This window comes from Rhipicephalus microplus, chromosome X (assembly GCF_043290135.1).
Source record: "Rhipicephalus microplus isolate Deutch F79 chromosome X, USDA_Rmic, whole genome shotgun sequence".
NCBI lineage: Eukaryota > Metazoa > Arthropoda > Arachnida > Ixodida > Ixodidae > Rhipicephalus > Rhipicephalus microplus.
The window spans coordinates 29,500,610-29,629,273 of record NC_134710.1 but is presented as its reverse complement, the minus strand read 5'-3'; the positions used below and the strand labels follow the sequence as shown (position 1 = coordinate 29,629,273).

General features: G+C 44.1%; 1 protein-coding gene across 1 annotated transcript; it reads right to left on the bottom strand.

The window, feature by feature from the left end:
* Positions 1–30,813: 30,813 nt before the first annotated feature.
* On the bottom strand, positions 30,814–92,951 carry LOC119176593 (TWiK family of potassium channels protein 18). The gene is made up of 4 exons (XM_037427949.2): positions 92,694–92,951; positions 89,075–89,282; positions 34,503–34,723; positions 30,814–33,321 (listed from the first exon to the last, which is right to left on the bottom strand). Exons 1-4 carry the CDS (start codon positions 92,949–92,951, stop codon positions 32,842–32,844), a joined length of 1,167 nt encoding a protein of 388 aa, XP_037283846.2. The 3' UTR covers positions 30,814–32,841.
* Between the last annotated feature and the right edge of the window lie 35,713 nt (positions 92,952–128,664).

Sequence of the window (128,664 nt, the reverse complement as noted above, 5' to 3'; positions counted from 1 at the left end):
CAAGCTCTATCTCAAACAATCCAGTCATATCTCTTTACGTCAACTCTGTTTTAGTATCCTTGGTGATTATTTCCTGCTCACAGTTGGTAATTTTTTCATCCACTTTTCTTTCTTCTTATTTACATTCCATTGGTTTTAATAACTTTTTTCAGTTGATTTGACTCGTACCTTAGCAAGCTCTATCTCAAACAATCCAGTCATATCTCTTTACGTCAACTCTGTTTTAGTATCCTTGGTGATTATTTCCTGCTCACAGTTGGTAATTTTTTCATCCACTTTTCTTTCTTCTTATTTACATTCCATTGGTTTTAATAACTTTTTTCAGTTGATTTGACTCGTACCTTAGCAAGCTCTATCTCAAACAATCCAGTCATATCTCTTTACGTCAACTCTGTTTTAGTATCCTTGGTGATTATTTCCTGCTCACAGTTGGTAATTTTTTCATCCACTTTTCTTTCTTCTTATTTACATTCCATTGGTTTTAATAACTTTTTTCAGTTGATTTGACTCGTACCTTAGCAAGCTCTATCTCAAACAATCCAGTCATATCTCTTTACGTCAACTCTGTTTTAGTATCCTTGGTGATTATTTCCTGCTCACAGTTGGTAATTTTTTCATCCACTTTTCTTTCTTCTTATTTACATTCCATTGGTTTTAATAACTTTTTTCAGTTGATTTGACTCGTACCTTAGCAAGCTCTATCTCAAACAATCCAGTCATATCTCTTTACGTCAACTCTGTTTTAGTATCCTTGGTGATTATTTCCTGCTCACAGTTGGTAATTTTTTCATCCACTTTTCTTTCTTCTTATTTACATTCCATTGGTTTTAATAACTTTTTTCAGTTGATTTGACTCGTACCTTAGCAAGCTCTATCTCAAACAATCCAGTCATATCTCTTTACGTCAACTCTGTTTTAGTATCCTTGGTGATTATTTCCTGCTCACAGTTGGTAATTTTTTCATCCACTTTTCTTTCTTCTTATTTACATTCCATTGGTTTTAATAACTTTTTTCAGTTGATTTGACTCGTACCTTAGCAAGCTCTATCTCAAACAATCCAGTCATATCTCTTTACGTCAACTCTGTTTTAGTATCCTTGGTGATTATTTCCTGCTCACAGTTGGTAATTTTTTCATCCACTTTTCTTTCTTCTTATTTACATTCCATTGGTTTTAATAACTTTTTTCAGTTGATTTGACTCGTACCTTAGCAAGCTCTATCTCAAACAATCCAGTCATATCTCTTTACGTCAACTCTGTTTTAGTATCCTTGGTGATTATTTCCTGCTCACAGTTGGTAATTTTTTCATCCACTTTTCTTTCTTCTTATTTACATTCCATTGGTTTTAATAACTTCCCCTGTACATTCCTTGGCATTACTGTCTGTTATATCTCATATATATATATATATATAAATATGTATATATATATATATATATATATATATATATATATATATATATATATATATATATATATATATATATATATATATATATATATATATATATATATATATTTATGGCACTGCTCTGAGACCAGAGCCGTACGAAATACTAATAGTTATACCACCTCCATGATATTGTAATATATTTTACCATTGTCTTCTCTCCGTTCCAATCTCTGTTTTCCCTTTATTATTATTATTGTTGTTGTTGCTGTTGTTATTGTTATTTCCTTTTATTTTTTATCTATTTTTTTTAACAATCACTGTTTCTACGCGTCCTCCCTCATACTTGCGTCACTTTTTCCGCAAATGGTCTTTTCCCAGAAAACTTCCAACACCCCACCTTTCATCCTTACGCACTTATATTTCTACGTACACGTGCGAGCTGCACATGTGAACCACGTGCCACTTGCAGACCAGCCGCGAGCAAGGAACTTTTAGACTATTTACAGCGTTAAGCTTTCTCAGAAACGCACCTATAACGACCTACTCAGGCTGAAAATTATGACTGCTGTCATTTTCTCCCCCTGCATTTTTTACCATATTCTTCGCACTCACTCTCCTTCTCTCTCTTCTTCATTTTGAATCCCTAAAACCTAGCATTTTCCCTGAACCTAGTGCTTGATGTCACAATTGGTTTGTACATTTTTCTGCATCCAGTTGCCCCGAGGAAGCGAAAGCCACCCAGGAAAAGAGCACTGCCTGTGCCTAGGTTAAACCACAAAGAGGTGAGCGACCCTGCCGATGTACCTCACGCCGCATCAGACGTAGTGGAAATGCTCTCTGAGTCTTCTGAAGCGGTATCACAAGAAACGTCAACGGACAACATGGAAGGGAACAGCCCAGGGTTTGGTCCTAGTTTTTTTATTAGCATAATTGGGATGCCGTCAGGGCCTGTTGATGGGCTATAAGGTACCTTCTTCTCTGCTCTTTCTCACTCTCCTTCTCCCAGTGGACCCACTGCGCTAATTGGTCCATCCTTATCTGGTATGGTGCATGCAGTACCTTCTTGGTGTTTAAATTTTTCTGTCATCATTGTTCTTGTATATTTCATTGCCTCATCCCCTTCTAGGCTAACCCCTTGAACATGCTTGTCTTATTACTTCGATAATTGAGATGGTTCCAAAACTTTGCAGGTGCCTTTCTGTTCTTTTTCTTTGCTTCCATCATACATTGGGCCCCCGTTCTATTATTTTCACTGATCAGATTAGACGCTTCCCTTATGAAACTAAAAAAAAAAGTTATCCCATTTTCTTTTGACACCATCTTCCGGTTCACCCCTCTGTTCAGCATACTTGTGTTCCCTGCTTCCTGATGTCTATGGCTCTCTTAACTTCCTTATCCCACCAGCCCTTGGGTTTGTGTCTCCTTTTTTCAGTTGATTTGACTCGTACCTTAGCAAGCTCTATCTCAAACAATCCAGTCATATCTCTTTACGTCCACTCTGTTTTAGTATCCTCGGTGATTATTTCCTCAATATTTTTAGATGATATCTCTATTTGCTTTTCTGAATAAATATTCATAATGCTCATAATGCTTTCTTCCGATTTTCATTCCTCTTCGAAAACCCAGCTTGATACGTTTGTCATCACTACCTTAGATTATGGACCCATACTCATCTATGTTCATCACCCTTAGCCGATCATACATCCTATGTGACATCATTGCGTAATCTATCATCGACTACAACCTTCCCACCTCCCATGTGTTTTGCCCTTCACATTTCTCGGTACTGTTGCAAATGATCATGCATTTCACACATACCCATTAGCATTCTGCCTGTTGGGTCAGTATATCCATCCGTATTTTCGATGCGTTCATTCATACCTCCTAATATAATTATCTCACACTCTTCTTCTAATTGTTCAATGTCATTTCCTATACACTGCACCATTTCTTGGTTTTCCTCTCTGGTTTTTGCACCTGTCCACAAGTATACAATACCCAGAAGCGTCATCTGCCCTGCCAATTTCTCTCTTAGCCATAAATGTTCCCTGCGCTCCTGCTTCACCCTTTGCCAGTCTGTACTTTTATGAATAAATGCCCCAATACCACTCACCATTCTGCTGCTTTCTGTTCTATTACAATATTCGCATGCGTAGTCCAGATTTCTAGGTGGTTGTTCCATGTCCCCAAGATGCATTTCTTCGAACCCATATACCATCAGCTTCTCCCCTTTCTCTCCCCACTTCAACCTATTCCTGTCATCATGCAAGTTAATATACCCTACGTCTGAATTTGCTCGACCCACATGCCTACGTCGATTTCTTCCCGCTACGGAAACACATTACGAAAAGGCGGCAATACGGAACCGGCTCACGAGTGCGCATGCGCGACCATTGTACGCGCATACGAAAGGAACCGCGTCGTATTTCTGTAGCGTCTTTCCGTAGCTTGCTAAAAACATCTATTGGTGCCCCTATGGAATCTTATCTGCCAATATCACCTGTCAGAGAGTTCTTCTGGTTGTTTTCCTATAGCTATACTGGACCCGGAAGAACCCTCTTGTCACCGCTTACACTCTCTCATTTCTTCTGCCCATCCATCCAACCATTCGATGCCGTCGTGCCGAGAATATATCACAGATACCGATCAATGAGGTAGGCAGTGAATATTCAATTTTTTGCGGTACATATGAGAAGTCTTCTACAGAACCGAATTTTCAGGCACTGGTAGACCGACGTATATTTCGCTGTTCACGTAATTTTAGGTGTCTTGAAATGGCATTTTCCTCATAATGTAGTTTTAAAGACGCAGTGTTTCTTTCAAGCGCCCAAAACGAATAAATGCGCTTTGAGTGTTTCTGTTAATTGATCATCTTACCACCTATGTACGCCTGAGTGCTGTCTTCTGCTTAACCTGGTGTAAATAAACGTTACCAAATGAGTGGGTGAGTGCATGACGAACTCGAATGGCAGGTCACGGAATGTATTATACGTGATATTCTTGGCCCTACGTCGTAAAATCGTTTGCCTAAATCATGTGCCGCCCTTACCCGCATACCGCGTGCATACCATAGAATGTTGGATATGTGCGCCACACGCACTTTTGCGAAATCGGATTAGATTCCTGTTTCTCGGAAAATTTCAATGAACACAAAGAAAAAAATTACGTATACATCCGAAGTACCCTATCAGAAAGACCCGTTTACGGTTAAAGATTCTGCAAAAAAGGATTTAATAGTGATGTAAGGGCAATGCAGTTGCGGTATTGGCCACCCGGTTTATAACAATGCAGTAAGCGTTACACTACTTTGACTTTATACTTAAGCGTCATGCATTGCAAGTACCGCAGCATGCAGTTCATTCCATGAAACTTGCGCATGTTCTTTAGCGTGGGTAGTATTGTGAGATAAGATCATACGCTAGTCTTTTGGAGCCAGTGAGCTCTACGTCTCTCATGAGCCCTGGATTAAATAAACTACTTGATTAACTCAAAGGCATGAATGCATCTCGTAACCCTATTTATAGCGTAGAATGAACTCAATTATCGCCATTCCTGTAGTCCACGAAAATATTGGCAGCGGAAATTTTGAACATCAGGTGTTTTTGAAAGTGCACCAACATTGCACACCACACGGGCCGGTGGTAGTTTGCCTCTATCGAAATGCGGTCCTCGTGGTCGAGACAAAAGCAAGTGAGGCGCCAAGGGGGGGGGGGGGGGGCGTTTATTTCTGCCAGTCAAGCATGCCCTCTCATTTCATTACTGCCTGCATGCGGGGCCCACTTTTCATTTCTATTCCTTTCTCTTGCTTTCTATACTCTCAGAGACTACCCCCCCCCCTCCCGCGCGCACCGGCGCAATTACGTATGAATGTCTAGCGTTTGAAGCGCTAAGCGCAAGTTTGGGGTATGTTCCTTAAAGCAATAACATCAAAAGTGTAAATAGAGAACGAACACTACCTTGCATATTCGAAAGTAGAGTACGCTCACGTTCTAGTCCATCACGTAGAATAATGATACTAAATTTATCATGCGTCTACTTACATTTTGAATGAAGGAACCAAAGGAACCTCCAGTCAAAATTTTTAGATACAGTGCCTCCATCGGCGTCCTGAAGGAAGGAAAAACCGCAAGAGCAGTCCTGCATTCCTGGCGCAATCAGCAGTCCCACTGTCGTCTTCACCACCAGACGGTTTTTGGTGTCGAGAGTAATGGCGCCGTTGAAGCACAGAAAAATATACTATACAAAGAGTGGCCCCTGGAGCCTTTTCGCGGCCCAGCAAGAAAGGGTTTGACCAACCGCTAGATGGCGTACCTCTGCTCGCTTCTACTCCTTTCTTAACATATGTAATATAGCCGCCCCAGGAAGACAATGAATACCCAAGTTTGGCAAAAATTTTTCCAAAAAATATTTATATTCATTTATGCAGTTTTCCATATCCGCTCTACATCATGTCCCACTGAGGACGTTTAATGCCTTATAACAAAAACGAATAAACTCTGAATTGAAAGTGTTGTCTTTCTGCATTCGTTTTGCTCTAAGAAACACATTAATGTGGTGTAGATGTACTGTACATGTATTCCCTTTGGGAATGCATGAGTGTTTAGCCTAGTGGTAAACACACTTGCTTTCAGAGGATGAGGGTACGGGTTGAAATCCCAGTGTCGAACAAAAACATTTTGTTATTTTGTTTATACTGAAGACGCTATCAGATCTGACCAGCCATTCGTGGCACTGAAAGCCGCGCTGTAGATGGTCTGCAGGCGCCTACGAGGAGAAAAAAGTAGTCTTTCCAAGAAACTACAAATAGTCGGATCACAAAGCGGCAATTATTCCGATAAAAGAAGAGATTGGCGAATGAAAACGGGTTCATACTTAATGAATGTTTTGTAGAGCATACATTAGGGTTTGGAAAAAAGTGCGTAAGAACTCTGAAAAGGCCGGTGCACATTTGGTGGCCGCATTTTTCCACGTTCGCCAAGACCATGTGCGTTCGTTATTCTAATTTTTTAAAACGTCCTGTTTTTTCTTGTCGACGGCGATATGCCCTGCTAAGACGGGACGGCTTTATGCTCTCCCATAGTAGAGTACCAAGTACTCTAAATCGTTAATTTTTTCTAAACTCAGATTCAGGCGCTCTATTGGCGCTGTCTTTTTGAGCCATGGTCTGCCCGCGGGACGGCTCCATGCACTCTCTTAGCAGAGTTTCATGTACTCGAAATTGTTAACCACTTTGTCTAAGCAAGAAGCGATGGCCTCGTAGATCTTAAAAGACGGGCTGACGCTCACTGCGCCCTAGTGGTTAAGAGACGGGCCACGCAGTGATGTTCCGCATAAGAATCGGGGGATTTCCACCTGTCCTTTTGAGCCCACTGGAAAAAGGAAATCTTCGTGGTTTAGCACGGAATTTCAGGAATGAATAAATTCTTCTATGAGAACCGATAATTAGCGATTACTGTGCGCCTTCATGCGATGTAATCGGTTCTGGCGCATGTACCGTGCTATCAAATCTTTCGAGATTTTTTTCTGATATTTACGCGGAGCGATTTCTATTTCACTATAGTGGTGTTAGACTTGGAAACCACAATGCGCAGTGTACTATCAGTATATGAATTAACAAAGTCATGGTTATGTTGCGAGGCATTGGGAGTGGGGGGGGGGGGGGTCGTTTTGATTTCAAAAGTCGCCTGTACATGAAACACGTGTAAATATAGTATGTGTGTGCTATGACGGCGGCGAAAATTAGTACTGTTGGGCAGGGAAGTATGCTGAGAATTTCGTCAACGCACGCAGGAAAAAATCCCCGAAATAGGGAGTTTTCATGTCTCCGAATGGGAAATATTTCGCGTAGTACGGAACATCACTGGGGCGATGTCCATAAAGTCTGGCCTTCACGCCGGCCGTAATTGTAGAAACACACTGGCGGTGCAGCCTTCTCCTGCACGTCGCTCGTGAGACGCCACTTTATATATATATATATATATATATATATATATATATATATATATATATATATATATATATATATATATATATATATATATATATATATATATATATATATATATATATATATATATATCTGTCATGGTGAAGGTACCAGATGGTGATGCAGATAGTAAAGGGAAGACTACACACATGAGTGGAGAATGAGAGGGTGCTGGGAGAACTACTAAATGGGTTTCGTAAACGAAGGAGGTTGGAGGATGATCTGTTTTCATTGAATAAGTGTATCGAGATATATAGCGGAAAAAGAAAATAGGCCCCTATGGCTGGAATTTCTATAAATCAAGGGAACTTACGATAGTGTGATCCAGGAAGACATTTGAGGAATACAGTAGACACTAGATGTGGAAGGTGGAATAACTAACCTTCTAAAGGATATCTATAAAAGTATCAAGGTAGTTATAAAATGGGAAGAGCAGGTATACCCGAACCTATAGAGATACAACGCGGGTTTCGACAGGGATGTTTCTTGTCACCTTTGTTATATATGCTGTATCTCCAGGGACTAGAAGCCAAATTAGAGGGGAGTCGACTCGGCTTAAGCATCTCTTTTGCCAAAGAAAAACACAATGAACAGTCATTACCAACATTGAAGTATGCAGATGATATAGTATAATAGCCGACAACAAAGAATGTTTGCAGGGATATATAGATATCTGTGGTAATATAGGAGATAGGTTAAGTTTGAAGTTCAGCAGGGAAAAATCGGCAATCATAATTTTTAATGATAACAAAGGCAGTGAGCATAAGATACAGGAAGTCATGCCAGAAATAGTGGATAAATACATATAATTGAGCGTATGGATAAATAATGGGGCTGAGTTCCTAAGGAAGCACGAAAGATACGTGACGAATAAGGGCACCTGGAATGCAGCTGTAATGAAAAATAGGGCATTGTGGAACCACAAGAGGTATGGCACGGTGAGAGGGATTTGGAAAGGTGTCTTGGTCCCGGGCTTGACGTTCAGTAATATGGTTTCGTTAATGAAATCAGAAGTTCATGCAAAAATGGGAATGAAACAACGTGGCAAAAGTTAACTTGCTTTGGGAGCATACGGGAATGCCCCAAATTATGGAGCTTTTTTTCTCCTTTCGACTACCTTCAACACTAGCTACGGAGGGAAGATGTTTGAGGTTCGGAATGGGTCCCCTCGATGACTCGAGTGCACGGTGGCAGCTCGAAGGAAGAGCCGTAGTACGGTGAAGAGACGCTTTATTGCAGCCTCAGGCTACTGTCCGAGTCCAAGCCCGAACATCCGCCCCTACTCTGGTCCAAAACTTCAGCGGACACTTCATTCTCTCGTACCACTGTAAAATCCGCACCTGTGCCAACGCGTGCAAAACAGGGCAATGGCTTCCTGCGAGAGTATCAATCTGCGGATCCCTCATCAGCGAGTTTTGCACAATGGGGGAGTGTCGCGACGGTGCGACTCGGCTTTCATATGATCACTTATTATGGGAAGCTACGCATAACGCTTCGGCTGTATTAGCAGCAGTGTCACGTGAGAGCTCGCAATCTCTCTGAAAGTGGCCCCGTTTTCCGCAGCTAAAGTGTCTCTTCGCCGGACTACGGCTCCTCCTTCGCGCTGCAACCGTGCACTCGAGTCATCGAGGGCACCCATTCCGAACCTCAAACATCTTCCCTCCTTAGCTAGTGTTGAAGCTAGTCGAGGTGCAGGAAATTAACTTATGGGGTACAGGGTAACGTGGGATGGACATCATTTGAGTGCAGGGAAGCTATACAAGCAAGATAACATTTTAGAAGTGATTGAGAAAATTGGGAGAGGAGCGTTGGTCTAGGAAAGTTTTCAGCTACTTGAACATGAAGAATGTCGATACTGAATGAAGGAAATGAAGTCGAAAATTGTCAAGTGAGTATTTAGACAACAGCAAAATACCAAGCCAAAAGGAAACATCGGTTCAGAAGAAGGTAAAGGAAACAGAGAGGGACATGTCGAAGATGGTAATGCTTACGAAATCATTTCTGGAGACCTACCGAACTTTTAAGCAGGCAATCGCAAAAGAAAAGATCTATACGATAATTCTCGGGGTAGTCCTCTGTTGTTCGAGGCCAGAACAGGAGTAAGGTGGACCAAGACTTACCAAGCCAAATACGAAAATACAGACATGGTATGTAGTGCGTGTGCAGAAAAGGAGGAAACGGCGGAACATTTCACAATGTTAAGTGAAGGGCTTTACCCTATATATAGTCTAAGTTAATGGCGCGGAGTTTAAAAAAAAATAAGGTTAGGGCACAGTGAAGACAAAATAGATTTAAACGGGTAGAAACTACATAGAGGAGGCTAAATTATTGGTGGCTACAATCAAGGTGCGAGTGAAATTTAATCCTTAATAGTGATAGTATTTACCTTTAAGGCTAGGTGGCGTGAGCCACCGCCCGATCTAAAAAGCACAGCCGGATCCATCAATCCATCCACGGGAAGCTGGTGGCGAAAAAGGAGGTTATATATAACCTCATCGGAAGTGAACAGCCGCGCGCATTGCTAAGCTCCTGAATTCGTGTTTGCATCGGAATGTAAGTGCATTCTCGCTTTTCGCATGCTTTAACAGGCAGGTATCCCGAACGCGGTCTATCTGGCCGTGGTGCCGGTGCGAAAAATGCATTTCAATTTGATAGTAGTCGTGTTTTTTTTTTACAGCGAAAGCTGTTATGAGATCACAAATCGGCTCTCGCGCAGCGCCGTAATTGTCCGCCGCCGCCGCCGCCGCCAGTGTGCGTAACCACATCGCGCGAAATTAGAAAAAAATTCTGGGGTTGAAGACCCACGACACAGTAGGGCTCGAACGCGGGTCCGCTGGGTGTCCGCGCAGTATTATACCACTGAGCAACGCTGGTTTATTTTTCTTTATTTCCAATCAAACTTGAAACACAGAAGCTAAGATAAAGAGATTACAACACACAACGAACAATACAAAAAATTTGAACAAAGTCCGTCAGGCATTACTACAACACATTACGTCCTAGAATTCCTACAAGGTCAGTAGGGCTACTACCCTTTCTAACCATAAAGGTGCACATCCGTCTGTATTTACTACTTCGAGAAATCTTGAGATACTTTGTTTAAAATACTCTCTTGCTGGTCTCCTGTCAAAGTCACAGTGAAATCCAGCCATTCTGGAGCGCCAAATGCTGTGCAAGGCAGTGATCATGCTAAAATCAAAAGGTAATCCATCCTCATTCTCTAATGCCTAATTCCTGATCCCATGAGGGTCTAACAGGACCTCATTTTTAATTGTCCTTTGTAGTACGTCCGAAAAGTTAACTCTCCCCAAATGCGGGAAAACATGGTCAATAGTTTCCGGTTTCTTACGTATAAGACAGCAAGTTCCTCAAGGCATATGAAACCCGCGCTCCTCTAAGAAGTGTTCCGGTGTAATTTAAAAAAGCACGTTTTCGCACTTGGAGCTGCCGGAATTTTTTTTTAACTCGTTTAAGTACATTCTCACCCTTGCGTGCTGTATATATCGCTCTGCACAGTGGGATGAGGAGCATATTCTCACATAAATCTTTGTACAGTTTTTTCTTTCCAACAGACCACAGGTAGCCAGTTGAAAAACGAACACACAAAAACCGCACGCTGGCCTCAACTTCCTTCATGTATCCTTGCACAGCCACTGTGGTAACATGAGTGCTCACAACAAACTCAGGCAACAATCTACTTAGTCTTGATTGACACACTGTTAGTAGAAAAGTATCTCTTGTCTCGCGGAAAAAGAAAGAACCTATTTACCAACTATCTATAAACAGATGTCCTAGGCCAAAGCCTCCACACTTCGCCCATTTAAAAAAATTCGTGTGAATGCACCTTACCTAGTTAGACCTCCACACTAATATTGCAAACACCCGGTGAAATTTTTGCACAGTGACCCGGAAACAGTACAGCACTTGCATCCCATACCATAGCTTAGACACAAAGAACCAGTTGCATGCAGTAGCCCTAGAAAACATGGACACATAAGTTGCATTCCTCCTATTTGCTTTCTTTTTATTTCTTTTGTTTGTTGTGTCCAATATTCACAAGACTTTTGTATAACTTGAGTGGTACTCCGAAATATTTACTGGCGTTCTTGTCCATTTAATGGCGGCAAACAATCCTGGGGTTGAAGGCCAATATCAATGCCAAAAGCCGAGGCATTTACCCCAGTTTATGTGGCTTCCTGTAACTTTGGCGAAAGCTTTAGAAACTATGATTGATTCTTCAATACCTTAACAAGAAGTGCTACAAATCGCAACATGATCAGCGTATGCCAGTAGTTTCTTTCAGCTCTGAGAATTGTACTCAAAGTTCATTATTGGTGTCATTCTGCTATATCAGCCGACATAATGTTTCAATATAGGTGCAAAACAACAGTGGACTAACAGGGCAACCTTCACGCACTGAGCACTCAATTCTGATGAGGGGGGGGGGGCTAACGCCTTGTTGATAATTAGTCTCGTACAATAATTTAAGTATGCCATGTCTACACCGTCCATGATTGTCTTACCAACAATAATGTGCTCCAATACTGCAAAAAAAGAGCATGGGCAACGCAATCAAACGCTTTCTCCAGATCTAGCTGGAGTATGGCCCCATGAGCTTGACTGATGTCAACACATTCGAGCACAGACCGCATTTTATGAACATTTTTTACAATGGACAGACCTTTGAATTCACACGTTTGGTGTGATCCGACGATATCTTTTATTACTGTTGGAAGTCTAGCCGCCCAAATTTTGATTAATATTTTGTAGTCTACGTTTGTCAGTGTGATTGGCCTGTACGACGTGATGTGCCTGAGCTTTTTAACCTCGCCTGTCTTCGGAATGAGAATGGTACGTGATTCACCAAAGAACACCGGTAATTTCTTTTCCTCATATGCCTCATTAAAAACGCCTGCAAATATAGGAGACCATTCAATTTCAAAAGATTTGTACCACCTGGCACAAAGACCATCTGGTCCTGAAGATTTCCCGGCATTTAACTTATCAATTGCCTGTTCAACTTCAGAGGCAGATATAGATAATTCCAAAGCACTTTTCACTTCCTCACTGACTTGTGGCATGCGTCCTAAATATTCTTCTTTAAATCTTTCTGGGTTTACCTGTCTACACGCAAAAAGGTTTTCAGAATGCCTTGAAAACACGGATAAAGTGCTGTCGGTATCGGTTACCTCTTGACCATCCTTCTCTATTTTATCGATGTGATTCCGTCGAGCTTACTTTTTTCCACCCCTAACGCTCTTTTGGTTGACGTCTCTCCAGCAGCTAAAGCCTAAGCCCTTGCACGTACGAGTGCACCGCGGTAACGTTTCTCATCATGCAGCGAGAGTTTCTGCGTATGTCAATTTGATACTCCCCCAGTTGTTTGCACTCCTAGTCAATTAGTCTTCCCAAGGTCATTCGGAGTTATTTTTCTTTTTTTTCTTTCGTAACTCATTGCGCAAGAACGATAAATAGCTTTTATTTTTATTTACTGCTTGAACTCTTCCCATGGTTCTGCAAGTTTAACTTCATCATCCATTTTCATTTCATTGATGCAGATCATTACTTGACCTAAAAAATATTCGTCAGTGATCAAACTGGAATTCATCTTCCACAGCTCTCATGAAAATGTTCCACCTTTTGTTTTCTCTCCCACATCAGGTTTAACTAAACGATGATCACTGGAGTGTATTGAGTAGACAGCATTGCAGTGGGCTATTAGTTCAAGCGACACGTAAATGTGATCAAGGCGTGCATGGCTATTCCCCTGAAAATGTGTGAAACGCGCTGTTACGCCTGGGAGTCCACACCGAACGTCAACGCGTCTGCAAAAGGCAATGTGTGTCAAGGCGAGCATTCGAGCCCGCCTGACGTGATCAACTCAACGACATCATCAAGCGGCGGCGCCGGTCTGCCACGCAACGCACCACGAGCTCCCTCAGCCCTCGAGCCCGTTGAAGCAATCGGCGCTTTCCAGTCTGGCAAGTTTTACGCAATGCGTGGGAACATCCCTCGTCCTTGGTGCAACCACGCGTAGCGGCGGGCTCCATTGGAGGATTCCGACATGACGACCAGCGGCGCTTCTGGTTGGACATCTGGTTACTCAAAGGATCCACCCGGTGCCTATAAAATAAAACCCTGCGGCGCGTCGCCAACCGTAGACCTATGTGTCAGAGAAGACATCTCTGCTCTTCAAGTCCCTAAGATGTCGGCCCCAGTGCCGAATTTGTAACGCCTCTATTTCTATGCTGTACATAAACCTTGCCTTAACTCATCGTCTTCTCGCCCGCTCGTCTATCAGCTCTGCGCACAAGCAGTCGCGAGCTTAGTAACAAACGCTACCAACGGCTGGTGACCGTGTCGGCGGAGTTCGGAGCAGTGGCGCCTTCGGGACCGTGTTGGCGTCCCGCCTTCGTTAAAGTAGTTGGCAGCTGGGGGAACGGCCGGTGTCAGCGACATCGATGCGCGGTGTGCCTGATGTTTTCCCCTCAGTTCACCAGGCTACTCTAGCTCAGGTTATAGTATAGTTTAGAGAAGGGCTGGGTGAAGCATTAGAGTGAGCTTTGATCGTTTCAAGCCAAGTCAAAGTGCTTTGAAACCAAAGCTAATGCAGAGGGTGTAAACACGGGAGTGTAAAAAATTGCTTGCGCGTCTTGCTAGTAGACTTATACTGGGTACGGCAAGTAGATTCGTAACAGGGGCAAACAGCAAGAGGCTAGTGTGAACGATGGAGAACTTTAAAGTGAAGGAACGCATCGAAATTTGTGAGGAACTCGGCATTACTTTGGGCCGTGCGAAACAAAAACAAGCGATACTTGAGATCATGAAGGATGAAGGAGTGTCGGCTGAAGAAGTCAATGAGGCCTAGGTGGATACCAAATCACGCCGCTAGGAGGCTGAAAGGCGAGAAGTAGAAGTTCGCGAACGTGAAGAAGCTGACAGGCGCGAACATCGCGAGCATGAGGAGGCCGAGAGACAGGAGCGCCTCGAGTTGAAACGAATAGAATTGGCAATCCTACAGTGTTCGCAAGCGCCTAGCGCAGCTTCTCCGACAGTTCAGGTCAGCGGTCATAGAATTCGGGACCAACTGCCGCCGTTCGTAGTAGGCGAGGACATGGCGGAGTATCTCGTCAAGTTTGAACGCGTCTGTGAGCGAAATGCTTTGGAGCGGTCTCTTTGGGCGCAGAATCTGTTAATTTCCGATGGAGGCGGAAATGTTGTAGGCCCGTATGCTCAGATTTGGGCGCACGTTAATGAACCCCAGGTGGTCGAAATTTCCTGAGCCCTTCACTACGGCGTCTCTCATAATCATATGGTGGTTTTGGGACGTTAAACCTCACAAATCAATCATCAATCAGAATCTGTTAACTCTCCTTCCCGGCGAAGTGTCCGAAGTGATAACGTGCTTGTCGAGGAAAGCGTTTCAGAGCTATGACGAGGTTAAGGAAGTGCTCTTGAGACGTTATAAGTTGTCACCCGAGGTTTTCAGGCAAAGGTTCCGGTATGCTAAAAAGGGGAATGAGTCACGTGTTGACTTCGCGTTTCGTGTTACAGCCGATTTATTTGAATGGCTGAAGGGCGAAGGTGTTTATGTCGATCACGATAAAGTGGTAGAATGCATTGCATTCGAGCAATTCTACCGCTGCATTGAGGAGGATGTCAAGCTTTGTCTGCAGGACAAACTTGGTGAAGTACAGCTAAACAAGGCAGCAGAGTTAGCTGAGGAGTATTATACTCGCCGAACGTTGCTAAGCAGTGCAGTGCGCGTTGAAAAGGATGAAAGGAAAGAGGGCTTTCCAAAGAAACCTGATCAACGGAAACCCACTCCGCAGCGTAATTTCAAGAAGGACCCGTCTCTTACGAAGGACACTGTAGGGGAAGGGCAAACGGAAGCGGAGAAATCGAGTGTGGTTCCTAAACAACGCCCTGATACCACACGGGCGTTTGAATCACGCAAGCCGCTAATCTGAACTGCAAAAAGGATGGGCACATCGCGATAAACTGTAAGCAAAAGTTTGCTTTCGCAACAATCCGAGAATCGGAAAATAACATGCGGTTGTTAGAGCCGATTTGTTTACATCGATCTTGAAGTTAGGCCTTGACACGTTCAAAATGGGAAGATATCTCAAAAACTACGCCAACATACTCATAATCCTCGGTCATCGAAGCTAACTGAAGGCAAGCGAAGCCACTTTGAACAGTCGTTTGCTGTGAACAAGGTCTATCTTTCAACAACTACGTCATAATCACTTCGAAGCGGGCGTCCGAGAGCGCAGCCATGTTTACGTACACTACGTACACCTACGCTACCACGGTAACGTGGAATCTGAAAAATACCGCGCGTATGCGAAGCGGTACAGGTGACGTACGTATCTGCGCATGCGAACTTCGATTCCGGTATTACGCTACACGCGGTAACTCGGTAAGCCTGGTATACTAAATCTCTCTATCGAGTCAGAGCGAGGGGGGTGCAACGCTCTCGCCTGTAGTGGAAAGTTTGAGTGGGCTGTCGAGGGTTGATCGAGAAACGCTCATTCGAGAGCAGCGTGAGGACTTCTCGAATAAAGCACTAATGGAAAGCGTAAACTAGGGATAAAATAAAAAGAATGTTTCCTTTTTTGAGAAAGCAGGGCTCATGTATCGGAGCTATGCATGCTATCACGCGTTCCTGTTTTGTGCGGAAGGAAAGTCAGAATTACGCTGCGCAACACACAGAACTTTCAATTAAATATTCTCTTTGTTACTGATTTACAGAAGGTGGGCGATGTTTTTCAAGGAGCCCTGCAACACTTTTTTAGCATAGTCAGGAAACGCTGCCTATCGGTAGTAGAGGCTCTCGGCAACACGCGAGCCAAGTATTGTAGTGCAGCACGCGGCCCAGGATTCACAATAAATGATCAAAGTCAGCAAAAAATCGCTTTCTCTTCCCTCGACTTATCACGGAAGACGCTAAAAATGACTCGTAAAAAGCCCATCTGTCAGCCATTATTTGATTTGAACATGGCGCGCCTGGTCCTTATAGAGATCGCCATGGGAGGCCGCGACTTTTCCACGCGTGCGTGCGCGATCACACTGAAAAAGGTCACAAGGTGCTCAAGGTCACAAGGCGCGCGTGACGTTTTTCTTTGCCCCTGCCACCCCTCCCTGCTTAGCTTTAAGCGCTTTCGTCGGGACGAGAGAAGAGACAATGCAATTGTAGCATGCGACAAACCTTTGTAACTCCACTTGTACTGGACGGATTCTTAAAATGTTTGCGGCATTCAATTCTTGAGATAATGAGCTCTTCTAGTGAATTCATTTCATGCTTACTTGAAAAAGTGTTTCAGCGCCCCTTTAGGCACCTATTACCAAAATGAATGTTCATCCACGCAGACGCTGTAGGGCGTGTACTTGGGGGCGTTCGAGTTTCTCCGGCTGACTAGCACAGTTTTGGGATACTTTACCACAGAAATTTGGTCCGTCTGTCCGTCTCTTCGTCCTTGTGTCTGCAGAACGTCTTGCTGGGCGAGTTGGTAATATTTTATTTTGAACGTAGCGCAAAAGGCACAAAAAGGGATTGATTTGTAGGGTTTAACGTCCCGAAACCACCATACGGTTATAAGAGACGCGGTAGTGGAGAACTCCGGAAATTTCTACCACCTGGAGTTCTTTAACGTATACCCAAATCTAGGAACACGGGCCTACAGCATTTTCGCTCCCATCAAAAATGCAGCCGCCGCAGCCAGGATTAGATCCCGCGACCTGCGGGTCAGCCGCCGAGTACTTTAGCCACTAGACCACCGCGGTGGGGCCGACACAGAAAGGGAGGGCAGATACACAGCGCTGACTAGCAACAGAATTTTTTTTTAAAACGTGCACACATATATACTCAAGGAACTAGACATGTGACGGGAGAATAAAAACACAAAAATAAAAGTGTTCTATACTCCGTTTTATACATCAGTTGCAATGCTGAGGAAGCTATGCAAGAAGTTCGGCCAGCAAAACGTTAACTCTGCATCATGGTGACTCGCGTTAAATCTGATTAGTGCCGGTGCACCCTCGCGTTCCTTTGTGCTCCCCTTTGGCGCGACTGGCGAACAGAAGAAAGCGGGGTGGGCACAAAAGAACGTGGGTTCCGAATGACCCTGTGGTGTCCTATCTGGCACTGACACTGAAAGTCCAGGTGCCTACCATCGGGTAACTACCCAGGGTAGAGAGCCTGTATGTTACGTCAAGCTAAAAAAAGTTATACAGCCACATAATAACAATCAAGGGCGTTTTGTTTGTAAAACATGTAATATTTTCAATGACTTCTCGCCCTAATAACAAACAAAATTTAAATTTTTAGTGGTAAGAACATCGAACTACTTTTTGTTGCGAACGCATCGACTGCAAGAAGTCTCGCTAGCTTCCACAACGTTGCACGTGATGTGTGAAACACAGTATAATGACAAGTACTAAGGTAATTATTTTGATAGTGTGCAATACTACTGATAGCCTCACGCCACACGCATCAACACCTCTGTAGATAGTCAGCACTGGCTTTGTGTTATGCCTTTCCGTTTTTTTTGCGTTACGTTTAACAATAGACAAAACCACCCGGCGAAAGTTTCACCCCATGCTTAACGCCCATCCATCTTTACCTGGTGGGTGCGTTCATATTTGTGAACATTATCAATAAAGAAAACAAATATTACGCATACTTGAGGCACAATATCAATAGATAATTATTAAATATAAAGTTTCTTTATTCTGAAAATACATAGATGCGTAACTTTAAGGACCACAGTGTTTAATAAGCTGCCCTGACGATGCGACGCTATGAACGAGAAAGCTGGAGTTTCTTACGCTTCGCCGGAACCACACGGTGCTGCCACCTACCAGTGACTACCAGATGGCGTCTCTATCTCACAAGGCGCCTCCATGGGAAGAAGACTATCGTCTCTCGACGACATTTGCAGTGATGTACGCACATACGCGGAAAATTTTTAATGTCATTTCGCCACTGAACGATCATCCCGTCTTTCGACCCCCACTATGCCGAAGGTAAGTACGCCCATCGCTTGGCTTTGTAAGAAATGTATCTGCATCTGCACCACAATTCATTTTTTTATTTGCAAGCTCTTTTATGTGCAAGTTGCGGCTGCTATTTTAAAGAAAAGGATCTGCACATATCTATACATCTGAACATATAACAACCATCGCATGTGTACACATTTTATTTATAACATCGTAAAATCTGCCTTTTCCATATTGCTGTTTTGGTAGGGTTTGGTAGGAGCCTGGAGAATTGGCACTGCTAACGAAGGCCTCTGAGACCAGGAGGCTTTTCCGATAAGGCGCGTGCGCCGCTGGGCATCGCGTTAAAGGCGAATTGCACCGGGACACTAAGATTTGACACTCGACAGCATGCGTCACGCACTGAGAACATCTCATTTCATTTACACGAAATAAGAATTGGAACAATAAACAGATGCAACGAACGTGTGTAAGCATCTGTACATCGAACGCAAAAATGAAAAGTAAGACAGCAAGAAATATTCAATGGGGTTCGGAGGTTCAACAGCCGAAGACAGAAACGTATTCACGGTGCAGCTTCGTAAATAACGATCAACGCACACAACACAAGAATCTTGACATCGGTTTCAGCCTTCCTTCTACCTTTCTTTTTTTTATGGACATATAGCCTGTTTCATCCGTCTGCAGAGTTCTGTGCTTATGTACTCGACAGCAAATCAAGCAGCCATGTACTAGCGTTCTTCATTATTTTTTATAAATACCCCTGACCACTCCATCCTCTCCCCCCTTTACCCATTAAAGCTCAAGTATAGTTTTGCTGTCCCTGCCCTCGTGCTTTCTGGATTTCTCTCTTTTGTGGTATCGTATTTGACTTGTCACTCCTAAGTTCGTTGAGTCCAGCGTTTTTTTTTAATTCTCAAACGCTGGTCCAGAATTTTTTAGCGCGTACGCAGCACGCTTTTTGTGCACGTAAGCATCGGATACTGTGAAGAGTGCGTCTATCCCGTCCAGATCCAGCGCCGGGCCATATTTGAGAGAGCAGTGCAATTATCAGATGACTATCCTTCAGAAAAACAAGCAGACCTAAGAAGTGCAACAAAGCGGCGCGCGCGGTAAAACGATTTAATGGTGCGAATATGTGCTGCAGGACGCACATGAATTTAAACAGCGCAAGTCCAACTACCTTGGTAAGCCTAAACATAAAAAAAGGAATGAAACGCTCGACCCGTTTCGTATTTTTTGCGTCAGAATAAGCGAGCATAATGAGTGTTCGAAGGCGCCAGAACATTACTTTCATTTCCGTGATATTTGATTGATAAGTGGGGTGTAACGTCCCCAAATCACCACATGATAATGAGACACTCCGTAATGGAGGGCTCCGAAAATTTCGACCACCTGGTGTTCTTTAACGTGCACCCAAATCCGAGCACATGGACCTTTGATCCTGCGACCTATACGGGTCAGCAAGCGAGTACCTCCACTAGACTAGCGCGGCGAGGCGCTTGCGTTTCCAAGGCTGGCGTCTCGCTCGATGCATGCGTTATACGCGGACCAGTGCGGCGACACGAACTGATGCGAAACGGAGGCACATTAGCCCCGCGTATCGCAGAAATTCACGGAAAAAAATGAAGAAGGCGAACACATTTTCTTTGCATGTCTCATTATTTCTGTCAAGTTCAATTAATCTATTAAGCAACAAACTATACACACGTGCCACACGTGTCTCGTCACGTGCTACTGTTGGTGACGGCGGAGCATAGCAGTCTACGTAGTGGAGTGACGTGGACTCCGTCTACGTAAAAGTGGCCTTCGCAGAGACACCGCCACCCCGTTGAGCAGAGCCCCGTTCGTTGGCCAGGTCCCTTGCGGCTGAGCTGACAGCCTCCTTCACATGCAGGCTGGCCTGGGTGGTGGTAGTGGTTAGAAGATGAGAAAAGGCACCTAATTTCTGCAACCCGGTCGGGAGCACGGCGCAGTGCCTTGGCCTGGGTCTTCAGGAGCGGAGAATGTGAGACCCGAGCGCGCTCTCCGCTTGGCGCCTGTTTTCCCCAGCTAGCGCGATAGCTGGCCCCATGCTAGTACACCTTACCTATGTGCTCCTACGACCGTTAATGGCGACATGGCCACTGATTTCACCGCCAGGCCTTGTTCTTTGACGCGATTCATACGACGACCTTCCCCTCACGGAGACACGTGTCCGAACATGTCCGGACAACGATTTGTCTTCGCGTCACGCTAGCCCACGTCACCATGACGACACCGTGCTTGTCCTAGCTTCATTGGCCACCAGTGGCAACCCACCTCTCTCATCTTGCTTTCGCCCGGCTACAGTGTACTAGAAGGGGGCAGTGGGCTCACTCTCCGGCGGAGAGTGAGCCCACTGCCGGAGAGCCCACTGCCTGGTGGAACAAACCAGGGTTAAGGATATCATAACTGAAATCAAGAAGAAATGGGCATGTGTCACAGAACGAGTGCTCAAAAAGGGCGCGCCATCAAAGTCTCGCGATGAAGCGCCAGAGTGACGCCGCGAGGTCACCAATAAAAGAACAAAAAAAAGAAAACAAACATCTAAAGGCTCCCCGGGCGCGCGAGCCTCTCCTCTCGGAAGCGTGGCTTTGCCGACGAACCTCCTCACCGCACAACGGCGGCCGCGCAAGCGCTGGAAATTTCTAGAAGGAAAGGGGCGTGTTATGCCGGGTTGAGTCATCTGTCGGGGACGGCCCTCGTACAGTCTCGCGCCTTCCCCCAGCCTCCGCTGCGCATCGCGCCGACGAAATGATGAGAACTTTCTAGAATCTCGCGCGGAAGGTATTTAACCGAGCAGCGGAGATGAGAGATCAGGAGAAGACGGAAGTTAGCGCCAGAGCGCGTAGGGATTCCGCCGTGTAGTCGGCGAAGGTTTTGTCCGTAGCGACAAAGCAGGAGAAGAAGAAGAGGATTTCCACCTGAGGGGTGAAGGCTCGAGCTACAGGCAAGAGCGTGTGTTTACCGCTATCGAGCGAAAACGCGTGGCAACAGCTGCGTGTGTGAAGCCGACATGTTTCCGGCGAAGAAGTTGAAGCTTGAAGAGTGGCCAATTGAAGACGCGAGGTTTCCTGGAAGAGAAACTTCAGGGGGCAGCGGAACGACAACAACGCTGGACTTTGAGTGAGTGATTCTCGGAAGAGTATCATCCAGACTTTTGTTCCAAGAACTTTGGACTGAATAGGTTTTCTATCTCTTTAGTCTTTAAGTGTCTTGGTTGTTCAATGCATGCGACTGCATTGTAGTGTGTATTGTTGTCTGTGTCCGTTGTTTCGAGTGTGGCTGATTGTAGTGTGTAGTACGTTGTTTGATTGGTGACATATTGTACTCAACTATTGTGGAGTGTGCATACTTGTGTATTGTTTTCGATCTGCCATTATTAAAATTATAATTTTGTTTGTTTATCAACTCTCGGCTCTGACTTGTTCTTTGGGCCACAGCCGGCGTCCGCTGGCGCGCCAAATAGGACCACTTCTAAATTGTCCACGCTTTCGTGGTGCGGTTCGGGGGGCTGATACTTCGGCCCATAGAATTGACCCGGCGATCGCCTCCCTAATTAACGGGACCTGTGTGACAAATAATCTTCACAGATTGTATTGAGAATATAATTTTTGTGATTAATTGTCACACAGGTCCCGTTAATTAGGGAGGCGATCGCCGGGCTAATTCCAAGGGCCGAAGTGTCGGCCCCCAGAACCGCACCACGAAAGCGTGGACAATTTAGAAGTGGTCCTACTTGGCGCGCCAGCGGACGCCGGCTGTGGCCCAAAGAACAAGTCAGAGCCGAGAGTTGATAAACAAACAAAATTATATTCTCAATAATGGCAGATCGAAAACAATATACGAATATGCACACTCCACAATAGTTGAGTACAATAGTCACCAATCAACCAACGTACTACACAGTACAATCAGCCACACTCAAAACAACGGACACAGACAACAATTCACACTACAATGCAGTCGCATGCATTTAACAACCAAGACACTTAAAGACTAAAGAGATAGAAAACCTATTCAGTCCAAAGTCCTTGGAACAAAAGTCAGAATGATACTCTTCCGAGAATCACTCACTCAAAGTCCAGCGTTGTTGTCGTTCCGCTGCCCCCTGAAGTTTCTCTTCCAGGAAACCTCGCGTCTTCAATTGGCCACTCTTCAAGCTTCAACTTCTTCGCCGGAAACACGTCGGCTTCACACACGCAGCTGTTGCCACGCGTCTTCGCTCGATAGCGGTAAACACACGCTCTTGCCTGTAGCTCGAGCCTTCACCCCTCAGGTGGAAATCCTCTTCTTCTCCTGCTTTGTCGCTACGGACAAAACCTTCGCCGACTACACGGCGGAATCCCTACGCGCTCTGGCGCTAACTTCCGTCTTCTCCTTCGAAGTTTTTCTTCCAGGAAAGCTCACGTCTTCTGTTTTGTCCCTACGGACAAAACCTTCACCGACTACACGGCGGGATACCCTACGCGCTCTGGCGCTAACTTCCGTGTTCTCCTCTTCTCTCGTCTCGGCCGCTCGATTAAATAACTTAGCACAAACAAAAAAAAAAACAACAACTTCTAAAGCACTGACATTGCATGGAGAGGTGCTTTTTTTCAATGGAGCGGAACTAAAACGCGCGCGGGCCGCGGCTAACCCACGTGGCGCGTCGAACAGGAAGCTGTCGTATCTCACAGTTCCCTGCGATTACCTATATTACCGGTCACCTATTGTTGTGCACCGCATGCACATGCGAACATTGTGGGTTCGGTCCCTACCAGGGACAAGTTGTTTTTCGTCCACATTTAATATCTTAACTCGCTTCAATTGAACACATTCGCTTCAATTGAAAGCTGCAAATAACGCCCGCTGTGCTGTCATTCCTTGGGATGTAAAAACAGCGCAAGATATATAGACAAGGACAGAGGAAGGGACGACACCGCGCTAAACTCGCAACTAAACTTTACTTGAAGACACACACACATATATCATGCAGTCGACACAGTCACGTGACAAACCAAAGGCGTCTGCGCAGCACAGCAAACAAGCTACGAAACATGCCTAATCGAAGTGAACCGCTACACGTGTGTAACACACCTTCATACTTGCCAAAAACATACGCAACGGCCCATAACATACTAATAATCACTTTGACATGGCAGCGCTGAACTCAAGTACCGAACCTCCTTTTCACCAAGGCCCACAGACGGCTTACTTACACACCTTTCCCCCTCCTTTTCATCAAAAAAGCCTCCATCACTTCCCTAGTGCACTTGTCTCGATGTCCAAACAAACGAATGACTTTATCTGCCAATGGTTGGCAGCCACACTCTCTACAATGAGCTGGCACGCTCTACAATGAGCAGCCACTAAGAGGTTAAGTGTTCCCTTAGTCTCCCGGAATATTTCCCGGAATGTGCCTGAAGGCGAGCAAATGAGGTGCGTGTCTGATTGTATAGATGTGCACTCACACGTCGTTGGCTAGGTGAAGGCTCTCCCCTGTCAAGTTGGTCGTAGAATTTTCGGAAGGGAATGGGCTTAAGGTTTAAATCCTTGTTGGATAAGGAAGGAATGTTTGTGGTCTTGAAAGAGGGCGTTTTGAATGAAAAATCTGAAACAGCCGTATAGAAGAATTTCAAAAGAGTGGACGTTAAAACGGGGAAGGTGAAACAGCAGGCTATTACTATGCTGCAAGATAGGAATCTGTCCGGTCTAGTCAGTAGAGTAAAAAGGCAAAAGAATTAAAATTGCAAGTTTTTTTTCTCCTAGGGAAAACCCATAAACTTTATTTTCCGTTCCAAGCCATTATATCAGAAAAAGAACTTGGCTGTCTGAGATGTCGACTCACTCGAAGAAACGGCTGGAAGCCCTCAATTTAGTCTACCCTTTGTAGTAAAGAGCTCTGAAGGTGTAGTAGATTTTCTCAAAACTAATAACGCGGGTTGTTGTTCGGCTTTCAGCATTGACATTGAGGGCATGTTTTACTCCTTACCGCATGTTGAACTTCTGCAGAGTGTTAAACCATGTGTGGTTAGTGCAATAATGAAGTTAAGTTCGTTCACAGTTGTGGCGTTTACTTGGAAAGCTTTCTGGAATTGCTCACATTTTACTTGCGTCAATGTGTGTGGAGTGGAAAGGGGCTTTTATGTCCAGAAACCTGGTGTTTGCATCAGATCTAAGGTGGAACCAATTTTAAGTAATGTTTTTCTAGGACAAGTCGGCAGGTCCGTTGCCGATAAATTGATCAATATATTCTGCCACATTTTTCGGTATGTTGATGATTTCTTTATTGTAATTAAAACCGACAGTCAGCATAGCATGAGAGCTGACATATTAAACATTTTAATCAGGCCATGGGCTAAGGTTCACCTACAAGCTACCTGAAAAAGGAGAGCTTCAGTTTCTAGATATTAGACTTCAATTTCACGAGAAACATTTGTGTTGGCGGTACAAGCCCCGATCCGTAAAGGGTATCTTGTCGTTCACGTCAGGCCATTCTAAGATAGTTAAGTCTGGCATTACTTATGCTGCGCTTCGGGCTGTGCTCCTGAAAACGTGCACGCATGCGTTGAAAGTTTCATAAGCCAGGTTGAGATGCTGAATTTGGTAGGCTACCCTGACACAGAAACCTTGAGGAGTTGTCAAAAGCTAATGAAGTGGGTCAAGTGCGCAAGTGATACGCACAGGAAAACAGAGTGCGTGCGCAATGAAAAGAAACCGGTTGTAGTACCCTACGTGCACAAGTTCTCACATTGCTAGAAAAATGTAACCAGTAGGTATGGAGTACGTGTAGGGATGTCCGCTCCTAAGAAGTTGTCCTCTATTTGCTCCCGCGTGCATAGAAGATGTTCGGGTTTACGAAAGACTTGCTCGTTCTCTCCGGAGAAGAGGAAAAATAGATACGTTCAGTGTGAATCGTGTGTTGTATATATGTTGCCATTGTCATGCGGGGGGGGGGGTATATAGGACAAATCGGGTGGTGATGTAACGTGAGACTAAGGAAAAACTTAACTTCTTTAACGGCTGCTGGCACTTGCCAGCTCATTGTAAGGAGAGAGGCTGCCAACCTATGGCAGATAAAGCCACATGTTTGTTTGGCCATCGAGACAAGTGCTCTAGAGAAGTGATTGAGGCTTTTTTCGTTGAAAGGAAGGGGGAAAGGTGTATAAGTAAGCCGCCTGTGGCCATGGGTGAAAAGGGGGTTCGGTACTTGAGTTCAGCGCTGCCACGTCAAAGTGATTATTAGTTTGTTATGGACTGTTGCGATTGTTTTTGCCAATTATGAAGGTGTGTTACACACGTGTTGTGGTTCACTTTGATTAGGTATATTTCGCACCTTGTTTGATATATGCTGCGCAGACGCTTTTGGTTTGCCACGTGACCGGGTCGATTGCATGATATATGTGCGTGTGTCTTCCAATAAAGTTTAGTTGCGAGTTCAGCGCGGTGTCGTATCTTCCTCTGTCCTTGTCTGTATATTTTGCGTTGTTTTTACATCCCCAGCATGAACCACCAACTAGCCCAACTTTCGCTGATATTGCTATCATTTACTGTATCAATCATTTACGTTGTGTCGAGTCTAACGAAAACGGGTCTCTAGATCCATTACACCTTTTTTAATTCATTTTCTTTTTCTGCGCATGCTCGATTCACAAGCTTCGTTTATTTTTTTTCAATAAACTTCAATATGTATAGTGCAGTGTTGTGCGTATGTTCTTTCTACACACTGCTTCCCTTCTTGTCAAATATATGATACACCCATTCAAATGTATACGCTTGAAACTCTTAACTAATTTCGTTAGGCAACAGCTAGTTATTTGAAGAAAATATTGTTGAATACGAAATTGCACCTTTTTCAAGGAGCGTAACCTAAACTTAGCGCCTCTTTTTTTTTTGTAAGAGTTTCGCAAAATCTCTAAATCAAAGTTGGCACAAGTTTTACAGCTCCCCAACTCGCTACGGAAACCGGTATAGCAGTTACTCATTGGGCTCCTGAAGCATATGAGTCAAATGTGTTATTTCCCTGCTTAATTGAAGTCCTTACATTAAGTTTTACAAATGGTTCTTCCACTAATTAATTAGTCTTTCGTTTCGAAGTGGCGTATTATACGCTAGTAAATGAAGCTTATACACATTGTGTCCGCATAAATGCCGCAACACCATTTTTTTTGATGAGATATAAATGTAGAAATTGCTTCAGGTATTTTTATTATTACAAAAATAAAAAAAAACACCGGCCTAAAAGTAAACTGCTTTATGCATTCGCTATATTTCTTATCACAGTGAAATTCGATTCTGTGTATGTTGAGAGAAGCTTCTTTCTCTCTCCACGTGTCTAGAGAGGAACATCGAAAACATGTTTAAGGTGGTATATGTGTTCTATATCTGCTTTGAAATGCTAAGTGTTGATTGGAGCCGTATTTGCCGCAAGGTACGTGAAATGATAGCGAACAGAAAGGCATTTTGCCTGCGTAATGTGGTGTCCCCCTTTGCGAACGCTATGAATAAGCATGAACTCTTATTTATTTATTTTTTGCTTTGCCTTGCCATGGAGAGTGCTGACAACAGCGACTGAACAAACGGAATCAGAGCAATTTAAAGAATTTCTCACACACTGTGCCATTTAAATGCGCCTCTTGAAGTCACTTTATATTATTAACAAGGCTCAAAATTTGCAGAAGGTCTGTCCAGTGATGCTAGTTGGTTCGTTCGAAGTTGTACAAAGATCAGGATAAATTGAATTTTTTTAAAAACATGCAGTCGTGATTGTCAAATGGGTGCCAAATAGCTTTTTTGCAACGGCTATTGTCCCCATCGTTTCCTCGAGAAGCATCAAATGTCGCCTTTGTCTGCGTGTCATCGCTGCGTAAACGTCTGTCTCACTCTGCAGGTGCGTCAGCGTGGGTTATTGGTATGCTCTATATATAAAACAATGCAGTATAATATAAACCTATGGCCAGTGTGGTTCAGGCACACATGTTAGCTGGGAGTATACGTTGCGCACTATAAAAATGAAAAAAAAAATTACCCACCTTGCATTGCGTTGTGTGATATTCAGCTTTCAGCGCTATTCAATTGCAGTGTTTGTTCCTGTTTCTCGTTTGTTGCTTTTTGTGTCCCCGTTTTTCGCGCGGTTCTCGCATTAATGATTCACATGACCTCTTCGATAAACCTACCCTTGATATACGCAGAGTCTAACATGCGTGCGCTTGACCTTTGTGCAATTACATTTTGAGTTAGTTGCATTACTTGCTGCGCTATAAAGAAATCGTGGTGGTATTAACTGCAAAGCGAACTGGAACGGATTGTGAGTTGTAAGCAGTGTGCGTGCAGGTTGTATGAAATTCCCCATTGTGAAGAGTCGGAATCAGGGTTATTAGTGCCGTCATCTGTATTTATCACCACTTGCCGGGAGCGCAATGTGTTTTCTTAATATGCAAATGGCCTACATATACGCCTACCTAAGCTGTTTCCCCTTTATGAATGCTGCAGGTGCGTGCATCGACTCTTGCTGATGCACTACTTTAGTGCTCAGTTTTACTTATCGGGGTTGCTTTGCCGTTCTCCTTGATTACGGTAAAATTCAACGTACCGACGCTTAAAATGTTTACGTGGTGCCACTTGCGCCAACGGCTGATGAAAGCAAACGCAGATGGAAAGCATGCTAAGTCTTGGCTGCGCGCTTGCGGAGCTAGTCGATATAGTGCATGTGCCATCAACAGCGTAAGCGAACTGTGTCATCTGCCTCACGATACGGTGGTCGTTCTCAACCTCTGCATGTTTTACATAAGGAAACACTGCTCTATTTCCGCTTGCTCGCTGCCTGTTTTAAAAGGAAGCGGAATGTTTATCACGGATGCACGGAAATGTTGTGGAGCTCGTGCAATGTACCAAAACTTCCGTACCGGCTGATCCCGCGTAACGCTTCACTTAAATGGCGCTGCAGTACCATACGAAAAAAAAAAAAAACATCTGACAAGGGGAGTGGGGGTGGAGGCATTAAATATTCGCGTCTTATATAGGAGCAGGTTCAAGATGTAGGTGACGCTTTTTGTGGCACATGTGTACGGCTGATATATATGTGAGCATATACATGGCTTGATAGTCATTGCTGAATGCGTCTCAATTATGATTGTGGTGGGTTCCGCTTGAGAATTATACCTATAGCGACAGAGTGGACGCAAAGGGTGTCGCACTAAACTTTAGTAATATTAATTGTAAGACTTTTACGTCTCAAAACCATAACATGGCTAGGAGAAACGGGGTTCTTTAACGTGCGCCCAATCTAAGCACACGGTCTTCAGCACTTTGTCTCCTTCCTTAAATGTCTCCTCCCTTAAAAATGCGGCCGTCGCGGAATTCATTAGCACAACCCTTTTCAGTCTCGATGTGCGCAAGTGTACACGCCGACTTAAACGTCACGTAACGCACCACGTGGTTTGTCAAATGGTTTGAAACTTAGAGTGCACGTTCCTGCAGGCCTCCTGAGTTGACAACTGGCGATCATTTAACTTCATTATGCTGCATACTGCAGCAGAGGATCACTTTGCGGGATATACTACCATGTTCGACGACTTTCCGACGTGACGCGTTCTAGGACAATCGTATGAAGTATTTTTTTTTTGTTCAACACAAATTCAAGAAAAAAAAACTGTGCATGCATTTCGTGCCTAATGGTGGATTATTTTTACTCAGGTGCTGAAGCTTACTTGTGGCAGAATAATCAGATAATTCAGATAAACAGATAAAGAGTAATCAGAACAGAATCAAACAGAATAGAATAATCAGTAAACAACGCTTTCCTTCATTTTCTTACTTGGAATGTAATTCTGAGTGCCATAGAATTATGCCGCGCGAATTGGACATGTTTCTGACAGCGCATCATAAATCGTGACTAAAGGGGCTATACACCTGGTTATGTTCTAGATCCGCAATTATTTTCTCAAATACAAGGCTAATGGTGGCTCAGCAATCTCCTTGCGCGTCTAAGGAATAGCTAGCGCTCATGCAGCCAGGATGCCATTTGTCGTCTCCAAGCATGAGTCGACAGACGAAAATGGACTCGATGCAGCTGAAGTGATGACTCTTATCTGGTTCGCTGAATTAAATTATCGTGTAGAGGAATAATAATAATAATAATAATAATAATAATAATAATAATAATAATAATAATAATAATAATAATAATAATAATAATAATAATAATAATAATAATAATAATAATAATAATAATAATAATATATTTAGCTTTCCCTCGGTGAAGGAACAGACAGGGCACTTCTCCCGGAGTGGACGCCGTTTATATATACGGAAAGGCGTTGCCTTATCTTGTCACGATGAGCCCACTGATGGGCTGCGGGTGGTGATTTATTTATGGACATCATTTTTCGCTCACAATACCGTCTGGTTTACCGCCAATGCAGACCATTGCACGGGGTCACGGCAAGGACACTCAAGGCTCTTTGGTGATTTTTGGCTGTGTACTTTTGTATTATCGGCGCGGTTGTATATTCGCGCTTCAGATACAGCAAACTAGAAACAGCTTTTTCATGATAACAGCAAATGGTTCATGATCGCTTTGAGATATCCGAAATAATTTTCTTGCCAAATATAGCTTGGACGTGGTCACATTTTTTTTAGCAGACTACGTCGCATGACACTCGTTATTTGTTTTGTTGCAAAAAATTATTTTATTTCTGAGGTTCGTCACGTCGAAACGCTAATACGATTGTGAAGCACGCCTTAGCGGGAGACTACGCGTTAATCTTGACCACGAGGTGGTGCTTACGTGCACTTAAGTCGAGGCACACGGGTGTCAGTGCATTCCGGCCCCATCAAAATGCAGCCTCCGAGGCTGGGAATCGAGCCCGCGTCCATTAGCTAAACAGCACGGCACCTTGCCTGCTATGCCATCATGGCGGATGAATTGATTTATTGTAGAATGGAGTTCTATATGGAGCACAACAGAGTGTAAGTAAAAATAACAAGTTATTGGTGACCCTGAGGCAAACTATTTGAATGAGATTTTTTTTTTAAACTTTCCCCAACAGCGGCATCACGCTGTCCTCGTATTTCGTGCTGAAAATGTCGCCAGCTTGAGAAAATGCGAGGATGCCGAGGAAGCTTCCAATATTTTTTAAATAGAACTCAGAAGCAAAACTTCATCAGGCTCAGACAAATTTCATCTCAGGGCCCAACTCAAAGCACAAGGCTTGGCGTTGCTGCATAACAAACATCTTGCCCACATTCAGCTAACGCACTGACATATATTTTAAATAAAAAAAAATGGCAGTGGCTTAGCTCAGCTATGCCAGGATATACGTGGCGTTAGCAAAGGTTCAGCTGATTATTCTTAGCTTTCCAGAGTGTCCAGGATTAGCTTGATTATCATGCTTACAGTTGTTCCAATAACACACACACCGTGTACGTATTATGTGGCACATGTATATTTATTTTGCCGGCCAACTGCTTCGGGATCCGATCAGTTAAGCTTCTCCGCTCTACTGCACCGTTGAGTAGCATTTGCACTCTCCTTCTCCATGGCTATACCACAGTGGCAAACGCCAGTCAGAGGCGCTATCAGCAGCTCCAGTGCAGTGTCAGATGGCGACTGCCATCTGACACTGCAATACAAAGTAGCGTACAATATACAAATACAATATACAAAGTAGCGAAAATTTTGATCATATACCAGTGATGCCAAATAATTCCTGTTGATGCCACCCGGTCTGCCGTGAGAAATGTCACAATTTTTCAATACCCTTCTCGCGAGCAGACAGACGCTAGATGATGAAATGTCGGAAAATTAGTTGAGCAAACCGAACGTGCCTATGGTTGGCCTTTCCATCCTCCTCCTCCTCTTAATAACAATTATCATCATCATCATCATTCTGACTGCACCCACTGTAGGGTAAAGGCGCCAATCAGCCCGGTTCTGTGCTTGCTCCTGCCACGTTATACCCCCATCAGCAACGGTACTCCTCCTCACACGTGATACAGTATAACTGCGTGCCATGGCAAGTGCCATTTAACTTCTGAGGTGCGGCAGTCGGCTCTAATGTGATGATTGAATGGACTGAAAAAACTCTGAATGCCAGCAGTGCTTATAGGCTACTGGGATTCACTTATTAGACAAATGATTTCACTGATTATATGATGGGGTGAGGAGGTTTTCCACTACGGTATAGGTGGTATACGTACATATACGTGCTAGGTGCTATACGTATACATATACGACGTGTTCATATTGAGAATGAATATGCCATAAACTGGTGCTAGCTTCGGCTTTCTACTCAGTTTTTGAACTATGAACAGAGTCGACTAAACATCTTAAATTCGTGCCCTCAAGGACTTATTAATGTGAATGAGTAGAAGTTTGCTTATGTGATTACATGTAGTGACTGTTTACGCAAGAAATAGGTTCTCATGAACGAGGCAGAAGGAGCACATCTACTCCCGTGCGCGAGTAAAACATGTGATTGAATCAATGAAGAATATAGGCTAACAATATACATGAAATACAGGTTTACAATATAGGTTTGAGCCATCAGCTCAAGGTTCTTACGATGCATCGTTTATTATACAGAATTTTGAGATGAGCCCTTACATCATGCTTTGCGTATAAGCGATAATAGTTAAGTCAACTCGTATCGGAAAGTTGTTAGCTGTAGAAACTTGGCAGGTATAGGATGTCACACTGCTAAGCCTTATGGCCTGGGTTCTATTTTCGGTCACGGCGGCCTCATTTCGATGGAGGCAAAAACCATTCGTGCATTTAGATTTAGGTGCGGAATCCTAGGTGGTCAAAAGTAATCTGAAGTCACAACACAACACTACGGCGTGCATCATATTCTGGTCCTGGTGCATCGAAGTCCACTACTTAATTGTTGTTTGAATTTATTTGTCGGTGCTACTGATCTCGTGTCATGACATTTATTGCTTTTGAAAGGCGCGCTATCAATCAAGTGAGAACCTAACGAAACAAACAGAAATCGGGGAAAACAACTGAGTGTTATTTTTTCATGTAAAGTAAAAATAGTAGGCATTGCAATGGTACAGCTGCTATATTATATATGGGCAGGCATGGGCATACCGTAAACTTAACAGACTTAAGCCATCCGTTCGGAGTTTGTACGATGCAACGTTTATTATCTAGAAGTAAAAAATAAGCTCTTGCGTCATGCTTTATGCGCTTTCAGCATAAGTAATAATAATTCAATCTTTTTTATTGTCAACGAAATCGCTGACTGCAGATGTTTCGACAGCTGCGAAACCTTCGTTGACGCCACTGCAAGCTCTAGCATTACGCGCGCAAACGAATGTAGATTGCTACTTTGCGCAGTGTTTCGCGAGTGACATTCGCTCATATCGGTGGAAATGCCGTCGAGCAGGGCCTGTGTATTATCATGAACCGCTTTAGACTACTGAATATAATACCGGCGATATGACACCTAGGTTCCTAAACAAGCTGCGCGTTTAAAACGGGTCCGTTGTGCGCCGACTGCACATAAGCGCCGCCCAGCAGGCCACTGGCGTCGTCGAGTCCCAGTGAGACGCCGATCTGGGCTTGAGCCTTCGCGAACGTGGCTGCCAATTTTTCCTGAATTACGGTAATGCACATGGAAGTGAGCGCCAGGCCGAAGAGGAGGTAGACAAAGGCGGCCATCATGAACGCTGGCTGTTGTGGCACGTAGTCTCCGAAACCGATAGTACTCATGGACACGAACACGAAGTAGAATGCCTCGAAGAAGGTCCAGCCCTCCCACAGCGAGAACATGAGTGCGCCCAGCGTCATGTAGGCCAGCAGGAAGAGCAGCACTAGTGAGACTGGAACTCGTGCTTCGGCGGCGACCTCGTCAGCGACCTCCGTCCGTAAGCGGGCACGGCGTATTCGCTCTCTGGGGGGATACGATGCTTTGGTCCTCCAGGCCACAAGAATCTGCGGCGTAGATAATTTATTTTTTGTTCACGTCCTTCAAGTTCCGGTTCTAGAAATTGTTTCGCCCTTGAGTTCTCGTCGCTATCTCAGGGTTGTGTGAACAGCAAGCCCCGAAACCGAATCGATCGCTTTAGAAATAGTTTTCGAACGAACTTCGAACATAGTGTTCAAGCTTCTGAAAATTTCACCTCTTGTGCTGGAGTACACCAGTTTGCACTGCTTCGTCATCACATCTTAATTGAAAGTAAGACATTCATCACTTGTGTGGCTCTGTCGGAGAAAGTGATACAATAAAATACAACAAAGTGTTTAACGAAGCGGCACTCTTACGAGCGAAGAGAGAGAGCAGCGATTACCGCAGAGAGTTTCGTAAACAAAACGTTCTGTGATAGAATGGGATGGGATAGGCTAAGCCCCTAACCACATATATTAAGATTGATTTCACTTGAGCATATAGGTCCAACACGATAACAAGAAGTGTCTCCGGGAAATTAATACTGCTCTTACAGTCGTATTAGGATTACGGATGGGGAAAATAAAAAAAAGCATTATCAACAAGCTCAGTTAGCTAGAACGGTGAATAATAATGCCTTGCTTTCTTTCACTTCCCCTTTTTGATTGCTTGCAGGATTCTGCTGTCATTTGAATTTTGTTCAGTGTCCCATCTATTAGAGCAGGTAAAAGCAGGGAAACGTTAGCAAGTGCTTGATAGATTTCACATAAAGAAAAAAAAAGGATGGCTGCATCACTGTGCCTTCTCTCTTTATCCAGAGAAGTATGAATGTGTGCTTTTAGCGATGTGGCATACTAAATAGTTGGCACGTGAGGCACACACTTTTGGAGAACATTTTGGGTGACAAGTGGAAAGTAATTTAAATGAAAGTCTCGCGTCCTGTCCTCTCGTATACTTTAGTTTTGCTTGTTATCAGTTTGTGGCATTAAGCTCTGCACCAACTTGCCGAACGTCGATCCCGCTCTGCCGAAGGATGTTTTCTCCGTGGCATAGCGACGGGTAATCTGCCACGAACAGCGTCATTGTATAGCCAGTGCTTTTCTCCGTGTAATAAAACACAAGAAGACATGCTGCCAAATTTTCTCAAGATATTAATTCTGGATGCAGGCATTCGGGAATGCGGAAAGAGCTAACTTTAGGCGCAAGCTGCGCACACGGCTGGGCTCACCTGTCCCGGTGCTTCGGTGGCCCTTCGGCTGGCCCTGCGCAGGCTGCGCATGTTCTTAGTGTTGTAGAAACGCCGAATGGTGGCGAAGGCGAGCTTGATGAGGCGTGTGAATAGCTTGCCGAGGTCGGCCAGCACCATGAGCAGCAGTGGAATGCCAAATAATGCGTAAGCGATGGTCGCTGCCCTGCCGGTGGTGGTGCTCGGTGCGATGTTCCCGTAACCTGCGGCATCGGGCACGGATGGTGATTCCACGCGAGCATTCGCTGCACTGCCACTAAGAAACACACAGGTAGTATCACTATCAAAAGAACTGTGCGGCAATTTCGAAAAACTTTGTGTTTGATTGCATATGGTGTTTTACGGCGCAAGTTCCAGCTATTAAAAGAAAAAAAAAGGATAGCAAATATTTGAGTGTGCTCTTCAAGCTTTGTCGAATGATTTCTTTCAAATCCTGTTTCACAAGCAAGGATGATTTAAAGTTTGTTAGAAAAGGGGTGTAGTAATGGAGAACTACTTGGGCTCAATGTACCAGGAAAGCTGACCTTCGACATGACGCTTCGTCTGTGGTTGTTTAGCTCGCTAAAGAGCTTGCGACGTATCGTTCTGTTATGCCTGATGGCGACTGCGAATTTCAGAACAGAAAATAGTGCTTAGGTTCTATTTGAAACATAAAACATGGTTTTATTTATAATGACACTCCTACGGTTACCACGTAAAAAAAGCAGATTTATGAAATGTGAGTTTTCAAAGCAAAAACAAAGTGAAATCCTTTAGCTCTTACACGAAAGGTCTCGCAACGTGATTCCTTCCAATAATTATACTACAAACTGCCTTATTTACATGGCTCGATACTAAACCCGCTTACACGCACTTGGCATCTCTCCGTGAGCCTTCGTCGTCTTTATGGATAAACCAACACGTTCAACAAAACAGTGTCTCGCCTATGTTATCGAAGCGTGGAAAAGCTTACATTAAGCAAGTGTCTTTAATAATAATGCCAGAGTCTTCTGCTAATTCTAAAAAAATGCAATATGTTAACTGTACAGGTGCATCCATAGATGTGTTTATTGTGTCTTAAAATTGACTGTCCCAGTGCCATATTGTCCGCTCGGCTACTATAAAACGATTGTTCGAATGCTTTTTTCTTCGTATTCACATGTTTTTATAGATAAGCATTTTAAACATTTTATAATTAAACAAAAGGCCATGTTTTTGTTTTTATTGCTGCTCCCTGGTTGCCTAACGCCAATGCTGGGGCTCCTAAAGGCGAAAGAAGTGAAGACCATGGCGAACTCCCCTCGAAGCCCGGCAGAAGTTCGGGATCTCGGTGAATGTGAGTTAGCTATGAGCAGTATGCACAACTTACAAAACTTGGCCTTGAACTATCGTGAATTACGTTTTTATAAAAATGACGAAATAAAAAATCTGCCTCCATTTAGGAGACATTCAGGACGTACAACAAACATTGAGACAGAGAGTAAAATGTTCAATGACAGGTGGTAATGGAAAGTGCGAGCTGAACTTGGAGACTAATTGCCGATGTAGCACAAATAAAGCGAGGACACAGAAGAAATTACAATTACACAGACATAGGGCCATCAAGTTCTTGCCTTGTTTGCATTGCATTAGTATTTCATGAGGACATACCAACGAAGCCACATTGCGGCAATGTAGTCTTAAATTTGGTGTGACATAAAGAAAAAATGCACGACCAGCGGGATATTTGGAAAACGTACACTACAGAAAAAAAATGACACCAACAAGATCAAAGAATATGAAATAACCATTAAATACTGATAATGAAAAGAATGGGTTTAAACGTGTTGTTGGGTTAGTCACTTTGCCATATAACTTGCAAAATGTGCAACAGGACTCAAAATACGTCCACAAGAGCAGGCATCGTGACCTGATTGTAAACGAATGGTAAAATCACTAAAATAAGGAATCCATCTAGGCAAATGAGATGCAGGCTATCCTTAATGAAAATTTCCCAGTTCAGTTGACGAATGTGGAAACGTGTGATAAAGGGACACTGCACGCTCACATTTCGTTCATTGTCGTCTGTCGTTTCTTAAGAGCATGCAGTTGAGACACTTTCTTTCTGAAATATAATTCGTTGTGTTGTGCGGTGAGACTAAATGTTTTATTGCTTCAGACAAACATGTTCACTCTTTAGCTGGTGCAATACAGTGCAAGATATAAAGCACAACAGCACCCTTGCAACTCGCACAGAGTGGCATCGCGGCGTGTTCCGCCAAGCTGTATTGACAACTACGTCTGTTCGCCTCCCGCTTGCGTTCAGCACGAGGGGCTCGCCGGTAATTTGGGATCCGCGACAACGCCAACTTAATTCGTTTTATTCCTCTACACGCCAAAAAAAGTAATGACGTGTGAAGTCGTTCATGGTAGATGCGCAGCGTTTGTTCTTTCTCACTCGTTTGTTCCTACGGTGGTGTGTGACGTAGTCCTGTAGTAGAAAAAACAAAAAACAAACAAAAACAATGGGGACCGGGTGGAGAGGCTCCATCGGTGCGGGGGAGGAATCTGCCAGAAGGTTGTATTCACCGCTAAAGAGCCCTTTTACGACCCGCTTAAACGGGCATAAGATTGAGTCCTCCCGCTCCGAGCTGTGCTGATGGAACGATCCGCGCGGTTGTGTATAGTACTAGCCGAATCGCGCGGCGCGGAGTATTCGAGGCCGTATATGGAGTAGGTGGCGAGGGAAGGCCGCAGCGTAGGGTTTGTAGTAAAGAAGGTTGGTGGAGAGGGGCGCACAATCGGAGCGTGGTGGAATCGATTCTCGCTTCCGGAAAGAGACACGTTCCGCCGCGCGAAACGAAGTTGTTGCGTGATCCGGGGGGCTTCTTGTCTCACGCCCTCTGCGGCGTCTCGCTGCGTGAAATGGGGGCCCAGAGGGCGCGCACGCGGGGATTTCTTTCGCTCGCCCTTCCTAAACCCGGCCTCTGAATTCGATGCTAGCACGCCTCTGAGAGTTATGTGTGTTCATTGCGCGTCTCTCGAGCACCGATACTCCTGCGCCAGTAGCAACTGCCCTCTCGTGCTGCGAGACCATTTGGGCTCACCCCGTGCGTTGTGTATGTGAGAGGACGTCGATTCCACTGGTAGACCTCGCCTTCTTTTTCACACGGTTTCGTTGCTTTTCGTCGTGTATCGTAAACTGCCCGTTGTCGGGTGGACGATCCACGATTGCTCAAACAGAAGCCGTCAACTTTTGCGGTGATTTTTTTTTTATACCAGGTGGCTAAAACGTACCGCATTAGAGATAGCCGTGTGAAATCAGTTGCATATTGCTGACAGCCACCATAAGCACTACAGGCAATTTTTGTTTTGCAAATAATTAGTTTGCTCAATAAAATAGTTTAGATATATTGCTTAATATTGGCTTTAGGCAAGATAAGTGACTTGCAAAGTTCGAGAGTGTCTTCAGAAATTCCCACTGCATTATTTGCGATGAATAAAGTCTCAGTTATACCCTTTTTATTTCAAGCTGCAAGGAAATTCCGTGAAATAAAAAAAGCAAAAAAAAACACACACACGTGACTAGGGCATTTGCGTGCCGCGGTCATGCTGCTCTAAGCCGTGGTTTGAACGAACGAAATCATCTGCGGCCGCAACTATACTCCGTTTCATACATTAGGTGCAACGCTGTGGAGGCTAGCGATACTTCTTGCAATAAATGCGTTTCCACTAGTAGTACGATCACTTTTTTCGTCTGAGACATGATTTCTTTTCCTCTGTGGGCTTAATAGCAAATGAAGATGTTTTGTGCGTCGAAGATAAAGACCCCTCGTTATACGGCTGTCTGTAAGTTGCTCTGGTTAAAGAGCCCTCAGGTGCTCGAAATTTCCGGAACCCTCCACTACAGCGTCTCTCATAATCATATGGGGGCTTCGGCCATTTAACGCTAACAATTATTAGTATTAAAAGTTGCTCTGGATTACTTACCGTCTCCTTGTCCTCATTCCTTGATGTTTTCTTCGTAGCCTTTCGCATGGCTGTGCGTGTGCGTTCATGCTCGTCCCACACGAGCGTTTACAGTAATGAAAGCCAAGCGCGAGAATCGTGTTATTTCTCATATTGCTGACCGAACTTCTTGCATAGCTTCCACAGCGTTGTTGCACCTGATGTATGAAATAAAACATAGTCACGGTCACAGATGATTTCGTATGCCCAGCCGCGGTGGTCTAGTGGCTAAGGTACTCGGGCACTGACCCGCAGGTCGCGGGATAGAATCCCGGCTGCAGCAGCTGAATTTTCGATGGAGGCGGAAATGTTTTAGGCCCGTGTGCTCAGATTTGGGTGCACGTTAAAGAACTCAGGTGGTTGAAATTTCCGGAGCCCTCCACTACGGCGTCTCTCATAATCATATAGTGGTTTTGGGACGTTAAACCCCACATATTATCACAATAACGGATATTTTAGGAATGGGTCAACAAAAGTAAACCTACATAAGAAAGTAATATACAACTGTTACTATAAATAAGTAGACAATAATACAAATAACCATATAAGAAGACATGTGTCATCTCTGTACGCCTTGCGTGGCTGATAGAAAGCTTCTGGATGGGTATGAGCGTAAAGAGCTAAGTAAAAAATTGGCCCCGTATCTGCATGTTACACTGGAAATGTCGTCGAAAGACGATAGTCTTGCGTCTGGAGGGAGTGAACAAAACGTTTATTTGATGTTCTGCGCAAAAAAAATTGGTGAATGGTATTCTGGAGGTGCTGCGTTAGAGTGCCTCGAGCGTGCAGCGGAGGCGGACGGGTGCATCAAGTCACGTCACACGTGAGACACGAGTGCTATCTGGGAGTTATCTTGGAAAACGAAGCACGCGGCGTGCGCGCCTGTCTCGGAGGTGATAAGGTGTAGAACCCAAGGCGACCGGTAGGTGTCACAACCATGTCGTCTTAGCAAAGCGTTGAAAACACTTGCCGTTTCGTACGAGCGTTGCATGATCAGCGCAGCGTGATAAGCGCTACGGTCCCTAGAATTACCTATGTATGCCTTTTCTAGTAAAAAGACACACATACAGAATATTGACATGTTGTTATGGTGCCTCAGATATGCGCAATAATTGCTTTTAGTTGACAATCGCACAAGTATGAATGCTGAATCTTGAGCAATATTGGTGGGCGCTGCGAATGGGGTCGGCCGTTTGAAGCATCGTCGGGTGTCTTTTGGGGTAACGTTAAGGGCGGGCAAACAGACAAAAGTACAGACAGAGAGGCCAAAATTTTGGGTCGAAGGTTCCCAAGAAAGTTTATCGTCTTTAAAAATGATTCTCTCATGAGCTCCAAAGTCGAAGACCAATGCAAGGCAGTCCAGAGGGCCCGTCAGAGAGCGGAGAGGCGTGGCCTCCTGGCTCCAGCGTGGGATTAGCCGACAGCAAGCCATGAGTTCTGGTAGAACTGCACTGGCTGGCTTCTCAGGACCTTAACAAAGCTCCTTTGTCTGTCTGTCTGTCTGTCTGTCTGTCTGTCTGTCTGTCTGTCTGTCTGTCTGTCTGTCTGTCTGTCTGTCTGGCTGTCTGTCTGTCTGTCTGTCTGTCTGTCTGTCTGTCTGTCTGTCTGGCTGTCTGTCTGTCTGTCTGTCTATCTGTCTGTCTTATAACCATTTTTTCTTTCTTGCTTGCTTTCTTTTTTTCTTCTTTCTTTCTTTCTTTCTTTCTTTCTTTCTTTCTTTCTTTCTTTCTTTCTTTCTTTCTTCAATGATTTATTCATTTGCCCCGCTGCAGTGGTCTACCGGCTAAGGTACTTTGCTGCTGGCCCGCGGGTCGCGGGATCGAATCCCGGCTGCGGCGGCTGCATTATCCATGGAGGTGAAAATGGTGTTGGCCCATGTGCTCAAATTTGGGTGCACGGTAAAGAACCCCAGGTGGTCGAAATTTCTGGAGCCCTCCACTGCGGCGTGTCTGTTAAACACCCCACATCAATCAATCAATCGAAATTTCTGAAGCCCTCGACTACGGCGTCTCTTAAAATGATATAGTGGTTTTGGGACGATAAACTCCACATATCAGTCAATCAATTATTTATGTGTTTATTTCTGATTCCACCAAAGCTGTTATGGTCAAGGTTCGTCATGTATCATATATAGAAAATGATCATCATCATGAACCGGAACGCGCCTTCTCATCATCTTCTTTTACATCTTTTTCTTCTTCTCCTTAACTTCGCACCCACAGCACGTGCGCCGATTGGTGTGGCATGGGATGCTTTACCTCGGATGGCCGAGAGAACGACTACAAAATGAGAAGGAAATATGGAAAGAAGGAAGAGAGAGAGAGAGAGAGAAAGCAATATAGAAATTATTGGTTGAAAAAAGTACTTGACGAACCGCGATCTGCTCCTGCGTACCGACGATCCTAAAGCGGGCATCGGAACCACTGGGTTATTGCGGCGTTTTGATTGAGCGAATATAGAGAAAAGAAAAAAAAAACTAATTTCTGTCTGCCTCATGAGCAACACGGCGCAGTGCCTTGTAGAGGAGGAGGGAACGAGGGATAAAAAGTAATGGTGGAAAGATATAGATAAAGAAGTAGGATGGCAAGCGACAGAAAAAGAAGGAGATAGGAAAGTTGCTAGCCCGTCGTAGAAGTCCGAGGACGGGGCACCACACGGCGTCAGAAGGTCGCAGAGGGCAACCAGTCGACAAGAACTGCGGTGGCCTCGAAGGTCGCGGGTGGCACAACCGTTCAGCTTGAGATCCTTTGAGCCTTTCTGCAGGTTCGTAGTGCACAGCCTAGCCTTCTATACCATAGCATAGCAAGGGGATGGGAAAAAAAAGTAAGCGTGAGAAGTATAAAGTAAGGAGGGGAGAGAGTGAAGTCTAGCATACAATGAAAGAGAAGTGGACGAACTAGTAGATAGAAAAAGAAAACGAAGCAGAAAAAAAGGCAGAGGGAGAGTAAAAAAGACGAGAGAGAGAAATAGAGAAAGAAATCGAAAAAAAAAAGGTGGAAGTGAGAAAAACAGAGAAATAGGGGAAATGAGAAAAAAAGATTGAGAAAGAAAAATAAGTAGATAGAGAGAGAGAGAGAGAAAGAAGAAAAAAATAGCACGAAACACATTAAAAAAGAAAAAAAAAAGAACAAGCACAGCCATGTGCAGCGAGAAAGGAGAAAGAGACAGGTGAGAGGGTAAAAAGCCTAACCAAGCCAGTACCAGCTGGGTGCCCCCCAGCTCTGCTGTGACCCAGCCTTGTGCGACTTATCTCAAGATGCGCAAATTTCTCCTCCAATGCTACTTGATTGTAAGTGATGTTTGCCATTGCTCTGGTGCTATAATCATGATACTGATCTCTAGGTCAGCACCCATTGAAATGTATTCTTACGAAAATTTTTATAAGTGAAAGCTGTTAAAAAAAAGGTGAATCCTAGTTTAATTTAGTTTCAAGAAAATTTTTAAAACCATTCTTTACGGTTTACTACCGCAAGGTCCGAGTATTTGTTTTGGATACTCTCCACGGATTGGTAACACCATTTCACCTCGCGAGGAAGAAGTGTATATAAAATAAATGAAAAAAAAAAAACACGCACAATGACGAAAGTGTGAGACAATTAGATGGTTTGTGTACGAGCTCTGGGCACCGTGCATCACTCTTTGCTAACGCGTGCGCAAAAATATCACTTTTACTCATACACACAGTGAAACCTGTCTATGCTTTCATAATGCAATCACCGCGCCACATCGCTTGTTGTACGCTCCCGCCTCGGATTGGTCGTTTCTCAAGAGCTTCTTCTCTCATGCGAGAGATGGCGCGACAAGGCAGTCGTTTCAAATCCTCGCGAGGCTGCAACACACTTGCTGCACAACTCGCACGAGAGCAGGAGTTGTAAACATAGAGGGGGTCGATGCAGCCAAGCTGAATTATTTGTACGCTTCCTTTGTGCGTAGAAATAATTCAGCGTATCCATGTTGTACCACGTTGTTGCGTTCGCTAACCCGCCGGTACGATCGCACAGCAAACGTTCTCGGATTGACAGAATGTAGCAATAAAACTTCTTGCTGGGCTAACTGCTTACACATGCTAACAGAAATACAAAAAGACGCATACCATAAAGGAAGAAAAATGAGAATGTTCTGTGTTTCATTTTTCTTTCTTCATGGTTCACGTGTTTCTTTTATTTCGTTAAGAATGAAGCAAGCAAATGCGAGAGGAATTGGCGCATCAGAGAACGCCAAATATGCGCGAGGAGAAAAATTATGGTACATTCCTGCAGGTTTTGCAAAGGCGCATGCGCAGCCCTTCTGACCAAATGCTAAAATGTTTATCAGTGAACTTTGCTTCACGGTCCCGATACTTGTGTCTGCTTCTCGTGCTCCGTTCAAACACCACAACAGCGCCTACAACCAATTTGGGCACAATTACATAACAAAAAATTGTGATTTTCCAACAAACGCATTTTATTCATTTTATGTTTCTCGCACATTTGTTTCCTTTTTCTTTGTCTTTCGAGCCTCCATACTGTAAGGCCTCCACGCGCGTTTTGGTATTTAAATAAACCCATAAATAAATTACGGAGAAGGAATTTATTAAAAAAGGTAATACATACTACCATTTACACTATTGAGCCATAGTTTAGGATGATACAACGACTACTAATTATAGCAAACTAGGGTTAATACAAAAGGAAATGTTGAAGATTTTAAAGAGTTCTTATGGCGAGCTCAAGAGTTGCCAACTAATGCTTTACCAAACACAACGTGCTTAGATAGACTAAATTGTACAACTATAGCCTCACTCTGCACACACATAACAATAACCTGCGACATAAAGAACACAAAGTGGTTGCAAGTGAATATCAATAAAATGAGCGCACACAAATTATGAAATCTCTATCCTCGCCTGTCAAACACCCGCACTAACACATCGTGTGAAGTTGAAAATGAGGTTTAGCGTTGCCATTTTATAAATTTTAGCAGCAAATAAAACTGATTTCGTTGAATGAGTGACGAACCGGTATAATAAACGTGAATTTATATGATTGTGCGTTCATTTGTGATGATTGTTCTGCGTTGTACATGCATGAAAAGATGTCCATAATTACCATAGCTGTATTTTTCAAACATGTCTTATGTTGCATTGTATAACCTCTCTAATACTTCGAATTGTCCAGTTGTGCAAAGTTCCAGGTATTTATTCTGTGAATGTATTCATGGCTGATATCTATGTAGTCCCCTGTTCCCTTAGACAACTTTTTTTCGTGGAGGATCCTCAGCTTTTTACCGTTCTAAATAAAGTAGATTATGAACAATGACATGACTATATTAAGACAGTTACGCCCAAATAATGACAAAGGCTCGTTTTTGTTGGAGGGCATTTCTTCGAGTACGTAAAATTTCCTGTCACCTCATGCCACCTCGGCCGGTAACTGTGCTATATCCAGTGATGGTTTGCACTATGTCCAGTATCAGTGAAATGTAATAAATAGCCGGCAACAAGTAGTGACCAGAATCCGAAAAGTGGGACGGCGAACAGGCCAAGAAATGGTCAGGCTAAAAAAAAAAAAACGACAGAGAGAGAGAGAACGCGAACATCAATGCGTACAGCGTCTGACACTCGAATTGATGACGCCTCCAAGCATGTGGCGCTTATTTACGGCAAGGTGCACTATGCAGGCAACGTTGACACAGATTGGCTCTGTATAGACAGTCTTGAGGTCTTATGAAGTGAAATAGCAGTGCATTATCACCAAAAATGTGCCTTGTATGTGCTTGAGCTTCGGTGCGAACAGAGAGGCCAACTGTCGAAAAAAAAAAAGAATATGGATCTACAAAGAACTACAAACTTTACTGAGCGAGCTCACCTTGTTTTTCTTTCTATTTTTACAGGTGTTTCTTATTTCAGTACCTTGATCACGGTTGAGACCAATCTCCTGAAAGACTGCATCACTTAATGTTCTAGCTTCTTTTTACCTAAAAAGCGATACGTTGTTTCTGTCCTTTTGTTTTTGTGGCTTTACTGTGAAGTCATCATAATCATCATCATCATGCCTACGATCACTGCAGGGCAAAGGCATATTCCATGTTCCGTCAATTGACAAGACCATGTACTTTCTGCTGCCACGTTATAGCTGCAAACTTCTTGATTTTATCTGCCCGCATAATTTTCTGCCTCCCCGTCGCGCGTTTTGCTGCCTTCTCTTGGAATCCAGTCAGTCACCCTCCATGACCCGCGGTTATCCTGCCTACATGCCCCGCCCATGTCCATTTCTTCTTCTTGATTTCAAACATATCTTTAACCCACGTTAATTCCCTGGCTCACTCTGCTCCGACTGACACGAGTATTTCCAATGCATGAAACCATTCAGTCAGTGCAATGCTGCTCGATCAGCGATTCAAGGCAAGAGGCTTGAGAGAATACCATTATCAAAGACTGACGCTGCCAGACAACTTCAAGCGGCCGCACGAGAAATCACTCTCTCGACTTGGAATACACGTAAACTGCGCCATCAACACCACTACTCAGTCCGAACACTTTACGTCTACAGACGTCTATTGGAATACGCCAAAATGATGCCACTCTCCTTTGCCGTTTATGGCTAAGAGAAGCTTTCATGAAGTCACTCATGTGTCGTATAGACATAGCTGACAACAGTTTATGTGACAACTGTGGTAGTGATTAGATACTTAAGCACATCTTCTGTGACTGTCCTCGCAACAATGCTCAGAGCGAATCACTTGCAGTCACTCTAGCTCGCATAGATCACAGACCGACGATGGTGGAAACCATTCTGGAACATCGTCCTGAGTGCTCATCTCAGGTGAAGGCAAAGAAAGCAGTTCTCAACTTCTTGAAGGCAACAGACTTGCACCGGTGGTCATCAACTAATGACGATATAATGACTGTGAAGTGCGACTTTTAGTGCGCGTGCTATTCTCTCTCTCTCTCTCTCTCTCTCTCTCTACGTCTCCATTTTTCAAACATTCTCATCTCTGTCCCCAGTGCAGGGTAGCATACCAGTCCCTCTAGACCGTTTAACATCCCTGCCTTTCCCTCCTGTTCCTTCCTTCCTGCTGCTCTCTTCCTATCTCTTAAGGTCACTGGGAGTTATGTCTGTCTGAAAGTCCGTGTATAGGAGCTTAACAGAATGAATACGGTAATACTACAAAGTGGATAAAGCTGGTGCTAGCTACAGCCGGTGCGATTACGCTGCCGCCGTGTCGTCGTGGAGACCACGAAGTTCACTTAACCAACTCAAGGTACACATCTGGAACTTCTAGCATGCAGAGTGTGGTAATGCATACATCAGCTCTGGAGGCAAAATTCTTTCTCAGGAGGCAGGACTGCCTGAAGCCACGTACTCCTGGTCCATATAATTGTGCTCATCCTTCGCTCGCTCATGAAAAAATGTTGGGCTAAACGTGTCGATGCATACCCGTCACGGTGGTCTGTAGTGGCTAAGGCACTCGGCTGCTGACTCGCAGGTCAGGAATCGAATCCCTGCCACAATGGTCGTTTTTTATATGGAGGCGAAAATTCTCGAGGCCCATGTGCTCAGGTTTACTCCCGTATTCAGAAACACCTCTTGACTTGAACTTGACTTGAAACCGCAGTCAATGCAGCGCATTTTAAACGCGTCTGTGCGTTTGTGTTGCATTGGCAGCGCCCAAACACTTCGTGTTAGAAACGCGTTTGTGCTGCATTGAAGTTGATGGCAAGTCAAGTTCGAGTCAAGGAGCGTTTCTGAATACGGGGAATTAGGAGCATGTTAAAGAACACCAGATGGTCTAAGTTTCCGGAGCCCTCCACTACGGCGTCTCTCATAAACATTTGGTGCCCCGCCGCGGTTGTCTAGTGGCTGAGGTACTCGGCTGGTGACCCGCAGGTCGCAGGGTCAAATCCCGGCTGCGGTGGCTGCATTTCTGATGGAGGCGGAAATGTTGTAGGCCCGTGTGCTCAGATACGGGTCCAGGTTAAAAAAACCCAGGTGGTCGAAATTTCCGGAGTCCTCCACTACGGCGTCTCTCATAATTGTATGGTGGTTTTGGGACGTTAAATCCCACATATTAATCAACCAATAAATAAATAAATAAATAAATAAATCTAAACATACGCTAGTTTCGGGACGTTAAGCGCCAACCAATAAACCGTCAATACATTTTTCCCGTTTCGCAAATAAAATCATGGTATGCTATGCACTGTTCGCGCGTGAGTTTGGCTATGCCATCAGCGTCGTGCGCTTTTGCTGCGTCACTATCTGAGTGCGCGTAACAAGGTGGACCCGGTCAATCGGAGATAGACTCGCTGAAGGTAGTGGGCGATCTCTAGGCAAACAAAACGTACAAAATCCTTCCGCTTCTGTTTCAGGTTGCTACGATAGACGGGTTTTTATTTGTATGCGCCGCCATAACCCAAGAATCTGAACACATTTTTTTTTTATTTTTGTGCGTTGTTTTATCACTTTCCGTCCTTATATCATGTCTTTTGACTTGCTCCCTCGCTCGGGCACTCGCTCGCATGGTATTCATTTGTTAGTGTGCTTACTGCACGTATTTTCATCTATTCTGACTGCTCTGCAGTCGAAGCGCGTTCTCTCACTGAACATGGTTTCGGTGACCCAGAAATTATCAGGCATCGCCGCGTTCGATGCCCTCTCCGGAAAGCGTTGCAGAGTTTTTCTGTACTTCCAAGTGTGTCTGAAGATGAAGTTACGGATCAGGCAGATGACGCTGTTACCAAGACAAAGAAAAGAGGATGAACTCTGCGAGGAAGATGTGTTCATTGACCCAACCAGTGGCTGTGAGGTGGTAAACATACATGATGGGGAGACGGAATCATACTATGGGTCGTCCTTACATGCGTGTTATATGTTATATGTCGTGATATTGACTGCTGCCAACCACACCGAAAACTTTCGTGGGCACCCTTGGGAAAAATGAGGTGTTTAGTGTTTCACAGAACTTCACCTATGCCGCTGATTTGTTTGAAATCCAGAAGTTGTGGTAAGCTTTACGTTATTGAACTTTAATCTTTGGAAAGAAGTACTGAGCATACTGCATAGCGTGTAAAAGCTAAATTGTTCATTTACTTCTACGTTGTGATGTGTGTCTTCGCATCTTTATTATAATCATCAGCCTGTGTAATGTTCATTGCAGAATGAAGGCCTACCACGACGATATCCAATGATCTCTACTTTGTGAGAACTGATTCTGTTTCCTTCATGCGCGCTGCTCATTTTTCATCACCTTACCTAACTTGCCACGGTCCTTGGCTGCGTTTTCTATATCTTTAGGCATCCATAACTTGGCTCTAACAGACCACTGGTTCTCTGCCATACGCATTCTATGGCTAGCCCAGGATAATTTGTTTCTTTGTTGCCCAAAATATCGGCTACACACCTGTTTGTTCCCTGACCCGTTCTGCTGTATTCCGATCGCTTAACGTTACGCCTATAATTTTCCGTTCAATCAAAAGCTGCATGGTTCTTAAACTTTTCTCTAGTTTCCTTGATATCCTCCGAATTCAACCACATATTTTAGCACTAGGAATATATACAATGGGGTCACAGTTTTAGATTTAGAAACAACGGTGAATGGTTTGTCATCATTTGGCAATGCCTATACCGTATGCACTTCATCTCATTGTTTTTCGGTCAACTACCTTTTCATGTGAAGGCTCCCCTGTTGATAATCGACTCAGATATACTCTCTCTCTCTCTCGTACAGCTGCGTGCTGATGTGTTGCTGATTGAGAACCTCTGCTTCTCATTAAGGTCTATCTTCAAACTTTTCATGACGATGACTTATTCTGCCGTGTTTGTCTGAACGCTCACCAGCTAGCCTATATCGTGATGAGAAAATACTATCGCTCGCGGTAAGTTTTGTGCGTGAGGAGGTGCGTGTGTGTGAGAGAGAGGAAGAATTTGGAGTGGCGGGACAGGCGAGTGCGAACCTGGCAACTCCTGATCTTGCAGGTAATCTAAAAAAAATGTCAGGTAACGATGTTATCTCGATGTTTCTGTGGCGCGTTTAAGTTATATGAAACGCGATGGACGGCCAATACTGTTATTCACACTAGCAGTGTAACAACGTGTGCTCATATAAGCAGTACAGGTCGAGTGAGATTTTGTGTGCCTGTGGGACACCATGGTTGTTAGTTTAGTTAGCAAGCGAATCCCGGCTGCGGCGGCTGCACTTCCGATGGAGGCGGAAACGTTGTAAACCCGTGTGCTCAGATTTGGGTGCACGTTAAAGAACCCCAGGTGGTCAAAATTTCCGGAGCCCTCCACTACTGTGTCTCTCATATACATATGGTGGTTTTGGGACTTTAAGCTCCACATATCAATAAATTAGTTAGCAAGCGAATGTTTCTACATTGTGTCCGCTTTAGACGGGAATCACGATGGGGGTTCTGCAAACGTGTCGAACTTACTCAACTGTATTCTAAGGCACTGGTATTCTATTGTCTGGAGACGATAAATTGTTTATTTTGGTGATGAATTACAAGTAGAGAGTAATGAAATACCAATTTATTGTGAAGTCGGTTATGTCGTATTTCTCTACAAAAGTATTCAAAGCTCAGGATCGAAGTGCAGGGGCGAACTTTTGTGGGTTATATCCATTCCGAGGGAAGCCCAAATAATAATTTTGGAATAGCTACGAGAACGCGGCACGTCGAACGAGTCATGGAACAAAGTAGTATAGTGAGCAAAGTGATATTTCACAGGACTACGCATAATGTGGAACTTAAATGAGTGCTATGTGTACCCGCATGACAGGTGCACTGCGCATACTGCGTTTCAGGCCACTCCAAGAATTCAAGAAACGGGTGCGATGTCTACAACTATACACACTACTATATATATATATATATATATATATATATATATATATATATATATATATATATATATATATATATATATATAAATAGTTGCTTATAAGTTGTTATCGATTTCGCGACTGTAGCTTCTGGGTGAAACTGTGAATTGTATGATTACGTTGATAATTATCTTTTATATAATTGTCAGCAAAACTGCATTTTCACAAGTTCAATTAAAGTGGACTTGGTTTTTAAAAAAAGCGACGATTTCCGCCTTCCGAACATTTTTTAAGTGTTTATTCATGTTAAGCTGCTGTGGATATGTGCTGAGTGGACGTGATTCACTCCCTCTATAGATATCTCACGCTAGTGTTGCATGACCCCGCAGCGGTTCCTGCGGGTGAGACACAAACATTGCGACACGTGCATGTGGTTGGTGGCCGTCACCTGTCATGTACATCACTCACCAGAAAGCTGTCAGGATAAAAGGTAATGACATCCGGCTACGAGAGTGCCATGATATAGGTAATAAATTGTCGTATGTGCCAATTCTCAATTTCCTATGTCCATGAAGACCCGTTGGTGTGTTGCGTTTAGGTTAACTTCTAAATACGCTTCCTACTGCAAGGGGTTACTCAAATAAAATGCAAAATAAAGAGGGAAACAACATGGCACACACTACTAAACGAATGACAAACCTTCATTTGGTCATATGGGAAAGTATCACTGATACGTTAGCTGGAGAGAGCACATCATGCTGCATAATTCTGCCAAGAAAGAAGGTCGGTGTGCCTTGCAGGGCTCAGCATTCTCCACGTTGTACGTTTACTTTTATGCCGGTTGTAGATGTCGTGACAAATTGCCAACGCATGTTGCCGTACACGCGACAGTCGAGCTTGTTTTGCGGCGGAGGCTTGTCGCTCTCCACTGCCACGCGAGGGAGCTCGAAAACACATTACGTGCCGCCTCGGGGGACGCTGGGGTCGGCCACTTCGAGACGGGCCCCCGGCTGGCCGCGGGGTGGCACTGTCGGCGCCCGCCTGCCTAGCGCGTCGTGGGACGCGCTCCACACGAACCAGAAACTTCATTTCTGGACAGATGATGAGGACGGACCGCGCGATCTGTTGTTCTAAGCCCCCGGCGGTCGTTCGAGCTGCGAGTGCTATCAATAATAACTGCTGTGTGCCGCCCGCGCCTGGCTCGGGAGACCGGGAAAACTCGCGACGTGCGCAGCAATAGAGCAACGGGCCAACCCCCTCCCCCTCATATATATATATATATATATATATATATATATATATATATATATATATATCCCGGCTGTTTATGTTAGCTCGCCAGCCTTCGCCGACAATAACTCCTTCCTCTTCGAAAAGTTTGTTCTTTGTTTACCTTTGGCAAGACGCGTGTCTTCTGTTTTGAACTATGCTGAGCCGCGGGTGAGGCCCGGGAACTCGGTTCTTTTATGGTGGTTTAAAGGCGCACGGATGAACTTGCAGTATTAGCGGTGTGCCGTTTATTCTCAATCCACAGGAACCGGGTGTTTTTAGAGACGTCAATTGGACGCTGACGAGAACATGCCCGATAACTTTGCGAAGATGAGGGAAATGCGGAATGAGGTTTTACGAAACGGAATCGGTCATTCAATTGAACTATAAGTGAACCGATACACCCGCAGGGAATGCATATACTAGGTTTGTTTCGTGTTTTTGCTTCATGAGTGACTTAGATACGGACTGATGTTAGACACCTCTATGCACATAGGATGTGGAAATGGAAATCTGCGGGTATTAAGTGTGAGGTTCTAAACATTCTTGTGTATCGAACTTTGCCTAAAAAATAGAGCTCGTAATCAGGAGCGCTTGATACACCAGGAATATTCGTAAGAATAGACGTAGGTTCAGTGGCAGAGAAAACATAATTAGCCAGCGCGATCAGGCGACGAAAAAAGTGGTATTGAGAAAGAAAACCAAATAAAACGTGGCTTAAAATTCCTAATGTGAAACTAGTTCTCTGTTCTCAGTGCTAAGACCCTTGTACTCCTACTACACACATAATATCACGCTAATAAAGTTTGCGAGTGAAGTAAAAGGGCAATCATAATTAATAGTCTCGCTCATCGAAATAGGCAAGATGCTTTACTTACAACCAAGTTTTTGCCAACAGCGCAAGCACAGAATGCCAAACTAGTCGGCAATTGAAAGTGCAGAAATTGAAAAATTTATTGGGGGGCGACAACTAATGTATTCAGCATGACATAACTTGGCAGAGCTCAAATTGGGTGCAGCAAAAAAAAAAAAAAAGGATAAATAAAGTATAAAGAGGGGTGGGGCCATTTCATACCTTCAGTATATATTTATCCTTTGCATTTAAAGAGCACGTTATTCGGGAGAGGCACCCAAAGTAATCTCCCAATCATTTTGATCGAACAACCTTTCCATGTATGGTGCTGGCGCAAATGTAAAATACTCAGACTTAACCTCTCCCTACACGCTCGCAAGATGAAATGACGGGGAGTGTTTGTCTTTTCGAGTTAGTGGGACAAGAGCTGAACATCAGCCGTTCAAGATTAAAAAAAAAAAGGAAAGGGGGGTGGGGTGCTGGCGTCGTTTTCTTGAGAGGGTGTATATGAAAGTTTAGAGACCCGGTGACTGATCATTTGAGTTAAGTTGGTTTTTACAGAATTCAAGTTTTTTGATCTGAAAAAGATGGAAAGCTTTAAGCCTACTGCTATTTCATGTGAATGCCGATTGCATTCCCTGCCGACTGCATATATTTGCAATATAGAGCGTGGTGTTGTGTGCATTTTGAGTGACATTTGGCCTATTGTATCCCGAAACATTTTGTCATATGGGTCTTCAAAGTTTAACGAAGGCCAATTTTAATAAGGAAATTTCCCTTAGATCCTGCAAACTGTGAGAGTCGATTTAATGCGAAGCAATCAGTGAGTAGCTGGCTTGCTGCATTTTCTGAATTTTTTTTTTTTGCTTACGGTGTGGAACGGAGTTATTGCGTGGGTTCAATAATTGCGCATAAATCACGGCCTTACCGGCTATACATCGGCTACGCTTGGGTGTGTACAGCTTTAAAGTCACTCACGTTACAGCACAGACGTCACTTTGTGTATTCCTTCAGGGACGATCCACGCTAGATCACAGCTTTTCGAGTCACAGGAATACACGTGTAACGTTTCTTACGTTGCGACAAAGCGAGCGGCCAACACTGCTACTACAAATGACGTTAGAAAAGTACCACCCCCACCACAACTATTAGTACCGCGTGGTTACTACAATCGTTGACGCTCGTTTGTCAGCGTTTGTCTGCTATATTAAAATCTACCGTTATGACAAACGATATGATTTTGTCTTGTATTGAGAAATCCCTACAATTATAAAACGAATGGGAGTCCCATGCTTGCCGACGTGAAGCTTAAAGCACCGCTGAATGCAGGCGTTTTGAACGCAATAGCGTTAAAGAGCTCGTTTCGCAGTGATTCTGGCATCGGCGTTGGCGACATTGGTTGTGCGCGAAAAAAAAATCATCTCGCATGTGACCGAAAACTTGATAAATATGGAAAAACTTATAAATACTAACAATTTCCTGGTTCGAGCGAGTATCTAACACAGGCCGACTGCGCGCAAGTAGGGGCTCTATACCATATAGAGCCCCAACATTGGTGAAATTGTTTTGGAAAAAAAATAGAAAAAATCCATGCATCTCCACGTAGTGAATTGGGAGGAGTGTGCGAAGCTTGGTCATAAGGTCCATGATGTCTACGTTGAAGTAGCCGACCAGTATAAAGGGTTTGTGCTTGTCAGTGTTTTATGTTGTTCAGTCGCAATTATCATTCAAAGCAATCTACGGTTAAACCTTTTGTGTGTGTGTGTGTGTGTGTGTATGTGTGTGTGTGTGTGTGTGTGTGCGCGTGTGTGTATGCGTGTTTGTGTGTTTCTGTGTGTGTTTGTGTGTGTGTGCGTGCGTGTGTGTGCGTGCGTGTGTGTCACGTATGTTTCGATTATAACCGTGCGCATGGATGCCAAACGGATGGACAAGCCTTGCCCTTAATGTGCTTCACCCCTCAAGAAAAAAAAAACATGAATGTCTTGTACACAAGGAGTCCCTTTAAAGCATCATATTGCGTGTGCAGAAGCGTAGAACCGCATCAACAGATGTTAATTGAGCAATGAGTGGATGTCTCAAAGGCGCACCCATTACAAAGGGCTCAAACATGTAGTCATAGTTAGCAGCAGGACCATAAACAAAGGGAACAGCTGCGTAGGTTTGCTTGTTGCCCTGCACACGCATAGTAGGCCGCTTGCTGTTTCATAAAAGAAATAGCTATGGCGTTGTGGGGGCACGTAAAAACTGTGCATGCAATAGGCATACAACGATACTTTGAAACGGCCAGTGTGACGCGCACAGTCGTTCATTTTCTTATGGCAGAGTTGAAGCATGCACCGAAAACCGAAGCTGGTTTGCAGTTAAATCTTCTTATGTGGTTCTTAAAGGGAAGAGAAGAGAAAAATGAGCCCCGTAACTCTCTGCATCAGAGTGCGACAGCTCAACAGCAGCTTACAAGGAATGAGGGTAAGGAGGTATTAAAAGGATGTGTTTAAAAGGTATATACAGAGAGAGGAAGGAGAGTGAGGGGCATGGACAGCGAGCGACGGAAGTAAGGAGAAAATAGGAAGGATGGACACGGTCACAGGAGCTCGAGGACGGGGCACCACTCAGCGAGAGCTCATGTCGGTGGCAAGAGATGGCATAGGGGGAGCCCAGCCGGCTAGAGCTGCGCTGTCCTCGGAGATTGTGGGGGCACAACCGGTCAGCACGAAATCAAGGAGTCACCAGCAGGTAAGGCCCGATTATGCGCTATCGCTGTACCTACTCTTGAAGGCGAAGCTCGAGCGTCGTCCAATGTTTGCTGCCTTTTTGAGCGAAAGTGCGCATCAGCCATTCATTGAGCGTACGGTAAACCTATGCTCCACCAACCCATCTGCAACGAGCGAAGTGCCGTCAGCTCAAGCATTTTCATCGTTTGATGGGGAATACTGCGATTATTACCGAGGCATTAGCGTTGACGATTGAGTCAGCGACACTTACTGCGTCCGCGTGGAACACCGCATGACCCGGAACTGGTGGCTATATCTGCGCGACCACTTGGCGGAGTAGGAATAGGTGACCAGTAAAAGAGCGAGGGATTGTGGGATGTGTCGTCTGCTGCCGGCTTCCGGTTCGAGCAGAGCAGACGACGGCGAACCGCATCACCTCCAGCCTCGGATTATTCGGGATTCGCGCGCGCGGTCGCCTGTTTATCTTCGTCCTGGTAAACCATGGTCGGTTGTTCAGCCGTTGGCTGCTCCAATTTCATTATGTCTTCATTATGTCACCATGTGATGCCATGTATTGCCACTTTGTATTTTGCTTTCCTTCGCAAAGTATTACACCATGTTTTGTATCGGCCTGTTACCCACTCCTGCCATAGCCCTTACGGGTTGCAGTATGTAAAAATAAATAAATGAATAAACTCGAGCGCGAAGGGCAAACGCAGGTATCGATTCCCATAGATTACAGAAAAATTAGGTGGGCCGCGGCTGTGAAAAGATCCACAGCGACAGGTAGCCTTTGAGTACGGATTGTGGAAGCCAGAGTGGGCAAAAACCATTTTATCGCAGGTACGTGTGTATTCCACACCAAAAAAGCTTACGGATGAATTTGCTGCGAGTAATATATTGAGAAGTAAATTGTCGCACAGGCGTGCCTTGCAAAGATATTATGGGAACGCGGGGGGGAAATCTACCTGCCATACGAGATGAGCGGCGGCCATTTCACCCATATGAATGACAAAAAAAAAATGCGAAAGCTTCATTCAATAGTAAGTTCACGCGAAGCGCTGGATGAGTCCACTTGCGTTTATAGTGGTCAAACTGTCCGCCAGGACGGCAACAAAAAGAAGTGCGTTTAACAAGCGCAGGGTTTAGATTATTCGGCGCCGTCTACGTCTGACTGTATTGTTTATGTGCGGTAGTGCCGCGCAGCTTGATCAAAATCAGCGTTCGAATAAGCACCCGGCTTTGACTAAGAAATGCATCTGATGGCGCACTCAAGATTAGAAAAAAAAGGCATCTCTACGCACTCATTAAGTGATGCGCTTCATGCCGATCGACCGATGATGTCGGCCGAAGCAGCGACCCCGAAATTCACTCTTAGCACACTGATACTGTCATCCCCATCCCCTGAGGTTTCGAAATGCTGATGTTTTATCTGCAGTAACGTATCGTGCAATGAAAGCTGTTTTCTGTATCAACTGATCTGCCAGCCAAACTAACAGTACCCCCGAGCAGCATAAAAGCATTGCAGATCATTTTAGTGGGATAAAAAAGTTTCCTTACAGCTCATGGCTTTCGTAGCTTGTCATCGTCACAGTCACAGTTAGGAAAAAAAAAACAACTTTTAATTCTACAGCACTGACATTGCATGGAGAGGTGTTTTTTTTTTTCAACGGAGTGGTTCAAAAATGCGCGCGTGCCGCTGCTAACTCGCGGGGTGCGTCGAACCGGACGCCGTTGTATCCCACAGTTCTCTGCGATTGCCCATATTACCGGTCACCTATGGGCGCCGGCACGCTTGCGGACATGAAGCTCTGCGATTGGTCAAACTGGACATGAAGCTTGCAGGTTAGCGGTATCCGTACGTTTGAAATGGCTAAAGCACTTACAGCGATGGCGTCTTCACCCACAAATTCATGCGTTGTATGTGTATGGCACGAGTGTGTACTTAGGGTAATGGGAAACGTTTGCATTTCATTGTAAAAAAAAGTATTCTGTTCTACTTTTCATGCTTTTAGGAGCCATTGAGCTCAATCTCGTGCTTTTCAACAGCGGCAAAATCAATTATTTGAAAAGTTGCGGGGTATTACCATGACTAAATTATATAATATTGATACCATTAAAATTGATAAGATGGTTGAAATAAAGAACATTCTAAATATAACTCAGGGCAATGTAGACAGAGTCATAAAATTGGTACAAAAGCAAGCCACTGCGATTAAGGATCTAACAGATTCTAATAAGAAAAGCTGAGAATTTGACGATTAAACCACTTCAGCCTGGAAGTAACCTTGCCAAAATTTCGTAGGTGTCCGTGTTGAGCAAGCTATGTTGTTATATATATGCTTAATCATTATTATATAAATTAGATAAATGCCATAAGTTATCGATATTTCATTGCAATGTGCGACGTCTGCTGTCTGATCACCTCCATAGCATGGCTAAATTTTGTTTTCGACATGATTCCTTTGAGTTAAACACGATTGAAGGCTGATGAAACAGTGAGTTTGCAGGGTTTCAGGATCGCCACCACGCAACTCACGTGCACGAGTAGCTGGAGTTGCCTTGTTTGTGCGGGACGATACTGCGTGCAGTGTCTTGCTTGATGCATCTATAGCTGTTACCAACGCAACTATAGAAACGCTATTTATCAAAATTGAAAGAGGACCGGTTATTAGTGTTGTATACGGTCCACTCTTGTTCTTCGATTAAAGCGTTCCTGAAAGAATTTGAGTCTCCTCATGAGAAATTCCTGCCTGTACTACAATAATATTGTGGATAGTGGTCACTTTATTAACAACCTGTCTTCCGATACCGCTAATCAATGCACACTCCTATTGAAATCCTCCAACTTCGATAATGTCATAACTTAGCCAACACGTATTACTAACTGCCATGTTTCTTCCCTTTGCAATGTTTGCAATGCTGTGCGTGCTAGTGTGTTTCGATTGTCGATCACTTGCCCTATTTCGTTATCTTTACAATTGAGCCTCTCAGCCCCATGCTTTCCAGGGGAAAAGAAACTTCAAAAATTGACTATACGCGTGAACTATACTAAGAGACAAAAGAAATGAAATCAAATTTTTGTGCTATGTGGACGAGGATGCCAACATAGAAAACGATAACTTCACATGTTCGCTGCATGCACTGCAAAAGTTGTACGACTCTGCACACCACAACTAGTGGCAAGTAGGTGAAGTAATTTTACCCTTGGATGACACCAGGTGTTTCATGAGTATTGAAATAAAAAGACCACTGTTACCACAACTGAAAGAAGCAGAAAACCAATGCGTATTTCTTAAATCATTTCAGATATTGTAGGAGTGCGCCAGTCTGCCTAATGATGACACAAACAAAGAATACTATGCTAAGCTTATCGAACAGGCTGAGGTAAACACCATGATAATTTTAGAGATAATGAAAGCCGCAATCGGCCTTGACTCATGTAAGCGTGTACTGCCTAATGAAATAGGTCAAGACATGGTGGGTCGCTTGAACAATTATTTTGCCGATGTCGGGCGTACTTTGGCTGCCAAGTTTCCCGACGCTAGAGGTCGTACGCGTCCTGAAAGACCAATTTCTAATAGCATTTCCATGTTTGAGATATAGAAATGTTTCATATCCTGTAATTAATCAAAAAGCTAGACTCCAATAAAGCAGGTGTTCTCAATTAGTATTACAGTGACAGTAATAAAGACAAAGACACTTGGTAGAGAATTTGTTGTACATGCTACAAAACTGGCAGGACTGGGGTATATACCCAAATGAACTTAAGTTGGGCAAAGTCGTCCCTGTATACAAAACTGGAGACGTTAAAGTGCCTGAATTTACAGAGCGATATCGGCGTTAAGGGAAGTTATTACAATGTTTGAATAAATACCATCTGCGTAGATAACATCATTTACATCAAAACAAAAACAATTACTACCATCAGAATGGTTTTCAAGCACACAGATCTATATCTGCTGGAGTTTTGGTAATAACCGAACAAGTCAACAAAGCTTTGAACGACAATTAAATTTTTGTAGTTGTCTTCCTGGAATAATGAAAGCTTTCGATTTCGCCAACCACAATATCTTGTTACGTAAGCTTCATCACTAAGGCTACCGATGAAAAATTTACCAGCTTCTTAAATGCTACCCATTCGACCGACAGCAAGGAGTAGGAATAGATGGTGTAGTGTCCTCTACTCAATCAGTAATCTGTGGGTTAGCACAAGGCTCAGTTATTGAACCTACTCTATTTTCACTGTGTGTTAACAATTTACCCTCCATCATACTATATTCAGAAGGCTTAATGTATGCAGATGATACGGCACTAATCTTTACTGGTGACAGCTCAAGTGTCATTTACGGTAAAATTAATGAAAAGTTGGAGAGTGCATTTATGGTTTAAACGAAACCACCTAAATATTAGTACAGACAAAGGTAAATACACAGTCTTTCATTCTAGGAAGCAGCAACTCGATTTTCTAAGGTTCAACTTAGTTCTGGGTACTGCACTTGTAGAGCGAGTAGCATTGTTCAAGTACTTGGAGGTCACAGTTGACTCGGATGTGAATCAGAAATCACACATAAAAAATACAGCTAGCATATGGATGTCGCATGCTACTAAAAGCTCGTAAATGTTTTGGCGCAACAGTGCTGAACACTCTATATTTCTCGCTCATGTACAGTCACTTGACCTACTGTATAGCATCATAGGGAAGCAAATATATAAACCCATTTGAAATGTATTAGCCATCTACAAAGAGGGCAATTAGGATCATTACATTTTTAAATAGCTACACTGCATAGCATCATGGGGCAGCACATATAAAACACTATTCAAATGTTTCAGCTGCCTATAGAAGAGGGCAATTAGGATCATTACATTCTAAACAGGACGGATAATACAGAACAAATATGTGTGCATGTGTGTGTTCTACACTGTACCGGGGCGAGGAAATAGTGATAAAGAGATGAAAAAAATGTGCATACATGTGCATTATTTTTTATTTAGTTATTTTATATCTCTCTATCTTCCTTTCGATTCCTATTTCACCGCCCCTGACAGAGTAGCAAACAGGTTCTTCTACTAGGTTAACCTCCATGTATTTTCCTTTTATATATTTCCCTCTCTCTCAAGTTGTGCGTATAATACTGCTGGACTCTTTTCACGTCCCCAGTGTTGCTGATATGATGCAAAGAATATTAAAGCCTGATGACCGATACTCATTAAGCACTTCTACGTTACCCGTACGCTGTACAAGAGCTGGAGTGAAAAAAAATCTTTTAATTTACTGGTTGCCACAAATGCTTATGACCGAATGCTCGTAGAATTTCATAGTGCTCTAGCTCATTTAGAATGTCATACCGACAGATGTGAAAGAGGAAAAATATTTTTCTATGACCATAAAGCGCTGTATGTACAGTTTACGTGTTACAATTGTATAAGGAATTATTTTGTCTGTTGTTATTTCTTCTTCAACTAATTCATGCGTTTTTTCAAATAATGGTATTTAATTTGCAGCGCTTTGTCACTGTTGCAACCACCTGCGCAATTACGTACGCATGTAGCACTATTGCTCTCGCATCTAATCAGCAAGGCTACGAGACCAAACAAGTGTTTGCGAAGATTTTTGTTATGTGGATTTCAAAATTACAATAAAAAGATAAAAAAACTCCATATCAAAGAAAGAGTTCGGCGAAAGCAAGAAAATCAACTCCGAGAAAAGAGGCCGCAGATTGAACCTTGTGTTTTACAGGTCTAATGATAATGACCAGCATGAAACTTGGACACCATCTGAAGCCAGCCCTGGTTGAAGGCATCTGCACTGCACAACTCGGATATAAACTGAAATCTGTTCAAACGGCGCAACGTGTCGGCCATTTTAATGATCAGAAAAGAAATCTAATCGTTGTCAACTTTTCATCTGATGAAACAAAAAAAGCCCTCCTGAAAAGAAAAAAAAACTGCCACTCGCATCTTACCACGCTGGGAATCCGAGTGAATGCGTGCCAGAGGGGTTGAGGTATCGCTTGAATGTTGCATAATTCGGTATGGTTTGAAAATGCTTAATCGTTATTTCCTCTTTATTATTCTTATTCATTGAATGAAGGAAGATCATTGTTTACAATGGATAGTAGGACGCTGATGTGCGAACCAGTGCCTATATTATACGGAGTGGCCAATGAACGGTTGTGCAGCTAGAGCGAGCAGTCGGTTTTTACTAACAGACGCTGCCTGCGTCGGCCTTGCGAGGCAAGAGAAGGGGGGGGGGGGGCAAACAGTTAGCCCGGGACGCGAGCATGCGGCACGATACGGGAGTCGCGAGCATGCGCAGTGGGGGTACGGACATAAGCGCCGACGCACTATGCGTGACATCGTTTGACTAAGAATTGCTCCGCATTTAAAATATATCAATTTCAAAGGTACACTGTGGAGCTTCGAGCAGAATTTTTATTTGAAACGCATATGTTGCGAATAATACTTTGCGAAACTGCCTGCCTGCCTGCCTGCTTGCCTGCCTGCCTGCCTGCCTGCCTGCGTGCCTGCCTGTCTGTCTGTCTGTCTGTCTGTCTGTCTGTCTGTCTGTCATGGTCATTTCGGTAATATGGTGTATAGCAGAACATGTGTGCGTGCATGACTTTTGTTGACTAATTGTGGACAAGTCGTGCCTAATGTTGGCTAAGAGGTGACTACTCTAAGCTGATTTTGGCTAGTACTTGCCAAAGTTGAGTAAGAGGTGGCTACTCTAAGCTGATTTTGGCTAACACTTGCCAAAGTTGAGTAAGAGGTGGCTACTATAAGCTGATGTTGGCTAGCGCTTGCCAAAGTTGGCCAGTGTTAGATAATTCTTGTTCAGTAGTGGCTGAGTGTTTCAGAAGTCTAATTAACATGATAATCATCGAGTTTTACATTTGAACCTTTGAAGTAGTATTCTGGGCCAGACTTAGAAGTAATCACATCGTTACGCATTTAAATCCTTCGCTAACCTAAAAATCGCAACTAATTCGATATATTCACCAACATATTTCACCGTTCAATGAAGGAATAACTGAAATGCATTGATTAGGGAGCTTAGTAAAAAGCAGTACAAGTACTATGACCCGTAACCATTCATGCATTGTCTCCTCTGATAAGAGATATTATAATAAATAATCAAAAAAGAATCGAATTATAGGCGCCTTACTTAGTGCTGAAAAATATCGGGTTCTGTGCAACACGTTAATCGTAATTGAATAACACCAGTTTTTCCACTCACATCACATTTGTAGTTCATTCATATCTCTTGTGCGGACTCAGCCAACTTCATACGTGCCTTCCTGGGCTGCGCGATATAATTAGTTCGGGATCATTCAGTTCCTGAGATAACGACGCGCTCGCCGGACACTAGGACCGAGTGATGCACGAGCTCGTTGCTTTGACGAGAAGTGGCCGATAGGGGAAGGCGGTGTCAGTTGAACGGGAGAGGTAACTGCTGATAGGCTCCGGCATTTCGGAAACTTGATTCCGCAATCGCGTAGTGTGTGTCGTTAGCCGAATCGGAATATAGGTCGGCCACCTAGCTGCTGAAAGCAGGAACCAGCAGGAGCAGCTTTTGTTACACTTCGTCATGACTCAACTTTGTTGCAGTGTTATAAATCGACAGCGCTGCATCTTCCTATTCATTGGTTTGTAGTACGAAAATATTAAGACACTTCATTGATAACGGCAGCTTTGCCTGCTAATTTCTCTTACCCTGCCACGGTGGTCTAATGGCTAAGGTACTGGGCAGCTTACCCGCAGGTCGCGGGATCGAATCACGGCTGCGGCAGCTGCACTTTTGATGGAGGCGAAAATGCTGCAGGCCCGTGTGCTCAGATTTGGGTGCACGTTAGGGAACCCCAGGTGGTCTAAATCTCCGGATCCCTCCACTACGGCGACTCTCACAATAATATGGGGGTTTTGGGACGTTCAACCCCACATATCAACAGTAATGTTTCACTCAATGAAAAAATTAAAACTCAATAAAATTCTATTTGCATGCTTCGCATGACATCGATTCTCAAGGTACGTGAGATCTGTGGAATTTTTTATTCACCCGGTGTGATAGCTGGTGCCTGTGTGGGATCTCCGAGGCTTTGTCGCGTTTGCTTTTTTTTGTGTCAGCAATCTCTCCACACCTGGGCTTTTTCTTCTTTTTTATTGTTTTTTCCACTAAAACGAGGAGTAAGTTCGTGTCAACAGCTTGTTTTAGTCGGTCCAATTTTGAAAGCCGGTGTTTCTTATATTGTAACATAATCGCTATAGGGTGTTGATGAAGCAGAAGTTCACTATACCTCTCTTAACGAACTTGCTGAGGGTTGATTTAAAAGGCAAAGGCAGTTTTATATCCCGAGGCTCATGCACACAGCATGTGTGGTTTGTGATGAGCGTACGTGTTATGACTAAGAAGCGAATCGAGTTATTCAGTGGTAGTTTGTGGGGTCAGAGCGAGTGAAGTGAAAAGCAGCAACGTGAGATCGCTTTCATTAACGCGAGCTCGGACTTGCATGCATTCCCTCCCTTCTCCCACGCTCGGACTTGCATGCATTCCCTCCCTTTCCCCACGCTATGCCGTGCTTTATTATGGGATGTGGAAATAACTGACTTTCTCAATTCCTAACCACTGTCATCAGTCAAAAGTGACAGCGTATCCATACAAGTAACCGAGGTGTAATGGTGGCGGGCTGGAGCGGCGAAACCCCACGAAATAAATCTCGAGCTACCTTCCTGGCTCCATGACGTCAAAGAGGAGCCGCTGTCAGCCCTTAAATTCGTTGAGAAGGCCTATGTTTTAAAAGACGGCGTTTGAGGAAAAAAATAAACTTTGCGCTTCGCTTTAGAGCCCCACGCGCCGCAAGCGACTGCGAAGTTTGACGTAGGTGTTACAGCAGCGTTAGCTATCCGCGTACTTCGTTTTTTTTATTAAGTCGAAGGAGACGTTCACAGCCCCTCATGCTCGACGCACATTTCCTCTATTCGGTTGATATTATTCATATTTCAGTTAGTTACGTTACGTTGATCAACCATAATGCACTCCTTTAAAGGGATGTCGGTGACTTGGAGCTTTGGCAGGTTACTTTATATACAGAAGCAGAGAGTTCCAGCTAAGGAAAGGCAAGGCGAGATGAAATATAGACAGGCATAAGTGAATTATGTTACAGATAAGGCCAATGCTGAAGAAAAGTACGAAAACGGACACCTGCGAAGTAAACAAATATGCAAGCACATGCACTTACGGAGGCTTATACCAGCCCCTTTACAGCATCTGTAGCTTCCTTGCAAAGAAGCAGGAGTTACAGTGGTTCAGTGCAGTGCATTACTATACCATGCATGGCAACTTTTGGAGTCACCCTGCACGATGTGCAAGAACTGATGGCTTCAAGGCTGTCTGCTCTCACTACACGGGAACTTTGCAAAATACGTGAAAACTTTTTACGGGAGAGGCTTTCGTAAATGATTCACTTTTAGTATGATGAATACGGCTGCAGGCTGCATAAAATGTGCTTGGAGCGTCTGCACCACACGGCGCACCCTGCGTTCTTAAGGCGTGGCATATGCATGTTACAACGGCACTGCGGCCGTTAATCTTTGGCGTGAAAAGCATCGAGCCCAGGCGCGAAGCACGTCGGGCCACATCTGAACCATCGCGCGAAATAGGCCGCCTCGCGAAAGCCGGCGAGCGAAGTTTCTCAAAGGGTCCATCACAGACCTGGCCATTGAGAGGATAGGCTTTTCAAGAAGCTTGGCGTCATCCTCAAGGGAGCGAACGAAAGAAAGTAAATTGCTGAGGCACGTCTCACACCGTTTCCCTTTGGCTTTATGCGGAACTGATATATATATATATATATATATATATATATATATATATATATATATATATATATATATATATATATATATATATATATATATATATATATATATATATATATATATATATATATATATATATATATATATTCAATTTGGTTCTTGTTTGGTTGGCTTTCCCGTTTTCTTATTTTCAGCACTATAACTGACATCCTTCCCACTCTTTACATCCTTTCTTTCTGAGGAATTCTCGCTATGTGGAGTTTTCGCAGCACAAAGTGCTTGGAGAAAGTCTCTGCGAAATCTCTATCGCTTCCGGAGATCGACTGTATGAAATGACTTCGCAACGTTAGGGTGATATGGAATGTGGCGGTACTTGCACGACAAGATTATTAAAAGATTCAATCGACGAATGACATGAACCGGGATAACGAAAACAGAAGAAAATTTCAATGTTGCGACTGCCGTTCAGAGTGAAACGAAAATTGGGTAGCAAATTATAGTTTAGGAAATTATCGTCAGGGTACATTTCCCAGGAAGCAAGATCGAGGCATGAAAGGAAATGAAGTTGAACCGTGAAAGCTCTTTTGTTTTTTTTTTCATTGTTCTCACGACCCTTGAGGATTTATTTTCCTGCTTTGCATTTGATTCTCTCGCTGCATCAAATGCTGGTGGAATTGTTGGTTTGTTTTATGTTATCCTATATTTAGCCTGTGCTTAGCACCTTCCACTGAATATCTTTATTTGCGAAAGTGTTCTGGACGTTACTTGTGTACATCATTTCTTGTATATATAGCGTGTAACCACATGGAGATAGAGAAATTTTAAAAAAGCGTCAAAAGGAAAAAAAAAACGCTAGTAGTAATGAGAGCCCAAATTTCAGAACTTCGAAAAACGCTTCTCGGCAAAACGGAGAAAGAGAGGGAAAAAAAGACGACAAAGAAAGAATATTTGTACTAGTGGCCATAAAGTAACCAGAGCTTAAATTTTAAAAGGGTAAGTTTTGCTAATGAAATATATATCGGATGTTTTAGAGAAAACACTGAAATCCTGGGATCAAGGCTGGCCAGTGCAGAAAAGAAAAATGCTGGCGCAAGAGAGGTGTTATGCAAATAATCTCGTGTTTACGATGAAGTTCACAAAGTTTCTTCGAAGTACCGATAATGTCCCAGCAGTTAATTTTGCCTCTTTGTCGCATGCGGTAGAAAAAAAATGAGTTCTGATTCTGGTCACAGCGATCACATTCTCTAGTGAGGGCACAATGCTAAACTCTCGTGTAACAAGAATTCTGCGAACGTTAACTCCGAAGAGGCCAAAATTATGGTGGAGGCCTTCGTTACATACAGACCTCCTTCTACAGTCATTGTTATTCTATTTGTTCTAGGGATGAAGCTCTTTAGGTAGTAGCCTTGTCCGGTGTCCAGTCATGTACCAGCGCCCACACTCATATCACACTTGCTACACTAGCTGGGAAGAAACTAACTGCGCCATCCGTCCGTCCGTGCGTCCCTCCACCTGTCCATTGATCCGTCCGTCGATTCGCCCCGCCATTCAGGCGTGCATTCATCCGTCCGTCCATTCCGTTTATCTGTTTGTCGATCCGTGCGTCCGTTCTTCCGTCCATCCGTCCGTGCATCCGCCAGTGCGTCTATACGTCCGTCCATCTATCTGTCCATCCGTCCGTCGTTCCGTACAATCTGCGCGTGCGTGTGTGCATGCTTCCGTCCATCCACGTGTCCGTTCTTCCTACTAGTCAGCGATTTCAACATGAACATTATTCCTTCGAGTCACAAATTATCATGTCTTGTCTAGAGAGGCGTCAAATTTGCACGACATGACTCGGCAGCACTCAGTGCTATATTCTAAGAAAGGAAATCACGGAATGCTTCGTTTTGAGTGAGCTTCAGTAATTAAAGTTAATTAGCATGGAACTAAATATCAACTTATTTTACAACCAGTCAGCTTCTATACTTGCATAAAAATGAACTATTAGACCCGAAAGCCATGCCCACTTTTTTGTTGCATTCGTCTCGAGTGAACAATAAAAAAAGTCTTGACGTTGGCCCTGAAATGCAACACGTTGAACAATCGTCGAACATCGCAGTGTATCTAGCAAAGTGATCTTATGCAGCCATACGCAGCATAAAGAAGTTAAATCATCACTAGCTGCCCACTGTGGAAGCCTGCGCGTATGTTCCCACTGTTTCTAACTATTTGAAGAAACACGTGGAGCGTGACATGCCGTCGAAGTTGAAGTGTACATTTGCACAGACCATGACGCAAATGACCTTAGAGCCTAGTTTCGTTCATCGTCATCATTCGCTTCATTAAGATGCGTGCCAAAATTTTCAATTCCTGGCTGTGTGGCCACGTTGGACGCGGCCAGATTGCAAAGAAGCTTGTCTGCTTGCATTCAGATTCGCAATACATAGTCGTTAACAGCCAAAGCTATGTCATCTGTGGGATTTTGGTGTACACGTTAAAAAAACCCCAGGGGGTCGAAATTTCCGGAGCCCTCCACTACGGCGTCTCTCATAATCATATCGTGGTTTTGGGACGTTAAACCCCACATATCAAGTAATTTGTCATCTGTGCCTCTTCCAGACATAGTCTCTCACATCAAATTTGACGCAATGTGAAACAGTTGACCAATACCAAATAAGCAGATTGCGTTCATTTAAACTTCAATTTTTCGCAAAGGCTCAAGCTTGCCGACATGTCTTAAAAATGTTTCTTGAAGAGCCAGTTGGCTAAGCATCTAGAATTGATTGATTGATATGTGGGGTTTAACGTCCCAAAACCACCATATGATTATGAGAGACGCCGTAGTGCACGGCTCCAGAAATTTCGACCACCTGGGGTTCTTTAGCGAGCACCCAGATCTGAGCACACGGGCCTACAAGATTTCCGTCTCCATCGGAAATGCAGCCGCCGCAGCCGGGATTCGATACCGTGACCTGCAGGTCAGCAGCTGAGCACCTTAGCCACTAGGCCACCGCGGTGGGGAGCATCTAGAATCGAGAGGCAGAAGGTTATGCACAAGCAAAGTGTGACAACAAAAACAGCGTGTTCTAGTCTTGTCGTCCTAATTTCGTGGTGTCCAAATTTGCGCATTTCCGTAAAGGTCATCAAGATGAGTGACACCCGAGAAAATGGCCCTTGCTTTAATACTTCTTGTACTGAAATGCTCCAAGGCATTTCAGCACAAGAAGGATTACTTCAGGCATGATGTTAAGTAATCAAATAATACTTCAAGTCATGGTTCTCAGCCCTACTGACATGTGTAATATCCCCAGTGTGAGCAGCAGAACGTATGAAAAACTTGGCATTTGAGGTTAATTCATTGTGGTGTGGGAAGAGTAAGGTGCGTTGGATTTTTAAGCAACTCTTTCGCCAACGTTCATTGGAAAGGAATAACCACACATTCCCAACACTACTCGTGAAACAACTAGCATGACGTGAAGATGCTATTCACGGTGTCATGGAGTCCAAAATTTCAATGCTTGCAGATCGGCCCTTGCTTGCCGTACTTCGCATGTTTGAATTGCCATTAACATTCGATCGGATTTCAACCCTGACCTGAGCAAACGAAAGGCCACCCCCTGCTGCTGTTTTGAATGATTGCCAACCAGACGTACATTTTAGAATTTCGCAAGTAACGCTTTCTTGATTGCCAGAGGAAAAAATAAAACAACATTCCTTGAACTATAGGACTAGGTGGTTATCTTGCGCGAATATGGGCCCACAGTAAAGAGATTATGTGGTTATTGTTGGGCTTCAATCCCGACATATCAGCTGGCACCGATTTTGAGCTAGCCAGCACGGATTTCCCCTCTTGAGGTGTAGATTTAGCGGTCTTAAGGCATATCTACCATGTGCGCACATATGGGTGCATGTAGTAAAGATTTTCACTTATTGCGACAAGTATGCAGGACAGCAATGCTAATGTTTGAAAATTGCATCAACAAAGACCATTTCATCATCCACTGGTATGTTACCTAATCAAGCTAGATATTTGTGTCATTGGCGTAATCGAGAGTTGTCCAATTGTATATGGGTATGTGGCTTTTAGCAAAACTAACATTGTGTTTGTCATTTTATGTTGCGATAGATGACAACATCGACATGTGGTAGTTACTAATAATGCTAATCGCGCGATATTTTTTGGGGGGGCGTATGAAGCTAGAAAATACTGGTATACAAGGACATCATGTTAACAATGTAGTCTAAGACAATGGGTGCGATATGACATGCTTGTTTTTTTTCCCACTGTCGGACTTATTCGGCAAGTCCCGTGATTCTTCATTAGTAATCTTCAGATGGTCGGTGTCTGCGCTTCTCATGAACTGCACGTTTATATCACATGACTGTAACGTAATGATTGTTATCGATCTCTCATCCAAAAGTTGTGAAATTTCGTACGTACGTCACAGTAATTGTATCGAAAGGGGGCAGAAGGAGAGCAATGAGGCTGACGGGCCAGAGTCGCAGGCGGGTGTACTTGAGTCATGTGCCGCTCTTGGGCAAGAACTGCCTGTGCACATTCGCCATTGTGTTCTAGACTGAACATTATTCTTGTAGTTAATGTATATATAAAATTTAGTTGTACCAAGACCTCTTGTTCAATTTCCTGCTACAGGGGGTTGAGAACGGCAAAGTACGGCTACGCGAGCTGAAGTAGATGCAAGGAGGCTTTGGCATCGCTCTGGTTCGAGCACGAAAAATACCGCCTGGAACTCCTAAAGTTTACCAATGCCCCCTTCCCTCAAAAAAGTTTGAAAACAAGAAAAAGTCATATTATTATTCGCGCTAATTGCACCACTACCAACTATGTTTATTTGTTCACAGGCACTCAAAGCTAAGTGCAGGCCAATATCAGTCCCTTTGAAAGTGATTACCGAGAAAAATCGGTAAAGTTGACCCTGATAGTATACCTAGGGACGTTAGTAGATTGCGAAGACGGGTCAACACGGAGCCTCGGTTGGCAAGGCTCGCGAATGCATGCTTTTGCGGCATCGTAAATGTAGGAAACGGGGAATTGCATTCCCTATCGGACGGCAGTGAACGTCACAACCGCCGATCGGTGTCGTGCTAGGCTGCACTGGACCTCTAGGGAACGGAAAGTCGTCCACCGTGACGCAGGACAAATGGGAAGGCATTCGTGCGGAGCTGGAAAAGTCGGAACCAAGAAGCATACGGGAGGAGAGGCTTCGGGTATGGCCGATTCGAACGAGACGCCAATGCGAAGACACCTACAAGAAAAAGAAAGAAAAACAAGCAAAAAACAAAACAAAATGCGAACCAGAGAAAGAGATGGCGAGACAGGAGGGAATGGAGCGATACATTTGAGAGCCACCACAGCCAAGGAAAAAACCCGCTGTCTAATAAGCAAGGAGGAGGGGATTGTCGCGATTTGTCCGCCATTTTGTCCTCTAATTTGTTCCACGCGCACCATGCTCCTCCCAAGGGGGGCATACGTTGGCGGCGTGCGCAACCAGGCAACGGGTTCTTCGCCCATGCCTTATGTGAGAGAGGCTGAATGAGATGAAGGAAAGTAGCATTTTTGTGTCCTTCGATTCGAACTATTCGTGAGTGGTTCGTTGGAAATTGCCTCGCTGTCTGGGTGGTGGGCGAAAAAAAAACTACAACAACAAAAAACATTGCCGTTTTGAAGCGCTTAGTTTCAATTTTTGATTATTTGTACCTTTCTTTTTAGATAACATCATTTCATCGAGATAGACCCTGAGTCATTGCTTTCAAGGAGTAATGCTGTAGAACGTTTCCTAAAGTGCGGAAAATTTAGCTTTCAGCCATCTCACGTCGGGCAGTTCTTCCTTACACGAAGTGCGTATGTTTTTTTTCACATCTTTTAGACCAGACGGCAAAGTTTTGAGGTGAAGGGCCAAGTTTGCGTGAAGTCGACGCAGTGGGGGCCCAATGGCAAACTGGGGGGGGGGGGGGAGAGCAAGTAGAGGAAAATTTGCGAATTGACACTAATGAGCGAAAATGGAATAAAATTATGTTTACTACCTGCCCGCGTGTCGCGAAATTGCAATTTTTCAAACATAGGTTGCAAGCGAAAACCGTGTTTGAGGTCCAAATTGCCGTGCAAGCCTTGTATAGAACTTGACAGAGGAGAGGAGGGGGCCTTCTGATATCGGGTCGGGGGTCGCATAAAACTGCTCCGCGGGCCGCAAATTGTTGACCCCTGCTTTATACTGTCTTAATCGTAGATTCAGCGACTGCCTTCAAGAATTGCTTCTCACAACTCTTGGCGGCAGGTTCAGCTTAAGTAAAATGGAAGGATGTAATTTAACACCGCCTCCATAATAATAATAATAATAATAATAATAATAATAATAATAATAATAATAATAATAATAATAATAATAATAATAATAATAATAATAATAATAATAATAATAATAATAATAATAATAATATGTAAGGTTTTACTTACGCGATTTGCGATATGATTATAAAGGACACCGTAGTGAATGACTCCGAAAATTTCGACCATCTGGTGGTCTTTAACATGAACTGACATCGCACAGCACAGCCACGGCCGGCATCGAACTAGCGACCATAGGGTCCCCAGCCGAACACAACTGCTACACGAGCACTGCAAAGACCACCGCATTCAAGTAGGACACGCTCTCAGGTTGGTGTTTATTATAATGAAGGAGAAAATGCACACGCGAAGAAAGAACTGTGGAGAGCAATTGAAATCTGTTTACCAAAAAAATGATCAGCTCTCCGAGAAGAGAGCAAGTCATACACCTGCTTCCGCCGCACAAACCAGGTGCGTGCACGTATCCAAGGAACATGTCCTGAATAGCCTGTAATGATGTCAGCGGCGAGAGCTTGTTGATCTGATTGCAGCGGTACTTCAGAACAGATCGGAATCGGCTGTTTTATCAGACGCAGACCATTTTTTTGTCTGTGCTTGGAATGGGTTGTGCTTCCAAGAAGTATGCAAAGAGTAAGAAAATATGGGCCGCGCTCTCTGTTCACACTTCTACGTTACTGTTATGCAACAAAAAATGGTGTTGCACCCAACTCATTGCGCTGAACACCACAATTTAGAACTGTCCGACCTACTCATCATAATAAATCAATAAATCAATCAATCATTTGATCAATCAATCGACCAATCAATCAGTCAATAAATTTAAGTTTTGCTGATTCAAAAATAGACTGAGTTGTCTCTGTGAAAAGCTGTGTACCTTGATAGATTAAAAAAAAAAAGACCTTCACTGGCTCGTTCAAAATCGGCCTTTCCCGCATCAAATAACTTTGTGCAGTGAAGACATCATCTGCGTAGAACGAGTTTTAGGTTCATTTGTAGAGCACATTTGGAGAACCTTATGCTTTGACGTGCAATGATAGTTTTATCTCACTTCATTTGTATTATCTAGACAGTAAGGAAGAAAAATACACGCAACCTAAAGTGTCGCTCATACAGCCAAGATGCTGCGAGTTGGTACATAAGCAAGAAAACGTCCAAAAGTGAAATAAGTGCACTGTCTTTCAAATCGGAAGAAATAGTGGCCCTACATGCGCGTGCCAATAATCGGCAGCAAATAATGAAAGCAATTGAAAGTGATGAAGCCATTCGTTGTCTTGTGTCATAAGCCCTCGAACAATCTTACATTACTGGCATACTGGCACCACTCCTTCAGTTGAGCGATGTCGAACGTTTTGAGTACGCTTGTGTGGTAGCTCTAAATGTTTTTAAATGATAAGATATCGAGAATGTTTCTAAGCTCAAGTGTGCGCATTGTCCTTCACTCTTGTCTCCAGTTTGCCTCGAGGCTGTCAATTCCTATTTTATGAGGAAATATACGGGGTGTTCAAAGTTAAGCTTTATGTTTTTTTAGGGGCACGCTCGGCCAGCTTCTTATGCTCCAGCCTTGTTTGGGGGCAGCCGGCGTGTACACCAGTGTTGCCAGTTTACACTTCTCCGGTCACCGCTGACGGTATTCTTTTCGGTGATTCCAATAATGCTCACTAGATGACACGCTGCCGCACAAGGTGTCAGTTTTCCGCTCGACCGAGTTCGTCCTTGCTCTTCTGAACATACGGTCCCTCAACACACGCGTTCAAGACATCGAACATGATTCCGTCCTGACCGCAATCGACGTGCTCGCCTTTACGGAGACATGTAACGCTGAAAACATGCACATTGATGCTTTCGTCTAGCTACCTGATGCGGTTGAACATCTCGCGGTGTCAATAACCAACCAGAGCCATTCATTTATTTATTTATTTATTTCAACACTCGGGATGCTGAGGGCCGTAATCAAAAAGCATCTAATGGGCTTGACTGGGACCACGACCCCTCACAAATGGGCAGCATAGGCAACACTTTTATTGCAGTGACAATGTACAAAAATTTGAGCAAGCATAAAGCATAAACAGAGAGCAGAGACCATAACAGAGAGCACGCTGCTGTGAAGCTCTTATCCGGGATAGCACTCATGACCATACCGGCACCGAGCTTGTCAGATGGAGGCGTCACCAAGTACATCGAGAAGGCAATAATGCATTGATACACGACCGAGCTCAAACATTGCCCCTTCGTACTCGTTTGAGATCTGAACGTTGACATTATGCAAAGCGATTGGCTAGTACAACACTTGATGTTAGGTTACACTCCCCGATGTGTCTCCACGCGATGATGCGTCTCCTTGCGACTGTGCCACATCTTCGTGACAACGCCCATTTTGTTCTTGTCGCTTCGTAGGCACGGCAGCACGTGACAAGTTCCTAGGCATTTTCGATGAAGATGAAAATGCTGTCGGCCCGTGTGCCCACATTTGGGTGCACGTTAAAGAGCCCCAGGTTGAAAATTTCGGAGTCCTCCTCTATGGCGTCTCTCATATTAATATGGTAGTTTTGGGACTTCGAACCCCACATATCGATCAATCAATCAATCGATCGATTATTCAACGAATCAATAAACCGATCAATCAACGTGACAAGTTTCTACTATGAGTTTTACGCACGACCAGTGATATTCTCCCAAACACCATCACCTGCGGGCTGTCAACCTCGTTGAAGAACGCCTGATATAGCTACATGTCTGCTCTTTATCAGCGTTAGGCATTTGACTCACTGCAGTGGCCAGTATTGCATAAACGGGCAGGTGGTTAACGTGCCGATCGACGTGGCCAACACTGTGCAGTGCTGGCCGCGTAGCGTGCCCGACAACGCTTCCGTCTACGTACACATCATGCGCCTGCTCGTTAACAGGCCTTCCTATAGAAATGGTCTCGCGAAAAAAATGACCCGTGCACCTCTAAGCAAGCTCCTCTAACATCATTCTCCTTGTGGATATGGTGGTGATTTTGCTTTGCTTTGAGACTACGTTAAAGATCGAGTTTATGCAACAGAGGCCAGCGATGTTAATGACATGAAAGAAGGGATGAACTCTGCCTATTTGAGAATTCCTGTAGAAGTACTGCGCCGAGTAATCGAGTCGACGTGAGAGTGGTTCATGCTTTGCGTTGCTGCGGAAGGCAGGCATTTCGAACCCTTTTTGGAGCACTGACGCCTTGATGGGTGAAGTGTTTTGGTGAGATTTGTGCATGACCAAAATAAGTTTTTGTAAGAGCAGAAAATATCCGTTAGCAAGGGTAAAACTGTTTCAGTTAATAATGGTGCAGTTGTTGCTCTTGATTTCAATCAAAATTGCAGTATCCAAGCATTATCAGTAACACTATTCGGGTATCCCAGACAAGGAGCACGCACGCTTCTCTAGTTATTATTACGCACGGGCACTAGCGTTCCGATTCTCCGCTTGCCTCATTGTCTTGGCGTGGCGTCTACCGTTATCGTTAGAGGCTCTGCAGTTGCATGTTATGGCACTAGTTACGTGGATTTTTTTTTTATTTCGCCAGCCGACAGTGCAAGGGTAACTGTTATCTCTGCCTACGTTTCCACCATCTCCGCAGATTAAATGCAACGAGCAACAGACGCGTCACTTCATGAAGCAGCTTTGCGTTGTCTCCCTCACCCTCTTGCATGCGTAATCATGCGAGAGAGAACCTTTGGAGCCAGATATCTCGGAGGGGATGGCGTGCTAGAAGAGTTTTTCTAAGCGAAACTGTGTACAAACATTACTGCCAACATTTTTTTTGTCACTACAAACATGCCACCTTTCTGCCCCCCAGTAAAAAGTTCATTATTAAATTTCAGTTAATTGGGCTTCTGACAGATATAAGTATTATCTCCCTTTGTGTGCCCTTGGTCACTTAACTTATTTTATCAAGTGGTTTTCACCTGTCTTCGAGTGCCTAATTTAAAAAAAAAACCTACAAATCTTAACAATCGAAACCCGGTGTACATTTCAGAACTATATGAGAATGGTGAAAAATGTTTTTTTTTATTTGAGCACGGCTGCTATACCAAGATTTGGAAAGATGCGTTTTATTATCTTGTTTGTTCATATTAGAATTATATGCTAAAAACTTGAGCAAAAACTCCATTTTCTGGAATGATTACATCACGAGGGCTTGCACATTAATTTTCAAATAAAATATATTGTGAAGAGTAGCTGTTGAGGAAAATACCTTTTGTAGTTTTGATACATTAGAAATAAAAAAGTCGATATGGTTAACTTTCTCGAAAAACCTCAAAGCCCGCAGGCGAAACAAAAAAGAAACAGTGAAGTAGGTTCCAGCCTATAAGATACGTGCATGTATTCAGAATATCCGGTATTTATGTCAAGTATATGTAGATAATAGCTGAAAAAACTCACTGACTCGGAGAGTTATGGTTAACAAAACACCTGAACAGACATCAGGCTCTAAAATGTTTATTCACGCTTTATAACCTGGCCAGAAAGGGTTGGTAATCCGCCCTAAATGTAGAGCAGTGTGCGTGTAACATTTAAAAATAATTCCTTTCCACTAAAATTCCCCTTCGATCGAAATAAACCCTGTTCAAACTGTTTATATGTGTCCTAAAAAGATTTCCCCCACCTCATGAAGACGAGCCTAGAAAGCCAGTTCGAGAGGCTAGAACGTGATGGTTTTCTTAAGGATATTTTATGCGCGATACAAACTACGTCACGAGTCACTAGGAACATTCGCATGTTGTATATGTTAAACTAGGAAATGGTTATTAGATAGCGTTAGAGAGATTGCTTTGCAGAAATCCTGATTTCGTTGTCGGTAGTTGTGAGCTAAAAAATTTTCTTGTTCGTAGCCGAAAAATGGAAAAAGTTGCACATAACATTTATATTAGAAGTGTTCGGTTCGAACCCAAGCCATGTGCATGACAAGCAGGAGTTCTAACACAAAGCCACACTAATGCTTCAAACTGCTTTAAAAAAAAGAACAATATGAATGTCATTTAGTGAAACGAGTCTTCTTAACGTGTGTAAGATTCCGGGAAAGAAGCGTAGAATTGCACTAGTTGAACAAAACATGCAAATGGGGTGACAAGTGGGTGTTTAAAGGCCAACCTAGTGCTCCATCATACTTAATCATCATCAGCTACAAAAACATCAACTAAGGGAGCGGAAGCGTAGGTTCACTTATTGCCTTACAGACACACAGCGGAGCCTTCGCCGATTGGCAAAAAGGAAACGTGGCGTAGTGGGCACATAACACGTGTAGTTGCAGTAAGCATTCAGGAATAGCTTGAAACGGCCATTGTTACACGCACAGCTCTTGGATTTCTCACGGCACGCTTGAGGCATGCGGCACTGCAGATGGCGATATCTATCTATCTATCTATCTATCTATCTATCTATCTATCTATCTATCTATCTATCTATCTATCTATCTATCTATCTATCTATCTATCTATCTATCTATCTATCTATCTATCTATCTATCTATCTATCTATCTATCTATCTATCTATATCTATCTATCTATCTATCTATCTATCTATCTATCTATCTATCTATCTATCTATCTATCTATCTATCTATCTATCTATCTATCTATCTATCTATCTATCTATCTATCTATCTATCTATCTATCTATCTATCTATCTATCTATCTATCTATCTATCTATCTATCTATATATATATATATATATATATATATATATATATATATATATATATATATATATATATATATATATATATATATATACAACTTTTAGCTTTCCTGGTTGTTTCGATAATAGGATCTATACGAAAATTGGTATGGTGCAACATGACGATATGACGAGCATAGGTGACTAGTCATAACATAAAAATTATGATATGTTTGTGATGAGTGCTGCTGTTGCGGCTCTTGCGGTGGTTTTGTTCACATGACATATTGCAAAATTGGTAGAGTATGACATGGCTGCATGGTGAACATAAATGAAGGGCCTTAACGTGGAAATCATCACATGCGTGTCGTGCACGAACATGATCACATGTCATGCTCATTATACGCTAGCGGCTGTTTCGCTAGCTTTACATATACCAGATTTGGTATTGCGTGACCCGAATGGACGACGGAGGTAATTGGAAAGTCCAAGCATGGTAATCATGACATGCAGATTATGCAAAACATGACTGCATGCTATGCTCAAAGTGCACTCGTGCCTGTTGCACTAGCTTTACATAAACCGAATTTGGTGCTATCTGACGTGAACGGATAACGAAGGTATATGACTGGTACAAACATGATGACTATGGCATGCGTGTCACGTAAAAAGATGACTACATCACACGCTCATGATGCGCTCGCGGCCGTTTCACAAGCTTCACATATGCCAAATTTGGAATTACGTGACGTGAATGAATGACAAAAGTAAATGACTGGTGCAAACATGATAATCATATATGCGTGTCTTGTAAGAACAATGACTACATCACACGCTCATAATGCACTCGTGGCCGTGTCACTAGCTTCACCAGTACCAAATTTGGTTACGTGACGTGAATGGATGACGAAGGTTTACGACTGATGCAAACATGGTAATCATGACATGCGTGTAATGTAAAAACATGAGTAAATACTACGCTCTTGATGCGCTCCCAGCCGTTTCGCTAGTTTCGCATGTACCAAAATTGGTATTACGTGACGTTAATGGACTACGAACGCAAATGTCAGGTGCAAACATGATAATCATGACATCAAAGTTATGTACGGCATAGTTTACATGCCTATCGCCACCGGTGCTAGTATTGCAAGTGTTAGTCATGCCGTCGTCACGCGACTGTAAAAAACATACTTGCATGTTATTTAGATACGTTCGTGCGCATAACATTTCCACTTGTGTTTATTGTGTACGACGTATGTCTGTCCGCCTCGTAACGTTGTGCTAATTTTAAAGTGACATACGAAACTTCCTCATTCGTGCTTCGCATATCATCGATTCCCACTGTACCAGAAATCTGCCAATTTTATCAACTGAGAAGTTTAAGAATAACATCAGGGAAATTAAACATGGGTACCTGGTACGACTACATGTAGCCTAACATGTCAGGCTTCAGCGTGTCGCCGGCGTAAGTAGAAACTGAATATATTATCATAAAACTGGGAGCGCATATATTTTGGCAACCTGGAACGTAGCACATTTTTAATGAGCGCATGGTTTAACCATGCAAGGCGGAATTATTGTTGCGACGACTGACGAGATTGATTGCATTGTTCTATCTGGTAAAGACTCGAGCACACACGGAAACGCACGGGACTATGCTTGGCTTACAACTTTTTGTTTCGTGGGAAGAAAGTCATGTAGATCATTGCCACGCGTGTGCATTAAACATGAAGTGTAAAACAAAGCAAAACATAGCCGTAAGAGTTTTTTTCCTCCCTTTTAGCTCGCGCTTACCGTTCAGTGTTTACAAAAAGGCAATTCCGCTTTCTTATCGGTGGGATAGACTGAAGGTCAACTCGCTCATAAATGTTCATCCAGCTCTCTGTCTTAGTGAGCCTATCGTAGCTCTCACTCTAGCTCATTGTGCTATATTCCCACTGTCTAAACAAGCTCAGTCTGGGCAAAATTGACGCTTATGGTAATGCGAGGGCAAGCTCCCTCTTGTACCCAGTCAGACTTTGGGGCCAAAGTGTGATCCCATTGACACTTTGTGGCCCTGTCTGTTCAGCGTAGGACTGATCGCAAGCGGAAGATATCTGATAAATTAGACAAAGAATCGCATTTTGTGAAAACAGTGCTAATTGTTTTCCACAGCCTCCGCTTGCCTCATTCTTCCCTATGATGGTGCGTGATTACAGTGTCAATCTGAATTATGCCTTCGACTGTACGAGTGTGAGAGTAAGAGTTAAAAGTTAGGATGGAATGTTGCTGCTCTCATGAACAATAGGTTGGAACGTTGACTCAAAGTGTATTGCTTGCTCAACAACTTCTCCTCGAATCAAACGTCCATTTGCTCATAAAACATCTGTCTTTTATGGGAGAGTTGCTTAAAAAACAGGAAGGTTCTTTTCTCCGCCAAGATAATTATTTTCGATGTGTCGTGGCTCAACAACGTAGTGTTATACTCGCGGACAACTTTTCTTGGCAATGAAGAGAAAGCTACGGAGGTGGAGCTACAGCTCGTGTATTCCTCCGCGAAGTAGTTCGGTTAGGCACGCGTTTCGAATCACGGCCGTGTTCGATCATTAACATTGCGTAACATTTGCTATAGGTCGGCTTAGATATCCATTTGTGAGTGAAATTTGCCACAAGCTCCTTGGGCGAGTCGTCGGAAAAGCTGCAGGGTGACGAGCGCTCGCCCGAAGACGAAAACGCCACTTTGACTATGAGGTGACGGAAAATGTGCGACATTTTCGCAAGCACAAAAATGCAAAATCACACAACATAAAGTCAGACAAATTCGAATATCTCTATGATGCGTGTCCTTATGAACTGCATCATGAAGAAAATAAAGTAATATTTTCCGTGATTTTGCCGCGGGAAGCACAGACTAAATTGCGAGACATATTCTTCAGTGGTGGCACACGCTCATTTTGGCTCCCTAGTTTTCCCTTCATTGCGACAAAAAGTTGCCGCAAATATAAATGCGCTACTTCACTGTCAGTACGTAGCGTGGTTCGCCGAGCTCTTTCGGGTCCCCGCCTGCGATTGTCACGTTCAGTATGCCTTCACCAGCCTTGGCGACTGCGCCAGCTCTTTCGTGCAGTTTTGCGGGCTTCAGCAATGGTAGTCGTTTTTTGTTTGTTTGTTTTTCGCACGTGCAGTCTCTTTCCCAGGAGCGGAGTGTTCACCATAAAAGTGGGCGAGCCACACAGCGTTGCGTAAATGTATATGCCAGGGACGGAAGAACTACAGTGAACTAAGAACAGAAAGTGAAGAGAAGATATTATGGATGGAGACAGCTGTTAGACACGAAGTTACATTGCAAAGTGCCTCTTGTGGAAGACCCACTGCGGCCAGTTAAACGTAGAGGTAGGCTATCGCTACGGAATGACAAATAACACTAAAAAAATCACGGTCACTGGTATACGTAATATTTCGCTCTGCCACCCCGGAAGGCCTCTTTCTCGAGACTTGCTGGTTCGATAAGTGTTGCCAGACGTTTTGGCTGCAATAACGTGATACAGTTGAATTCGGAACGTTATAATCACAGGCTGCACGGAGGGCGGTTTCTGTTATTGTGATTAACTTCTCTGGTTGTCTTACGTATAGAGATGAATTTTCTGTATATTCGCGTAAAGACAGTGCAGGGAACATCGGTCAGCTCTGGAAGCCTTTCTCAGTCGAGCGAGACTGTTCTGGGAGACGGCTGTATGCAGATGGTTCCTCTTCCATTCACTCAGTGACGCCGCTGAGATGGAAGCTTTGTTCTAAAGCAACAGCGCCGAGTGTACGCGCTCAAGACTCGATTTCCACGTCGACGCCGTGTGGTGTTCTTCCGTGCGAGCGCCAAATGCGGTCGGTGACCCCGAGCTGCAAGCGGTGCATCCCCGACCTTGGCCGATCGTCTTTGTACGCTCCAAGCACGTGCGTCGGAAACACAGCGGCGGCACCGACGATTCGTCAGTCGGCTCGTCGCTCCTGCCCAGTTCGCTTTGCAACGTTTTTTACTCAAAATATACAAGTTTAATTTCACCCCGTTTCCCCTTATCAGCTACGTTCGTGCTGTTTTACAGGTGTAATAAAGAAAAAAAAGAAGTTAGGTGATGTTTTTTTTTTCGTCTAAGCACTTCCTGACTGATTTTCCTCACAGTCTATTCGTATGAACATAGTTACGTTCACTCTATAACTGTCGCATGCCAGCACATAACGAAACGTTATTCAAGTCGTATCATTCTAATTTTTGGCATAAGACGTACGTTATGAACACAAACTGACAATTTGTCAAAGTGAAAGGTTCCATTCCTGTTACGACCCAAGCCCAAAAGCATAACAACACAGGACAAAGACTGCTGTACTAATTCTCTTGTGCATACGTCGTAATGAGTTGGAACCCTTACCTTCATCATCATCATCATCATCATCATCGTCATCGTCATCGTCATCACCATCCTAATCATCATCATCATAACTACGCCCACTGTCGCGCAAAATCCTCTCCCATGTTCCGCCAATAAGCCACGTCCTGTGCTTTCTGCTGCCCCGTTATAGCCGCAAACGTCCTAATCTCTAGTATGCGAGCTATAGCGCAATAAAAACGGGACAGAGAAGACGACACATAACAGATACACAGCGTGTTATGTTAACTATTATGTAGTGTGTTAATCTAATCTTAGTCGCTTCTCGCGTAAGCCTTTTCTGAGAATCCAGTCAGTTACCCTTAAATGACCAGCGCTTATCCTAGCCTACGCGCCACACGTCCGGGCCATGTCCATTTCTTTTTCTTCATTTGTCCCCATTTACCAACTGTACCAGAAAACCATGTTGCTAGACTGCCAAGTCGTGTTTGGGGCATCTTAGCTCGAAATGTGAAGATGGTGTATGTAGGTACAAAAAAAAAATTACCGTCTCGTGCTCGAACACGGCTTTTAAACTGTTCCCTAGATCACTAATTGCTCAATGTTGCATTGCAAGTATGGTTTCACGCTAATGAGAGGAATCGGAACATGAAGGGTGCGATTGCGCTATCGCTGACACTATAGTTAACTCTATATTTAATCCTTCTAGGACCTGCTGTAAGAGGGAAGACGAAACCCTGTCTTCCCGCTTGGCCGGATAAAATTCCACAGATACCTTCGGCTAAGACGACTGGATGGCGCATGCCCGCCCCACCGCGGTGGTCTAGTGGCTAAGGTACTCGGCTACTGACCCGTAGGGGGCGGGTTCGATTCCCGGCTGCGGCGGCTGCATTTCCGATGGAGGCGGAAATGTTGTAGGCCCGTGTGCTCCGATTATGGTGCACGGTAAAGAACCCAAGGTGGTCGAAATTTCCGGAGTCCTCCACTACGGCGTCTCTCATAATCATATGGTGGTTTTGGGACGTTAAACCCCACAAATCTAATCAATATATCTGACCCTCCCTCCGAAAGATTTCCGCGCCTCACCTGGTCCTGCTCGGCCTCCGTGATCAGCAATCACCAGCATTCGTTTTTTGACGAATCGATGGTGTCACGTGATGGCATTTTCATTTGACGTTACGGCATAAGATCAGACGATGACCCGACGAATTTAGGCCATCTGTCACGCCGTGACGGCGTTGTATGGGGGCGACGTCACGTGACGATTTTTGCATCGCTCATGCTGACGACGATGCGCGCAACGCCACTGATAGTCAAACGCAGCGTCCTTAATACACTAATTGCATTTAGAGACATTTTGACGGTAGTCATCATAATCGACCACCAAATTGACACCATTCGGTCTCCAAAACTTCACGCACACATTCACACGCATGCACACGCATGCAGGCACACACGCACGCAGGTACATTAGTTGGCACGCATGCGTGCGATATGATGCGTGCGCACTTATGTAATTGTGTGGCATTGATCAATGAGGATGTGACCATAAAGTGCGTCTCTAGATTTCCATTTTACTAAGATAACATTTGTAAAGATATTAGCCGGTAAGTGTTCCTGAATTGTTATTAAAACATTCATTTTAAGAGTTACGATAAAAAACGTAGCAGCAATACCACTCGCACAAAAAGTAAACGCATACTTGTTGACGACCATCTCATTTTAATATTGTTGATTCGCTCGCCAGCTGTGTTTTCTGGCGAGGGCTTCGGCTGCTATCCCTATACTGTTGTGCTTTATCATAGTAATCGGGTTCGAATCCCGGCTGCGGCGGCTGCATTTCCGATGGAGGCGGAAATGGTGTAGGCCCGTGTGCTCAGATTTGGGTGCACGTTAAAGAACCCCAGGTGGTCGAAATTTCCGGAGCCCTCCACTACGGCGTCTCTCATAATCATATAGTGGTTTTGGGACGTTAAACCCCACATATCAATCAATCAATCATTTATCATAGTAATCATAGAGTTTGACAGCTGAGAATTATATTCGATGCCAAGGGAGTAATTTTTGTTGTGAGAATGATTTGTGAACTTAAGAGGATGTAAAAAAGGGCGCCACGCAATTAAATGCGTTGATGAACGGGCAAAGAAAAAAATAACTTTTGGAGCTAGACAAAGATAACAGAACCAAGCAAGTAGCACACACACTGCTATGTAATTTGCTTTGAGAGTTCGGAAGCTATCAATCATCTTGACAAGTAGCGCATGTTCAGTCCAGAATACGTAGAAGAAAAACTTGCCATAGAAGAAAGTAAAAATGAAGTGCTTCTTGCGAACAGAAACAAGATCGTTTTAAATATTTCGCATGATGGATTGAAATCAAGAGTTCTTGCACGTAAAAAGGAACTGTAAACCAAAAAAAGTGCGCCTGCCTGCAGTTGTCGGAAAGGCCCCGTAGAAAAGAATTGACCATTTTTCTGCCGTCAGCGATTAACCGGCTACTTTGTTTTGGAGAGGTGGTGATTAACAGGCAGATTTAATATTTTCTTTGCGAAAGCGAAATATTTCACGACGAAGCCGTCATTGAGTCCTCGCTTGTGCCAGATATGTAGAAAATTAAAGTGCTTGCCCCGTACGAACACTCTGTATGGAAGTTATTTTGTTTACTTCTAATTTCTGGCCTAAAGGTAGAGTAGAGGGACCTCTTTTAAGTACACAGATGGTTGGTTATGTCTTAAAAAGAACTGCAATGACTGATTGCGTGATGAAGTACTCTTGGTAGCGTACAGGGAGTTGCAAAAGAAGAACGAAAATAACGGGACGAATGACTTCTCACCACACTTGCTTTCGCGGAACACGTGAGGTCCATTTCAGTTCTCACACATTTTCATCCCTTCGCTACATTCCTGAAAGAGGTTAACGCCGTTGTATGAGGAAGACTAGCATAAAATGCTGTTCGTCATGAAGGTGATAACGCCGACCTTGTCGACTCGTGCTACAGGCTGCCTCGCGAAGCGAAAGGGGTCCCGCTGCGCCAGGTTTTGCTTGTGCTGAATATCTATCGGAATGTGTCTGGCATTTTTCTCGCCTGATCATTTGCTACCGGTAAATGATAGCTTCAAATTCGCTCTGATCAATCATAGAACACTAGGCTGCGAAGTGTTCAGAAGAACATGTGAGGGCATATTTTTAGCATGACTCGGTATACAATTTATGAGAGATCAGCGTCGTACAGGTACATATGGTTATTGTAATTTTGGTTTTTTATATTTTCTATTGGAGAAGTTCTGAATGACTGGACAAGAAATGACAATGAATTAGTACCAGGACAATCAGCATAGGCTGTTTGAAGGGTTATAATAATACTGTAGAAGTGTACAATATAAATATACGCATGCATGTGCGTGCCCTCACTCAGATTAATCGACGAAGAACTCCGGCAACGGCACAGTTTAATCCTCTGATAAAGTGATTAAGCTGTGCGCTTTGGGGTCACTCGAAGCAATATGTAGTTAGCACCGCAGTGAAGGGATTTCAATCATATGGGCATATCCTATCTAGTATGTATACACGACGTCACAAGTACACTTTAAAGAACGCCACTTGGGCGCTTTGAGACGTAAAACATGAAAGGCATCAACCAGAACCCAGTTATCGAGCACCAAGATTTTGAGATACACTTGAACGATGAAGAAAACGTTCATCATAATGTACACTAGCAGGTATTTCGTCGATGATGTTCAACCTAGTAGATTAAAATGAAATTGATTATTCTAGATATGGTGTTGCAATCATAGGATTTAATCAGGCAATTTCAGGTGCCTATAAATGTAGTCTAACGTGCTAAGTTTCAGCGGCATGCTATTTACGTACAAAATTTTTTTTCGAATGAGAAAGAAAAAGCCTCGATATGTGAAACATAAAAAATATACCCCATTTCTAGGCTCCGACAAGGATGACAAAGTGGCGTTCTGAATACGCCAATTGCAAGGAATCGAATTATCTTTTGCGAGCCGCCCCACACAGTCTCCGTGCGTGCCTTAATAATGACATAGAACAAGCGCTAATGGCGATACTTCTTTCTTAATTATACACCACACTCATCATCCATATACTCATACCATTAATAAAGAAGCTGTTTAAACCGCGGCCTAACTTTGCCGATTTGTTTTTGTGGTGATAGACGTTTCGAAGAAAAAAATAAACTATTGGCGCACTTTATCAACGCGGCAGCAGCAGCTGCCAGAGCTCATTTCCCAGAATACCAAAGCAACGTGCTTCGTTGGCTGAGGCGGTTCAGATGAAGTACTATAGGCCAGTAATTTTCTTCCCGTGTTTTAGGTATACTACCTAGTCTGTTGTCTATCACGGGATCGAATCCCGGCTGTGGCGGCTGCATTTCCGATGGAGGCGGAAATGTTGTAGGCCCGTGTGCTCAGATTTGGGTGCACGTTAAAGAACCCCAGGTGGTCAAAATTTCCGGAGCCCTCCACTATGGCGTCTCTCATAATCAAATAGTGGTTTTGGGACCTCAAACCCCACAAATCAATCAATTAGTCTGTTGTCTATGTTGTCTATGACACTCAAACTCGGGCCAGATGCCTCCTTGGTGCATCGCCTGTGCACAGGGAATGATCAGCGCGTTGTCCGGCATGTCCACATAAATATGGACTCACTGCATCACGTTGATTCACGATGATATTGAACACTGTTTGTTGGAGTGCAGTGGATTCGTTACACAGTACAAAAAAATCGAGGCATTGCAACGTCCAGGATCTCCAAATTAACATGAGTGAATGATATTGTTCAGCGTAAACATTGGACACTGGACAAAGCTTTTAAGCAATTGACTTCTTCTATTGTCAGTATTCTGTGATTGATAAGTTTTACGGTATTATGTCCGGAGCTGAGAAATGGCTCCGTGCGAAAAGTGTCTACCAGTGGTGGGTCCTGTTGCGTGCCGCGATGGTGGGCTATAGGAGGTCGCATTTCGATTAGCGCGAAGTGTACTATAGAAGCCGGTGTATTGTGCGATGTTTGTGCATGTTAAACAACGCCGGATTGTAGAAATTTCTGAAGCCTTCCACAGGGCATGCATCATAATCATATTTTAGGATTATGAACGCTAAACGTCAATTATTATTATTATAAATTATGTATTTCTCATGTTTTCTTAAAGTAGGCACCTGGGCCGACTTATCTCACAAGGCTACATCCGCCTTGAGTGAACGTGCCCCTCTCGACTAATAAATCTTCCCCCTCATCCAAACTTCTTTTCCATGGAGGCGAAAATTCTTGAGGCCTGTGTGCGTAGATTTACGTGCACGTTAAAGAACCCCGGGTGGTCGAAATTTTCGGAGCCCTCCGCTACAGCCTACATTATAATAATATGGTGGTTTTGAGACGGCAAAGCCTAGATATTAATATTATATCGTCTGAAGTTCTCGTTTTCATTTCACAATAACCGATAACTGCTGTCATCCTGTTTGGGAAGCGAAATGAAAGATGCACAAACAACGTTATTCTTGCTATCATAAGTGTCCCTTATCGAAATTGATCCACCAAGTTCCTTCAGGAAATGAATGTAGCGAAAGGAAACAGCTGAGGTACTATTTACCTCGGTCATTGAAACTTATGAGTGCCAGAACAGAAGTGAATTCTGCCAGACTACCGATCAGTTCTTACGATGACTATTAACGATAACGCCCTTCGTGGTGAAATAATCACAAGCAATTCGTTTCTTTTTTCTTATTCCTAAGATATTTTTTCTTCATATTTGTTTTAGTTGACGACTCACAAGCGAATGGCGAAAAAAATAGCACGTCTGTTCTCTGCTTCCCATAGCACAGCCCAAATATTAAACCTATGCACCACTTATGAGGCTAAACTAAAAAAAGAATAGCTGAAGCAATTTATTGATATAACCTAGTGGCTACATTGTTATCGCATCTGCAGGAGAAAATGTCTTTCCGAAGGTGTAATACGCTGTACAAAACTTCCTTTAAACAAAAATGCGTTTCCTTGGCGCACCAGTGCTCCCTCGCACTGATGCATGCGCTCGACGAGCCAATGAGAATCGTGTGAAGCGCTTTTCGTGATGAGGCGCCCACACGTGTTTTCCTGCCTTAGACAGGTCTTTCGGACATCCGCACTTCCGTCCCTTGAAGTTTGCTGCCAAATATTTCTTTTGCCATTGTTTTGTTGACTTTTACATTGAGAAAAAAGTTTTTTTCTTGACTGTGTTTTCTTTTTTTTTATATTCTTAATTGCTTTTATGCCCTGGGCACCACAACATTTTTTTTTGTCATTTCTATCACATGGAATCTATTTCTATCGCACGGAAGATTTTTTTACGTCCGGCGTCGGCGCTAACAAGGGAAGCGACGCTGCGCGCCAGAATTCGCCGCTCCATTACCAGCTCGTTATTTTCTCTGTTCACATGTAGGGCGCGCCACGGTACCGATTTACTTCACACTAGCGGCTCTGGTCCGCAGGGCTGAACGAAGGCAGAAGCTGCGTATGCGCACGCTCTTGCCAGATGAACTGGCCGCTCGCATTGTTCTCGCTCGACACTTCCGGCGGAAGTGCGCTTCCAGGAAGAACAGCGCCGGCGCCTTGTAGCGCGCTCGGAAGTGTGCCCTGGCTGTCACGTTCGGCAGCTTCCTGTGCCTAGCATCCCGCTGCAATGTGCCCCCAATCAGAATCATAGATGGCAAATTTTGCGACTCATTCGAAAATGGCCGCTTCCCTTTTCCCGCTTCTCTTGAAACTCTTTGCTTCGAGCGCCTGGCACACCGGGCAGACTGGATGCCGCGTGCAATCTCCCTAATGGCCTTCTTACTCGTCATATGTCCAGTTCGGTTCTGTCGCAATGTTATATGTTTGCTGTGTAACAGAATACTACATTCCAAATAGCTTAGTTTTTCATGACGAGTGCCACCGAGCACTGACCAAACGTGCTGCAGGTTATGAGCTCGTTCTTTCAGCCGTTAGAAGGGAAGACTGCAGAAGCTGCATCAATTTTGTTTATATATGGCGCCGTACCATTTTGTTTTAGCCTTCACTTTTATTTATTTAGTTTTTTTTCGTTACCGAGGTGGGCAAGGTGAAAGGAGGCTGTGCTAGGGATATTGTGTTAAACAAATAATTCTTCAGCACTGATGGAAGAACGTTAAAGTCAGTATACCAGCTGCTCATATTTGTTCACAGCCAATTAATTCACTTGAATGCAAATAACACGGCGGCATACCCTGCCAGGTTGTTTATACGAGTCTGGAGACGACGCCAAAGCACCAGCACTGAAAGGCGTGAGTAGTTGCTGCACGTTGTGTCAGTCACACTGTCATAGATGGTATAAGCGTACATAATACGAAGCTACGTTTGTCTAAGATTCGAGATAATGGCGTATACGTTTACTAAAAAAGCTGAACGCCGTCTCTAGAGCTCAAACTTGGTCAGCAGGCTGCTAGTACACATGTGTTTCAATTTCCGGCACCCGATTTTTTGTTTACGTGAACGTTCCTTGAAGTTAGGCTTGTGGGTTTAGCTTTATTTTTAATTCCTTTAGTGATATTGTTTTTTTTTAGGAGCGAAGCTCCTTAGGTCCGCTCCCCGCCGTCGAAGCTCCTTACCATATCACCGCTCGCATCCCTCTCCTGCCCTTTTCCCTCTTTGTCCCTGCCCTCTCTCCTCAAACCAGCGAACGCGCGAATCGATTGCTGCTTCACTCGGCCGTCTTCAACCCAATCGTATTTTCGGGGTTCGACTTCGCCCAGGTATTGGTCCGTTGTCTGGGCTAGCTCGCACTGCACACTTTCCGCCAATGAGCACACATAAGCGTTCCCCAGGCTACCACCTTCATGGAAGCCAGTAGTGAGACCGGGCACAGTCATTTACGTCCCATATCTATGTAAGGAGCTTTGCTCATCTATTGTATTCGTACAAGGAAGAACCGCTAGTTTTTTTTTTCTATTTACGCTAGTAGCTTACACGATTGGTGGTCGGCAGTGCCGAATAAACTCATTTGTTTCTCGCGCAATAAGACTAATTAGCCATGCATAAAACTTCTTCCTGCTTTAGGCTTTGCTTGACAGAGAACGGCCTTGACCGATATCACAAGCTTTGCATAGCCTAAACCATAATCTACAGAAGGGGAGCTGAATGTCTCCAAAAGCGCCGCGGTAGCTACATGCTAGCTGCCACTCCTGAACGTGACAAGCTGTTTCTTATATGATTCTTATAATGGAAAAGAAGATAAAGCTGAGCCCCATAACTGTCTGAATCACAGTGCGACCCCCGCACAATAGCTCAAGAGGGATGGGGGTAAGGAGGGATTAAAAGGATAGGGTTAAATATATAGAGATATAGAGGGGGAAGAAGAGAGCGTGGCGCATGCAGGGACAGCGACATCCAGAAGCAAGGAGAATATAGGAAAATGGACACGGCCGCAGGAGTCCGAGGACGCCGACTACTCAGCGAGAGCTCTTGTCGGCGTCAGGATATGGCGTAGCGGGAGCCCAGTCGGCCAGAGCTGCGCTGTCGTCGGAGATCGCTGGGGCACAACCGGTCGGCACGAAATCCAGAGAGCGCGTCCGAACAAGCTGTTCCCTTTGTACATTTATTCAATGTTAAGATGGTGACCACGATGGCTTCGTGTGCTCCTCAATAAAATGGGCACCGCCAGATTTTGTCCCCCGTACTTCATTCAAATCCGTTGCCAGTACACCTTTCAATGAGAATGTGAGACAAACAACTGCAAACCTCTCGCATACACGCGCCGCTCACCGATAGTTGTGAACACGGTTCCGCAGTAGAACATGGCGCCCCAGAAGGTCCACAGCTGGCGCTCGGCGTCCGTGGTTACGCCGGCCTGACAGAGAGAACGCATCTGCATCTCGTACTCGTGCAGCCGCCGCAGAGCCAGCCGCTGCCACCGGTGCTCGTCAGTCGTCCCGCAGCTCCGGCGTAGCTCTTCCATGAGGAGCCGACGCACCTGAAGCAGTTATGGCGCTGCAGCAATTCGTATCCGACACCCGATGCTCAAATACAAATGGGTCATAGGCAGGAAGGAACACGAATTGACTCAGCAAAAGTTTACTTAATCGACCACTGATCATTCAAGATGATGTTGGCGCTGTAACATACGACATTTTGATACGCCGAAATTCTAATTACGGCTCAGTAAAACACATAGAACTTTCATATAAATTAACCTGTATGTTACTTTTTTATTTTTATTATTTTAACATAATAAATGATCATTAAAAATTTGGCACACACATCACTTTAGTCTTGACAAATACAGGTAAGGTCCTGATTTTCTTTATTGGGAAGCTTTGTTGGGGAAATACAAGCTTGAAGCATGATTCGGTGTATTCATTACGACTAGCTCTCCAGCCAAGATGAACATGGATCTATTTACAACTGAAATTGATAAATGGATGCTTTTGCAGTGCGCTTTTTTATACGTGACTGTTTCCTTATTTCATATTAGTTTACAAGAAAAGCTGTTATGAGATCACAACAGGGGCTGCTTTGGCGCCGCAGTTGTCCGCCGCCACCTCCGGCGTACCACTATCACTTGAAAAAAAATTTCAAAAAAATACTGAGATTAGAGTGGGATTCAAACCCGGGTCCTCTCCGCTACAGCCTATAGTCTTCTACTACAGAGCCATGCAGGTTTTTTGCTTTATTGCTTATTCCCTGACACTATGTACATGAAAAATTACCTAAAGATCACGAAAAAAAAATAGTGGCAGCTCGAAACTCTGTTGCAAAAAAGTCACCAGGACGGCGCGCAACATGCAGCACAGCCACAGCACAGCAACAGCACAGCCGCAGCGAAAGCTGGAAGAGCGACATTGCAAAGCCTTCTTTCAACATTTTTTAGGGCAATTGCTACAAGCACACTTTCAGGGTACCCACTATGCCATAAATAATCATGCCTTTTGTGTAGAATGGAGACATTCAGTATGCTATTCTTCGTCATTCTGCGAAGAAGCGTGGTACCCACTAAGTACTTGCAAAGAATTTCGTGCAGTTTTTGGTTTTGTGGCTGACGACGATGAAAAATTATGGCTGAAGCTTTTGTAATAGATTCGAACATTCGACAAACCACTCGATATACATGGTTGTTCCTTTGCTGTTCCAAAACGCTTTATTACTCATAATTGCGCGATTCCTTTCATGACATAAAGCCTGCCTATAGGGTCAGTTTGCAATGGAGTTTCAAGCTACAACGTGGCTCTGTGGTAAAATACCGGGCTGGCACGCAGGGTATCCGGATTTGAATCCCATTGTGTCCGTGACGTTTTTCTTAGTTTTCTTTTCCTATTTCGTGTCATAATGGTTGCAGACACTGGCGGCAGCGGTGGTGGACAACTATACGGTGGACGCGACCCCTGCGGTGATCTCATAGCAGCTTTCACTGTAAACGATCCTGGAAAACACTAATGTCGGGAATAAAATCATGTTAACATATGTATGGTAGAATGGTAAAATAACAACCAATCGTCGCACATTGGCGATTCTGTTTGCATGCGTCACGCAATACCAACTGCGTAACGACTGGGTTGTTGAACATTTTCGACTCATTACAAAAGGCTCAGCCGAAATTCTTCATCGCCCAGCCACGGTGGTCTATATAATAGCTAAGGTTCTCGGCTGCTGGCCCACAGGTCGCGAGATCGAATGCCGGCTGCGGCGGCTGTGTTTTCGATGGAGATGAAAATGCTGTAAGCCCATGTGCTCAGATTTGGGTGCACGTTTAAAAACCACAGGTGGTAGAAATTTTTGGAGCCCTCCACTGCGGCGTCTCTTATAATGATATGGTGGTTTTGGACGTCAAACCTTGCATATCAATCAATGAACCAAAATTTTTTATCGTCATCAGCAAGTGTACAGGATTTCAGTGTTTGAATGGCAACCTCGACTTTGATACCACGATAGTTCCTCTCATTAAACACTGCAAGACTTGCACGACACAAACACTCCCAAACATTGGCTGAATGCTCTACCAACACAAACTGCCTCAAACACTCTTATTTTCCTCTTGCCAATAAAAAATTGGAATGAATTAGATAAAACGATCACTGATTGCAAGTCCGTACACACTTTTGTAACATCGTTGTAACTGCACCACAATGATTCAGTTGCCATTTTGTTGTCGTTTTCCTCTTAGAAATATATACTTTACTGAGCAGTGTTGTTATCCGAACAGTATATATCAATCGTTTTATTTTTACCTTTTGATTTCCTTCTTTTTTTAAACGAGAATTGTAGATTTCATTGTAATAGTGTGCTAATTTTAATGTACTTAACTGTATCGGGTGCGTGTTTTTTTTTTTGCTTCTGTGTACGTATTTTAAGATGCTGATAATTGTGTGCAGAACTCTCATTTTTTCACTGTTCAAGTTGTTACGATTTTTTGTGCCGTCCTTTTTCCCCACTTTTTTCTCATTTATTTTTTTATTTCTCTATTACTGGGGTTACAAGATTACATTGTAATACTACCCTTAGTGTACTCTTAAATGTATTGCCTGTGGCTGAATGTGTCTTTTTCCCCCGTTCATATTTTATTGCACGTATTTGAAAATGCGCATTATCGTGCGAAATATTGACACTTTTTTTTTTTACTGTTCCAGCTGTTGTGGCCATCTGCGGAAGATTTTGTATAGTTCATGCAGCAGTGTAGAGGTAGTCTTGTCCTAACAAGTTTTCAGTGTGATATTCAATTTTGTTCTGTTTTTTATAACTCCTTTATGTGACACTTCAACACGTGATCCTCCTGTAATGATTCCGAATGAGATAGGCTGCATTGTTAAATAAAAAATAAAACAAAACAAAATAAATAATATCTCTCAAACGCGTAGCGGCTACCATGCCTTCGCTTCCCTGCAGAAGTTTTAAGTAATGACGTAGTGGGTAGCCTGCAAGCGTAACTGTATTAAACTCCAAAAAACTTTACAGCTGGTTCTTAATATACCACTCTTCCAGCTTTCGCTGCGACTGTGCTGCGCTTTCCGCGCAGGCATGGCATTTTTTTGTCAGTTTGTTTCATTTGCCCTGATATCAACAGAGATAGCTCCAGCTCTCTTTATCTTACTAATAAATGTGCACGTGTTTATCATAACTATTTGTCCAATTTCTTTTTATTGATTAAACTACAACCAACAGTGAATAAGTTGGTTTATATATCAACACATTGAGCCTGATTTTATTAACAATCACTTCTGTTTTGGTTAGTGACTAGAATTTCTAGTCATTTAAAGTAATTATTGTTTTAGGTAAATGCTGAAATTACACAAGTAAAGCATTGAACGGGTCAATCAATTGATCATTTCCAGCTTACAATTGTTGAAGCGCCAGTAGATCAATTCCAACGAAATGGCCTTCATTTGCTCACCTGGCGGAGACCCGTCTTTGCGCGTGCTTCGTAGGGCCCTTCCAGGTAGCGGAACGCGAAGGCGCCGAGCATTGCATAGGCGGCCAACAGGACGAGCAGGAGCACATGTGTGAACCACCGCTGGGAGATGGCGTGGAGGCGCTGGGCCACGCGCACGCCCCACGACCGTCGGGCCGACAGCGTCATCACGTGCATCGGGCTCACCACCACCAATGGCACTGGCTCCCGCGCAGGGGTCTCACCGTCCGCGCCGACCATGGCTACAAGGCGCCAGCAACCACCGGGACGGCCTGCGTCTGTGCCAACAGCAGTACAACACTGTCGGCTCTGCAGCATTTGGCACGCTGAAAGTGCGATTCGAGATCCGCCTTTGGTCGCCAGCGGTGGTGTTGGAGGTAGGCGGACTTATACGGGGAATATGAAGTTATAGCTTGAACCGAATTTAAGGTTATTCACATTTCCACAGGACATCGTCTTAAACACAAGTGTTGGGACTAGCAATGTTACAACTTCGCAAAACTTTGGCGAAGTCCACTTGCCGTAAGCAGTACTGTCCTCGTTGGATATCGCAAAATCATTGGCTTAAGCTGCGTGTGATATATGCGTTGTGTAACGAGTGGTTCTGTTAAGGTGCGGTGATTTTTTTGTTGTTGTTGCTGTGTTGAAGTATGAATTGTGTAACAGTGCTCGGTCCGTCACAAAAGTTGTACGTGATATTTTAAATAAGGAGCGAGCTAGACCGGAGAGCTGATGGGCCTTTTCTTTTTTAGGGGCAAAGCTCCTTAGGGCGTGGGCTGTGCGTCCCCTGTAGCCTGTATGTAGCCACCTCTAGTTTAGTTCTTGCAGTGTTCACTAGATGGCGGTACCGTCCCCTGTATGTAGCCACCTCTAGTTTAGTTCTTGCAGTGTTCACTAGATGGCGGTACCGTCTCTTGTATGTAGCCACCTCTCGTTTAGTTTTTGTAGTGTTTACTAGATGGTGGTACTTGTAGCTGATGATGAAAAGATGCAAGATGTTATAAACTAGAAAGCGGTACTTGTAGTTGATGAAAGACGCGAGATCTTATAAAATAGGAATTAAATAGGAAAGCTGAAGATCTCAGACTACCACTCACGAGTCAAAGCCAAAACGGAGAATATGCAGCCATCAAACTCTTTGACTCTGGAATCGTCCTCATGACCATGTACCTCGCACCCAACCTGTCGACCGGGAACATCAAGACATTCATAGACACTGCGTTACGAAATTATGAGAACAAATACAAGAATGGACCATTTGTACTACTCGGAGACTTTAACGTGGCTATCATAGACAATAATTGGCTTATCCAACATATGGCTTCTAGATATGCACTCAGACGTATATCGTTTGACCATATGAAAGCTACCACGATCCGAGGAACATGCATAGACCTAGTATTTGCAAATTGCCCACTGCAACCCATACAGGAACCGCTCTCCCTTCATTTCACAGACCATAAAGCCATCATAATGAAGGGACATCGCAAGCCATCCATCGTCTAAGAACAAATAAAAGTTGATTTGTGTATATACACACACAGCGTTTCTCACGTCTTTACATGATGATCGACTGGGCGAATTACACGGAAGATTCACAGTTTACCGATGAATCCCTCCGGAGCTTCGCCCATTCATCATCATTCACCCCGTGAATATGCCGTAATTTTTTTCTTTTTGTCACAGTGAGCAAAAGGGCGAGATAGAGAGAAAGAAAAAAAAGGGGGGGGGGGCAACTGACGAAGGAAAACAGCATGTCCCATTAACCGAACGGTAATAGGCATTCGGGCAAGTCGCAGAGTCTCGGACCTGCCAGGAAGAGTGTGCTTTGGGCCCCCTCACTTTCGCTGGGGCGCCTCTAGGCGCTCTATATAGAGGAAGTGATGTCAGTCACTCTAGCGGGCTAACAGAAGAACTGAAAAAAAATAGACTTGAGTGATTACTACAACTCATTTACTTCAACGGGCTTCTAGAGCTAAGCCCTCATCCATCGAAGTACACGTTCTTCGTGGACAGTACGTCACAGAGTGCGGCCTTTTGTGGTTTCCGAAAGATGTGCACGGTGGCCACCACGATCGTATTCCGAGTAAAGCTCAACAGCTCGCACAAATTACTAAGCTCTATTTCGCGCGAGATCGTACTGCATGGTCAACGCGCCCCGTAGTAATGCGCATAATTCCGAGGGTTCACGAGTTCGAGTCATGTTGACGGATGAATTTTCGTTTTAAGAACACTTGTTTCTATACCCAATGCGTGTTTTCTATACAATAGTTAATACGTAGCACCACTGTCTAGGCTGTTAGGTATAATGTGTTATGCACTTAGAACCAGAGACGTACACATATGTCTCGGGTCCTAATCTGCGACCATACGCACGTAGTACCTCCCACGTCATGGATCTGCCATTCTTGACTGTCTACGCCTTATAGTAGCGTCCACACTCATAGAAAGAAAGAAGGGGGCCATAAAGGCTCGTTTTTTTTCTTGTTGTCATGCACAACCTTACTGAGGACTAACAGACAGTAAAATAAAGTATAAGAAACCTTATTTGTAGTAGTTGTGATGCAAGTGCGAAGAAATTAAGGCGGACTAAAAAACAATTTGCCGCTGACAGGGACGAAACCTACAACATTCGAATAACGAGTGCAATGCTCTGCAGTTAGTGGCGGGCGTCCTTCCGTCTAATTTATGGCATACACATGTGCATTTAAACCTGCGAGTGTCACTCAGTGCTGCTTGTAGCGATTGTAATATGACGCAAATTGATGCCAGCCACTGAAAAAAGAAAATTCTCACCGTATAGTCACTCTACAAGCACCATCGTCTAACACTATCGTACCCGGATTAAGTGCAGAAATATATCCGAGAATAGGGTACGCCAGAACGACTCCCGCTGTAGGTCAATCGTATACAGCATCGGACGCGTTATTTGAAGATTGCATGCAGGTACGGTCCCTGCCGGTTTTCGTCCGCTTTAATTACTTCACACTCGCATCATAATTTCCACCAATAACGTCCCCTATATTTTATTTGGATGGATCGTCTTTTAGTTTACATTGAAGTTATTCCCATTCATTGCCACCTGACCATGCTATATTGCAGGCACGCAACACCGTCTTAGTGCTCCTTGGGTTAATCTCCATGTGTTTGCAGTGCCTTTCTTTCTGCCTTCGTATGCGCAAAAATCTCTCTGTGTTGGACAGTGATGGCTGTGCACGGAGCTTACACTTATTCTCAGGTTGTAACCGTCTACAGTATATGGAACGGGTGTAATGCAATATATAGGAACAGAACCGAAAGTTGGGCTAGTTGGATATGCATGGTATAACTATCAGTTAAAGCGCACGAAAAACAGACATGAAGAGGGGACAAGCGCTTATATATAGGAAATTCATAGAAATATATAGGAAATATATAGGAAATTCAGGATAGTAGTGAAGACGCTTACTGTTTTCATTCGGCGTGGCAGAGGCAGGCGCCGGCTAGCTGGGCAACGATGATGTCGCCCACGCACATGTCCGCAACGCCGTCGCGGAACGCCGCGCGCTCTGGCGTGCGCAATATTTAGCGGCACCCGGGCGGCTGCCCGCAAGATGGTCGGCCTCAGCTTCCTCATTGGAGGCCCCCCTCCGGGGTGCCGCGAAAGGCCGGGTTCGGCCTCGGGCGACTTCGAGCATCGTGGCAAACGAAAACAAACAACAGGACATGCGAACGCGGTTACTTATCTGGACGCCACACGCGGGTTCAGACTCTCATATTGGGCGCTTCTAATAGCCCTGTTAATAGCGATCTTTAGATCGGCGACAGTGCCTCCAACATAAATATACACTTGAAACCTCTGATAGGGCTCCCAGGTGAGCTCCGACATTGTTCACTCCACTCGAGACGTTCTCGATTAGGGAGATTAGAAAGGAGCCCGAGCTTGTGTTGGGGATCCAATATAAGTATTGATTCCCTTGTATTCTGTTATTAGCCTTGACACAGTGGCAGCCACAGAATAAATTTTAAATAAATATATATTGCTAGCTGTAGAATGGTCAAACGTACATATCAATACAGTTTCCAGAAATGAATGAATGAATGAATGATTTAATTAGTAACGCATTTATTGCGAAATCGTAGTTAAAGAGACGACTAGGTGGGTCGCTATTCCGGGACTCCGTTGGGTTGTGCTGCACTCTCTGGGATCTCAGAAGATTTAGTGTCTCCAGTTTTGTTGCTACAAAAGATATGTAGACACCTTAAAGTGCCACTTTTAAAGCAACACATGTGAATATTACGCTATATCTTATGATGATACCATAACAATTCTAGGGAGACATATGTAGGTGTATTAACGGTACAAAGAAAATGTGCACACACAAAATATCTATTATTTTAGGTATGTTCCGATACGCGCAATACTTCAAATTTAGTTTTATAAAAGTTCACTTACACAAAAATAGTAAAAATTTGAAAAATAAGCTAGTTTACTTCATAAGTGAGGGGGATACCAACTGATGCATTCACGAAGTAAAGTACTGCTAAGTTTGACACACAATTTTCGTTTAAGACTTCAAGTTGCTCTTAAAGGCAGGCTAATAAATACATGTGCCCGCTTGTATTTGCACGTTGCTCATAAAAAAATTCAAAAATACAATCATTTTTTGAGAATCTGCGAGCTGCTGCTCAGTATTTTTGTCCGAGCTTCCTGCTCAACAAGTAACAAGAGTCATGTTACAGTTTTTCCGACGTGCGCTGTAGTATTGCACGGGAAGTTTATTGAAATACATATTTGTCCGAGAATTCGATTTTTATGTGCATGTTGTTTGAAATATCTGACAAACCTGTTTTTACGCGATGTGCATCTTCTTGCAGCGTCAGAAGAGTAAAACCCGATATGAACGTTTCGACATTCACCTTCTCCGAAAGTAATATTATTTGTGGATAAAAAAAAAACGTGCGATGCAAAATGTTCAGGCGCTGAGGAGCCCCGATTCAAGAATGTGAGTCGTGTATGTTGAGATACGTGCAATATTCGTTATTTCTGAACAAAGGTGACACGTAATGAATTTAGCTTCTGTGACATTTATGACATCAGCTGCGTTATAGTGTACCGGAGGATATCCTGTGTGTCAGAAACACGAACCACCCAGGGAATTTAAGGCGTATGATGGAGTCTGTTAACTTAAAAATAGCATGAGATTTATAACACTAATTTTTATTATTAGCGTTGGTGTTTTTGATAGCACTAAACATTCCATACTTTGATGGATTCTCTTTCATTGGCGTACGTTGAAGGAAGAAGCAGCATTTTTGTACTTGTGAGAACGGGTGGAAAGCTGCTGATGAAGCGAAAATATGCTCAACTACTGAAGACTGTGCAAACTACACCCTTCAACCAAACTTGTTTTCTTCGACGCGAGATAGTAAAACTCTTGTGTAATTATGTGAATCAGGTACTATTTTATTGGCGATCATGCAAACGGCGCTATTCATTGCTTTTTAAAAATGTAACTTGAAAAGCTTTTGTATGAAAATTGAGCACTTTTCCGCCGCTTGCCACTAAAGCCATTACACCGTGGAAAACTTTGCTGCCTATATATGCTCGTGCTTTATCCACGTGCTAGTATTTGTTTGATGCCACTGCACACATGACTAGCCTAGATGCTTCTTCAGGCTGCCTTAGCATCTCGACAGACAGGAAATGTTGCAATCGATATGCGGGGTTTACCGCCCCAAATCCACCATATGATTATGAGAGATGCCGTAATGGACGGCTCCGGAAATTTCAACCACATGGGGTTCTTTAACGTGCACCCAGGTCTGAGCACATGGGCATTTTCGCCTTCATCAAAAATGCAGCAGCCACAGTCCGGATTCGATCCCGCAACCTGCGGGTCAACAGCTGAGCACCTATAGCCACTAGACTATACCGCGGCGGGGCGGCAAATGTTGCGAAGAAAAACGTTTCTAATTCCTATATACCGAATGCCAGGTGTCGTACAGGAGAGCTGCACCAGAGCTTGGTGACCGATCTCTCGGCGAGGCTGAGAAGGGCTATTTATACTTGTTTTCTTTTTAAAAGTATGGACGCTCGTATGTACTACACGCCCCTATCTTTCCAGGCATGCGCTATTCAGAAATTGTGTCTCGAGTGTTTCACTCAACGCGGCACAACCGCGGAGGGTAGCGTTAGCTGATGCTCGGAAAGCGTGGTGTATACGAAGGTGCATCGAAGCACCTTCCGGGGCGTTTTTCCTCGGCTCGAGCCAAGGCGGCTACGACCGTCTCGTGTGTCATCACTTCGGTGCTCTATAGCAGCGGGCCACTATAGCTCCGCAGAGTGGCGCGAGTCAAAACAAATGGGGACGAGTGGGCAGACAGAAATTGCCAGTGAGATAAAATTAAGCGGCGTCCGCAGTCGTCAAGCTGGCGAGCATCTTGGAGACAGGCGCTAGCTGCTCCTCCAGCCGGCTGACGTCAGTCTCAGCCGCGGCCACCCAAGTGGCGGTGGTGGTCCGCTTGCTGATTAGTTCCTCCTGGCTTCCTATGATCTTCTTGATAAGTGTCACAGAAGAATAATCAGGCACTAAAACTGTTGGCGATTCACTGAAAGTTCCGAGCATGTTATGTGCTCACGAAATTTCAGCCTTGAAGACGGCAAGCCAGCTTATCGAAACGCAGTCTCCAGCGGCACCACGTGTTCAAACATTTTTCGTGCACGTAGAACTGTTACTCATCTGCAGGAGTATGGTGACTTGTTCCGATTGGAATGTAAACTACCGCTAAAATAAGCGGAAGTGTACTCATGCTGCTTTGGTCGGTATCCACGTGACTTAGACACCATGTAGGTGAGTTATAAACTCTAAAAGAGTCTAGTGCTTTAGGATGCCAACGTATAAAGTGCCACGATAGAAGTTCCTGAATCAAAGACCATTTGCAGTCACAGCGTTCAGTGGCACTATCTGACAGGCATACTGTGAGTGGGCTTTAGCGAGTCATAAGCCCCGTAATGAAGCCAGGTGCCGGGTAACATTTATTTTACGCGTCACTCAAAAGCTACAACTCTACTCTTTCGAGGCGAAAACTCCACGGAGACGACGGTCTTCTTTGTCAGGCGTTGACACATCTATGTGAGGTAGCCGAAAACTATAAAACATGGCAATTTCTGTTACGGAGCTTGCACATCGGTCAGGCGCGTGGCGTGACAGAATAAAAACGCGTGGCAGGCACACGCTGTTGTTTGAGACTTTCTCGAAACTTTTTTTGCCATATGGTATGTCCCATTATCACTGATGAACTGCAATAGAACTCCTTTTGCGCTAAAAAAAATCATGCAAGAATGTTTGTTTGGCTCACCTGGTCGAAATTAATTATACAGATAGACGGGATGGCGACTTTGACTACCCCCGCCCCTAAAGAAACGTAACAAACGTGGATTTTGTTATGGTAAGCAGCAGTAATATTTCATTTTTGATTTCTTCAGACAAGAGGATTTTCAAATACAATGCAATTATTACATCAGCTAAGTTTTCTGGTGCCAACTTACAAGCGGGAGCTACCGCCGTGGTCTGTGAGCTCGGTTGCGGACCTGAAAAACATGAGTTCGATCGCGGCCGGCCACGCCGGTCGCATTTCGATTAAGACACCTGTACTGTGTGAAGTCAGTATAAGCACGTCAAAGAAAACTAGGTGGTATGAATGATCCAAAACCCTCCACTAGGACGTATCTCTTTGGGACGTTGAGAATATCTTTAGGACATTGGAGCTCCTTAACCAACTACCCTGTCCCGTTCCCGACTTTCTGTTATTTATACGACTCGGTGTTTCAGGAAAATGCGACCAAATGTTTTTAAAAAATAAAGAAAGTGAGATACAATATTGACCTTGAATAGCTCTTACTACCACAGCTATACACCTGAAAATGACTGTACGAAGTAATTAGACAAACACCTATACATATTAGACTAACTAACCCTGAAACTGAAGAATTGAAACGATTGACTCCGCTGGAAGAGCTTAAGCACATCATTCCAGGAGCTCATAACCAATCCAGATATGTGCAAAGTAGAGGCTGTTAATTTCTACAACACAGTGAATTTTGGTAAAACACGCAGGAAGGGGAAACTGCAGCGCTTTAGGGTCAAACGTCCCACAATTACTTGACACCTAGGTGTGACATACGACGAGTGAGTGTGAGGTATTTTTCAAACAGAGAAACGGCTACTTTCATCACGCTCGCCGGAGAGAGATGTGTCGCCAGTCACGTGAACAAAGGATGGCAATCGTCGGCAGTACAGTTTCGCATTTTTTCATCGAAGTTGATTGAAATTCACCTGGCTGTAAAAAATAACATCCTTTCTATTACTGAATTTCTTCGAATGCTCACAAGCTCCTATAAGATGGCACGCTCCACTTATTCCAGGATTATTCGTGGAATCACTACCTCTGATATATCTCTCTTTTGTAAAAGTCATCACGGGTAAGTTATTTATTTGTGTGACTATCATAAGGGAAATTTGTGAACGTTTTTGCGTGACGTCTTGTATTTCCACAGTCGCACAGCCGCTGAAACTGCGCAGACTGTCGACACGTTTCGATGGTCAGTTCAGCAGCATATTCAGACTGCACTCTTCAGCCAACTTGTCAGCGCACCCCTACACAGTGTTCCTTTTTAGAGCTGCATTGGCAGTGAGAGTGGGAGAAAAGGGAAATGGTCGGCGATTTACCGCACCTGCGCAGGCGGCGCCATTTCACACCACCAGGCCGTGCGCGGCGCGAGTCTCGCTCGGTTCCCGCGGAGAGGAAGGAGAACAACGCGTACAAAGGGAACGGCAACGTTTTGCGTTGTGTAAACTGCACCCGGCACAGGGGCGACGACAACGACGTATACTTCCTCAGATCACGCGCGTCCCCGCTGGGAGTTGGAAGAGTATACGGAGCTGCCACCAGCTTTTTTTTTCCTATCTAAATACATGTTTTCTTCCATTTACGCTTTCTCTTTTTTCTACTTTCTTTTTTTACCGGGTCTCTCGGGCTCACTTTTATACTTGCGGCGGCGGCCACTGGGCTTTCTTTACGAGTCGGGCTTTTCGGACTGGGCGGCGCGCGCGCGCGTTCAACCTGGGCCGCGGCCGTAAACTTTACAGGCGCGCACGCGCTCTCGCCGGATGGGACCGTCGTCCTCCCCGGGAACTGTGCTTGGCTTATGGCTACTATGGCGCAGCGTGGCTGCTTCGGGGTTATTGTCTCACCAAGTGCTTGCCTGCCGACGCAAGATGGCAGTCTTCGACTGAACGACTGCGCAGCCTCGACCCAAGGGCTTGCCCATACCTCTGCTGCGAGCGGGGAACAGGCAGTTCAGTCCTGGCAAACCAGCTGTTACGGCTGTGTCGGGCTTCTAGTTCACGTCTCGCCCCGTCCGCTTGTTTCGATGGTCCCATGCTAGTAATTACATTTCGGTTAGCAGCGGTGGTGGAAATAAACTAGACCGAGCTCTTCTCGCGAGAAACCGAAAAACGCAAGATTTTTTTCTATAGGCAAGAAAAACCATTTTTCACTCGCTAATGTCACTGGTTAACCCACCACATGGCTTTCTAGTGATATACAATACACGTGGCAACGCCTCTACGCCATGCTATCAATTTTTAAATCTAACACATATATAAGAACTTGGGAACTTTTTTTCCTCTGGCATGGGTACAATCACAAGGTTTTCTTACTCAGTGGCATTTTTTTGTGGCACTCATTGATTATACGTAGCCACTTGGAACGTTGCCACTTACACGACCTCGAACACCAGGCGTAAGGACACACGACCTAAACACAGTGCGTAAGAATATATCCGCTTTCATGGCTCAACTTTAGCCTTGGCATCGTTCAGAGATTAGTTGCTCACATAAAATAGCCCCCGTGTATGCACTCGTTTGCGTTGACGGTTATGTGCAACCATGACCAGACAACGTAGAGGAAAAGACGCTCCCTCACTTCCCTCTATGAGCGTAACTGGTCATGTGATGCACACCATTGTGCTCGCCGGAAGATTGCCCGCTGCAAGCCACCACACTTTTCGGCTCACCCTCATACGCTATCCTTCGTACCCATATCCTACGACGGGTGTTGAAGGATGGGATTTGCAGCACTTGGACGTTATACAAAATACCACGGCGGCCATGATTACGAAGGCGAACGCTCGCCTGAAATGCTCATATAATTGATATTCTTATAAATTAAATTTTTTGATGCCAATCAAAATTGCCCTAATTATGAAGAAAACAAAGAAAGGCGAGCGACGTTGCTCAGAACTATACATAACATAGGTCCTTACCATAACTGGCGAGCATGATAATCGACTGAGCTAACGAACAGGAGTGTCGCCTCCTGAGAGGACACGACCGTTTTATGTAATCTAATTTCATGCATTCTCCTTAAGCTCGAACGCTGCAACAAGGGGTTGAGAGAAAAGAGGGGTTGGAAGTGGTAGATTCATTTTGCTAGTTTACAATACTTGTTGGCAACGGAAGATAAAATTGAAGAGCATTAAAAGAAGAAAAGGGGCTTTTAGTAGGATGAGGACATTCGAATACATAATGCACCAGAAAGTTAAACAACCATGCCACAAGGGGCAGTAACGTCTACATATAGGTCATCATATACCCATGACAACGTTGTTCGTGGGAATTCGTAGGACCTGAGCGTAGCTCTAAGAGGTGAATGGTTAACGTGTCGAAGCAGTGCACACCGCTTTGATGGCGCTCTCATAAACGAACGTACTGTTTACACTTTCTACGTGTTAGCAGAATACACGCGGTTCAAATCCGACGATGTTCGATCTATAGAGACTGGCTGCAAATCTTCCTGCAAATCTGCTCTCGAATCGTTCGACTGATCTCTCGCCCACAATGAGACACCCGCTTATTCCCACCTAGAAGAACATGGAAGACGGTGAGAGCTGTGCAAAAAGATTGACGACTGGGACGTAATATAGCTCGAAACGTTTTCTCGAAGGAAGGATCTAGTGAACACTAAAAAAATGTACTAGAAATGGACACCGATGTGTTTTTTTTCTCTCTCTAAGCCCACACACTCGCACTTAGGCATGCACTGCTCTTACGCCAGAAACTACAGGACGGAACAGCCCAAATACTCATCGTAGTTGCTGAAAGTGAAAAACAGATAGAAAATGGGTTACCAAATTAATGCACTAACATATACCGATGTGGGTGGTGGCAGGTCTAAAACTGATTTGCTGGCCGAGTCCGTATATTTCTTTCTTGAAGCGCGTAGCCCAGCCCCCCTCCCCCCCCCCCCCCAAAAAAAGAAGGCCCTATGTGACGCTAGTAAAACCGAATGCAACGCCTATATTGGACATAGAAGCATTTTTCAAGTACCAGCCGCATTCTAAGCTATCTTCGTATTTTAAAGAATGTGGCAGCGCCCCGATATCTCATTACACCAGCGTGCTTTTCAGGTATAGTGACTATCGGTGTCACATGATGCTGAAAGAGTGTTTTCTTTAATTTATAAATAAACTAAGTGGTACGCACGCTGTGCTCCGAGACCACTTGTCTCGTATAGACTGTTCCATCGGGTGAGGAGGACTGCACTAGCAACCAGCGCTTTCCTCCTTTATGGAGCGTGTAGAAAAAGGCGCGGAGTGCATAGGCTGATGCTTGGATGAGTGGCGTTGTCGAACAGTCTAGCATGTTTTTGTTGAACTGCAGATTTTCTTCTCTTTTAGGTGATATGTCAGCCAGCGAGAGCTCAACGGGAACACGCTGTGTCATGTTTGGTTGTTCTAAGAACTACAGCAAAAGAAAAAAAGAAAAGAATCAGCCGTCTGATAAAGTATGTGGCACGCATCACCAAACCTGCAACGTTTGAGGTTTCTTCGTGGTACATCGTTTTTGGTGGCAAGTTCTATATCGGCAAGTGATGCAATATGCCCGGAATGCCTAGTTTTCCGCTCAGCCAAATGATAATGGGATATGATTAGATTGACATGCAGTCAAACTTAAGCAGTCAAATGCAGCCTTGCCTATAGAGTGCAAAACATCTAAGCACCACTCCAGTAGCTACCTGTGTTGTGTTCGCTTCGTTTTATTATATTTTAGTATGATGGGTTTAGTCAAAACAATTAGCCTCGTAGCTCGGTTCAACATGCTCAATGTAGTTGATGTGGCTGTATTAACACGGACGAGAAACCTCTCGCTTCGCAGTGGTGTAGTCGGCATGACAATTAAGTAATTTCTGCTAGGCATCGGCCTTGTGAACCCCGAACTAAATTTTACAAGAAACTGGCGTGGCGCAATCCCTGTCACGAGTGTACAACTTACGTAAGATGGTGGAGTGTATCGTGCCCGATGTAAGATATAAAAGATCAATAGTAAAAAAATGGGGGGGGGGGGGGGCGGAAGGGGAGAATTTCATCACTTCGTGTTTGGAATAACTGCCTCAGGAAGTTAAATTTTCGATCAAGAACTGTGTCTGAGAAGTCGGAAATTGATATACAACCTAGATTGATTGATTGATATGTGGGGTTTAACGTCCCAAAACCACTATATGATTATGAGAGACGCCGTAGTGGGGGGCTCCGGAAATTTAGACCACCTGGATCTTTAACGTGCACCCAAATCTGAGCACACGGGCCTACAACATTTCCGCCTCCATCGGAAATGCAGCCGCCGCAGCCGGGATTTGAACCGGCGCCCTGCGGGTCAGCAGCCGAGTACCTTAGCCACTAGACCACCGCGGCGGGGCTATACAACCTAGGGAATTCTCCTCTGTAGGAGAAAAACAAAACTAAACCACACTGTTACAGCTGTTCATGGTTTCTATAACTGTCGATTTCGCTGGCTAGCTATGCGAAAGACAGCCAAGATTACATAAATGCTATACAACAGGTAGACAAATGTCGTTTTAAAAAACAAACGCAAAATGGCTCTTATACCTATCATATGCTCGAGCTCAGGAAAGCTTGGTGCCGTATCGGTGGCTATCTTTACTTTATCGTCACCGCAGTTCAATCAAACGCTTTGACTCTAAAAATAAAATGAAGTGTGTTGGCACATAAACATCATCATCACTTTTTGTGTACCAGTACCTTTCTGTAAACAGTTCTAATTTTGTCCACAATGGTGGGAAATAAACGAGCGAGTAATGAGGGGTCAATAAAAATAGAACAAATGAAGGAAAACAGATTGTGAGCAACAAAGAAATACCGTAATCGCCAAGAAATCAAATCTGCGTGCTCCCACACGATCGCCTGTACGGGTGATAGCATATAAAAATCGCGAGTGAAAAGAACAAACTTAAATATTACAGTCTACGAAAAACAATTCTTTGTATCCTCAAAGGGTGCCACCCCTTGTTTGCCCTGCTAGAAGGGCAATTATCGAATTATTCTCAAGTTTTTCTGACAGGTTTGCGCCGTCGCATATTATCATACTTGATTCCGAGCGGATCAAAACCTTTCAGGATGTCTCACAGACTCATTTCCTATCTATACTGTGTCATTTCAGACAAAATTAGGCGTGCCAGAATGAAAAAAAAAAACCTAACCGCACCTGCAGCTGTACGAATACCTTCCATAGAAACGCGGAGCTTCGCACGCTCCAGTGGGTGGCCAGACCATAAGGAGAGCGCCGACCGCTAGGCAATATGGCGGCGCCCACGTTAGAAAGATCTTGAACAATGTTCAACAGGCTCATAACTTCCACTTTATTTTGCCTAGAGGTCGCTGACTATATCATTTTTGAAGATCGACTTTCCGAGAGAAAAAAAAAACAAAAACAAAACAATTTCAAAAATTAACTCTCAAGTGCGGTAAACGTCACAAAATGTTAAAATCGATTAATTTTTATTTAAATAAATAGAATGCACTAGTTATCTTTTTCTAAATTATTTCACAGAACGTATTTGCTAACGCCATAGCATTTAAGCTGGCTTTGCACATACCCTCGGACCAAATTTGACGGTATAGCGTGGATTTTAGGACATGTACAATGAAACTTTCGATAAATTAGATATTTTAGTTTCTTTGACTGCAAAAGAACGTTTTCTTTATCGAAGCACGAAGTGATTGGAACGCCGACCTATTGCGTAGTACACTTTATAAATGAACGTCGGGAAACTGGTGTCACCCCGAAAGCTCTTTCATTAGAGATACGCCTTGCGAACCCCACCGACTACAATTCTGTTGTTTTAATATGTGTCGTGAAGAGGTAATGATGTGTCACTTAGGAAATTTTCGTTATTGGGTGATTAATTGAAAAATGCTTTGATATTTATTGGCATTCCCCGCAGCTGACATTTTACTTTCGAAAAAGAAAATAATTTTTCCTCGGAAGCCATATACTTAAAAATTGTTCACTGCCTTCGAGAAAGCACCCCTTACGAGTGCAATTTTAGTAAAACAAAATAGCACTTGATTAGCAGTGCTTGGTTCGTCGTTATGATGTCGCCTGGTGTAGTTTGGCCTGCTGCTCGCAACAACACGCGAGCAGCAAGCATAAGTCGAAGTCTGAGATGGAGTAATGACATACTTGTTGGGCGTGTCGCAGACGAGACCTTCTCCCCCAAAGCTCCATTAGGAGTTGGATGTGTAGATTATTAGATACGCTGCGCATCTGCTAAAGATAATTACGGGTGGAATTTTAGTAAAATGCCGTTACAGTAAGACCCCTCTCGTTCTCGCACAGCAACTATGAGTCGAGACCGAAATACCTTGGCGCCGCTGTTACGTTGAAAATACTTATAGGACGCTTAGGCATACGCTTGCCCGTACGCACCGCCTTCTCAGCTGCTAGCCTGACTTTGGTTCTCCCTGCTTGCCGGAACCAGGGAAACGGACGACTGTGCGCGATAACATTGGCATTTTCAAACTACCCTAGAATGTCTACTGCCAGTACACATCCTAGGATACATTCTAGTACAGCAAGTACAGTTGTTAAGTGCCCACTAACCCATGGTTATTGCTCTTGGAAATCAGTGAGGGGCCCACTGCGCGTCCGCAAGGAAACACGCGAACTTACGTATCTGCTCCATTTCATGATGTTTTTTTTTTGCAGCCGAAGATGAATAAATAGGTCTGAGCGCTTTGTAATGGGTGGGCCTTTAAAACGCCCACTCATTGCGCAAATCACATCTATGAACCCCTGGCGTGATTCCACGCTTCTGCCACGCATATATTACACACAATAACGAGAAAACGTCTACTAAATGACATTCATGTAGGTTATTTTTTTGTTTCCGAAGTTGTTTCAAGCATCAGACCCAGCCGTCCGCAAAGCAGACGGCCCGGTTTCAGTGGTCACTCGGATATAATATTTTTAATATTTGTTTTGTTCCCAACTATCTCCCTTTTTTTTCGGTTGCAGACAAGATCATTTTTCGCTCGCTTATAACCAACAACACCGACGCCGACACCAACGCCGCAATTTTGGCGAAGTGAACTTTTTGAGTCTATCACGTTAAAATACTAATTAATGAAAACTTGTCAACTTTCATTTTATTGTCAGCATGAGTGCAGTCAGTTTTAATATGTGTTGTTTAAGATATGTTAGCGCTGTTAAATACTATTTTTCACAGATAATATGAGCCGTGAAAATTGCAGCACCAAAAAAAATTACATGAAAACGCGAATTTATTTAGGCCTACACACGTGGCGACTTGAAAAACAACACAAAATACAGTCCAGTCATATAACACCGCAGTTCAACGTCCTTTACACGGGAATGAAATACGGCGTCACAACTTATAGTATAAGCAGTCTGTAAAAAAATAGGGAAAAAAATAACGTGGTTTGAGATATACGATTACCGAACTAGAATGCAATATCGAAACCGAACGAGCCCGGTGAACATAAAGACGGCCGATATTTTACGTCACACCGGAACTTCTCGGGACTAAGTGGATTCCAAATTTAAATGAAGGCGCGTTGCCACAGAATCTTATCAAAAAGAAGAAAAAAACAAAAGAAAAGAAAGATTGCAGTGCTTGAAGGATTTTTTTTTTGAACACTGCAGTGGTGTTGAGCATAAAGTTTATATTACAATGGTCTGCTCTGAACACTGGCCTGACTTTTATTCTGCAGTTACAACATCCTGCTTAACAATGAAAATATAAAATTTACGCAGCAAGAGTTTGTCGCAGCTGATTTCCTCAGTCATATGCGGTCATCAGAAAACTTTGACATAAGCCTTGCCAGCCTCAGTGACTTTTTGTGCCAGCGTAGAGTTTCCTGGTCCACCGCGGTGGTGTAGCGGTTAGGCTGCTCGGCTGCTGACCCACAGGTCGCAGGTTCGATACCGGCCGAGGTGGTCGCATTTTGATTTAGGTGGAATGCTACAGGCCCATGCACCATGAGATGTCAACGTACGTTAAAGAGCACCAGATGATGGAAATTTTAGAGCCCTCCACTGCGGCGTCCCTCATATTCATAGGTTTTAGACGTTGAACTCCAGACATATTAATAAATATTATTGCATTTTTTCAGATTCATATTACGTATCAAAAGGTACGCGATAGTTAGTGTGTTGGGAGAAGGAAATAAAATCGCAACTGAAGGGCTCGTTTTCTTTATTAAACACCATATTACTGAGAATTAACACACAAACATGTCAAGTGATGTACAGGAGATGTTATAACAAGAAATTGAAATGTAAATATGAAAAAAAGTAAACAAAAAAAGGAACTTGCCGCCAGCAGGGTGTGTGTAAGATGCAGATACTGGTGAGCCTCTTGTGAAAGTGTGGCCGCACAGATTTTTTCGGATCACCTACACGTCAGCATTGCAATAATTGATTGACATGTGGGGTTAAACGTTCCAAAACCACCATATATGATTATGAGAGACGCCGTAGTGGCGAGCTCCGGAAATTTCGACCACCTGGGGTTCTTTAACGTGCACCCGAATCTGAGCATAAGGGCCGACAACATTTCCGCCTCCATCGTAAATGCAGCCGCCGCAACCGGAATTTGATCCCGCGACCTGCGGGTCAGCAGCCGAGTACTTTAGCCACTAAACCACCGCGGCAGGGCACAGCGCATGCACCACGTTTAGCTGTATAGTTTATGTGCTTGCTTTAACATTATCGAACAATACTTTATTGTGTGCGTCACTCGCACCTACTACTCAGAGGCTGCTGATGGACTCATACGTGATGAAACCTGCTTATACACAAAATACCGAGAGGATATCTCAATATAGCGTCTAAGCTACCGAAGGCTGTGGATTCGATCGCTGCCGTAATGGTCGAATTTGGATGGAGGCGAAGTAAATTGATAGACGCCCGTGCACTGTGCGGTGTCAGTGCACGAAAGAACGCCAGATGATCGAAATTTCCACAGTCCTTCATTACGGTGTCACTCATATTCATATCGTAACTTAGGGACGTAAATCTCTACTTATTATTATCTAAGCATCATGTACAGTCACAAAGGAAAAAAATTTGGCCCACGTGACCAGTGGCCGTAATTGCGACATGCGGGGCAATTGCATTATGAGCACGCAGATAACGAGATTATATTTATTAAACCAAGCACAGTCCATCTTCCAAAGCAGGGTTGGCCGGTAGAGGAGCGGTAAGCAGATAATCTCACTGTTGTTTCGTTCGAAAGCTCGCCCAACTGTGGTGGTCTAGTGGCTAAGGTGCTCGGCTGCTGACCCGCACGTTTGAATCCCGGCTGCGGCGGCTGCGATTCCCATGAAGGCGAAAATGTTGTAGCCCCGTGTGCTCAGAATTGGGTGCACGTTAAAGAACACCAGGTGGTCAAAAGTTCCGGAGTACTCCACTACGGCGTCTCTCATAATCAAATAGTGGTTTTGGGACGTTAAACCCCACAAATCAATCAATTAATCATACGATGGTTTTGGGGCGTTAGACCCCACATATTATCGTTTGAAAGCTCATATATTCAAGAAATACTTTTTTTTTATCAATCAATCAATCTTTATTTTTGCATAGTATGGTTACATCGTTAAGGATATGCAGAAGAGGGTCCCAAGGTCAGAAGAACCGTACCGGGACCCTCTGTACATGATCATTAGGTAAGGATTACAAAATATGCACGAAAATGGAAAAAATAAAAGAAATATCAAGTCAACTTAAAAAACAAGTGTACAATAGTTATACAGAAAGAATACTACGGTAATGATAATCGGAGACATCGACATTTTTACGCGCACAGAACTGTTTTCTAATTGTATAAATACTGATATTAAATATACATACACATACATATAAGTATATACACACATCTATAGACACATATATATTCATACCAAAAATGAAAGCATGTAAAGAGATACACCATGAACAATAACAATGTATTTCACGTAATGTTCATATGTATGTATAGAGGAAAGAAAAAAAGCACTAAAAATAGTACATGCTATGAAAAACTTATAATTATTGGTTCAAGAAATGAGCTTTGAGTGTTCTTTTTAAAAGAGGAAGACATGACGATGTTTTGATGGGGTGAGGAAGAGAATTCCATATTTTGATACCACAGAATGATGCTGTCATTTTGCCATAATTAGTACAAGCTTTAGGCAGCAAGAAGTTATTTTTTTAGCAAAGCGAGTAGGGTTATTATTCTTCAAGGAATCCAAGGAAATGAACTCGTGGGTGAGATCTTTATTAATTAACCTGAAAAGCAAGGTAATTAAGTTAAATGCAAATAAATCATTAGTGGTGAGCACGTTATTCTCCATGCGTACGATATTAATATTATCGCGACTAAAGTTAGAAATAATGCGCAGAGCTTGATTTTGTATATGCTGAATAGAAGAGAAATGACACTGATATGTGTTGCCATAGGCAGCAATACCGTAATTTATATGACTATGAATGAATGCGTGATAAAGTGAAAGGAGAGCAGAAGTAGACAGACAATGTCTAGCTTTTATTAGTCCTCTTATGCCGAAAGAAGTTCTTTTCCTAACTTGTGATATATGATTGTGAAATTTTAGTTGTTCATCGAGATAGACACCGAGAAATGAAACGCAGTCGCTAGTCGAAATGAAGTGGGAGTCGAGGGTTACCTGAGGTGAAAATTGAAGTCGTCTTTGAGGAGAACGGAAAACCATGAATTTAGTTTTGTTTGGATTTAAAATCAAGTGATTATTCTGACACCAAGTGACAATATTAGCTAAGGCAGTGTTTAATTTATTAGTTAACGTTGTTATAGATACATCCGAGTCTGAGATAGTAGTGTCATCAGCGTATAACATGCATTGTGAGGGTGAAGCGTGTAGAGGAAGATCATTAATATATAGGATGAATAATAATGGTCCCAAGATTGAACCCTGTGGCACCCCCTGATTAATTGTTTTAGTGTCTGAAAACTTGCCAGATAAATAAACTGTTTGCTTTCTGTCACACAAGTAGTTTTTCAGAAGGATTAACGCTGGCCCTGTTATTCCATAGGTTTCTAATTTTTTTAGTAACATACCGTGATTAATTGTATCAAAAGCCTTTGAAAAATCTAAGAATACGGATCCAACAATGAGTCCTTTGTCTATGGAACTTTTAATGTAGTCTGTTAATGAGATTACCGCCAAGTCGGTTGAACTACCAGAACGGAAACCGAATTGGCGGTCGTTCAAGAGATTAAATTTTTTTTAGGTAGCTATTCAGGCGACTAACAAATAGCTTCTCAATTATTTTGCTGACGGATGATAAGATAGAAATAGGTCGGTAATTGGAAATAATTGACCTATCACCTTTCTTAAAAATGGGTATGACGTTTGTGTTCTTAAGGGTGTGTGGAAAAATTCCAGTTTTAAAGATGCTGTTAATTATGCTGGCCAGCGTTGGAGAGATTAACTGGCCTACCATTTTTAGGTGACGTGCATGAATGTCATCTAATCCAGGAGAGGTATCTTTAAGGCTCTTAATAGTGGTGAAAACTTCTTCTGATGTTACAGGGAAAAGAAAAAACGAAAAATTAACTCGACTCATGCTACATTCAGCGCCCGTGTGATCCTGATTGTAAATTTCAAAAAAGAAGTCACTGAAAGCATTAGCTATTTCAAGCGCGTCATCGTACGTACAGTCATTATACATAATTTTTGAGATTGAAGTGTGACACGTTGTTCTGTTTAGGAATGTATTGAGCAACTCCCATTTTCTTTTAGAATTGTTCTGACGACTTATAAATTCTTTTTCGTAATAACTTTTCTTAGCCTTTGTGAGCAAAGAATTTAAGATGTTGCAGTACTTTTTGTATCTTGATGCCAATTTCAGATTGAAAGGTCGCTTCTTTGTTTTTTTGTATAAGTTTTCTTTTTTACGCATGCTTTTAAGAAGACCCTTGGTTATCTAAGGACATCGAGGTGAATTGTAACGTCGTTTACATTTGCTAATAATTGTATTCCGAGACACGGCTTCTCGAAAAAAATCGCAGAAACTTTCAAGTGCACATTCAGGATCTTGCACCTGTTCAACTTCAGACCAATCGATATTACTCATAACCTCTATAAAGCTGCTCTTATCGAATACTTTGGCTAAGTATCGTGTACTGTCCGAGCTGGTCGACGAGTTAAAGATGATGAAAATAGGATAATGATCGCTAATATCAGTTTTAATCACCCCCGAGATACTACTTGTTCGTTGCTTATCGGCAGATGTGGACTTGACTTTTTTTTTAGATGGTATTGTGTGCGCAACCGTTTGTTTGAAATCGGGATGTGCTTGGCACTAGTGATATAAGCGAGCACACACACACACACACAAAAGTGTAGCGTGTCCCCAGTTTGCCGCTCCAGCAACCAATCACTTGTTGAAATATTTTTACGTTGAAACTGTGCTTTCGAAGCAGCGTATGCCTCATACATGGCCAACTTAGCAGAACTTGGAGCCCGCACCTAAATATCAGACTTTTTTCGGAAGGCCTACCGAAATATACGGCAACCTTTGAACCATAAATCGAGTGTTTGGAACACAAGTATGTCAATTCATTGCCTTGGTTCAGATAACAAAATATTATGAATAATTTTGGGGAGTTTGCTTGTCCGAATTACGGAGCGCTTCTTTACCTTGTCCGTAAATCCGAGCAAGCGTGTGCTCTTGTACTATGTATTTCACATACTTTGTACTTTGTACTCTCACATATTTACATGCAGAAACTACCACACTAATCGCTATTGGATGGCGTCATGCCAAGCTTCATTTTAGACGGTATATGATAGCCGCATTTTTTTAAAATCAGAAGTCGATTGCACAAACTTCGGATTCTGTAAACGTCTTGAGCTCAGCTTCGGTGGAAGAATACCCGTTCGGCGTGATAATATGACTGACCCATGGGCTTATATCGTCAATGTTTGTTTTATACAAATAACTACGAGAAAATGGGGTAGCAGGATTGCCAGTAAATGGCGACATCTGCTCTGTTTTTATGGAAAGTAAAGGTTATATCGAGCACTTCAGCGTTGGTTCTTGAAGGAGGATGTGTACAGAAGAATAATGTGCTCATGCGTCTCTTGTTTTTCCGCTCGGCCTGTTTCAAACATGCTGAGCGGTTTTATAGGTTGTCTTTGTTAAATTAAAAATGAATTATTTCGAGGAACCTTGAGGATTTTTGCTCTATTTCTATGACGTGTAGACATATTTTTGTTTGTTTTTATTTACCAACACTTTTTAAATGGTGGACGCGCCAGACACCCTATAGATATGTCGTTTACTCAGTTTTCAGTCATAGAACTACCTTCGGTAAGCATGCAAAAGCTGCCCGGATTGCTGATAGGCTGTTAGACGACACTTCGCAAATGTTCATCCTTCAGACATAAATCGAAGAAAATCGGCGAAATACGAACGTTCGAAACCCAAAGAACTTGCGCCCAGCTCTTCCCTGTTTTTTTTTTTTGTGTGTGTTTAGTTGTGCATAACGAGGCGTGCTTCGATTACATGTTGTCGGTGTGAGCGCATGGAAGAGTGTGGGCGTGACCGTCGCTGTCTTGAAGCGCAGGGCAGCGGTCGATGCGCGCCCAATATTGGTCCGATCAGCTGTCATCCGGCTGCGGCCATTCCTCAGCGTGACACACGCTGCTTTTTTCCGCCGCCTCGCGACCGGCTCATTCTCGAGCGCCCCTCTTTCCGGAAGCCGCTGTGGCGCAATCCATTGCTCCGAAGTTGCCTGTCCGCAACGAGCACCTCAGTGGGAGTGTTGCAAAGCAAAAGCTGACTTCGGGGTGCCGCCGACTGTGTGACAGACAAACGGGCCTCCCTTTGTTTTCTCTTTCGTTTCCCGGACTTCGGAGATCGACTGGCCTGATTTATTGCGTCGACAAGCGACGATTTCGATGGCATCCGCGGGATGGAAAGTGTGCGCCGCTAATGAACTTTGATGAAGCTCTTGTGACGCCAGACGAAGAACCCGTAAGACCCCCTGCTCTCTGCGCGTCGGCGCGCGGTCATCCTTCAATGCCGGAGTGCGTTTCGGATTCGTGCAGAGGGAGTGCAGTCTTGCCACGCGAAGTGATTCTGAACGCGCGAAGGGCCCGATTAGTTTCACTATAAATGATCGGCTGCAGTCGGACATTAGAGAAGCGACGCGGTGCCCTACTTCTCAGCCACATGCTTCACGAGTTTTCGCGCGTTGTCTTCAGAGCAGAGATGTACAACGGCGGAAGCCTTGCGCGAAGGGGAATTTGGTATGGGGTTGGTATAAATAATTACATGACGTAGAAAAGCAAATAAAAATATGCGACTTCATATATAGCGTAAAAAGACTGAGGCGCTCTGAACGCAGAAGGCCCTATAAGTGTCTGCGTGGGATTTAAAGAAAATTCAGTGAAGAACTCTAGATTATATATCTTCTATATTATCAAGATCATGTAACAGCAGCTAGCAATCCAATGTTGTTTTTTAAATCGCGAAAGCATGAGTTGGAGGTACGCGTCTCTAAAGCTGGCTATCAAAAAATCAATACACAATACACAAACAACCAATTGAAGGAAAAATATTATAATAAAAATCACTATGCCCACATATAGTAACGGTACAAGGCAAGAATCTCAAACTCAGCACGGCTTGCGGGCCGCAGTCGTGATATTGTCGCCCGCAAGTGCCGGAACAGTTTAGAAAGGACAAGGGGGGATTCTGACGTCAGACATATCATATAGTGTGAGGAGATTTTTACGTCAGACATGTTATGTAGTATGTATGTGTCAAGTGGTCGAACGCCAGCTTTTGAGAAACTTAACCATGGTGTATGGTCTCCAGAATGACTAGAATCTCGGTACGATTATAAAAATGAGTTATGTTCTGTTACAGGCAATCAGATAACATTCACTGGTAATATTATGCTATAAACGAATGCATTTTCTGAAACTGTAGTGTTATGAGTAGTTCAAACGCACTTTCTTGCGATTACCCAGACTGAGAAGTCCGGGTAATCAGTCCGTGTAATCAGTCCGGATTACCCGGACTGATTATCCGGACTGAGTGAAATGCTCACTTGCTTCACATGGGCTCCCGCTTCCCTGGCTTTTCAACTAGCATCACGGCTCACGACCAGCCTCATTTTGGCATCCGCCTAACAAGCAAGATGACAGCAATGGGCGGACACTCCGATTTCTTCATTTTTCCGAGGTCACACACCCGCCCGGCTGAGCCTAACACAGAACGAAAGCCCATCGAGAGACGTGCCGTTAGCGCGCAGCGCGAGCTGGCGACGCTCGAGCCCTCTTGGGAGCACTGCACCGGTACCAGCCCACGCGGTGTTCAGTTTCCAAGATGAGCCAAGAAGAAGAAAAAACAACCGAAACGCCCAGACTAGCTGGACGATGACACGAACGCCATGCATTTGGACGCGACCAAAATGCGGAACGCAGAGACTTCCTGGTGGTATGACGAGAACAGTGGCAGAACAATTGAACGTGAAAGCATTTGGATCACGAGAGCAAGAAAAGGCAAGAAAGACGCGGGGGAAAACACGACGCCAGAAAGAAAACTTCGCAAGGAAGAAACGACAACGCAGCAACACCCATCGCACCGTCGCAAGCCTATGATGCTACCCCTACCATTTGACGACTACAAAGTTGTCTACCGCCCACAAGCAGGCCTCGAGCTAGCAAAAGGTAGTCCTTTTGCCATCACTCAAGCCATCGCAAGAACTAGCGGTCTGTCACAGCAATATTTCGGAGAAAAAGTGTGCTGCAAGTGCAACGCCAAGAAAACCTGATTATAGCAATCATGGTGGAATGGGAAGGCGCGAGAAAACTTGAAGACATCAGCAGCATACAACTTGGTGGTGCTTTCTTCTCTATAAACGGCAACATGAGAACGCCGGACGACGTCTCTCACGGTGTCATAAGCGGACTTCTGCCCGGCACGATGAAAACCGAACTCAAGACAGGCCTTCGTGCACCAGCACGGTAAACGATTCTCCGCGCCCGTAGATTTGGGCAATCGTCAGCTGCGGTGATTTTTTCCCGAGGGCCGCATGTTCCTTATTATGTCCGCTTCTACAGTCTCGACTTCAGATGAAGACTCTATCGGAATCGGTGCAATATTGCAAGACTTGCGGCAACACGGGACACCGTCAGGATGTCTGCCTCTGACTACTTCAACATTTCTGCTCTAAATGTGGCAAGGCCAACCAACCATCAGACCATGAGTGCTGACCCCTCCTTAAGCTTTGTAGAGAGTGGCATGAAACTGCAAGCAAAGATTGCAAGAAAAGGATTAAACCCAATCCGCCACCATTCTACATCTGACAGCAACGAATGGACTGGCTAAAAGCACAAGACTGCCAGAATAGTCTAGGGGACGAAGACCTTCCGAACCTAAAAAGCCAAACGACCAATTTGAACAGCAGTGCTAGCATCGACCCTGCACAAGGTTGATCACGGCCCATACTCCGACGATGCTCACGATCACCATCCTGATCACGCTCGCACTCGTCCAGAAGAGTGAGCTATGCTACCGCAGCAAGTGGCTCGAGTAGCTCCGGAGCAACAATCATGTGCGTGTGTTCGTCACTTGACAACGAAGCCTTATGATCGCTCCAAGGTGGGGTGCACAGTCAACAAAGTGCATTACAGCATCAAGCTAGTCAACTACAAAGCCAACAAGCTTTATCGGCAAGCTGATACATAACCACCAGAAACAGCAAGACAGTATGAACAAGCTTCTTGAAAAATGTGAGGAGCGAAAGGACCTGATAGACAAGTTTCACCAGAAATGCACGATCACCCAAAAGCATGATGGACAACCAGGTGCCCTCCTTCTCTCAGCAAGCCCTGCCGCGGTGGTCTAGTGGCTAAGGTACTCGGCTGCTGACCCGCAGCTCGCGGGTTTGAATCCCGGCTGCGGCGGCTGCACTTCCGATGGAGGTGGAAATGTTGTAGGCTCGTGTACTCATAGTTGGGTGCCCGTTAAAGAACCCCAGGTGGTCGAAATTTCCGGAGCCCTCCACTACGGCGTCTCTCATAATCATATGGTGGTTTTGGGACGTTAAACCCCACATATCAATCAATCCTTCTCTCAGCAAATGTGGAATCTATAGTGTCGACGCCCGATTTCAGATCTTACAAGAAACTTCAATGATAAGCATCTACAGTACCGTAGAACACTGTACAAACAGCAATAGCGAATTTCGCTGCAAGTATAAACAACAACATTACCACGGTTGACCCCAAAGTTGACGAACTTGCAGTGCAGCTGAACAACTTCATAGCATACGTGAAGAAGACCTACGCCACCGAAGAGCACCTGTAGACTTCACTAAGTGACGTTCGTCCTGAGAGGAAGCGGGCACGAGCAAAATGCATAAGTACTTCTCGCTCAGTATCACCTACCCGTGAGCGCCAGCAGAACCTAAACAGATTGAATATGGTGGTCCCTAACCAGAATACAACGAACACGCTCTCAACTCTCCACATCTGGCAGTTGAACTACAGTCCACGTTTTGCTACTTTGCAAGAATTTCTCAAGGAAGGCCTATCCGACCTCATAGCACTGCAAGAAACAAATACACATAATGTGCGGCTACAAGGGTACAACGTCCACGTCCGAACAAAGCATACAAAAATCCTCACAAGAAAAACTCTCACGGTACAGGAATTAGAATCAGTCAACGCACTTATCGAGCACAACGTGATAGAAGTAATACAGGAAAGGAAATCGCAAAAGAGACATATTGTTGCGAGCGCGTCGTGCCCCCCAAAAGACTAACTGCCGGAATTCTATCTTTTCGTTAGAGAACTGCAGAAACGTTCCAATGGCCATAAAGTTGTTATAATGGGAGACTTTAACACCCCTTCTACGGCTTGGGACTACCATATCACAACAATAAAAAAGTGCCCGTGTACACGATACGGCTCAGCAGCAAAGACTGTCTTTGTGAAACGATCCACTCCAGACAACAAGAGTATAGGGAACAGAGTCGCGAGAGACACAAACCCCGATCTCACGTTCACGTTAAATGTGCGTTCAGCAGAGTTCAGCAGCAACTCACACATCTCGTCAGGCGAATCACGTGCCGTAGAAGCGGCCTTAAAGAGCAAGACACGCTGCGCGTGATGCAAGCTCTCCTCAGCAGTCGAATAAACGAAGGCACTGCCTACCTAACTCTGAAGAACGCAGTGGTAAAGAAGCTGGACATCATAATTTGTAAGGCCACCAAAATGGCTTTAGGGCTCCCATTCACGGCCTTCACTGTTAAACTATGGAAGATGGGATTGCACAATACCTGACAGGAACTAGCCTAAGCACTCAGGGCTAGCCAGATAGAATGGCGAAAGCTCTCGCCCACTAGAAGATCAGTGCTACAACGGCTGAACTATAGCGAAACCTTTATAGGCGACACAGACGCAGACCGAAAAGAACAGATTTCACCAAACATCCGCGAATCTTTCTGTATTGCACAAGGTTCGCGTAAAATGCACCCCACACATTACAAGAAAAAAAAGGCAGGCACGAGTGACTGCTCCATGACGAAATCACAGCTAAGATCCGAACGCCTGATATACAGACGCAGCCAAGTATTCTGGTAGAGACGCCTACACTATGAGCGTAGTTGATTTTCGGGGCGTAGAGCTCGCATCTGCCACAATACGCACCAGAAACCCAAAAACTGCAGAAGAGGCGGCAATTGCCCTAGCTACCACAACGTGCCTGGATGCAGCTGTGGTATTTATATATTCTCAAGCAGCCATGCGAAACTACAGCAAAGGTTGTGTGTCTACCCAAGCAATCCACATATTGAAGCGCCGAAGCACTCCGATGCCGTTCACCAGTGAGACATGGGTTCCTGGGCACGAAGGGCTGGAGAAAAACGATGCGGCTCACGCCACAGCCCGCGATCACGCCTATTGGGCCACCCCTTCCCGCTTCCAGACGCCAGGACTGAGACCACAGAGGCTGAGTCTGTATGTAACACTTACTCTGCAATACTACAACACCGCAGGTTGGCGTGCAGAGGGTATCCACTACCACACTCAAAGCTCAACAAACGGGACAGCGCCATACTGAGAAGACTGCAGAGCAACACATACACACAAGGCATACTAATGCACTGATTGTACCCAACAATATATGAATATGTTTGCCTGATTCATGCCGTACATGACACGTTGACCCACCAGATCCTCGAGTGTCCATGCAATATATATTCACCTCCTCCGAATACCTGCGACGCGGTTGAAGAAAACAAACGCCTTCTCGAAACGTGGTAGGCCAAGCTCGCCTTGTAGAAACTGGATGAACAATGACGTTTCGTCGCCAGGGCCAAGGAGGCAGGGAAGGCCAGAGGGTTCCTGGAATGAGGAGGCCCCCACCTAAGGTGGACGGGGAACTTACACCGCTACACCGTTTTGATAAATAAACGTTTATTCCTCCTCCTCCTCCTCTTCGTACCTGGACTTAATTCCGTTTCTTTATTTTCAAAATACAGTTGTAACTAGAATCGGAAGTTGTCTTCCAGGAGAAGGTAAAAACAAAGAAAACAAGCATTCATCAGGGACTCGTCACCAAGAATTCGCTATTCCTTCCCATTTTCTTTGGCCTAACCTGCAACGCCTTACCCGAGCGCCAGCAGTAGCGAACCGCGACGCTTCATAGAGGACATGAACAATAACATCAAAGCACTGCGTATCTACGAGCTGGTGCACACGGTGTTATTCGTTATATTACCGCATTTGACTCGGAGAATGTTCATTGAGAGAGTGTGAAGTGTAGCGGCTGACCTCTTAACTAAAAAAAAAATCATGAATCAGCGTTGACAACTTTGAAAATCAAGGACAGCTTAAAAAATGAGGTATAGCTGAGTGTCTGAGCGGGTCAGCGGGTCCAGCGGAGTGCAAGAATAAAGGAATAATAATAACTGAGCGAAAGCTGCGCTTGCTTCAGCGGAGACAGTGGAGTTACTTTAAAGACAGCATATACAGTAACTCAAAAGCAGAGTACTCCGCTGTAAAGCCCCTTGATCTTTACAGCGGAGCGCATTGCTGCGCCACCTGTAGAACATGGTTGAAGCTACTGTCCATCGAGCCTCACACTCTGGTTCGCTGTGCACGCCCCGTTGAGGGGTCGAAATGAGCGTGAGAGCGGCTCGCTCCGTAAAATCGCTGGCTCGCTCGGCGTGCCACGCATGTGCAGTTTGCGTTCCGCTCGCTCACTGGGCCCGCTGAGCCGCTCAACTATTACTGCGTTGAGTTAACCAAGCACTATATATAATACAGAAGCCGCACTACGCCTACCAGCTTTCATGCAAACCTCCACCATTTTTTCTATACGACGCGAAACACGTAGTTACTTAGATTTCGAAACTCCAAAGAACTCGTGTTGTTGCGTTTGGCAACAAAATTTTGCAAGAACATAACACAGAAGTTACCGATTGCATTCCTTTAATTGCCTAGTTCTGTTTCTAGGGATTTAACCGACCATTGCAATCAATTACCAATTAATAGAAGTAATTGTAATTGGTTACTTATTTTCTCTAACGTCCACAGCTCGGGTGATAACAATGCTTGAAATCAGTAACATCTGCGTAGCCCAAAAAAATAGCTGACGTGGTTGCTTGGGCGAGTTGGTACGACATGATTCACATAAAGAAACAGTGCCAATAACGAGGGACAAGAAAAGAAGGAGACAGACAGCGGCACTAACTTACAATGAGATTTATTAGCTGGAACCGCGCGATATATGCTTGAGCAGTACCTGACAAAAAAAGAGAAAATACAAATCAAAGAAAACAGAATTCACCTAACAACCGAGTAATCATCGGGATAACGCGCCACGAACAACACGTGTGCCAACGTTCTAAACAAAATCTATTACTTTTTGTGATAGAGCAATCTAAGGCCTGCTGACACATGCACTGCCCAGCCTTTCTATTTCTGCAGCCTCATAAATTTCGCGTATCATCTGCTCCCGATGACGCCTAATGACGGTGCAATGCTGAAAGTCGGGGACCCAACCGCCGTCTCGGCAATGAATGCCGAGACTGCGGTTGTGGCATGTGCTATGTGTCATCGTCGCCATGTACGTCTATGCCATGTGCAATGCCCAAAAATTCTCTTTTCTTGTACGGTACAAACATCCCACCCCCCTACAATCTGCTGCTGTTTGGCGGTTTCAAGCCTTCGCAAGGACACTGACTCAGACTCCTCAAGATGCTTAGTTCTGAGCGGCACCGACAAGCTCGTTTTTACAAGCAGTTCCTGTTTCTCTCGTTCCAAAGGACTATACGAACTACAATGGAGGCAAATAATTGGCTCGATCACCGTGACCTAGCAAATGTGGAGGCAGCATTTTGTTGGTGGCAGTTGCTGACAGAACTACGAGCTTCGCTGCCAAAAAAGCCCTCCTTCGGCAAAGAAGGACTGCATTCTTTGGCTAATGTGTCTTTGCCGGAGAACATTCGCAGTGTGCTTATCCGTGGCCCCAAGTATGTTGTTGAACCAAGAAGTTCAAGGGCGGCACTTCTGGGCCTGGTCCGCAGCATTTCTAAGAAGTTACCTACAGACTGTGCCGAGAGGTGTGTTTCCGAGGGTTGTGGCATTCTTTTTAACCACAGAGCAGGCTTAAACAGGGTTCCTGTAAAAAAAGTTAAAATCCTTCTTGAAGGATAAATCATTGTCCTTGGTAGCAGCAAATAGGAAGGGAAGTTTTGTTAATATTCCGAACAAACTTTATAAGAAAAAAAGCTGGCGAAGCGCTTTTGTCCATATTTGAGCCCCAAGCTAATGTGTCACTTCCGATGGTTGAAACCCATGCAAAAAGTCTCTGTAAAAGGTTGAGTCTGGATGGTTTGGTAAAAAATATAGATGGCGGGAAAAACTTTAGCATGGAAATTTTCTTTAACGTGAAAAGGCACAAGGTTAACTGTCCTTTTCGTGTAAGAGTATCAGAGGCTAACTCGTGGCAAAAAATGCTGGCACAATTTCTTCAGGGTAAACTTATGCTATTAAGCATAGACAATCCGTTACTAGCTAAGAGTTCATAATATGTGATTTCTGTGCTGAAAGATAACAAATTTTCTGGCGACCAGGCATGCTCAACAAATATTGCAGATCTGTACTACTCATTGCCACACAGTGAGCTTCTAGCTTGCATTCGCGGGTGCATTGACAGTTTTGGCGTAGTGAATTATCAGAATGCAGTAGGCATATCTGTTGAAGGTTTTATGGAACTGTCGACATTTGCAGAGTGGGATGATCGTATTTACTTGCAACGTCAAGGTGGGTGCATAGGATCATGCCTTGCGCCCATTTTCAGTCGTTCATTTTTATCCAGCCGTGATCGTGCTATTCAGAATTGCTTGGAATCCACAACTGTTAAGAAAGTATTCCGCTGTGTTGACGACTTCCTCATGTTGTTTCAAGCTGGAACCTCCTCGGCCGTTTCATATTTGACTAGTATTTTAGATTTTTCAGTAAGTGCATTTCTCCGCTTGTTATAACACATAAAGTTCCGGACAGAGGAACCATCAGGTTCCTTGATTTGATGTTAACGTTGAGTCCTTCTCACGTGTGTTGGGCCTATGAGCCACGCGCAAACAAGCCGATCCTCCCTTTTAGTTCGGCACATTCAAAAGTGGTGAAGCGCAATATTGCTAAGACTTGGTACGCAAACGCTTTGCGATGGTCCTGCCATCACATCATTCGGTCCAGCTTTAATCAGCAAAGTGAACGCCTCACTGGGGCTGGTTTCCCGATGTACGTTTTGACCGCTGTTACTGAGTGTCTACTCCGAGAAATCAAAATGAGCCCAGAAAATAATGCTCGAACCTGTACAAAGAATAAGGGACGGGAGAAACTAAACTTTGTTGTTATTCCCTATATCCACCACGTCACTCACAACTTCAAAAAAGTGGCCAGCAGATGCGACGTAGACCTGGCTCTTTCTGTCCCAGAAAAGCTGGCTAGGTTGTGCAAGGCCGTGAATCCTGGTTCCAGGGGAGAGCGAGGCTGCAAAATCAAGCATCGGAAGAATTACGTTCCATGCATCGAAGGGGTGGTGTACTACCTACCCCTGTCCTGTGGCAAGTGCATGGTACATCGGCCAAACAGGCAGGTGTTTAAATGAGCGGCTGAAAGAGCACGCTCACAACGTCTCTTCTACAGTATCGGACCACCTCGGCAATCATTGCCGAGACTGCGGTTGTGTCCCCGACTTTCAGCATTGTACCATCAATAGGCGTTATTGGGACCAGATGATACGCGAAATTTATAAGGCTGCAGAAATAGAAAGGCTGGGCACTGCATGTGTCAGCAGGCCTTCGATTGCTCTATCGCAAAAAGAAATTGGTTTTCTTCAGAACTTCGGCACACGTGTTGTTCATGGCGCGTCATCACGATGATTACTTGGTTGTTAGGTGCATTCTGTTTTCTTTGATTTGTATTTTCTCTTTTTTGTCAGATACTGCTCAAGTATATATTGCGTGGTTCCAGCAAATAAATCTTGTTGTAAGTTAGTGCGGCTGTCTGTCTCCTTCTTTTCTTGTCCCTCGTTAATGGCACTGTTTTTATGTAAACCAAGAACATATTCATGAGAAAAAGACGTACATATTGGACAAATTGATATGTGGGGTTTAACATACCAAACTACCAAATGATTATGAGAGACGCCGTAGTGGAGGGTTCCGGAAATTTCGACCACCTGTAGTTCTTCAACGTGCACCCACATCTGAGCACACAGGCCTACAACATTTTTGCCTACATCGAAAATGAAGCCACCGCAGCCGGGATTCAAGCCCGCAACCTGCGGGTTAGCAGCCGGGTACCTTAGGCACTAGACCACTATGGCGGGGTACATGTTGGATAAAGAGAGAGGGAATAAAATGAGGGAAAGGGATTAATCTACAGGCCGGGGTGGGCTCAAACCAGGAGCCTCGAAGGCCGCTTGTTTGAGACCCCTGGTATAAGGGATGTCTATAACTTTAAGCCGAGTTTGAAGTATACATATGGTGTTCACAACAACGTGGATCGAGTCTGCAAAATGTGTTTCGTTAAATAAAGACAGAACACCTTGACATAGATACGTTAACAAAGAAGCGACCACCATGGTTGTCGTTATAGTGTTCGACGATTGGTCCTCAGGTCGCGGGACTGAATAACAACAAAACACGAGGTTTTGCTTCGTCATAGTAGTACTGCATACACGTGATCGATTTGACGTACGATATGACCCACTGAACGTGTTTTTTGTTGCTGTTGTTTAAGCTCGGTTGGAATATATTTATTGGCTCGCATGAAAGAAAAATCTGTTGTAACTAGCGCTCTGTCCTTGTTAGTTTTATTTTACATCCTTGCCTGTCACGCTTGCTAACACTGCATGAACGTTCTTGTGTTATGTACAAAAAACATGCAATGTTTGGCTGCATGATATTGGTTGTGAGCTGAATTAGGTGATTTGTCCTGTATTAGCTCCTAAAGGGGCTCTAACGCTTCAAAACATCGGTGCTGACTGCATAAATCGAAGTGGCGCCCGTCAGAATTATTGTGAGCGGAAATGACGATGGAAGGTGCAGGCCTGTGATTAGACAAAGTGATTGATATGTGGGATTGATTGATTGATTGATATGTGGGGTTTAACGTCCCAGAACCACCATATGATTATGAGAGACGCCGTAGTGGAGGGCTCCGGAAATTTCGACCACCTGGGGTTCTTTAACGTGCACCCAAATCTGAGCACACCGGCCTACAACATTTCCGCCTCCATTGGAAGTGCAGCCGCCGCAGCCGGGATTTGATCCCGCGACCTGCGGGTCAGCAGCCGAGTACCATAGCCACTATATAGACCACCGCGGCGGGGCGATTGATATGTGGAGTTTAACGTCCCAAAACCACCATATGATTATGAGAGACGCCGTAGTGGATGGTTCCGGTAATTTCGACCATCTGGGGTTCTTCAACTTGCATACAAATCTGAGCACACGAGCCTACGGCGTTCCCACCTCCCACTAAAATGCAACTGCCGCAGCCAGGATTCGATTTGCAACCTGCTGGTCAGCAGCCCAGTATACTTTAGCCACTAGACCACCATGGCGGGGCTGTGATTGGATAAATGTAACAATTAATGTAATCGTGGCAATGCATCAAAATACGTCTTACTGTTGGATTTCTTTTTTTAGCACGGTATTTCAAAGTACGCGGAATAGAATAAAGCTCTGACACTTTTTCAGCTTGAAAACTGCAAAGCCGGTCGAAGAATGCGCCGAACGCCTCGGTGCTGGAGGAAACGTGCCGGGGACGCTCTAGGTGCCGTTTGAAGAAACTAAAGAAAATGTAAGAGCGTTGAGATACTGACGCTATTGCGAAAGGAAAGATCAGTAAATCTACATAAATTATAGAAGCGTTCGCGAGCTGCCTCGTTTCGCACGTGTCGTTCCCTCTTCAAGTATACCACATTTTTTGTTACTGTCACAACGGCGTCTTCAGTACGTTGGACATAACGGGCAAGATGGCATGCATGCAAGCTTCCTGTACGGTAAGGCTTTCATTTAATTTCATTGGGCAGCCTTCCGATGGATGAGAGAAATACGGTCAGGTGAGCTCGCGAAAATCGAGTCGGGGGTAAGCATCCATATCATTGTATTTGGATATCTCTACGATAAATAACTTTGCGCTGTGTGCCGCTATATATAGTTGCTAATATTGCAGCATTTTTTTACAGAATACTGCGGTCAAAAGACCAAGCAGGGGGGCATAATAAAAAGTGATTCACAATGTAACTTAAATAAAAAAAAGTTCAAGCAATAAAAACATGTTGAGGCAGTAGAACACAGGATAACATTTGAACAAAGTTAAATGGCAGCAAGAAATTGCAAAATGCAACCAGAGAATGCAAATCAGATACAACGTGAGACAGTCTGAAATCTTGAGTTGTACGGTTAGAAACGGAAAGATACCTGGTTATCAAAGTCAGGATTTTCACTATCACAGAATGCTTCAAAAGGTAACGCGTTCCAATCATTGATCGTCTGAGGAAAGAACGAGTTCATGAAAAGACTAGTACGTGCGAAATAAGGTTAAAGAGTGTAACTGTGTGTATGTCGAGTTTGTCTTGAGATTCGATTTCTTATATAAGTTTATATCTTATATATGATTTCTTATATAAGTTTTATCTCTTCCACTTTCAGTGTACGCAACCAGCTGAAAAAAAAAACATGTGAAAGGATGAGGTCTTGTAAAGTGTTAGAGGGCCCCTTTAATACTCCAGCGTGGCTGCATAGCCTCTGAAAACTTCTTATGGCCCACAAGGAAAGCGACAGTCAACGTGTTCAGCATTTTGTATATCACATCCTGTGCAGGATGAAATTCTATTACCATTCCTATAGTACATCGTTAGTGTTAGAATATGTCAAGCAGTGGGTACTGCGTGCGCTTCACTATAATTTTGCCGCTGGCACTCCTGCGCAAAGGCTTGCGTCGGCGTCTGGTAGAATATAGTGAAGCAGTGCAAGTCCCGCCTGGTTGACACCGCTGAACCAGGCTGCAAGTTTAGGAAAATGCGCTATTATGCTTTACGTACACCAGCTATTACCTGCCCATGTCTGCTTAGGGCAGGTAATAACCGCAGAGCCTAACCACGAGATTGAAGTAACCAGAAGAATAAGAATGGCGTGGAGCACATTCGGCAAGCACTCTCAAATTATGACAGGTAGATTGCCACTATCCCTCAAGAGGAAGGTATATAACAGCTGTATCTTGCCGGTACTTAGCTACGGTGCAGAAACCTGGAGACTTACAAAGAGGGTTCAGCTTAAATTGAGGACGACGCAGCGACCAATGGAAGAAAAATGGTAGGTGTAACCTTAAGAGACAAGAAGAGAGCAGAGTGGATTAGGGGACAAACGGGGGTTAAGGATATCATAGTTGAAATAAAGAAGAGAAAATGGACATGGGCCGGGCATGTAGCGCGTAGACAGGATAACCGCTGGTCATTAAGGGTAACTAACTGGATTCCCAGAGAAGGGAAGCGGGGTAGGGGGAGACAGAAGGTTAGGTGGGCAGATGAGATTAAGAAGTTTGTGGGTATAAATTGGCAGCAGCAAGCACAGGACCGGGTTAACTGGCGGAACATGGGAGAGGCCTTTGTCTTGCAGGGGACGTAGTCAGGCTGATGATGATGATGATGATGATGATGATGACACCAGCTACGTACACCAGATATCACATCGGTTTAAAAAGGTAACTGAAGGTTTGGACGTCGACGTTTTCTTCGAACCAATAGGTGGAAAAACTTGTGCTGCGATTAAGAAGGCTAGAGGAACAGTGGGTTTCATGGTAAAACTAGACCCGAGAAACTTGTCACTAGTTTCAGTTTCAATGAACAATCACGCTCGTAGCGGTTTCCGGGCATGCTATAAAATCCGGTGGAACGGAGTGGGGCTGTTTGGAATGTTCGCATTTATTGGCTTTCACAAGTTTTTACAAATAAAGAAAATTGGATACCCCTGTAGGGAACTTATATTTCGTTTATATGTGTTTTCTTATTCCTTATTTTGTGAATTTTAAATC

Excerpts from the sequence above, each read along its gene's own strand:
- LOC119176593 (XM_037427949.2), bottom strand. The coding sequence starts at position 92,951 with ATGGTCGGCGCGGACGGTGAGACCCCTGCGCGGGAGCCAGTGCCATTG. Across the intron at positions 89,283-92,693 it reads CAAAGACGGGTCTCCGCCAG|GTGCGTCGGCTCCTCATGGA; the intron begins GTGAGCAAATGA and ends TAACTGCTTCAG. Across the intron at positions 34,724-89,074 it reads AACCGTGTTCACAACTATCG|GTTACGGGAACATCGCACCG; the intron begins GTGAGCGGCGCG and ends CCGATGCCGCAG.